Below are 144,179 nucleotides of genomic sequence, written 5' to 3'. Positions count from 1 at the left end.
ATTAGATAGGTAGATCACTTGAATCCAAGAAATTCATCACGTGAATCACAATTAAATGAATTAAGTGCATTTATTACCTCTTCAGATGCATCACCGTGTTAACTTCAGGGAGTGACTATCCATGTTCATATCTCTAAGAATTATTTTAAGTTGCATTATTTTGAACCTGTTTTGTCAAAGTCCAGTTTTTTTAGTCTCTTGGTTTTAAAAGAACAATGTTTTACTTGTAATTTTTTTAACTTGAAAAAAACTCCTTTCACTACCCTTAAAAATTTTTATCAATAAGGATATTCATTATTTGTGAACAGTTTGGTGTTACTTTACTGTGACTTTGAAGAATCTTTGTAATGAACTTGTTCTTTCGAGAGGAAAAGTGGTAAAAAGAAACTAGTTATCATATTCATGTTATCTACATAACTGTGTTCTCTTTGGCCTGGCAGCTGATGAAATTACATAATATTTTATGCTTACTGTAAGTTTCAATTTATTTTTTACTGCGAAAACATTCATAGCCCATGTAATTGCTCCGGCATGCATGGTTACTTCTTGCAAGGTTACCTATTGCAGTTAATACTGGATAATTTGCTTTATTAATATTTTTAATGTTTTATTTTCAGATATCAATGAATGTAAAACAGAAGGCATATGTGCTCATGAGTGCATTGATCTCCCAATTGGTTATGAATGCAGATGCAAACCAGGATTTCATGTCCATCCAGATGAACCAAATTTGTGTATGGATATAGATGAATGTGCTGGTGGAGTTTCAGACATGCTGGAAGAAAAGACTGATTTAAAGGCTGTAAAACCTGATGGAGGAGAGAGAAGGCCTGCCAGCCCCTGTTCTCAAATATGCCGAAACACTTTTGGCTCTTTTAAATGTTCCTGTGTATCTGGTTATGCATTGCGAGGTGACCATCGCAGTTGCAAAGCCAATTCAGGTAAAACTGGATAAATAGACATAAATCTTTTGAGTGACTTAGATACTTCTTTAGTATTCAATTATGTATTCTTAATGGTCATAAATAATTTACATTCAGTGGATAGTTTACCTAATACTTCAAAGTTTTCACACTTTATACAGGGTGCTTCGCTTAAATCCGGACACATTTCACTTTGAATTTCCTGCCACATCTTAGTTTCACTCGAGATGGCAATTGGCATTCTTGAAAGCTATAGGCATCTAGTAAACAGTCATAACCTCAAAATGACCAATATGTTATGTTCAAGTGCGGAGTACAATCAAAGAGCCGCTATTATCGAGTGTTCGCGCTACGCGTTATATTGCGAAATAATTCAATTCTTCTTGTACCCCAGATCAACTGTTTATGATATTGTGGCTAAGTATGCCTCGCAGAAGTTTGGGAAAGATTTCGCTTACCCGGTAAGGAAATCTCATTCGAGGAAATGCATGCTTGTCCAAATTTAAGCGCCGCACCATTCCATACTCATACCTGGGGAGTACTGAACTTTTTTTATTGTTGTTGATCTCAATCCTGCTTTGGTTAGTAATGTGAGTTGTGATGGCCTGGCAGTGTCTTGGTCTTTTTCTAGCTCCTGGGATTTTTTCTTGCCCATTTCTTCCAATTTTAGAATGTAATTACTAAACCATGAAAATTTCCATTGCCATGTAAATTTACTTGAGCAGACGTAAGAAATACTTCAAATTCAATACATAAATGATTCTTACATCTAGTGGAGATGTGTAATAAAAAGTTATTTTTCCAAAATCGAGTTAGGAATAGAATATTATATGATTCTTGATTAATGAAATTCAATTGGCCATTTTTTTACATTAATGCATTATTTATTAGTGAGTAATTGAGAAAGTGTGTCAACATGAGATTTTTGGATAAACTATTCAAAGAATAAATAAGTCATTAATGTCATAGTAATACAATACAACTGATGATCCCTTATCCCTATTTTTTTCTAAAAATATATATATTTACATTTGCTCGTGAGTGATTGTGACTGTTAATATTCCTATCACATATACAACACATTGAAAGGGAAAATAACTCTTTGAGTAAATATTAAATATTCTAATCTCAGTCAAAGAAATTAGCTGAATCAATAGCTTACAAAGTCATGTATTCAAAGTGAAAGACATTCTATCTTGAAAACAAGAGGAAAGTCTTCATCATGATTTTGAAAATCTTTCCAGTGATAGAAAAATTATGTATAGTAATTTCATAGAATATTTGGACAAGTTGCCTCATCCTGTAGAGTTCATAGCCGGGTTAGATAATGTTACCATGATTGGAATAATGTAGAAAGTTCTGTCCAGTACTTGATGTGATCAAGCAGTGACAAATAGTTATCCTGTCTTTCCCATCTTTTAATTTGCCATTCAACTCTTACAGATGTGGAGCCCAAGTTAATATTTTCCAATAGATATTACATAAGAGAAGTAGATCTTGAAGGGAATGTTTCTATTTTGGCTCACAATCTAACCAATGCTGTTGCTTTGGATTTTGATTGGCAAGAAAATTGCATTTATTGGTCAGATGTCACTTCATTAGGAAGCAGCCTGAAGCGCATGTGTAAAGGGAACAGCACCATTCAGGTGAGTGAGTAAATGAGAGGACATTACTTTAATGTAGCCATTCCATCAAATTTAATCTATAATATCTTATTTCCTAGATGTATTATTAGTGTAATTAATTTGTAACTTGCAGTCACACAATCTGTTGAAAGTAAAGCCTGGTATGTTAGCGAAAAATCTCTCTATTTTCCATTAACAGTAAAAAAAATGCATTTCATCTAATATTTATAATATCCCTCATGCACTTATGGAATTAGTAACTTAATATTTGCCCTTTTTAATATTCTGTTTTGATTAAATCAATTTTTTGCATTTGTTTGACAGGTGCTTCATTCTGCTACCTTGCAAAATCCCGATGGTCTTGCTGTTGATTGGGTTGGACGTAATCTCTACTGGTGCGATAAAGGTCATGATACAATTGAAGTCTCAAAATTAGATGGGAAATATCGCAAAGTCCTCATAAATACTGGACTTCAAGAGCCACGTGCAATTACCCTTGATCCACACCATGGGTAATATTATATAGAATATGTATTTAAGATTAAAATTGATTTTAAATATATTTAAGGGTTTCAAATACATTGTTATCTACTCTCAGATTGGAAATCATTGATGTTGAAGTCTATTTTCATGAAACGTCCCATGAACTTCCCCTGATGCTCCCATTTCCCTAGCCTTGCCAGATGGTTGCTGTTTAAGGTTTAATTCAGGTTCAAAATGACTCAAAAATAAAATTCTGTTAACAATTTAATGCAGTTTCACTCCCATCATTTTTTAAATGTTCGTATACCAGTGTGTAAAGATTCATATCCAAGAAAATGAGGGCTGTCATACTATTTTAGTGAAACTACTAGTATCTCTTGAAGGAATAAATATTTATATCTTATACTTAGCTCTGACAGTATGTATGTAGTTTCCTTTCTGTATGATGAAGTTGTTGTCAACCTGAAATGGCTTTACATTTATGATAATATTTGACCAGTCATTGGCTATAATTTGACCATTTTGCAGTTCATGTCTTTTATAGGCCTGTGTGTGTGAATTTTACCTTTTAAGGTTAATTTAACGAGAAAATGCACTTATAATTTTGAGCTATGTATTTTTGTGCTCTAATGAAGCTTTCAGAATGTTAATCTTTCTTTACTCAATGCCAAAAGTGATCAGAGTAACACTTTCAAAGTCCTCAGGTTTATTAATTTGAATATAACCATAGTTTTTGAAGATTGGACATGTGTATTTACCTATCCTTATCAAGAATAATTTTTGTCCTACATTTGTTTAAGTAATTATTAAATAAGATTTAATTATTTTTTAGGTTTAAGTAATTAATTTTCATCCATTGTTTAATATCATGTGGGCAGTACTACTTCAAAAGGAAAACTTGCAACTGTGATTTTTTGGCTCAGTTAGCTCTCAAAAAATCATTTACTTTCAGAATTACAGCTTTGGAAAGTAAAAATGACCAGGAGTTGTAGCTAATTTTCTTGTCTTAACTGCCATCATAAAATTTGAAATTATTGTATTGATCTTTAGAGCAAATAGAATATTGCTATTCAATAACAGGCATGTGAAATTAAAGGAATCAACCTTACCTATCAATTCTTGCAGATTCACCTTTGGTGAGCATATTCCCATTGGCCTTTATTGCATGTAGAGTTTGTTTTCACTCCAGGTTCATGTATTGGACAGATTGGGGAGATAAACCATATATTGGAAAAGCTGGAATGGATGGAACTAGCCGTAAAGTCATTGTGAATGATTCTCTTGGTTGGCCAAATGCATTAACAATAGCTTATGAAACTGGAGAACTCTTTTGGGCAGATGCCCGTGAAGACTATATAGCAGTTTCTGATTTGGATGGAAGGAATAGAAGAATTGTTCTAAGCAGAGGTGAGTTTTATTTTCATAACTCAAAAAGCTAATTCAAATTATGCAGAGAATACTCAGTTTGGGGTTGCAGTTTCCAAGAATTGCCATTAGTTCTGTATATTATTCTATAAGCATTTACGTAAGATGCATTTAATAATTGATAAATAATGTAATTGGCTATTATCTTTTCTTAAGGTCCATGGCAGAAATTCCTTCCTCATCATAAAAGTTTCCAAGCATAATGCAATACTTATTTTGATGTTCTTACACTTTGCTCGAAGCACTACTAGTTAGTTGAACTGTTCTGCTTGCTCTAGTTCATACCCTTCAACATAAGCATTTAACTTAACCTTCCTATGTATTATAAATGCATAAACTGCATGTTTTTAATCATTTATTCTCATTCCATAGCAATCACTCTTGATTCTGTAATGCACTCAGCAGTGATTACTAAACCTTCATGGATTGACCAGCTGAAGATTGATCATCCAGAAAACAGTGAATTCCCCAACTGCAATAATTCCTACTTCCAGACCCCCTAAGGCCTGTTTTACCATTTTGCCCACAGACACATTGAAAGCACTGGGGCAATTCTGCCTAACACCCACTCTTCACTCAATCTTGAACTCAAACTTAAGCAGTCTGAGACTTAAAAGACATATATACTTGGTTTTTCACTTTTTATGACAAGTACTCAATATATTGTTATTCTTAGTCAAGAAGTCTCAATTTTCAGTCAACACAACTTTATAACAAAGATTCTACTGTAATATGGTTTATACCTAGCAGTATTTTATTTGATGCCATTCATTAAGTCATAAAATCTAATAATGCATAGAAATAGTGTTACATATGATAAAGTATACTTCCTTCAGTTGTGGTAATGGTAGCAAGATTTCTTGAAGCTGTAACAATATTATTAATCCTTTACCATGGGATTTCCCATAATGTCAACCCTACAGGAACTTTAATTGAAAAAATATATCAATAATTAAATAATTGGCATTTAGGATAATGGCCTTAGGATAATGTATTGCATGGAAATATTTGTCATTAGTTGTATAATAATAATAATCTGTAATACTATTTTATCTCTAATTTGTTTTCTCTTTTTTCCATATTAAAGCTTTGGATACGACTTTGATGTTGAACCATGTTTTCGCCCTTACTATTTTTGAAGATTATCTTTATTGGACGGATTGGGAAACAAGGTCAATAGAAAGATGCCACAAGCATGGAACTGGACTTTGTACATCAATTACCACAGCTGTTCATCGCCCAATGGATATTCAAGTATATCATCCATATAGACAGTTGGCAGGTAGGTCGTGTAACTTCTTTTATAATCTATTAAATGCCCATATCTTAGCTGATTCCCAAAATTTTTTAAGTCTTGGAAAAACTTATGGCTGTAAATTTTTTTGAAATAGCAATGCCAAACATATATTAAATGGATGAGAAGGAAATCAGTTGTTTGGGAATAAGAAATGTCTGAGAGAATTTTGTTTGCTATTTTTCAATTTTCTCATCTTTACTTGACATTAAGCATCCAAATGAAAAAGTTTTATCCATATGATATGTCAGTGCTAAACACTATATAACATTCATAGAGCTCAGCATTATTTTATTGCTATTAAAACGAGAACCCTGAAGGTCAAAATTAAAAACATGCCCTGAAGTCATTCATTAGACCCTCTCTTCTCCCTTACGTACAGAAGGGTAAGCAGTTACTCCCTCTCTAGAGATGCAAGTTCTGCAGAAAAAAAATTATTTACCAATTCTACATGTTAATCAACTAATGATATTATTTTGGAAGTAATCTTTTATTGCAAAACACAATTTTATGATTTATAAAATTTGATGTGGTTCTTATGTAAAACCTCTTATCTTCTTGTAAGGTTCACATGACCACAATATTATTAGTTTGTGTTTTTGTGATGGATAATTTTTACAGAGATGTGATTTGGGATTTTAAATTATCACTGGTAATTATGAAAAAGCACTCTAATTACTTTGTTAAGAATTCTCAGAGCATCAATTGGCATTTTTTAACTTTTGGCATGAAATTATAATGGAGCCAGTCCATTGTGATAACCACAATAAACTATGCATTTAAAAAAATTCTTTAAATGCTGAGAGGGTTTATACATTATCCTCTTCAGTCTGAGGTTGTCCATAGTATCCCATGGTAGCACTCCTTAATTTGTAGTTATAATCAGCGATAGAATTCAGAAGTGTAGATACCTTTTCTTTATTGATTATTAGTTTGGGAACCTTGAATTCAGTTTGTAGCTCATCCATATTTTCTGTCTTAGTTCATTAGTCCACATTTCATCTACATAATATATCTGAGATTATTGTAAATTTTATTTAGTCTGCTCGCATATGTTACATGATAGGTTCAGTGGGGTGCTATCAGCACTCGTATTGCACCTTCATTGTAAATAATATGCCTCCTTAACCAGCCAAAACCAACCACTACTTGCATTGAGGTTCTTTGCATGTAAATATTTGGAGAGTTTTTATGCACTATCTTGTATGTTCATGCTGCGTATTCCTACTACATGTGATCATTTATGCACATACTTCATGTGGCCGGTTTCTTGCTCTTTAAACTTATGGTAGCACAGACTGCTGAGCCTGACTTATGCTGACTGATGCTTTCTATCAAGGGAAGATGTTATGCAATCTCTAAACTTGTGATTTTCTAAGTAGTAAGAATATTTTCCAGGAATTTATGATCTCATATATCTTCGCAATCTGTTTCACCTTTTTTTATGTTTTATATTTTGTGCAATCATGGTCAAAACTTTTTTGTCTTAGATATTCTGCCAGCAAGTAAGTTTGCATTTTCCAAAACTGAAATTTTCAAGTAGTGAATATTTCCTAAAGTATTTGCTATAATTTTGGCTAACTCATAATAGTTGAAATCAATAACTACACTGTTCGCTTATAATGGTTACTATTACATGTCAATCACTGTTAATCATCAAAATATTCAAAACATTTTAAATATTTTTTCTGTAAGTATTAGGGGTGGAGTTCTTTTATTTCTCAAAAGTAAAAGTAAAAAACTTTAAAGTACAAATATTTGAGTAGATATTTAACTACATATTTGAACTTTCCATCTCTAGGTAATATTAATGAGAAGAGATTAGGCTCTCTGCAATTAATTGAATCATGGAAAAATATATAGTGCAATAGTTTGTACTTTATTTCCATGTGCAGGAAGTATGTATATTAGCTGTGAGAATACAGGTGCCATAATAACACTTATGATGTTATTATTTTGTTGTTTTTCATCCATTCTTTTCAAATTTTTTAGTGGAGAACAACCCTTGTGCGAATGGAGGAGGTTGCAGCACTCTATGCCTTTTGTCCCCTCATGGTGGCTATAAATGTGCTTGTCCTGAAAATTATATACTCAGTGAAGAGAAAGGAAAATCAGGCCAGTGCATCAGTAACTGCACAACAGCTCAATTCCTGTGTGCGACTACTTATAAATGTATACCATTCTGGTGGAAATGTGACACTCAAGTAAGTTGGCAAAATTTTTTATTCAATTAATGCACATTTAGGTATTCGAATATTTTACAAAGGTATGATGTGCATTCAATAATTAATATTTAAAAAATATTGGGGTGTGCTAAGGACCATCCAAAAGCTATTGCTCTGCAAAAAACTGCTTTCTTAATTTATATTTGTCGAAGTTTGATTCTATCAAGGTAAATAATGTTCTGTCAAGTGTAGACATTGATTTTGTCTTTGAAATCGCTGTGAGCTGCTACCATCCCGATTCCAATTTAGATATGCACAGTCAATGAGATTTTTATGAATGAATCATATAGTTAGATATTTGGTTATGTATTTCTATCACTCATGTGATAAGCATAACTATGTAATAATATAATACTTTAGTCAATGGTGAAGATTGTAATAAATAAATTCATCAATCAAATAGAGTGGATTTGAGAGTAACCAGGTGTATACCCTCTTCTTGAAACCCAGGATACAATGTAATTTCAACTGAGTTAGCACTCATTTATGCAACAAATGTTTGTGTTATGGGGGATTGTGTAATCATTGTTTGCAAGAGATATTACTACTGAAAGTTTTTAAATGAAGTATTAGAAGTGCTAGAATCAACTGATGATGAGATTTGAGAGAGCAGTAGACAGAAAACAATTAGAAATATAAAAAAATATACCGTATTTTCCCATCGATAACATGCTCGTTATCTATACAAAAATGTTCAGATGATCGAAAAATATATCGATGCGCGTTATGTAATGAAATTTGAAAGTATCCTAACATTAACTTACCTATGTACAAAGAAAGAAAATTCTCGCAAAAATAAATTAGTCTGGAAACATGCCTATCTAATTGCATCCTATTTTACACAGATCTGCTACTTTTACAGTTCTTTCATCTCATAAATCCATGAAAAAAGAAAAACATAATTTCTATACTTCATTTAATCTAATATGTAGTACTTCTTTATTCTGATACATAGTAATTCACATATACGTAGAATACATCTTATAATATACACGTATGTATAAATATATGATAGGATAGGTATCTCGAATCCGAAAAATTCGTCACCTGAATCACCATTAAATTAATGAAGTGCATTTAATATCTCTTTAGGCACATCAATGAGTTCACTCTTAAGGTTAACTCTTCCTTATCTTCTAGCACTGGCATTGAAATATTGCCGAAAGCTTTTTTAAATCCATTTTTTACACAAGTCACTTTGACACCATACCAACTTTCCAGGATCCACTGGCTTATTTTTTCGAGACACTCTTTTAATCCTTCCGGATTCTCTGTAGTCTTTCCCAATGCTCTGTATATTTTTCACCCACTTTATATAATTTTTACGTGCATATGTATATAAAGATGCTCGGCATCTATACATATGCAAGATAACAATGAAGTCCTGGGTGCACAGTATCTATACAAATTCATGATAACTACAAAGTTCTGGGTGCTTGTTATACATATGGTGAGTGTTATCGATGGGAAAATACGGTAATTTGAAGTATTTGTGCTTCAGCTTGGCTGATTCTTGAAGGAAGGAGAAATAATTTACTATCAAAAATGCATGGATAAAAACATTATATGAAGAGGAAGTTGATTTCCACGTCACAGTATATGAACCTGATTCTGATAATCAGGAGCTATTGAAGTCTGCAGGGGGAATATCTTTGACTACTAAATGTGTTAAGGACTGGCAGTATGCAGATGGAGGTGATTTGGATTAGCAAACATTAACAGGAGAAGAAATAGATGATTGTGTTTAGGTAGTTGGAAATTTATCTTCAAAATCTATAGGCTGCTGCTAAATCAGTTGAAATCTCTCTGGTCTGGGAGAACCTCGATACTATCATAAATTTATAAATCAAGTATTGATCACACTATTACAACAATATTATGGACATTTGAAAACTCTATGGGAGATAATAATTTGTAAGTAACTCCAAAGGAGCAAAGTGAAATAAGTAGTTTAAGCATTTCCCTATTCATTGGATACATTTTCACAGGCCAGTACATCATGCCAATAATGGAATATACTACCTTGATGAAAAAGTTCCCGGAATAACCACCGTGTGGCGCTCCCATCATTCCGATTTGAGTTCTGTTTTTTTTGTTAAATTGGTACATCTGTTGTTGATATTCCCTTTAAATCTTAGTGTCATAACTTGACATTTGCAAAAGTTACGTAGCCAAGAGTACATCTATCTCTGTGTGTGTTGGCGATTTTTTACAATTGCAGAAATGGATTTAAATTTGCAACAACGAACTTGTATTAAATTTTGCGTAAAAAACGGATTTAGTGGCGCACGGACGTTGGAAATGTTGGAAAAGTGTTTTGGCAACGATTCTCTAAAAAAAACGGTCGTTTACCAGTGGCACGAGCGGTTCAGAAGTGGTCGTGAGTCAATCGAAGATGATGAACGCAGTGGCAGACCATCGACATCGAAAGTCGGTGAAAAAAATTGATAAAGTAAAAGAAATGTTGGTCAATAACCGCAAATTAACCATCAGAGAAATAGCGGAGGACTTGAACATTGCCTATGGATCCGCCCAAGACATTGTGGTTAATGATTTGGGTTTCCGTTGTGTAGCATGCCAAAAGACCTCAATTTCATGCAAAAAAGAGACCGTGTTGACGTCGCAAAAGACATGATTTGCGAGGCTGAATCCGATCCCACATTCATCAAAAGGATCATTACTGGAGACGAGACGTGGGTTTATGAGTACGACACGCAATCCAGACATCAGGCAAGTGAATGGCGTTCACCAAATGAGCCGAGACCAAAAAAACCACGTCGTTTTCAGTCAAAAAAGAAGGCAATGCTGACGGTTTTCATGGATTACAACGGTGTAGTGCATCATGAATTTTTGCCAGAAGGCCAGACAGTAAACAAAGAGTATTATTTGGGCGTTATGAGACGTTTGCGTGAAGCAATTCGCCGAAAGAGACCAGAAATGTGGGAAGAAAACTCGTGGATTTTGCACCATGATAACGCACCGTCGCACAGTGCTATCATTATTCGTAATTTTTTGACGAAAAATGCAACAAATACCATCCAACAGCCACCGAATTCACCTGGTTTGGCTCCCTGTGACTTCTTTCTGTTCAATCGAGTTAAAAAACCATTACGGGGAACGCGTTTTAGCAGCCGAGAGGAAGTAATGGAAAAATCGCAGGAAGCACTGATGGACATACCGAAAACCGAATATAAAAAATGTTTCGAGGATTGGATCAAGCGCTGGCATAAGTGTGTTGCAGTCGATGGGGATTACTTTGAAGGGGACAATATAGATTTAGATGAATAAACTTGTATTTTTAATTTTCTGAATAAATTCCGGGAAATTTTTGATCAAGGTAGTAGAAAGTCCACATACATGTATGCATATTATAGTAATTAAATCCTTTCCAAGTATGGTTAAAAAATAAATTTTTTACCCTTATGTTTGTTAAATTTATGATGCATTAATTCTTCAATCATTTTATTACGTCTTATTTGTCCTCATAATTTTTAACACATTTAGGTTGGATAAAATTCATTTCTGTGCCTAGCTTTTAAATTTTGATAGTCATCTAGCACAATAGATAATTAAGGAATAATCCTAATAAGATTTCAGTGCTATAATATGTTTTATTTGAAACCATTATATCATGAAAGTTACTATTCACTATACTGCATTTCCACAATAGTGATGACAAGAATGAAAAAAATACTGTCAACATTCTTGATTTGTCAACAGCTGTTAACTTGGTCAACTTCATTTGTGTCTAGAATTCTATTACCTTTAAAATTTAGTGAAATGTAATTGCAATCAACCAAATCATGTTGTCGCACCGAAAACATCAGCTGTAATTCACTTAAATATCCTTTCCGCAAGATAAGTAAATTATAAATGCATATGTTTATTCTGCAGGTGGTATAATTGAAGCATGCTAGAGAACAGAATCAACAGAGCATTGCATCAATGCTACTAAAATTTACCAAAGAAAACTAGCAAAATTTTCGAATCCTATACTCAAAGTTATCAAATGAACATCTAAGTAATTCCCTGAATATAAGTAAATGGATTAAATAAATGGAATAATATCATTGTTGAAGTAGCTAGAAAGGAGTACGTAATCAGTGTTAGTTGAAGCTACTTAAGAAAAACTGGGCTGAATTGTGAGGACATTTTGTGATGTATTTTCTTCAAATAGGATTGTATAAACTCTACATAAGGTATTTTTACACTTGTGGTCCTCTGTTTACTTTATAAAATCATTTTAAGTCATCAGTGATTAAATATGAAAAATATTAATCGTGAAAAATACTCTGTGGGGTTGAATGTAACAAATCTCCAGTTAATCTGGATTTTGCTTAATTTGGTACTCTGGAATATTGATGGTTTATTGTATAAGTAAATATATTACGGCCTTTTAAAGCTGTTTTATACTGAATTTCATACTTGCTTTTGAGACTTGAATACAAAGTATTTCTTCAATTGATTGTAAATTTTGTTTTAGGATGACTGTGGAGATGGATCAGATGAGCCCAAGGGTTGTCGATTGTTTGTTTGCCTTCCTGGACAGTTTCAATGTGATAATCAGAAGTGCATCCATCCCTCTCAATTGTGCAATGGGGAGTCAGAATGTGGAGATGGTTCAGATGAAAGGGAATGCAATAAGGTATGGTGTTTTATCGTTTTACTGAATTGTAGTGTTTCCTTTTAAATTCAAGCAATGTAAACTAAAATTTTTTTAACTTCATAGTCATATAGTCAAGCCTGTGCGTTACAACATCTCATTGAAACCATGACCATATTTTGTTTTGCTTTGATGAAGAGTATGTTTACCGGGATTGAGCAGTTTTACTACACAAAAAATTATGTAATAGTGAATGGTTAAAGGATGATTCCTGTGCAACTAACTCTATTTGTAGCTAGCTATCTCAAAGCACCAAAGAAATAAAGTTATTTGATTAGTTTACAATAAGTAAATTCATTTGATTGATTTACAATGAGTAAATTCATTTAATTGATTAAAAATGAGATCAATTACTAAAACTAGTTGATTGCTGTTTATTGATAACTGACAGGATTTCAGTGCAGAATTTTATCATCAGGTGAAGGTGGTCACAAATATTTTCCTTCTACGTACACATCATCGAGAGAAAAGGGTGACACATTTTTGAAAGTGGGGCGTCTTTGACCTTCCCCCTGCACTTAACTATTCTTTCACCCCACCCCAACGGAGGTACTGAAGTCCAAGAGGTTTTAATTTGTACCTTGTTGATATTTTCTAACTTCCCTGTGCCAACATCATTCTAACATTCCAAATCCCTGTTCTGACAATCATGTTCTTCTTTACTGCCTTCTTTTTTTCTCTTGACGAAGTGCATTTTTAAAATAGGGTATTTACTGGGAAAAATGTCTATTAAAACCCTTGGAAAAAATACTGTGTGTTTGTTAACCATGTGTATGTGCAGCCAGTATAATATGAAACATTTTCTTGGAACTGAAGGTAGGGTCATGGTAGAGATAATGTGTTGCAAGTAGCATTTCCTCATCACTCAGTTTTCTTGTGAAGACTTATAGGTGCTAATTGTGTGTTTGTATATGTATAATAAATAAACCTCATTCATTTGTTTGAATTCAGCATTTGTTCACTTTTTTATGTTTAACTTAAATTCATTGAAATATGGCATATTGTGGAGACAGCATTTTTTTTAAATTTTGAGATTTATTTTCTAATGGAATTTTTCTTCAATGTTGATAGCATACCTGCCTCAACACTCAATTCAAGTGCCATGGAAATGAAACTGTACAAGATAAATGCATACCAATAAGTAAGCAGTGTGATGGAAATTTGGATTGCCCAGGTGAAGAAGATGAACAAGACTGTCCTGCAAAAACATGTCCGCCAAGTCATGTAAGTCAGGTTTCATATTAATGAAAGGCATTAATTCATGCTTTAATTAAGCTTCCTCCTATTCAGTGTTCCAGACAGACTTCATCAATAATGGGAAAAATAGGATATAGTAGCAATGAAATCTTTTTATAATCCAATCTTACCTATCTGAAAATTTGTTTGCTTGAGGAGATATCACGCCAAGTTGGTATGGAGTAAGGGAATCCATTTTTGTGCTTATATAGGGTAAAAATACGCAAAGAACATTGGCTAGCTCCAACTTTGATTTTTTTCTTTAAATTGTTAAGATTGAAAAATTGATTTTAAAAAATTCATTCACAGATTGCACCAATTGTTTGAATTAAGTTTTCAATTCATTCACTTCAATGAGTAGCAGTGATAAAATTGAAGCATTGTTTTTTTTGCATTTATATTATTTATAAATGTATGTAATAATTTATGCCAACAGCTGAGCAGACTCTTCGTGCATTGTAAAATGTGCTGCAAAATATGATATTTTGGATTCTTTAGAAGTGCATCATTTTTTTGGTAAACTGCTACTGCAAAATTTGGTGGTCTTTAATTAATCTTTAAGAGTTAACTTTCCAAGTGCATCCATTTTGATTTTTGAATTCAGTGTTCAATATGCTTGCCGAAGTCAAATCACATCTGTTCAGAGTATATGTCATGTTCACAGACAGCTCCATAATAAAGAAACTGCCCACATGGCCTCTGGCCTAAAAAGGCCTATAATATGAATTCAATCCAATTACTGTATGGATAAATTATTCCAGCATTGCTGGGCATAGCACAGTATAATCCATTCATTCTCCTTCTACTTTTGGGTGTAGTCCACCCACCCTCATTCACCAGCAACCAATACCCTCATTTTGCTTCTCACGCTGACAAAATTGTTAGCTCCCATGAACTGCTGACTCCAGTTATTTGCTTTTTTTTGGCACTCCTGACTCATTAAGTAAACTAGATTGTTCTGTAGGTTGTGATTTATGGAATGTGGTAGCTGATTTCAATGATCATGGCTTGTTCAAAAATCATGCTGTTTTTTATGCTTCTTATTCATTGAATAAGGTGCCCAAAAAGAGTCCTCCTGGATTTCTTGCTTTTTTTGTTTTTTCTTCTAGTGATTGGGATAGTTGTATAAATTTGGGCTACATGAATTAGTGATAACTCTGTGTACCATATCAGTGATTATCATCTCCCACTGTACACTGTTTGTATTGCTGTTGTATGTTGGTATTGTGTATATTTCAGAGTTATGTCTGAATTTGCAATAAAGACCTTGTTTATTTGTGAATTTTTAATGATGATAATTTAAATCTTGTTTTCATAGTTTACCTGTCACAATGGAAAGTGTATCCCATCTGTATGGGTATGTGATGGAGATCATGATTGCTCAGATGGCACAGATGAGACCCCTGCTTGCAAAGTCAGAAAATGCCCAGCGGATTTCTTTAGGTAAGTTGTCCAATTTCTATTATAAAAATGGTTTAACTTAGTGTTTCCAAGAAATTGATTTCATAGGATTTACATTTTGAATATTTCAATATTTTTTCATTTTAGGTGTGATTCAGGCCGTTGCATTCCAGTGACATGGAAGTGTGATGGGGAGCAAGACTGTTCTAAAGGAGAAGATGAGCCAACAAATTGCAGTAGTCCTGAGTTCCATACCTGTGAAGCTACTTACTTCAAATGTGATAACAATAAGTAAGTACATTTTGTCAAGCCTGGCTAAAAGAGTAAGTTCAATACTCTCTCCCCCCCCAACTCTTATTTGTATCCATGAGGCCCTCTCTGTTAAATAAAATTATCAGTTGTCATTATTTTAAGGGTTAAAAATAATTTTGTCCATTGTTTGAAGTCATTATTAGTTGAAATTCCTGACCTAATTTAGGCTCGTGAGGGCTCATATACATAAATACCCACCAAAAAGGTGTGTAGCAGGGGATGCAAGCACAATGTGGGATTGGTGTAGAATAAAGGAGAGGAAGGATGTTTAAAGGCTTAGAAAAAAGGGAAAAAATCACTAAGAACAAGGGTTGTGGTAGCACAGTGGGTAGAGTGCCAAGCTACTGACCTGGTGGCTTTGGTTTTTTTAATTATGGGTGACATCTATGGGTAACCCTCAGTTTCACCCTAGCTGTATGATTTTTTGGGAAGAAGCTCACCCTAGGAAACCAGGTGGCTACCTTGTGTGAATTCACACAGAGCTAAATTTTAGGTGAGCTCTATGAATCCAAGCTTCGGGTTGATTACTGTGGTTGTTGGTGCACTAATTACAGTGTCTTATGTAGCAAGGTACAATGATGAAAAAATGAATACAAAACTTATCAGCATTTGAATTTGGCAGAATACTCTCCAAATAATTAGAGCCAGCCTCCGGTTGAATGGCAATGCTGGTTAAGCAAATAATAACCACACACAATTAAACTCCATATGCATTAAACCAGATTAATAAATTGTCTAAAACTATTTCCAAAAGATCAATTTTGTATCTCTAATTCTAATTTTGGGCATCATTTTGAAACACTAGTTCTCAGTTCATTGTATTACCCATGTGGTTAATAACCATGGTTAACCATCCTCAAGTTTAGTTGTACAATTTTCCTCAGCTTGCTACTTAAGTCCAATCCATCTTATGAAACAATATAACGGCACCCGTATTCTTCAGGAATGAAAATTACATCTCTTCCAAATGATTTTTCACAATTGAATTTCCTTGGAAAAATTTTAATATTGTTAGGATGCCAATGATTTGCATATTTACCTTGGATAATGAGGGAGAAAGTATCTTTTTAGCTATATTAGGGTTAGAGTGAAAGCTGTAAAATTCTGATGAGAATAGATGCAGGAATTCATGGAATTGACATGTATGATTCAGTAGAAGTAATAGTGTGTTTTCTTTCAACTTCTTTTCTATACTGCAAGTATAGTTGGTTTTAAGTCTTCAGGAAGAGGATTCACATAGATAAAGGTATAGGGAAAAGGGAGAGAAATATAAATGATGAACACAAGTTAAGCAGGAAGGATGGAGTGGTGTAGATTCCCAGGAGAAAAATCTTTCCTAGAAAGAATAAGGAAGTACACATATTTTTTTACTATAGTGAAAAATTATTTAATTATTCATAATTATAGTAAACCAAATAATGATTAATCAATAAGATGCTAATGAAGAGGACTCAATAAAGAGGATAAGGAACGACTTTACTGCCAATACATAAGGCAGTCGAGAAACCTGCATCACTATTGCTGACCTGTAGAGGTGAGCAGAAAGGTTCTGACCATGTATTTTTTATTAGTCATCCAATAATAAAAACTATGCCAAATTTGAGCTTTATCCAATGAAGTAGGAAGAGGGTACTCCTTTCAAAGTTAGGAACAAATTCAAGCAATATTACTTATTTTGTTTGACCTGCTACTAGGTATTTTTCTCTATACAAGTTGGTATTGGCGGTCCACAAATTACAATCAGGAGAAAAGCTTTTCTATGTTTTTGAAGGTATTCAACCTGAAATATAATAATTTTGTCAAATATTTATCATATGATGAACGGATTTGCTTTAATGTTTTTTTTGTATTAATGACTATTATTTTATGTCAGGTGTATCCCTGGAAGATGGAGATGTGACTATGATGATGATTGTGGTGACAATTCAGATGAAGATGGTTGCCCACCACGAAACTGCAGTGAATCTGAATTCAGGTATTTAAGGAATACATATCACAGACTTTCACATGCTCATAAATGTTTTTTAAATATTTTAGATTTTATAACCCTGGTTTGGGTAAATTCACAATGTTAGTCATGCCTTAAGAGTAGTTGATCTATTTTTCTGAGCCAAAATTTTGTATCATAAGAATGGTTATGCATAAATTTGTATTTAAAAGCATTTTAAAGCTAAAAGTATGAATCAATTGCATGTAACGCCCTCCAAAATTAAAGAAACATATAGTCCAGAACAATGCCAACACACTGCAGCACACTTATGGGTATAGTGCAATTTCTAAAATTGGTTAAAAAAGCAAAAACTTGAAACTTCTCATAAAATGGAAAAATGAACCACTTAATAATTTTCTGTTATAGTCAGAAATGTTATGTATCAAGTTACTTATATGAATCCATGCTGGTTTCCGGGAATTACCGTCGCGTAGGTTAGTCGGTTGACAACTGTTTCGCCCCCAGTCCTGGAGGCGTCTTCAGGTCGAAGTGATGTGCGTTGCGTTTTGGCCGCTATATATAGGAGACGCTGGCTGGCCGGGAGCTCTCTGATTGGCTCTTTCTTGACGGCGAGTGGGAATCACCCTTTTCCAAGTGGAGGTCAGGGTGTAGCCGTCCTCACGGTTGAAATTGTATGGATTTTTTATTATTTCCACCGCTTCTCTGATGAGTCTCGGAAAATATCGCCTTTCTCTTGCCAGCACTCTAGTCTGGTCGAACTTTATAGAGTGTCCAGGTTCCGACCACGCATGTTCGGCGATTGCCGAAAGTCGGAATTGTTTCTTATCAGTGGCTCTTTGGTGCTCCTTGGTCCTGCATCTGATGGACCTCCCTGTTTGACCGATATATGACTTCCCACACGTGCACTTTATCTCATATACACCTTCCATACATGCATACAATCCACGCCTGTACACAACACATGGTCCGAAAAAGGACCGTCACAAAGGAAATGTAGTTGACGAAAGAGGGGATTCGGGCAAAGGAACAGAACGAGGAGAAACCTGGAAAAGAAAAACCAGCGGCATATGCTACCATCCCCTATGTCGCCGGAACGGCTGAGAAGATAAGCAAGCTACTACGGAAACACAACATAACCACTAGGTTCTCCACAGCCAGAAAAATCAGCGACATAATATCAAAGCCAAAGGACAAAATCCCCGATCTCATGCACGAAGGTGTATATGAGATAAAGTGCACGTGTGGGAAGTCATATATCGGTCAAACAGGGAGGTCCATCAGATGCAGGACCAAGGAGCACCAAAGAGCCACTGATAAGAAACAATTCCGACTTTCGGCAATCGCCGAACATGCGTGGTCGGAACCTGGACACTCTATAAAGTTCGACCAGACTAGAGTGCTGGCAAGAGAAAGGCGATATTTTCCGAGACTCATCAGAGAAGCGGTGGAAATAATAAAAAATCCATACAATTTCAACCGTGAGGACGGCTACACCCTGACCTCCACTTGGAAAAGGGTGATTCCCACTCGCCGTCAAGAAAGAGCCAATCAGAGAGCTCCCGGCCAGCCAGAGTCTCCTATATACTACCTTGATCAAAAAGTTCCCGGAATAACCACCGTGTGCCGCTCCCATCGTTCCGATTTGAGTTCTGTTTTTTTTGTTAAATTGGTACATCTGTTGTTGATATTCCCTTTAAATCTTAGTGTCATAACTTGACATTTGCAAAAGTTACGTAGCCAAGAGTACATCTATCTCTGTGTGTGTTGGCGATTTTTTACAATTGCAGAAATGGATTTAAATTTGCAACAACGAACTTGTATTAAATTTTGCGTTAAAAACGGATTTAGTGGCGCACGGACGTTGGAAATGTTGGAAAAGTGTTTCGGCAACGATTCTCTAAAAAAACGGTCGTTTACCAATGGCACGAGCGGTTCAGAAGTGGTCGTGAGTCAATCGAAGATGATGAACGCAGTGGCAGACCATCGACATCGAAAGTCGGTCAAAAAATTGATAAAGTAAAAGAAATGTTGGTCAATAACCGCAAATTAACCATCAGAGAAATAGCGGAGGACTTGAACATTGCCTATGGATCCGCCCAAGACATTGTGGTTAATGATTTGGGTTTCCGTCGTGTAGCATGCCAAAAGACCTCAATTTCATGCAAAAAAGAGACCGTGTTGACGTCGCAAAAGACATGATTTGCGAGGCTGAATCCGATCCCACATTCATCAAAAGGATCATTACTGGAGACGAGACGTGGGTTTATGAGTACGACACGCAATCCAGACATCAGGCAAGTGAATGGCGTTCACCAAATGAGCCGAGACCAAAAAAACCACGTCGTTTTCAGTCAAAAAAGAAGGCAATGCTGACGGTTTTCATGGATTACAACGGTGTAGTGCATCATGAATTTTTGCCAGAAGGCCAGACAGTAAACAAAGAGTATTATTTGGGCGTTATGAGACGTTTGCGTGAAGCAATTCGCCGAAAGAGACCAGAAATGTGGGAAGAAAACTCGTGGATTTTGCACCATGATAACGCACCGTCGCACAGTGCTATCATTATTCGTAATTTTTTGATGAAAAATGCAACAAATACCATCCAACAGCCACCGAATTCACCTGGTTTGGCTCCCTGTGACTTCTTTCTGTTCAATCGAGTTAAAAAACCATTACGGGGAACGCGTTTTAGCAGCCGAGAGGAAGTAATGGAAAAATCGCAGGAAGCACTGATGGACATACCGAAAACCGAATATAAAAAATGTTTCGAGGATTGGATCAAGCGCTGGCATAAGTGTGTTGCAGTCGATGGGGATTACTTTGAAGGGGACAATATAGATTTAGATGAATAAACTTGTATTTTTAATTTTCTGAATAAATTCCGGGAAATTTTTGATCAAGGTAGTATAGCGGCCAAAACGCAACGCACATCACTTCGACCTGAAGACGCCTCACCCTATTTATGACTTCTGTGTTTATCTTCCTCTTTATCTACCTTATTTTTCCAATCTCCACCATGTCTGCAGCTCAAAAACCTCCAATCCAAGCTCATCCTCCTGCATTAAAGACCAGGTTTCACATCCAGGAAGTGCTACACCTAATATTTAAGTCTTTAATAATATTTTCTGACAATTTGATTCATGCACAAGTTTTGAATAAGTTCTCAATCTGTCCATTCTTCTCCTAAAGTTTGTAATATTTCCATCAACTTAGCCCAATTTCCATGATCAAATGCCTTCTCAAAACCTATGAAGCACACAAAGATATCCTGATTTTATTCTATGTCCCTTTCCTGTTTCTAAAGCCAAATGTATCTGTGTGTAAGTGGTTATTTTCATCATTTTATAACCTTTTCTAGATTCTTAGAAATACCTTTGTTGCATGAGAAATTGAATGTATACTTCTATAGTCCTCACATACTGCTGCTTTTCTGGTTTCAGGGTCAAAATTGACCCTAGTAAATCATTTGGCCCAATTACTTGCTCATGTGTACTGCATATTAGTTCAAATAATCGTGCCCTTCCATTTTTCATTAAACTATTTAATTATTCTGCCTATCTGTGCTGGCTTGTTTGACCTCATCTTCCTTAGTGCTTCTTATATTTCCCTTTCTGGTATTCTTGGATCCAAGCTATTCTCGTTTATGTCACATTCCTTTTCTGAACTGTCCAGCTTAGTATTTTAATTTTTAAGTTCTTCTACATGTCCTTTCCAACTTCCCTGAATTTCTTCCAGCTCTATTAATAATATCTCTTGTCTTATCTACCATGGCCTTCATATTTTTTCCCCTGCTACATCCTGAAAATTGTCTTGCCTTTTTATATATGACTTTCAGTTTTCCCTTTCTCTGACATTTGTCCATATCCCCACACTGATCTCCCCCACCTTATTCCATGTTCTTATTTCTTTATGACCTGAGAGTATCACTTAGGTGGCTATGTATTCTCTCCCTATACCTATCTTAACTGTCTTTCATTTTATAATAAATGTAATGATAATGGTTTTCATTTCTTAGGTTTTATATTCTTCTATTCTTAATTAGAAAGGTCTAAATAAGTAAATAAAACTGATGCAATTGTATTATGTCATGCTGATATATATTGCATGCAGAAAGCATTGAAGAATCATTCAATGTTAAACATTGGAAAGATATAACTATAACAATGAATTTCTCTGGATTCTAGGTGTTCTGATGGTCGTTGCATCAGGGGAATACTACAGTGTGATGGAGAATACAACTGTGATGATTTGAGTGACGAAACTCACTGTAACACCACTTGTGGGAATCATGAATTCCAATGTCACAACCCAAAGAATTGCATATTTATGTAAGTTAATTTTTTGTAGTTAATCTGATTTTTGTATCTCTTACATTCATTGACTGAAAATCAAGGGTCTGTTTAACAGGGATGAAGAATTCCATAGTGATTGATAATTTGAAAGACTCGCTAAATGCAAATGAATAAAACTGTTAGAAATTGTTTACATTTGGATTTTTACAATTAGGACTTCTTAGTCATGTGTAATTCTAATGTTTATCTCTTTTCTAGTTCATATGCATCTAATTTTCTCTCGCATATTTTGTTATATTGGTAGAAATAAACAGTCATAAAAATAATGTAGAGTGAAGAGTTGCTATGGGAAAAATACTTGTCATTTCACATTGAATTTTTCAATCCATTTTAACGTTAAAATTACCATAAAATACTTGTCATTGCTCATGTTTCTTTTTTGACAGAGAGTGGTGGTGTGATGGAGACACTGACTGTATGGATGGGTCTGATGAGATTAACTGTCCAGGCCATTCAACTAAAGGAACTGCATTGTCATGTGCCACTGGTGATTTCTCTTGCAAAAATGGCGATTGTGTCAGTCATGCGTGGCTCTGTGATGGTGATGATGACTGTGGAGATGGCTCTGATGAAGCAAAATCAATGTGTGCAGCTTTACCTTGCCCACCCGGAAGGCACCGATGTCTGAACCACATTTGCATCCCCCACTCAGCATTATGTGATGGTGTTGATAATTGTGGTGATAACTCTGATGAGGCCCCTAGTATATGTAAGTTTAATTTAAAATCTCTTTATTTTGGGCTTAAAATATGCTTTTTTCAGATGAAGCCAAACAAAGAGTTGGCTCTGTATCACTAGAAAGAAAAAAAAGAGTCCATGATTTGAAACTTGAAGAACTTTTTCAATTCTTTTTTATCTAACCTAATATCTAGTGCCCGCCCTGCGTATTGTTGGTATATAATGTTAAAAATACCTAAGTGATACATCTGTTTCATGAAATATAGTATGTGCCTTGTGAGCATGGTTGCTAAATTGTGAACTAAATTATTTCATTCAGTCTAATAGACTTCTTATCACTTATCTCTTTGGTCATGGTGAGCAGTCATAGCACAGAAATATATATAGTTGAAAGTCTGGGTAAAATTTGAAGTGATAAACATTTGCAAGCTCATACTTTAATTAAGCCATTTTTTACCATGAAACATTTTCTAATTTTCTCATTGTTGTCAATTAAGAAATAATGGCACTTAAATAGTGCAATAAAAAACAGTATAACAATAGAGGTAACTTTTTAGCTTTTGAAGTATAACTTGTAATGCACTAATTATAATTGATCTAATCTTTTGCAATTGATGCATGCTGATTCCTTTACAATAATATCAAAATGGACCACCCTACTTTTGGGGTGAATGGACCATCCTACTACCAGCTTCTGAGATCCCTGTCTCTGGAGATTCATTTTTTTAAGCAGATTGAAAGCAAAAGAGCTAATTTCTAAGGAGTTTGACAGATCATCCATTGTCCTACACCCCACCATTTATTTAAATTATGGTAGTGTTATATCTCTTTGAAACTGTGTCCAATGACACCTTTGTTAATGGAATGTGTGAAATAATGAAAGCCATCACTTCATGCAGTTTCTGTTTTGTGCTATCAACATCTTAGCAATTCCTCATCTACATCATGTAGATGAGGGATGCTATGCCAGTAATAAGTTTTCTAAGTCACATGTAATGAAAAATTGTATTATGGGCACTTGGTTCTTCCGAAAGTAGTGTTGTTATTACTTTTCAATTATCCCTCAAGTGAATAACTAATTACTAAGTAAATGAAGTTTTCTTTTCCTTACCTGGTGATTTCCAGTTAATTACAATTGTCAAATTGATGAAGAAATCATCATTATATTTGCATACTAGGAACCAAAACAGTTGAGAATCATATTATTAGTGAATATCTGTTGAGGTAATGGAAAAAAATTAATTGAACCTTGGGGGAATTGGATAGGAGACTTAAATATTGGTTATCAAATTAAAATTAATAGAAACGACTTTTACATGCAATAAAAAAATAGCGCATACTTATATTTCTTATGAACCTTTGCATAGCCCTGAGAAATGAATGAATTTTTTTAGGCTAAAATTGAAGTTAATCAATGATTTGATGACACTATGAGTTTTGGCAGAAACGTCATGTTATATTGAAGCAAATACAATATTATTATGCTACTAATATTTGAGAGGGATAAATTTGGTGGAGGATGCAGAATGGTAAGAAATTAAACTACATTTTGGAAAACTTAAGAAATTTCTTAATAGTTGATAGCAGACATTCCATTTACTCTCTCTTCATACTTAGATTATTATTGGTCATTCAACTATTTGTTTACATGTTTTCCTGGGGATTTTAATATTCCAGGTTTAATGGAAACGTCCTTATGCCCCCATGGACAATTTCAGTGCAATAACAGCAATTGCATTGATCATTCCCTGCGCTGTGATTCTGAGAATGATTGTGGAGATAACAGTGATGAGGAAAACTGTCCATCAACTGGAAAAGATATCCTGTCTCCTTGTACCTTTGGTGCATGCTCTCATATATGCGTGGAAAAGAAAGGCAGAAGTAGCTTTACTTGTCAGTGTGCTCTGGGCTACACACCTGGCTGGGGAGCAGCAGGACGCACAGCAGGATCATGTCTTGCAGAAGGTGTGTGAAAGATGTGTTCGAATTTTTATGATTTAATAAAAAATATAAACTCTTCTATATACAGTGTTTGAAAACCAATCCATTCCTGTGGCATTTCTAATTTCATCTAAATAAAATCATACTGTAATATGCACCTTTATCATGGATGGTGCATCATGCTGAATTGTTCCAAATGCATGCAAAGTAGACACTCAGGGGCATTAGACAAAATCTTCATATCCAAGTGGCTTCTCTTTTGCTTTGTTTTGAGAAATAAGGATTTTTCAGTCTGGGATTTCTAGGGAGAGTTTCTTGAAATCTATAATTTTCTAAAATATTTCTACAATGTGCATTCTAATATAAGCTATAATGGAAAATTATGGCATATTTTATTTTTTAATATTACTATATTGGCTACATAAATTTCCTTTAATTCTCTAGGGAATCCTGCCTATCTCATGATTGCTAGTGAAGCTGAGCTAAGGCGTCTTAACCCATACAAACCAGGCGAGAGCTCAGGTGACAGCCAGTTGCTGGATAAGCGTGCTGCTCCTGCATACAAGATAGAGTCAGTGGATGTATTCTTTGATCCCAAAGGCCATTTTGTCTTTTGGACTGACCATCACAACAAAACAATACAGCGCTTCAGATTACCACCAGATACGTCTGATGCACATCACTCTCGAGCAAAGCGACAGACCCTTCAAGTTTTGGTATGTGTTCATGCAGTAATGTGCAATACTAGCTGAAGTACCTGCTCTAAAATTGGATTGAAAAACTAGTTGCATTTTATTCTGTTGACTACTTAATGTCTGGGATTCTAAGATTTGGTTAGCCATTCCTGAAAAGGCATAAAAAAGATGTGAACAGGCATAAATGAGGGAAAGGGAAAACAGTTGTCAGAAGCTTTATCCAATTGGGTATTTCAGAAAAAGAAGGCTAAATCACAGACATACATTTACATATCAAAAGAAGGAAAAAGTTTCTTAAAGTATTTCCTTGGAGTGTATGATAATATTGATGGAAGACATGGATCCTAGTAAAACTGGATTGAGATAAACTACTAGTGGACATATGGCAAGAACAGGTTGGAATGAGAGGAAAATTAATGATAAAGTTCTCGAGGAAATGGGTGAGAGATGAGCCACTTGAATTGAACCATTGAGATACTTAAAATGAGGGAAGCTAAACCAATTAAGCATTCATGGTTTGTAAAAAAGTATCGCAAAACGTTTCATTAAAAATAGATTTATGTCAGATATTATTACAATGCCTTAAATTCTTTAAAGTACACCCTTTGAGCACCAACACACTTTTGCCAGTGGCTTTTCCATGACTCAAAGTCTCCCTGATAGGCGAAAGGTCCTTAAGGGTATGTGTGCTAGCTTCTTTGATGACACTTAGGGTCCCATGGTTGTGTCCTTTTATGGACGATTTTACTTCAAATAATAGGAAATAGTCTGCTTGTGCCAAGTAAGTACTGTAAGGGGGTTGGGGAATCATCACGATGCCATTGCAGGTCTTTGCAAACAGACCTACAACTCTTGCTCTTGATTGTCCGTCAAGAACTTCGGGATGAGTTTAGCACAGATCTTTTGCAAAGCTAAATTTTCAGTGATAATGATGTGCACTATCATCTTATCAATGCCAATATAATCGGCCACCATGCACACTTAACCGCTGGCCTGAATTCAGCCCTTCATGCACATGTCAGGAAAAAATTTTTACTGTTATAAACCTTTTATAATTCGGCACTTAATAACCAATTAAACATTATATTTCAAAGGAAAAGTTCTAAGATCATGCAAAAAGAGCTTATTTTCAGGATGTGATAAGTAAAATGTAGTGTGAATACTATACTGTGAGGAGTAGATAGAAACAAGCAATTATTATAAGCACTAGGTTTTAAGCAATGATGGTGATGTCAATTTTTTGACTAACTCTATCAACACAAGTTAATATATTTTCGTCAGTTAGCTTAAAAAAAAAGGCACAAAGTGAGTTGAAATCATTGACATGGTTATGAGACTTCATATTGTAGAAATATAATCAATTCCATAATAGGTGCTGCAAAATCACCATCGTCAAATTGATTGCATGAATGGACATTAAACGTTTGCTCTTCACTTATATTATGTACTTTTAGGAAATCTGTTTAAATTTTTGAAGGTGCATTTAAAATATTTTGGTATCCTATTTGTAAAGGTTTGGCATCAGAAAATATTTCAATTCTAGGCGTTATATTGAGCATTTAAACTGTTCTAATTCATTCCATCTGTAAAATATCATAACGTCGTTGCTTTTATCCTTAGTGGTTGCCACCACGCAACACACGAAATGACATCGGGTTGCATATAATTCAGGATGTTGTGTAGTTTCTCTTCTCTATCTTTTATTTATTTATTTTGCATTAGTCCAAAAACAGCACTTCGTCGACCTTTACATCGGACTTCAACATTTTTATAACAGTTTCAGAATTGCATTCACCCAAAGTTTGAAGTTTTAATATGTGCCATGCAACGAGGTGATGGATAATTTCATGTTATAGTAAGCTGGAAATATTCTAAGCTAGCCACATTATAGAGGTGCTTCAAATTAATTAGGAAGAGAATGTAAACATTAATCAGACATGCAACTCTGATAAAGTGGACTTAAATTATATAATGCTTCCAACCAAAATACTTGTAGCGAGAAAATAATAATCAACATTGGTTACAAGCTAGTCAAAGAGAGAGTAATAATATTATTTATAATAATAACCTTTTTGTCACAGGAGATATGTGGATATGTATATACTCCCTGTCTGAAATAAATTACACAAAATATATCATTGATGTAACAATAAATTCTTCATATCCTAATAATCTAAACATAATTTCTACCTTGTGACTTGCCTCATTTCAGGAATTCATCCACTTGGTAATAACAGTCCTCTAAAAGATATACTGTTACTTCATTTTGAATGTGCGCAATATTTTTTCGTCTCTTATAGAGTTTTGGTATATAGTCTCAATTCATGTAATTGGCACATGGTAAATAATGAAAAATGTTTCCTATTTTCTTTATGTGTTCTTCTCAACAGATGTCTAATCTTGGCCAGCCTCGTGGTATAGCTGTGGATTGGGTTGCTCATATACTGTATTGGATTGATGCTGGAAAAGACTCCATCTCTGTCTCTCTCTTTGACGGAAGCAAGCAAAGAACTTTGATTTCCACGCATATGGATCAGCCACATGATATTGTGGTTGACCCAAAATCAGGGTAGGTTTTTATGTCATACATCAGAAGTGAAGGCAATTTGCTTAAATATAATGCATGTTTTTAATGTGGCTTAAAATTTGAAGCCTATTTTAAATCATTTTTGTTCCCTCATTGGTGAAAATTTTTTGCTGGTTTATTTGTAAATTTTCGTTCTTATTCATTTATTAGCTCTGATTCAACAGAATGGTATGAAATAATCAAACTTCACTTGGAAAATTCTTATGGTTCATAAAATCAACAGACTTGGCTGTAGCTTGTTCGAAATTATCAATTTGGGGTAAAAATGAGTTGGTATCCATTATATACTAATATCTTTCATATCCTATATTATCCATTTTCAACAAAATATTGCCACATGTGATGTTGTTATTCCACTAATGGTTAGAATGAAACCAGGTAAATTAAAAATGATTGTTAGCTATTGTTTTGTGTTTTCAACCTCAATTCTAAAACTGGCACACTGAATATTTCATAAAGAAAATGTTTGTTTAACATAATGAGTGTCAGGGAAAATCAGCCTTGTATGATTTGGTTTTTATTTAGCCTTACAGCAAATACAAAGTTTTGAAATGAAAATGTTTTCAGGAATGGACATTCATTAGCCAAACAACTTATTTTGTGCATTAGTTTTTGTAAATTTCGATTGCTCTAGTTTTTGAGAGAGCTAAAGTTTATCTCCTTTTTTATGGTGGATCTAAAGTTTATTGTATTTCACGTACAAAATTGGAATACATTTTATTGATAACTATATAGTGCATGGTAGATTTTTTTCTGAGTGGTAAGTAGCCACTGGTTTGTAAGCCCAAATATAAATTTTGAATATTATTTACCTATCCAGGCAAATGTTCTGGTCTGACTGGGGAGCTAATGCAAGAATAGAAGTGGCACGTATGGATGGTACTGGACGCCAGACTTTGGTTGAATCAAGAGTATATTGGCCTACAGGCCTAGCCCTGGATTACCCTGCGGGACGACTCTATTGGACAGATCCTAAGGCTCACACAATTGAAAGTGTTGATCTTGAGGGAAAAGACAGGCAACTTGTAAAGAGATTCTCTCATGGTAAATTATCTGTCGACCATATTTCATGATTATTTTTATCACTGCATGTCATTGATTTAATGGTGTATTGTTCATTTTTTGAACAATATGATGAGCAGTTAATTTTAATATTGACCAAATTCTAGGGCCATATTAAATAAATAATAGGCCAATGGGATGTGAAAGGGGTATCATTGTTGTCACAGAATGGTGTTCGAGGCTGGGTACCAACACTGCCTTTGTACTTAATGGTTCAAATCACTTATGATGTACAACAAGTGATGTTGGATTCATTTTCCAGGAAATCCATGTTCATTTTAGGGAGGGTCCACAGCTGACAACTTGTGATTACTGGAGACTTTCTGGTATACTTTATATTTTTCACATATTTGCATATACACGTACATCCACAAGACAATAGTACATTGTAGCATGCTTAATGCCGCAGTGAAACTAATATAACTTCTTTCATTTTGAATGTTGCATTCAATAATTACTACTCCATGATCAATATTTTCAGGAGCATAAACTGGTTTTGGGATGTGAAACACTAGTATTCCCAGGAAAAATTCCAGGAATTTCCGAATAGTTGGATGGCAAACACTGTCCACAATGGTTCTGTTAAATCAACATTCTACTGGATGTAACCAAACAATCAAGTCCTAATATATGTGTATATTTGGTCCAGAATATTTCTTCAACTTTCTTCTAATACAGACAGTTGCAGTGCAACCACATGTTAACTTAGAGCAAGGCAACACGTTGACTCGAGGAAAATTCTTAAGTGTAGATTATTGTTTGAATGATGAATATGGTGAAAATATTTTTAAATTTTATTCTTGTTATCAGTATTCTTATGTCAATTATGAAATGAAAGAAATACCTTATATCAATGGGCTGTCTCCAAAATTAAGTTGGGAGTGATTTTTGTAGCATTCTTCCATCCAATCAGCAATTTGTATTGCTCTATCAGAAATATGACACACATATTGTTGAAATCTGTTCAAAGCTATTGAAAACAAAATAAATTCTCATAATGTGAAATAGCTTGGGTCAAAGATGTAAATAAATTATATGTAATAATGTATGTGAATATAGATTCATTTGGGAGTTAATTTGGCTTAGATATGGCATCATCAAGGGGTTTTTATTAAGAGGGTGTATTAAATAAAATGATATGACCTAAAATGTAAGCTTTCAAACAAGTATAGTATTCTAGTATCACATGGATTTTCTTGCGATTGTGAAACATGAATTTGGATGGATGTCAGAATTTACCACCAAAGAATCATTATACCGTGTGATTTGTTTTATTAAAAGTGATAAGTTTTCAATTTTGTTAATTCTTAGCATAGTAAGTCTTTTCATATGATAAGAGAGATTATTATATGTTTTCTGACTAGAATATTGGCATGCTGGTAGAGGAAGTGGGTAAATAATTTAGATGGGTATTGGTTCTAGCTGAGGTTGGGAATGTTAGTCTATTTCATGGTACAGGTAAAGACTCTTGATCAAGTTATATATCATATTATTATTATTAATTGTAATTTACTGATTTGATGTAGATTTTTCATGAATCAAGTAAAATTATTATATCATAGTGATTCATTAAACTTTTTATAACTTCCTTGATTGCTTGAATTTATTTAGTTTTATGTAAACTTAAAAACAAAACTATTGGGAGAGTTTCAACATTGTGTTATTGTCTAGATTTTATCAGTGATAATAATTACGTATTGATCCATTCACCTTTTTTTCAGAAGATAAGCCATATAAAGTGGAAGTGTTTGAAGATAATCTCTATGTCACTACTTATCAAACTAACAACATAATACGATTAAGCAAATTTGGGAGAGGAAATGTTACCTTTTTGGTCAAAGGACTCACCAAAGCTTCTGACATTCTTATTGTTCAAGAAAATAAGCAGGCAAAATCAAGTAAGTTTTATTCTTCCACAGTTCATTTTTGTACCTATAGTTTTTTTCATTCCAGTGTGTTTTTCATTTTTTTGTTTTCTGAACATATTTAATGTGATAAAATTTGTTTGTTCCATTTCATGGTGTGGTAAACAGAATGATTACTCTTTGTTTACTGCTCTGACATAAACTCCATTGACTATTGTGGTTTTTGATTAATTAAATGTCTATTAGTCACTTGCTAAGAAAAATACATATGGGGAGTGTTTTATGTTTTAAGGTAGTGGCCACAGAGTTATTATTTTTGGGTTGCAATAAATTGGTCCTCATCCGTTAAGTTTATTTATGTATGTAATCATGTTGTTATTCTTTACATTGTTTTTCAATACATTTAAATTTCAATTAATGCCTATCAGAGTTTACTTCTTTTATTCTCTAGATGATGCAATCATCTGCAATTATTCTAATTCATTTCTTTACATCTTTCGCGATATCATTTCCATCAATTAAAACTAATTAGAATTATCCCAACAGTAGGGACAACAGCGTTACCTCAGAATCCAGGAGTTTGGCAATTAATGGTTCTAAGAAGTTCTTTATCAACGAAGTCTTTTAATACCTAAACCTACCTCCCAAAAGCCAGTCAAAATATTATAAATTATTTCACACTTTTTATTTAGCAGCTATTCAACTTAAGAAATATTTTTATCGTATTGGATTTCCTTTACATCTCTATTTGCCATATGTATTTTAGTTAAGCCTTTAACTTCTTATTCCAGTAAGAAACCCATGCAGTGAACATCCTTGCCACGAGAGTGCACTGTGTGTAATCAGATCTCCAACCACTCGTTCCTGTCTTTGTCCTGATGGAACTTCGCCCTCATTAGAGGGTCACACCAGTGCTGAGAAAAAGGTCTCATCATCTGAAAAGGAAGTTGGTGGTAGAGGCTCATCCGATAGCCCCATTACATGTATCCCATCTGGTGATAATAACAATGCTTCAGGGGCTAGTAATCGGACTGCCCAGAAGGGATGCAACTTGGACTGCCATCGGGGAATATGTCGCATAACCCCAGGAGTGGGACCGCAATGTATATGCGACCCTATCTACGAGGGGGAAAGGTGTGAGCACTACAGGTGCTCTGGCTACTGCAGAAATAAAGGAATGTGCTTTGCAGATTCACCTGCCATGGATGGTTCAAAGCCACCGTTAAAGGTTATCATAATTTTTAACTTAAAACCAAGTACATATGTTACATTAAGAACATGCATAAGGAAACTCTAGACTTTCAAATTTAAAATGAAATAGTCACTTCAAATTTTAGAATATTTTTAGAGAAAAATTCTTGAGAGCAAATCACTTATATTGTCCAAACATATTTATATTAAAGAATGTCCTTGTTGTGATAAATTGTTCCTACATTTTTCAAACTGTAGTGCTGTTAAGTTCTTAAATATCCTCAAACCATCTTAATTTTTTCAGTCAATAGTGATTTTCATGCGAAGTGGCACCAATTTATATTATTCTAGCAATATCTGGTGATTACTTTTTGTACTTCTGCTCCACGATAAATGATATTTTAGCTATGAGATGGAATTCACTGTGGTAACATGATGATGTAATTCAGTTAGATAGCTACAAGTAATTACACATTGTAAACATTTTCAGCTCTAAAATGTGATACATATGAAGTAGTGTCAGTAAAATAATGGTGAATGGTGAGGTTGGTTGGTCATTCAGCAAGTCCTTTGAAAAAATAGATTATTTTGGGTAGATTGTTTTTTTATTTTTCTACAGAATCTCGTTTTAGCTTGATTCACTTTTTCCAGAATTTCTCCAACTTTTTTTTAACCCATCCAGAGAGTAGGATTTCAGAAAGTCCTCAAAATAAATGTTTGTGTTGGTAAAAACCTTGTTGGATGTGAATTGTTTTCTGCCGAGCCATTTTTTCGAGTTGGGAAATAAAAGACATTACTGGGTGCCAAATCTGGTAAATATGGTGGATGTTATAATAATTTGAACATTAATTCCATAATTTTCACCATCAAAACTTTGCAGGTGTTCACCCATGCATTGTCTTGATGGAAGAGAATGTTTTTCTTTGCCGAGTGAGGATGTTTGTTGTTGATTTCTTCTTTAAACTTGTGCAATAACAAGGCATAATGCTCTCTAGTTATTGTTTGTCCTGGAAAGTAATTGATGTAGATGATTCCACGTGTATCTCAAAAAACAATGGCCATCTCCTTGACAGCCGATTGGCATCAACCTTTGCCTTCTTCGGAGTGGAATCACCTTTTGAAACCCACTGTTTTGTAATTTTGCCATGGCCTTTTGCACTCAAACTTCTATTTATTTTTTACAACTAACTCGACCTCTGCAGCTCAATTTGCTAACCATCTGGTTTTTCCTCTCTTTGTAGTTCTCCATGACATTTTTTTCCTTTTATGCATATTCTTTTTTTGCATTTTTATTTTTTCTACAGAATCCTCCTCCAGCATTATGTTTCTAAGGCTTTTCAGAGTATACTATACTATGTATCCATATCATCACCCATTCATTGCTGAATCCCACATATTGCCGAATTCCACACTTTGGAGCTCCACATAACTTTTTTGATCACATGTGTTGCTCAGTAGTAAACTTAGCTTTAAAGCTAATGGATTCATAGGCTTCAGATGACTCAAATTACCATTAAGCAGGTATTGCAACCCAGTGACACTTCCATGCCATCCCTCCCACATAAGTCATGGGCTTATGGATTGAAATCCTCATCCGATTACTCACAAGGAAAACTTTTAATAAATAAAACATAATATTTTGTCTTCAATATTAATGAAAATTATTTATTATATTCTTATTCCCAGTAATTTTCAAGTGAATTTAAACCCAAACTGCATCCAATTCTGCTCATGTTCAGCTACACTTCATATTGTATTCAATAGTATTAACACTATTGAACTCAGGCTGAAGGTGTCATTTAATGTTTTTAAAAATTACAAAGCCCTTTTAATTGTATTAACTACCCAGCTGAGTGTGTTCAGGCAATGTTTGTGCCTGAACACTGTCTGCCTTATGCTCGTGTGCAATCTGCAGGATAAACGTAGGTATAGATGAAATGGTAGGGACAAATCTTTAACTGTATCATCAGTTGTAATTTGACTTACTAGGAAACACACAAGTGTAAATTTATATAAGAAAACGCATTGAATGCTGCAGTTGATCACTTTCATTTGTCCATATTACTATCACCCTTAGTTCACAGTCTCTCCTTTTTTTTTAAATTATCAATGCTTGATTTCCCATGAATATATTTTTCTTCAGATTTTTTTACGTTCCTTCACACATTCCCCAACCCTTCCCAGCCATTTGTAGTGCATTCATGCTCCACCATGTAGTATTTCCCCATCTCCCTGTATAGTTCTTCCATTTTGGGCAACAAATTCCTTTTCTCTATGTCTATATGATATTATATTCAATTTATATATTTTAAAATCAACTTCAACCTTATGCAATGTCATTGAATTAGGTTAAACCACTGAAAATCAATGTTTTAAGATCTTTTGCAGTTGAGAAAAGTTTTTGCTCGAACCTGTATACGTACGGAAAATATTCAGGGATATTATGATGGATTTCTCTTGTCACTAATTTCATAATTCTCGTTTCTCTCTCTAGTGTATCTGCCCTTCCCAATGGACTGGAGAGAGGTGTGAAACACCTGTAAATATTTGTGATGGGTACTGTTACAACAATGGTTCATGTTATTCCCCTCGTATTGGATTGGCACGCTGCAATTGCCGTCAAAATTTTACTGGTGAGTGATTGCAGCCAGGTGATTACTTTGTCTGAGATTACCTTCAGAACACTCAGATTTTTGAATATATGCTTAAAAATTTTCTTGGCACACTTTTTGCTTATATAAATTGGATGATGCCACTCGAAATGGTATGATTTTTTAATGAAATGAAGTATTTTGTTTGATTATCATTCCTCCCTCTTATCAACAAATTTTTGTTTTAATTTGTAGGGGCTCGATGTGAAATCTGTGTTGGATTTCAATGCCAAAATTCTGGTTTGTGTCATGAAGTTACTGATAACAGAGGACAGACCAAAAAGGAATGTCGGTGTAACAATGGTTACACTGGTTCCAGGTGTGAAAAATCTGAATGTGATGGATACTGCCTACATGTAAGATAGCCATAGTCAACAAACTTTGCTGTGTTTTATTTGAGAGCTTAATCAGCTATTTTCATGCATGTAAGTTCTTTAAGGTTTTACTTCTGCCTTTATTTATGCATGTAATTATTGTGTTGCATAGGGAAATTGCACCATAGCATCTTATGGTCCAGTGTGCAGATGCACTCCTGGTCACTTCGGAAAGAGATGTGAGCAGTCTCTATGCACAGGCCACTGTTTTAACCATGGTAAGTGAATAAATTGACTATTGGGTAGTCAAAGTCTCATATTTCACACAACCTCGAGAATAGGAATTAAATAAAATGTCAGCTACCTATTACACAATGTTATGTGACAGATTACTTAAGATAGCTGTTATTGATAGTATTCTCTGATTTTTGTGACTCATTCTATACAAATATTCATGATAACCTTAATGAATCACATTATATTATTATTATTTCCATTTTAGTATTTAAAATTGGTTGGCTGAAATCGTTTGACTGCACATCAGTGTCAAACTTTCATTAAAGTTTTGAAAAATAGCCATTTGTAATTAATTAATGTGAGACATCAAATTTAACATCAGTGGGCTATGAGAAAATCCTGATATAACTTGTAATGTATATAATAATATTTGTTATCAAGGGTACACAATTAAAATATTGGCTTCAATGAAAGTATAATGACTTTACCAGGAAAGGCAAGTAATTTTTGTATCTGATTGTCTACAGTTGCTTTCATTTTTGACTTGCAGATGTTAGCTTTTTATTAAAACCACTAAGAATTCACTGAGGAGAGTTGTTTTTATATCTTGCTTTGTCCATTCTCAGCTGTAGATCACTCAAATATTTGGTAAATAATCTCTCGTCTTAGGTTAACCATAAAAAACATTACATGGTAAGCTAAAACAAGATATGAGTGAAAGGTAGTTAATCTCTGATACCCTTGAAAGAAGCAAAGAAACAAACAACACAAGTACCCTTTTGATTTCATGCTGTGCTTCACGACCCAGGAGGCAGAGGAGGGTATGATCCATCTACCCCAGAGGCTTGTGAGCAGGGCAGAACGATGGGGGATATACTTGAATTTGTTTGCAATGCACATTCTCTCTTGCAATGGCAATATCTGAGAAAGAGTCATGTGAATTATGGATTTTTTTCATTTTTATACATAAAATAGTGTTCCTACGTAAATTTAACCTTTGCAGATTCACCCCTAAAATGAAAAAATGCTTAAAACAAGTTCATAATTATTTTTCTTAGCCTCAGTGTTGAACTTAAATATTTCTTTATGAAAGGAATTCCACTGCAACAAAATCATTTTCCTTGACCAAGATCTTGCCTACTGAAATTTCCAGATTTCAATGACATGAGTAGATTGCCCCTTTAAACTAGCTGTTGCATTATTTTCTACAATTCTTTGAATTTGCTTATCATTTCTCCATGCAGATAAATTACAATCACACTGCCAGGTTGTGTTTGTACTGAGATGTATCCCTTGTAAATCTAAGTATTTTTCATTGGATATCTCATATTGTAATTTTTTTAGTTTCAATGAGCTTTATACTATTGCTATTTATTTTTGTTATAATTCAAATTTTATAATGTAAAATGCCACATTGTTCATCTACTTTAGGGACCTGTCATTATACTGGCAAAGAATTTACTTGTGAGTGTCCCCCTGGGTTTGCTGGTCGTCGTTGTGACGCCCCTGCTTGCCCATGCTCAGAGTGTATAAGACGATCACCAGGTCACTCAATAGCACCCTCAACAAAGTGCAAGTGCCCTCATGAACGTGTATGCCAAACAGAGAATTCCAAAGATACCTCAACAGATGAAAAGTGTCATCCAGGAATGTGCAACAATGGAGGAAAATGTGTGATACTGAAGGGTGTTCCCAGGTGTAGGTATGTAATAGTGTATTGAACTATTAAAATATTAACAACATTATTCTTATAGGCTTATGGTGTTCTTAAAATTTTTTATGAGTGTAAACTCTGTTACTTCGTTATTTTGTTGTTGTTCAAAACTTAAGTTGCATTGTGTCATAATTATCTATTCTTCAGCTATAGGCGAGCCTTTAAAAATACATTTTGTAGGTAACCAGTGAAAAAATAATTTAAAATTAAGGTCAACATAAAATTCAGACCAGAATAGAACAACATTGTAAAGATGTAATTTATGTTTTGCAAGAACGATATCTGACGGTATGGCTATTTAATAAAGAATATAAACACCAACAGATCATTTATGCAAAGAAGTGCAATAAATATAAATAACTGTGTAAATAAATATAAATAATCTGTTAAACTACTGTGATAGTACTAAGGGATACGTATTAATTAAATTTAGATGTATAAGAATAATGCTTGCTCATCATTAGGTGTTCTTCACTTCCAACATTGAACATGTGTCAATTGATATATTCTATTGAAAATCCCAGGATGAAGAAGAACAAAGTTGTGTTATTTTTGCATATAAAAGATAACAATTTTTTTTAATAATGCTAACTACTTTCCAAATCTGAGGAAAGCAGTATATTATCGGGGAAAGCAGATTTCTTTTCTGATAAATAATATCTCATTGTTAAATTCTTCTAAATTATGGTTCTATTTAAATTAAAATTCACCATTTGCTCCTTAATGGAGATGCAAAAAAGAAAAAAATTTAATATCTCAATGGAATCTATGATTGATAACAAGGAATCATTGACTCAGGACTTAGGTGTCAATCAGTATTTCCATAAAAAAGGACTGTATTTCATCACTTCCATGTAAAAGGGCCATATTCAGTTCAATGTCATCAGGCCCATTCTGTGAAATTGTATCTTAAGGAGTTGGGAAAAAAACTCTTGGTATCACAAAACTCTTGTGAAACACATCCAAGTTTTGTAATTTTATAGATTTCACCAACGTTTTTGTATTCCACCTGTTTGGTGAAATATGCAAACTTGGTTCTAATTCCTAAAGAACTGTAAAGATTTATCACAGCTACGATCAAAATGTTCCATAAAATTGTTGAAAGATATTATCTCCCTTCCTCTCCCAACTCCTAATACTGCTTTTGTCACAATGAGAAAATGTTCTCTGTTAAAATCACCTGGAGAGCTGCCAACCAGGTTTCAAAATGTCCTATTTGAATTTTTTCATAAAAAGTAGTAAGTTAAGTTTCAGTTACATATGCAAGTAATTGCTGTTTTAAAATGAAAATTTTCTGGTGAAAAATACCACATAGTTCAATTTTTCTAAACAATGGCTACTGTTTAAATTAAAATTTGTTATTTGCTCTTTTGTTGATGTCACAAAACAAAAAAATGAACTATCCAATAATTTCCTGTAATAAAAAGCTGAAATATTTATTTGGTATTTCTAATTCTGTTTTAATTGTTGAACGAAAGTTATTTTTTCCAGTTAAATAATTTCTGGAATTAAGATCAGTGTAATAAAAAAGAACCAGGAGCTCCTATTTTTCACCATGCCCCTATAATTGGAAACATGACATGGAAGGCACTTGGTTTTGGCTTTAAACTGCAGTAAAAATATAAATAAGTGGCTGGAACCAAACAAACTGATTAAAAATATAAGAATATATTTTATTATTTATATTTAAAGAACTTATTTTTTAATGTTCCATCATTCCTATAATTCAATTTTTTAAATTAATTAACCTTAACAATAATGGTTTCTTGATTCTTAATGTGTTTTTATGATGAATATTTTTTCTGTTTCATTTTACAGATGCACAGAAGAGTGGAATGGTATTTCATGTGACAGATACATTGGCGAGAGCAATCCATGCAATGATTACTGCCTTCATGGTGGTGTCTGTTCCTTGGATTCTTCTTCGCTCTCCAAAACTGAACCCATGTTTTACCCATCTCATAGCCCCACATGTGAGTGCCATGCAGGATGGACTGGGCCTAGATGTGAAGAGCGATCCTCATGCAAAGGATTTTGCTTCAATGGGGCGACTTGTACTGAATCACTCGATCCAAATTTACTTCCAGTCTGCATGTGAGTTGATGAGACACAATTTGAAAGTTTTTTCCTATAATTGAATTTCATTTGATGCTATTGTTAATGTACCAAAAGGGCTTCTTATGAGATTAATGACCAGATTTATGTGAAGCATCTCAGAATAACTTCACTCCTCATTAAAGAGGTACCACTTGACCTCTCTAAGGGTCAGTATTGCTCCAATAACTGGATGTTGTTTTAAATCTCCAATGAGAAAAAGCTCTCCCACTGTAAAAGTATGTTCCATGCTCTTCTATTTAGAGTCTATCCTAAGTCTATTGCAAACTTGATGAAATAGGCTAGACTGTACATGTCAAACTAATTTCACTTATGATTATAACAGTAAGATTCTTAAAATGAGCTCTGTACTGCTAGGCTACTAATCTGGTAATTGTAAGTTCCTTGATGTGGAAATCTTCATTGCACTTTGGAATATCATGCTTTCAATAGATACTTCAGTTCCCCGGAAGATCTGCAAATAATGTAAATATGTAAGTTTTTATTGGGCAATGTTCTATTATAATTTGTATAATCAAAGTTAAAACAATTTTAAACAGAATCCTGTACAATTGACATATTTTATGAGGGGAGATAAGTTTTATTTAACATTTTTTTGTTTCAAACTCAACTGGTGTCTGCATATTGATATTAATCTATACCAATTACATATCACGTCATATTGCTTAATTCTGAAACCACTAGGAAACTGCTCACCTATCAAGTAAAATTTGCATCTAACTTCCTATGTTCCTCAAAACCACAACTAAGGTGATATACAGGCTGGCAGTATGAATCTGATTCTGCGGAAAAAATGGAATCTTTGTTGAAACACAGGCAAATGACATCTTAGACAATGATTACTAATGTGAAAGTTAACGATTTTCAGCATAGAACTTGTCTAATTACAAGGAAACTCTTATGGTAATTGTTTTGTTTTTCTATTTTCCAAGGTAGGTTTGGATGCACTCAGACTGAAAATGCCTACATTTCTTATACTTACTGTACAAGACAACCTGAAAGCCTGCTCCTTAATAAACCATTCATGATTTCTACACTCTTCTTTCCATCTGTCCAACTTAAGTTTCCTTTTCCCACCCCTACGTATCTTGACTAATGTCATCTTCTCTATCACAGTCTTCAACATTTCATTGATAATTCAAATGCTCTGCATCCATTTTTTCTGCCTTATTTTGACCTCTCCAACGACCCTGTCTCTTTTCTCACCATGCCCATTACATTGCCGTTTGTTTTCCTTTCTGTAAATTTGACCTTTTCCATCTCTGTTCATACCCTTATCATAAACCTCACTCTTAAGCCTACTCTTAACCCTTCTCTTAACCATCTCTTTCATCAATTCCATCCTTGTGAAAGCTTCTTTCCATAACAAAAGTCTTCACCTAATTTCTCTACTATTTTGACCGTCTTAGTCGAAAACACTTCCTAGATAGGTAAACTGTTCCACCTGTTGTAATTTTTCCCCATCTATTTTAATGTTTAACTAGCGCTCTTCTTTCTTGAAAACTTCATAGCCTTTGTTTTGCTTTCATTGATTCTCATCCCATATCTATCACACTGATTTTTTTAATCAACACAAAAATATTTGTAACCCCTTGGCTGATTGGCTAATCAAAGCCTGATCATGCAAGGAAAAACAAAATTGAAAAAATATATTTTTTTCATGAATGTAATGTAGCATCTGGAGATATGAAATATATCATATGCTGTGAATTCTTGAAAGATTTTGTAGATCTGGATGGTGGTGGTGCAAATCATTGCCACGTTATGGTAAAATACTTTTAATATGTATTTGTGAATTTGATAATTTTCCTTTGAGGCCTGGTAGTTGATTAATTTATTTTTGTTTCAATGATTCTTTGATGCTTAATTTCTATGGCCAGTATATTTTAGAAGTGACCGCAAAAGATTTATGAAAAGTTACCATTCTATGGGCCGTGTAATGTAGACTGGATACGGAGGTAACTTCTTGTTTGAATGGTTCTGGAAGATGAATTTGAACTAATTTAATTAAGCAATTATTTAGACTCATTCTGAGAGAATAGCAAATGGAGAAAAGCATTAGCTAAGTTCTACTTTTTATTTTTAACCACTGAAATGTATACCTTAAGGAGATTTATGGTCAAATTTCACACTGATTTATCTTTATTTAACTTTATCTTGGGAGTAGCATCAAGATTGATTATTATTCAAGGATATCCTATGATGATAGCATTTCTTTTGGAGTCATTTGGAATTATGAAATTTTCATTGGACTAGTTGGAAATTTTGTTGGTAATAATAATCGGTTTCCAGTCAGCAAGGGATAATTCAGTGTGTAACTGAAGGGCATTGGAATTCCTTAAATCATGGAAGAAAAATGACATCATGGTTTTCATTTGGTAAGGTGGGCAATTTGATAGAGGTGGGAATTTTCAGAGAAGGGTGGAAAAAAACTTAAGCATTGGCATTACCCTACTCTTAACAAAAGGCACCACAGAGTCCACACTTGGGTAGTATTTGGGGAAGAAGAGGGGAAAGAGTGGGAATTTTTCAATTGTTTAACAAATATCCCTTCAGGTAAACCTCTGATTAAGAAAATGAAAATAATGGGTTAATGAACTGTGAATGACCATGAATGAATAATGAACTGTGGAGCGAAAACTGTCAGAATTTATCTGCATATTTATTCCCTTTACTGATGTATTAAGGATTTTTTTATTTGTGGTATAGTTAGTTAAACTAGGAATATCAAGTTTCCAAGTTTATCTGTCTCCATTTGCTGGAAGGGGACTTAACCATTGGTACATGGGCCTTTGCTAGGGAATTATAGACTTTTGCTGAAGAAAAAACTTTGTTTACATTAGTCTCTCCTGGCATTTCATTTCTGTGATATTGATTGAATAAGAGCTGTTTCTACTAAATAAAACATTATTTGATTTGGTTCTTCCAGTGTTATACATAGCAGAAACACCTTATAACTTCCAGAGAAACACAATATCCAAGATGGTCTGTTCAATGAATGGCTTTTTCTATCAAAAGTAATTAACTTCTTTACAGTGAATTTATCATAGTGTGAACCTGTACTGCCTTAGAAATCAGATATCCATGGTGCTGATTTTCTCCATTCTGAAAATCTATAAAATGAAAGGCTTTATGAATTTTCCAAATCACTGAATCGGAGATTGGTGGCCAATATGGAAATGTATTAATAATATGCTGTTAATCCCAGACAAACAGTATGAAATGTGATTCAGGGATTTAACTTATACATTTTTTTTCGTTGTTTAAAGGTGTATGCCTGGTTTTGACGGACTACGTTGTCAGACGAAAGTAGTGAGTGCTGGACTGGAAAAGGAAAGCAATGCAGGAATATTGGTAGCCATAATAATAGCTTCTGTTATTGTGGTGCTCATCCTTGGTGTTATTTTGATTGCCATCTACGTGCGCAAAAGAAGAAGGTGATGTTTTTAGCCGTGATATTGCTCAAGTTTTCTCATTTATTAAAAAAATATTTTTCATTTTTTCATCTGTAACTAACACTAAGATGGATGCTTAATTAGGTGTAGTCATAAAATTTTAATTCACATAATTAATATTTTAATTCTGTGTTATATTTGTATTTTATATTGTTTTATATTTTATATTGTTTTATATTTTATATTGTTTTATATTTTATATTGTTTTATATTTTATATTGTTTTATATTTTATATTGTTTTATATTTTATATTAGCTTAATATGTATGTGGTACAAGTTTTAATTGATTTGACTCCAGTGTTGTATTAGCAGTAGCCATAGCAAACTGTAGCATACTCAGTATGTGCTTTTGGTGCTGAAAGCTGCTTTCAATGAAAAATTATGCAAAATGCTTCTCAGGAAAAAGTTCTGGGGATAGGTTTGGACTACAGAGAGGCTGAGAAACACTGTCACATTGATTTCTGCAATAACATTAGCAGTGTTTGGCCTTGCATTATTGTGATGCAGGATCCAGACTGTTGCTTTGAAATGTGGTCTTTTGTGATTGATGGGGCCTAGGGAAAATTTTGTTACTCTCACATAGTATGTTCCAACTTCAAGTTTGTGAGCTTTGTGTTTGCTCTCAGGATCAGTGTTATATAGCCAAGTTTCATGTGCTGCATAAACTTTAAAAGAAACTTTTCATCTTCCTCTATCATCAACTTCAGCTGTGAACGTACTTCCTTACATACATATATTGTCCGGGTAGGAATAGTATTCAAACTCACAGTGCACAATCATGTCTCATGCAATTTTTCTGTTACCAGTGTGCAGCTTTCAAATTGATTGTCTCCTCTGTTTAAACATTTAAAATCATCTTCTAGTTGTACTATATTGAAGAGTTTTCCAAGAGTCACCTGTGACATTACATAAATATAAGGTTTCAACTCTGCCAACAATTTGCTCAAGTGATAGCAAATTTTCAGTGCAGCAAGTTGCTCATCAAATTTCCTCTGATGTTGCCATATGTGAACTGAACCAGTTTCAAATTGCAATGGCTGCTGCTGGTGCAGTATTGAAGTCAAATCAATGAAACTTGTAACTCATATAGACCATGCATATTAGGATAACAAAATAACATGGAATTCATATGTTGCACAATGTGAAGAAAATTATAATCACAATTATGTGAAGAAAAAATTAACGATCACGCTTAATAGAATACTTTTTGTAGGAATAAGCAATATTTGAAGAATCAAGTGTGCTAAAGTTTACAAAGATTATAATTTTCTCCATCATAAATGTATTTAAAATTATTTCATACAGAACATTCATACTTGATAATTTACATGCAATCAGTTATATTTTTTCAAATTCCATGAATGCATATTTAACAATGTGCTTTTATATCTCAATGAAAGTCAAATTTTATTTTACTGTTTTCTTCAATTTATTTGTCTGTACTACTTGCACTAACATATTGGGAAAACCAAACCCTACTAAATTTGTTATTTTTGGCATCTAAAGTAGGAGTAATGCTTAATGAAAACTTCGTTGCAATTTTCCACAGTTAAAACTTTATTGCCGACCATGGTTTCGATACACTGTATCTGAAGATGATACAGTGTATCGAAACCATGGTCGGCAATAAAGTTTTAACTGTGGAAAATTGCAACGAAGTTTTCATTATGTCTCGATTCCACAATATCACGCCTGACTCTTCACTTTTCGTAGGAGTAATGCTTTTATGTAGTAGTAATATTAATAATAGTATAATAGAAAAATTGAAACAATTGAAATTAACTAAGAATTATCTGTCTCAGTTTAGAGGTTGTTAAAAAAATATACTTGATTCAATTTTTATTGTTGATAATATTTTTCTTACTCTTTAGTGGATTGCCATTCATGCACGTTCGAATGCAAGATAATATGGAAATCAATAATCCTATGTATCTTAGAGAAGATGTGGATGATGATGGGGATGAGGACAATGCTTTGGAGAGGACATTTGTTGCTTTAGATGCTGATAAGGTACTGCTAAAAACAATCGAGGTATAATTTTGATTGGTAATAATACAGTCACTAGGCAAAATTTCACTATGGCAAAATCCTTTAGCCTAAGAAACATTAAAATTAAATTGTTGCTAAAAATGAAAAACTAAGGAAATAATTATTAAAAAATTGTTTGGTACATTGTATAAAATGATAAAATTAAATGAAACAATCCTTCAGGAGTATGCTGAGACTAATAATGAAAATATCCCTTATTCACTCTACTGTATTTGGTACAGAAAAACAGGCTAATGTGATGCCATAACAATATAATTTGCAAATCCCTTCCATCAGATTCCAATTCCCTTCCTATTCCATGTTGTGAACATTGGCATTAAGAAATTGAATAATTAAAGAAGTGAGGAATTGGAAAAATGTTGAAAACAGAATCTTTTTCACTAAGAAAAAAAATGCTTAAATGCCTGTCGGGGAAAAGGTATAAGCATGAGAATTTTAAACCTCTGGACAAGTAGAATCTGTATTTATTGTTGCTATTAAATTTTTAAAGTACAAAACCCAGCAACTAGAAAGAAAATGCAATCAAGTAACATTACAGGAGGAAAATCATATGAAATAGTCATTCCTCATCCCAAATGTTTCATTTATCCATGGTGAACATTAAAAATTTATTTAAATTATTTTATGTTTTACAAATATAAGTTACACTCTTTTATTTTTAAGAAACTTGTTTGGCTGGTATGAAATGTCAGGTGTGGATTATTGACATATGTGGATTCCGAATGAATATTCCCTCATGTAAAGACTGCCATTTTTGATCTCTAACCCATCGGCCTGATACACTCTGAGAATATCCTATTATTTTTATTATGAATTCTTAAATTTTGCTTTCAGGGAGCATAATTCATGCTAATGTTGTCAGTCTTTTGTGTGATTAGGGCTAAAATTAATTTTGCTTCCTAGCCTTTAGGAAAGTAGTGTACTTATGTTAAGTTTAATTTTTTACTTGATTTTGAGGTTAATTCAATTTATTCTGGTTTATCCTTGGCAGCCATCAAATTTTGCAAACCCAGTTTATGACTCAATGTACAATCCTGGAGGAGTGGGATCTGGGGCAGTGTCCTCTGAAGAAAAGAAAGTTCTTCTTCAGAGAGGGAAGTTCAAGAATGATCCTTCAGCAATGGACAATGTAGAAAAAGCATAAATGGTGGTTGTAATACTATGTACAGAAACATTTGATGATCTGGATGTACTGACTTGCTTCTTGGAAGTGCTCAAAAAGTATTCTCTATGGCCAAGAGGATATCTGTTTTTTTGTGTTTAATTGGCCTGGTATGGGACATTTTTGTTGCATCATGCAATAGGTAAGTTTCTGTCCCCATTTGCATCATTCCAGAAATTTTAATCATCTTTCAAGTTTTTTTTTTGACTCTCATTGTTTGCAAAAGCTCAAAGATTCCTGCTGAGAATGAGTGCTTGACAATGGTGAAAAAGTGCATCACAGTATGAATGAGGTGCTTCATTGATGGATACTTTTCAACATGTGTGCTGTGTACTTGGTATTCATCAGGTGAAGTAGTTGCTGTTGTGTGAACATGGTTGTATATGGATTTTGTAATGACTGAATGAAATCAAAAACTACTCTTAATTGCCAGCACAATAGCTAATTGAAATAACCAAATGAAATGTTTGTCCTGGTTGTGAATGTTGCTCTTTCCTGCTAGCTATCAAGGTGACTATGTTCATGACATAATTTGTCCATTCCTATTATTGCTGAAATTACTTTTAGTTTTCCAGTTACTTTTGCAAACACTACTATTTTGTATTCTAAATTTGCTTCCTCATTTCGCATTAGCATCACTTCCATGTTTTTAAAAAGCTGATGACATATGAGGTGGAATTAACTAGTCAAAGGGAAGAAAAGCTGTGTCGGCCAACTCCATTTATGATTTAAAGTTATTTTGTTCCCACGAGAGATATTTATTTTGTAAGGACTGTGATGTTGCTGATCTAGCTATTGTAATGTAACATATGTGGCGTATTTTAAAGTTCCAATTGCTCATATTGTAAATCAAATTGTTTGATGATCATTCAAAGACAACTCTAAATGAACGACTATTGTAAGTGTTTTAGTTTATTGAGGCAGCTTATTTTTTTAACATTTTTCAAACTTGAATATTTATGAAATGTTCTATTGTAATTTAGAGTAAATAACACTGTCTTCCTCAATTAATTTTTGACATTTATACCCGTTTTATCATATTTTAAAATTGTGCCAAATACTTGATTAGCAACAAGGTAATATTGACAAGGTTTGATATTTTAGTGATTTTTAAATTTTGCCAGTCTTCCAAACTCATACAAAATATAAATTGTCATAAGGAATGATTAATTATTTTTTGTTCGCCTATCATCTTCAGTTCCTAGTCACTTAAAATCATTCTCATTAAATTGCAAAGTTAAGTCAAGTTCAAATGTTAGTATTTTGAAAGCATTATCAATAAAAGAAATATGTGGAAGTCATTATCAAGTTGTCAAAGTAAATGGCAGTACTAAGCAATATTAAAGCTAAGAAATTTAATTTCATAAACACCAAAATAATATTGATGCATGATTCTAAAACTTCTTGTAAATACATAATATGCTAGAGTGTATACTTTTTGTCCAATCTACTGCAAACCACTTAGACTGAGAAAAGTCTGATATGATTGTAGTAAAATATTTTGGTATTTGACCTGAACGCACACAATATATCTTTTTCTTTTTTGTAAATTTTACATAAAATGTTTTAATAACTGCTGAATGATTGACATCACTGTAAAGATAATCTTTGATAGTAAATATGTTTTGTTTCAATGATGGGCCATAGTTTTTCATATTACCAACATTTCTGGCATTCTTCAATCCCCATTAAGAAAAGGCTGCCTATTGATCTACATGACAAGTGCAATGGTGCTCCTCAATGTTCAATATGAAAGGTATTGTGGAGTGATAAATGAATAATTAGTGAGATGACTGTGACTGCTGCAATATATTCTGAACAATCCATAAAAAATGATCTTAAATATTACATATTTTATGCAGAAAAAACTATGGAGTAGTTGTAACCACAATGAAGGATGGAGAAGTTCGAAAAGTAAAGGTGCACTCCCAGCAATCACTCTCTGAATAGCTTCCATAAGCCTTTTAAGACCTGCCTTCTCTGTTTTTGTGTTTCATGATTTTTACAAAGAGAATCAGATAGTATGATATTGTAAAGTGAAATGACAATAAAATCCTTTTGGAGAGCAAGAAAAAGAGAAGAGCTCCAAGACACTACCACTTTAGGTTTCTCCCAGCAAAAAAACATACAGTAAAGTCTTGTTAGTTCCAAGTTCAAAATCTAGCATTCTAATAATGGAATATTTACATGCATATTTAACATAGATTACATACATAAGGATAAAATAAATTGCCTATTTTGTAGGTGACAAGCATAGTATTGAAATGAGGTATCAACTTGAATAGGAAGGACTTTTAAGGTAAATATAGTAATATTTCCTAAGAGAAATGAAATAATACAAAACATGATGATATGGAGCCGGTCCTACTCCAATGGTTCCATAAAGAAAGATCCTGCAATCAATCTTATATTGGTCCTATAATTCAATAAAAGATAGGAGAAAACTTCCTTATGATAGAAGTTTTAAAAATCAATAGAAGAATGACTGGATAGGCTCAAAAATCTGGTGAGAATCAGAACTCATTAGTCCAGAAGCTTGAGTGTTTAAGTTAGTCCTGGCTGCAGTTGATAGAGCCAATATGAAACTCATAATGTACCTATATGGTTTAATTCAGGCTGTTTTAAGCATATGTTTTATGTTTACTAGCTGAATAGTACCAATGTGACTACTGAGTAAAGACAGCTAGACTGATTCTGCAGCTATTATCAATGTGTGGGAAGTCTAGAAAATGATGATAATTTAAAAAAATCAGACACATTTTGTAATCACCCTGCAAAGAAAAGGTTTAAAGAAAAGCGTAATAGAGAAATGTTCATCTTTTTTGAAAGGATCTAATCAGTGGTAATAGTGATTACCCAAGACCTGATCACTAGATGGAAAAAATGTTTTTTTTTTACATAGTACACCTTTTTTCATACTTACCTCGACAAAATAGTAAACTTATTCATAAAATTTTTCTGTTTTAGTTAAGACCATAGGGAAATGAATAAAGGTGCTACCTTCAGCTTCTTGCTATTTATTCTTATAATAGTAAATATATATTTGTATGTACATTGGTTTCTTGGTGTGCAGAGTGCCATTGCATTGCATGCCATGCCAGCTTTTTCTTCGCTCTCAGGTGGTTTAATTTCTCACTACTGGGAGACTTCATTCACATGCTTTCCTTTTTCTCTGTTTTAATCTCCCTTTGAGAGGCTGAGAGACCAATGTAAGTGAGGTCATCACTAGTTAGATGGTTTTTACAACTTTTTACCGGAATATTGTCTTAGTGCTGTACTAAGAAAACCAAATTAGTCATGCTATTTATTGGTGGTCTCACAATCTTCCATTCGTCATCCCTCCCCACCTCTAAAGGAAATGTAACGGTACCTCTTAATCATACCAATTTATATCACTATATCTTCTACATTTCAGTGATAGAACTAGGTGGTATCCCTATCTCCCTATAGACCTATGATTATGTTGTATTTCTACCTCCCATAAGAAACTTTCGTGCAATGTATTACTATGATTATAATCCCCTTTAAATAATTTATTCCTTATTATTATTTTTCCCTTTTTACACCAATTATGAGAAATGGCAAAAAGTAAAGCATGTCTAAGAAACTGTTGTAATTTGATTTGGTTTGTATGATTCTTGTGTTTTCCCAAGGGAAGTAGGTGCTCTATGTCATTTATATTTTATTGCAACTTAAACCTCTATGTTGTATCATTGCTCTCCACTGGTTGTTCTCCATCATCACCTTCAGGTATTAGTATAGGTGAGGGATAGAACTCCTCATACATTTTAGGAAAAAATGACTTCATATCCTCTTTCCCTGCTTTGCAGTCGGCACTCTTGTATTCCACTCTTAGTGTTGACAATTGTTGAAGCATCTCTTCACCTTCTGAAGTCAACTCTTCTTCATATTCTTCCTCTGTCTCTTCCTTCTTCTCCGCTGATTCTGCAGTGCCATCAGACTCTTCTATATCCTCTTTCTTCTTTGGTCTCACCTTGCCAACCACCAAAATAGCAATCTGCATATTTTCACTGGAAATATATCAAGCAAGGTATTTAGGTTTATGTAAGGTACTATTAGTCACTGGCATATTCAAGATGGTCCATGACAGAGTTGATGTTATTTGTATTTGCCTAGATCTGTTCATTTCTGCATACTTGTCCATTTATTTTGACTTCTCTCATTAAAAAACCGCTTATATAAGAATTACAAAAAGTCAAGAAATTATGCTGACATAAGTTTCCAAATTAGCAAGACTGAGTTATTTATTTTCGGTAAGTTTCTAATATAAAATTTTTATAAGTTAGCTACACAAATTCCATACAGAAATGGATTGTGTTTTTCAAATCCCAGCATTGTCAGTTGGACTAAAGCAATCAATTAACATGACAGGGTGTATCCTAGTGGCTTTCCAGAGTATACCAGTTTCATAATTCTGGGTGATACCCTCAGTCAACCCCATCTGAAATCACATTGGTGCAGAAAGAAACTGACCTCTTTTTTCTGTACTTGTGAATTTCACACTTTTTAATGCTTCATTCAGGAAGAGCTCAATTCTCACCTATCAGAGGAGTAGAGATCTCATTAAGCCAAATACGTTAGTCAAATATAATAAATTGATAGGGGGAATTGGTGTTGCATAACTCTTTTCATAATGTTCAGCAATAGGAAACTCAATTGAGATGGTTCCATGTCGTGACTGATGATATTATCTTCTGCAGTACATAGTTTTGTAAATATTTTTATTCTGTTCAACTCATCGAGACAAAGTGGTGCGTAGTAAATGAAATCATTCATTGAATTCCATCAGAGCACTGTAAATGCCTTACTTTCACTTGGTGCTGATAAGAGGATGTGCACACCAAAAAGGACAACTCATTTCATTGAGAAAGTAAAAATTGCCCATGTACTATTGCTAAAGTTATATCTTTCATATTGTAAATGTGGGTGTACTATTATATTTATTTACTTATATTCTCTATAAAATTTTCAGGAAAAGACATTGCATTTGTGTCACATGAAGCTTTCAAGGTATTAGCCTCGTCATAGTCTCAAAGAGAGTCAAAACACATCCACAATATTCAAAACATGTCCTGATCCACCATGTTTTGTGTTTACAGCATTGGAGATGTTTATTTTGCACTTATCCTATTTCCCCGCCCCCAAGATGCTCTATTTTACTTCAAAATGTGCTTTACAATCAGCCTGTAAACATGGATATACTTTTGATCAATAAGCAGCAGCTGATTCACTGGAAAAATGCTATGGTTTATTTTTGCCCACGCCAGGCATAAAAAATTGTTGCTGTTATTGCAAATGTCGATAATATCACTGTTTTGACTTAGTAGTAAGAAACAGTGTTAACATAACATTAATTTGATAATATCTGCCTGACGAATATTTTTCGTATAATCTGCCCTGAAAAATCAGGGTGCGTCTTATGCGCTGGGAAATATGGATTGTTCAAATTGTTATAAAATATGCTAGAAAGAAGAATTTAACCAGTCTCCACAATATACTATTTTCTGGTTCTAATAAACATCCATGTTTTCTTTAGTAAAAAGTGAGAAGTTATTTATTTATGATCCTCATTTTCAATGTTCGTATTTGTATGACCTTGTATGAAGCAACTTGTATGAAGCAATTTGTATGAAGCAACCCCCCCTTTAATATGAGTGTTTTTGCACATGCTAATACTCGTACTGTATTATGAAGATTGGATCTTGCACTTTAAGCTAAAAAACATTCTCCACCTTTAATAATTCCCATTGTTCACCAAATTAAGCGAGAAATATGTGGATGATTTGTGTTGCTAACAAATATTGACTGTAGAATACTGTTTTTAATGTCTCTTTATATTTCCCTGCTTCTGTTGAAGTGGCTCAAGTGGCATTACCAATGTTCTAGTAAAAAAACTGGGTCTGCTATCAAGGGAAACAATATCTCCATAGCCATCATGCAACCACAATAGGAACAATTTGGATTGGGAAGTCCAACTCAATATTCCTTTCCATATCCTTTTCACTGGATACAGAGGTACTAAAGTTACTGTCCTAAAAGATTGCTGACACCTGTCATTTTCTAAAAAGATGATCCCCTTGGTCCAGATGCCTACATTATTTTGAGCTGAACATGGGAAGGATGGTGCACACAGAATGTGTTGTCCTAATATAATAACCGAATTCTTAATCCTCTGCATCTGGAGGTCACCATGCCTGCCTCCATTTCCTCTCTGGCATCCATTAATTGTGACTTTTTTCTTCTGATTGCTGGATTTCCAAATTTTCTTCTCATTGTGATTGTGATAACTCATATTCACTAAAATAACCTGCCATTATAACTGTTTGAATCAATCAAATCTAGCAGCAATTATATTACACCATGATATGAGGGTGGTATAATAAGCCCTTGGAAAAAACCATTTTTTTGGGCAATTTTTTTTATTTTTCAACATTATCTCCTTTCAACTATATACATTTGTCAAAGCATTTTTCCAATTTTTTTATGCCATCTAAAAAGTAGGATTTTGGAAGCTCCTCAAAATAGGTATTTGTTTGATTACTTCCTCGTTGGACGTAAACCTTAGTCCACCAAGCCATTTCTTCAAGTCTGGAAATAAGAAATAATCACTGGGGGCCAAATCTGGTGAATACAGTGGATGTTGTAATAATTGGAACTTTAATTCCATAATTTTGGCCATCGCAACTGCGAAGGTGTGCACCCGGACATTGTCTTGATGAAAGAGAATCTTTTTCAGATGAGGACGCTTTTCCTTGATTTCTTTGCTCAGCCGTTTCAATAATGATGCATTATACTCTCCTGTATTAGTGGTTCCCCTTTTCAAGTAATCAATGTAGATGATTCTGCAAACATCCCAAAAGACCGTGGCCATAACCTTACCGGCCGACTTGACTGTCTTCGCCTTCAAAAATCCACTGTTTTGATGGTTGCTTTGTCTCCGGAGTGTAGTAGTGTATCCATGTTTCATCAACAGTTATCTATCGATGTAGAAACTCATCAGGATTGCGACGGAAAAGCACCAAAACAACCTCAGATGTCAACCACACAATTGCATTTATTCTCCGCTGTGAGTAAACGCGGCACCCATCTTGCCGAGATTTTTTTCACGCCCAATTTTTCGTGTAAAATTGAAGCTACAGTACCTTGTGATAGGCCTATGGCTTCTCTTATTTCGCCCACTTTGAGTCGTTGATAACTTAAAATCATATAGTGGATTTTACCAATAATTTCGGGGGTAGACTCTTCCACAGGGCGTCCGGATCTGTATTCATCTTTTGTGGATGTGTGACCACGTTTAAACTCATTCACCCAATTGTAAATAGTTGCAAACACAGGAGCAGATGTGTCATGAACTTTGTCCAACTCAGCTTTGATTTCTTGCGACGTCAACCCTTTCAAATACAAGTGTTTTATCACTGCTCGAAACTCATTTTTATCTATTTTTACAGACAAATTAAAGTTGTTTACTTCAATAGTGGGCTAGTTAGGAGTGTTAATTACTGGAAAGAAATTTATTTTCGATACTACAAGCGCATCTCTTGGATTTTCTAAAGACTTATTGTACCACCCTCATACTTGAAATTATAGTACACCATGAAGAGTCATACTTGAAATTCAACAGAAATGATGAAGCCATTTCCATCTCATCAGCTGATCCTTGCCACAGTTCTTTGTGATGAATTTAGTTTAGTATCTTCAGGAAAGTGAAGAGTGCATGAAAACATTTCAATCCTGCATTGAAATACTTCAATATAACCTCAATATTTGTGGGTCTCATGATCACTCCGTCTTAGAATTACATTGTAGATATATTTCCACTCATTCGTGCTAAAAATGTGCGACAGGCTATGGCCAGAGACAGGTTGAATATTATATGCATACAATCAGGTTTTCTTCAATCAAAATCTGGTTTAATTCAATTATTTTTTCTTCTTTTTCTGTTCCAGGGATATCGCAGTCATTGGTTAATTATGTATCACACATAAAAGACCAAATTTAATGAAGACTTGCTTGGAATATGAATCCCTACATCACAGGTTCTTTTCTTTTACATTTGCCATTCTAGTTCAAGTTCTTCCCACCACCAGAGAAATGACTTTGCTGCTTGGAAGGTTGTAATACCATTTATGATATCATTTTGTATCTTCCATCTTTTATCAATATTTTCATTCTCACCCTCTGGTATAACTAGTTTCTGATTCGTATCTGGTACAAATATACTTTGATGTAAATTTTCCTTAACTGTGGTACATGGAAAAGTATAAAGTACATGCACACCCACCCTATTGTGGGACATTTTGTACATACTATTATTATTGAAATAGAAAATTATTGAAACAAATTTTTTATGAAGTTTGGGAAAATGTGCACTAAAGTGTATAAGCGATAAAATCATACATACCTTGCTCTTTCTGTCCAGGAAGTTATATCCACTCGGTCGGAAACAGCTTTCAACTCTTCATTCTCCAGTTTCCTTTCTTCTCGAGTGACTTGCTTTGTGTCATTCCAATTCGAAGGAAATTGACAAAACATGTCTGCTATAATAACTCTGACAGAAGGTTTAATGGCTGCCAGTTCTGAAGGAGTTGGAGATGGTGTTAACAGCAGGGGACCCAAAGAACTTTCAAGATTGGCTAAAAACTCTGGAAAGAGGTCCTGGACAACATTGATACGTAAATGCATGGGATATGGAACCCATGACCCTGGAGGTTGGATAGTATAAGGAGCTGCAGCTAAAGATGCTGCCACTGCTGCTTCTGCTGCTGCCTGTCGTTCCTGGTCTGTTTCTGGAACTTCTTCTCTAAACATATAGTAGGAGTAAAAATCAAATATTCATATGAAATGTATATACAATGCATAGATGTTGATGTAATCATTAGAAATACTTAGAACATGTATAAATTGATGTTTGCACTTCATTGTTGATTAAATAGGGAGACTGGCAAGAAGTAGTTCGATATATACATATAAGTTCCTCCTTTAACCATTTGATTAATGAATGTTATTATTAGTAGGCCATACAATATCTGATTATACCATATATCACAATGAGATATTTTGCTAATGTTTAAAAATTCAATTTAATTTAAATGATGTTTTTATCCGAGTTATATTTGTTTTCCTAGAGAGAGAAAAATTTTTATTACTTTTGGAAATCCTATTTTCTTTTTTCATAGCATTTCATCAGCTAATGTAGTTAAGCTTACTTTTTTGGGGTTATAACTTAAATTTAACAGGTATCACAATCCATGAAATGTTTAAGACCCTAAAATGGCACATTTTATTTGACTAATTAAGTAACAATATTTACTAGAATATTTGCACTTCAGTCACATATTTTATTTAAGGTGTTTTTCCTAGGCAGTACTTAATTGCCTTGCTTCCATGGTACTAAGGTTGGTGGCATCTAGCATGGGCCATGCTAAAAATGTTTACAATAGCACCTGACTTTAAAATGAAGTAATGTTTTCTAATGCCTAGGTCTTGAATATTGGAACTGACAGGGTGTACAGAAATTAGTCAGTTTAATACAACTGCAAATAGTCCATACTCAATAAAGTATGGTTATTATAATTTATCATTCAAATGTTAAAATACAAACAAGCATAAAACTTTTCAGGATGTGATGCATCTTCTTTGGCATTGATGAATTGGCATGTAACTGTGAAATATTTCAATATGTAAAAAGTGTGCTTCAAGTTGTCATGTCATACTCCATGATGGTGTTAACATTCATGTGAATGCAGATTGACTGATACCAAATTTTAAAAGTGCAATGGCTGATGTTTGTCAAAATGACATAATCTGCTTGGGTATGCTTAGAATGTTTTTCAGTGATTTTTTTACCTGTGTGCTTATGCATCACAGTTAAGTTGTGATTTTTTTAGTTGAAAGAGAGAATTCCAATGAAAGAAGTATAATTAAAGTTGAGTTTTCTTAGACATTTTTGTTTGCTCCTAGTAGTAGTTTTTCAGGGAGGCGACCGACAGCTAAGGTCATTTGCGCCATAGGGGATGGACAGGAAAGGATGAAGGGTGGAAAGAAACCCGGCATTGGCATTAGCCTACTCTTTACGAAAGGCACCAAGGGGTCCACAGCTTAACGTCCCATCCGACGGACGGTGTACTCACTCAAAGTGCCCTCCACAAAGCACCTCAAGTAGGGATCGAGATACCTGTGAAAAATATTCAACACCGCTGGGATTTGAACCTGCGCCCTCAAGGTGGGAAGCCAGTACGTTAGCCCCTGCACCATCTCGATCCCCCCTTGTTTGCTTGTATATGAAAATTTGGAGTTTTGAGTTGAAGGTCATAGATGCTATCGTAATGATTCTGTGACTTACAAATCCAATCAATCAATCCAAAAAATGTCAGGACCAGCAGAAAAATATGTGGGCATAGCCATTTGGTACTGCCAGGGTCCATAAAAGTGGTCAAATAACAAAGAAAATGAGGCTTTGAGGGTTTATTCCCACTGATCTCATCCATTTCTGAGGTAAGGCACTTCAACATAACTGTCAAGATAATTCATTTCATCTACATCTACATAATACCCCACAAGCCACCGCAAGGGCGTGTGGCGGGGGGTGTTAGGCCACCAACCGTAAAAAGGAACAATACCACATGCAAAACAACAGCATGGAAAATTACATCCACAGCAGCGCACACACTCATGCAAAAATCCCTTCATCCAACACTCATGCAAACCATTTTCCCGCAAACCAACAAAAAACTGCACCCCAGGATGCAGCACGAAAGCCATCCAACAACACGTAAGCCAGGACACAACAAGCAAGAATGTGAAACACCACTACCACATGAACATGCACCACAAAACACTCTATCCCCCGAGTAGACTGTAAAAGGCAGGGAATGCGACCCAACGTTGCAGGTAGCAGGAAATTCCCCCCGAGGAGAGGGACGAGAGAAAACTTAAATTTACAGTACCTTCTGTTTAGTAGTGCATGCTAGCCTATATTATTCTGAAAGATGGATTATGGATTTAATAAATAGATACCATAAGTTTATAGAAAGGGATACACAGAAGGATACAAGGTAATGGCTAAGTTATCACCATTTCTTGATCAACCAGGCATGTACCAATCATTTCTGAAATGCTTGAAATATTTATAGAGTTGGAATAAAAATTTAATGTGATGACTTAGTGTACAGATGCCATAGAATGAGATGAAATATTAACATCTTAAAGTAATGCTTATCAACAGTGACTTACCCTTCATCATCCGTTTCTTTAACTTTTGGTGTAATGGTTTTGAATGATTCTAAGGCTCCCCAAACTATCTGAAGTGGTTCATCCACAGGTGGTGATGCATCTGAATTTTCTTCATCATCAGCTGATTCTTCTGTTTCCTTTGTTTCTTCCACTGCGGTTTCTCCCTCTCCATCTGTCTCCCCTATCTCAGCATTTTCATCGAGTTCAAGTGGTGGGGGTTGAACAAACAAGACTATACACTCCTGCTCCATAAAATCCTGAATGTCCTCAAGCCCACTCTGCTCTTCGTCATCCTCTTCACCTTTTCCTTTCTCTTCTGCTTTGGCCTCCTGCTGCTGAAAAAGCATCTCCAGAGGATCCTGTGCTTCACTGCCTTGTCCAGATGATTCCTGTGTTGCTTGATCAAAGAACCACCCAGCAGCTCGAACAGGATCCAAAGTGATGAGCCGTACAAACATAAGTCTGGATCCAAGGGCGTTACGAATGTACAGTGGAAGCATCTCATTTTCAGGAACCTTTTCTTTTTCTGCATCATTTTCTTCACCCTCAGTTTGGTATGGGCTACCAATAAGTGACATCTGTAGCAGCACAACATAGTAAGGTGAAAGGGCATCTTCTAAGCGCTGCCTCTCCTGTTGGCGTCGTCTCTTTTCCTTCATTGCCTTGGCTGTATTGAGAAGAAACAAAATTAGACCCTACTGGATATCACAGAAAAAATAAATTTTTCAGCTTTAGGTTACTGGTTAAGAAACTGAAGGATGCAAAAAAATAAATGAAGTTTGGGAGAATAAATTGATAGATAAATGTAGAAGTAAATTAAAATAAATTAAGGAGTGCATATAGAAAGAGAAATGAAAGATGAAGAATTGGTGTTTTAATGAGTTTTCAGTCTTCAGTTGAAATTTAAAGGGAAAATTAATTTCTTTCAGTCATTTTACATTTGACATTATGAAAACAATATCATAGCTTTTCACTTAAGCTGTCAATTTTTTGGCACTGATTAAAATTAATTCAGTGAAATATAAAAAAGTTAATTTCTCACTTCAGGAAATTCTAATGACAGTTATTTTATTTCTGTCAAAATATGGAAGCAAATTATGCACTGGGATTGCAAATAAGTTAGGTTCAAAGAAAGCTATCATAATTAATGGTGTTTTCAAGAAAACTTTGTGTGGTGCGTATAATCAAACTGACTTGAAATTAAGTCAATAAATTTGAATTAATAGATGTTTTGAAATATCTCAAAGGAAGAACATCTAACGGGAGTTTTTGTAATGAATTAATCCCTAAATCAACTTAATAAAGAGCATCATGATTAAATATTAACTTAATTCTCAAAATCCTAGTTCATGAACTTTAATAATGACAGTGGAATATAAAATGGCATTTGCAGAGATGTGTCCATCTTCAGTTTATTATTATTTGAAATGTGAATGATTTTTAGGATTTGCATTTTCTGTGTGACTGTTGACTTAAATGGTATTTTTACTATTCCTTCACTGATGTTTCTTGTATACATTTTTATAAGGTGATTTATGCACAAAATATTATTTAAAAGGGAGAAAACAGACTATTGTTTGTAAAATTGCTTCAGACATTCCTTACATTCTGTATTCATTACGATTGTCTGTCCAAAAAATATTGCTAATCAATGTTCTTCCTCGAAAGCAAGTGGCAATTGAGGGTCTGCACTGAATGAGCCAATTGAGACTTCATTATGATTTGGAGGTGGGAAGCTTGCTGATGGGTAAAATGTCAGGGAGTGGTGACAGAGACAAGTGCCAGCTCTCGCCAAAGAGGGGCGACTATGATAGAGGATTCAATCCAACAGTGTACTGCACTGGAAATGACTCAGTGCAGAGCTCTAAAACAGGATATGGGAACTGAAGTTTTAAAAATAACATCTGGCCTTGATGTGGAATGGAAGTACATTGTCCTGAGCCAAACCCACTTGACTGAATGATGAATACCTGTAGATGCTTATCAGGCTCAGTATAAGTTGTAAAAAAATACTACTGCCACAAACAAAACTGGCTTAGTATTGTCTAATTGAATCATTTGCATTAAAATGTTTCTTAATGCTACTGGAAAGTCACTTTCTTATGTATTTACAATAATTTCAATTTTATTTAAACACCTGAACATTAACACAGGTAGTTATCTCTCTTTTATCTCATAATAGTGTCAATGATATGTTAGATTAAAATCATTGAGGGGGAGATGTCAGTCATGATTAGGTCCTCCCATAACTTGAAGTCATCTAATGGTGAGTCCTTGGACCATCATTGAAGATGATTACATGTTGATTGGGGACTACGGTCTAAACTAGCTATTTTTAAATGGATAGCCTAATCTTAATTTTAATTATGTATGGTCTATTTCAATTTTAGAAAGTTAAATATAAGAGTCGTTTCCAATGTGGAATATTTTAAAGTGCAACTTTATTAACTACCTATTGGCAAAAATTTTCCTGCAACATTATTTATATTATGTGGCTCTTGTTTTGAAGTATATGAAAAACACAATTGAAAACATTTTTAACATAGCTGAGTCAGTTAACATAAAATATAATTATAAGAAAGGCAGTTTATCAGACTAAATATTCTTCTGATACATAACCTGCTGCTGCTTCCTCTGCTGCTTTAAGAGCCAATTTCCTTATATGCTCTTCTGCCTCCCGCTTTTTTTCTTCAAGTGTCAACTCATTAAAAGGGATCTGTTTAAGTGAAAATGACGTTATATATTTTAATATAGTTTCTTAAAAAAAGAATCAACAGATATTTAAGATACACAAGTCTTATGAAATGAAGAACACAATGTATTTTTCCTTTGTTCTTTATTTTGGCACTTCTAGTTTCAACACTTAGGCATCATCATCGGGTACCCGAAGATGATGCCCAAGTGCTGAAACTATTGGTACCAAAATTAAGAACTGTGGAAACTTGCATTGTGTTCTTCATTCCATGAACATGAGATGCCACAAAGTTGAGCCAGAAACCATGGAATACACAGTCTTAACTTTATGAATAATGCCTCAGAAAGTCACTGGAAGATATATTAATATATCGATATTAAATGGGAGCTCGACAGTCTACATAGTTGAGGAAATACTAAAGGCTTTAACCATTTAGAATACATAAAGTGTTCAAATGAAATAATATCTCTAGGGCCTTACAATGAGATATATAGGAAGTTTTGCCTCATGTGAGGGGTTCACTGCTTGAAGCTGACCCAGACAACAATTTCTCATGCACAATCAACATGGTGATTTAGAGGGAATCAACGCTTGCCAGGGATCAGCACATATACCAAACAATTATGAATACTCTTCTGAGATGAAATACTCCACTAAATTCATTGTTAGGCCCTAGATATTAATTTCATTTGACTAAGCTCAAGGTTTTCAATTGTTATGGCCCTCAGATTTGTATTTTCCCATTTATTAAAATGATAATTTAAAAAATATATTTTCTAGCCTGAAATAAAATTGCATATGTATCACCACACACACACACACACACACACACACACACATAAGTATCACCACATGCTCATTAATTGATATTTAATGTTCTTATATGATTCCATTATCTATTAACTATAATGATTAATGAAATATTGTATGGCATTCTTACCGCTTTTCTGCGGGCTTCATTGTTGAGCACTTTGGTCTCTTTTTCTAATTCCTCTAAAATGAGCTTTGTAAGTCTTGGTGCATTTGCTCCAAACATCAAATTAACCATATGTCCACTCTTTGAGAAGTTGGTTTGTTCCAAGATTGCATTTTTTAATCGAAAAATATTTTGAATCATTATTGTAAAACACATATTATCTGCAGTAATTGAGGGGAAGGCACAAATTGATCATAAAAAATGATGGATTATCAGTTGCATATACATTTAGAGGCTATTATGACCTTATTTCCAGTGGCTTATAATATAAAATTCTTGCTTCTTTTTGTCAATTATTAATTTAAGGTTTTCTTTGTGGCTTACCAATTATCAAATCATCAATTCTATTATACCTGTATACTTGGGGGAAACATTCATGCTATTACAATTTCCCAATTTTAAGAAATTCTGCCAGTAATTGTTTGGCATTATTTATTATGAATTATTGTACTCATTGCTCAAAATTTAATTCATATATTCATTATAAAATTTAACCCCACTAACTATGACTTTTAACTCAGATTATGAATAGTCCTATGTGCACTGTGCCCCTCAAACTTGCCAGCCAGTGGTGTACATGCACTTCATCTAGCTCGTTGAACTTACATAAAATGATTTCCAAATAATTTTGATTACCAATTTACTTGGTACTCTCCTTTTTTGATTGTTCTAATTATCATTAAATATCATGAATAACCTGAAGGGTAAATAATACACATTTTATAAGCTATCGACAGTAGGGCAGGGGTGGAAATATATGCACCCCACTTCTTATGAAGGTAAGATATGGCATTTTATGTAAACGATGAATTGAAAAAACAATTGCCTACTGAAATGTCCCAGAACAAATTAAATCAATTGGCAAAATATCTAATAATAAATAAATATATGTATTGTATATATACATAAATATACAATACATTTATATAAATGTATACACACAAATGTGTGCATGAGTGTGTTTAAAAAAAATGATAATATGGCATTTCAACAATTCTATTTCTTTCCCTGGCTTCTAGCATATATTTTAAATTTAGAAGTATTTATTTAACCAATGGACAAAAATTAGATAAAAGCAATAAAGCAAAATTTTGACCATATACAGTTCCATAGGTTCCAGTGATGTCATCAAACAATCCTTTCTAAATTGAAACTGTGTATGCAGCAGTACTTGGTTGGAAACCACAGGGAACATAATGAATGAAGTTGCCCCCCACCCAGAGCTAGTGAATGTGATATGCCCTCTGGCTTAGCTCAAGGGGAGCTTTACCATCAACCATCAAAATTAATCTTATGGTTGATTGCTATAGTTCTTTATGATACTTGAACATACTTAGTGCCAAACTTACCGCAATGAACATCCAAGTTGGCTCACTTTTGTTGCGAAACCGAGACAATGCATCAATATCGTCAGCCTTTGCCTGCAATAAAAAATTCAATAATTTTATATTGGTGACTTGGTGATCTGGAAAAACAATGATAATATTTATTCCACTGTCTATTGCTCATTTTTCCAAACATGTAAATTCTAATTCTGAAACTATTCCATATTGTCAAGAGGTACCAATAGAACATTACACAGACAAAATTCAACCAAATATAGACATAAAATCAAAAAAACAACAAAAAATAATAAAAGTCAGAAAAAGTAGCAAGTACCTACAACTAGTATTGCTGCAATTCATCTAACTATAATTTTTCTTATGGAGTGCTTGGAAGAACTTAGAGGTAAATTGAACAATATAATAATGGTACAGTGCACTTTAGAATCATGCATTGCATGTTAGGAATATTATATTATTATTATTAGGTAATCTACCGGTTAAGGTAGGTTTTTGGATGGACATAATTACTAATTAAATTATTTGTGACCCCTAACAAAACACAACATCCTACTTTACATAAAGTCCCTCTTCAGCTCTGAGTACTTTCTTCCTCCCTTCATCCCGTCCAACATCCCTATCCCGTTCCTTCCCTTTCCTCATTTGCCTAACATTCTCCCCTAAATCACAGTCTTCAACATCCCACTGCCGGTCAATACCTCCTTCAGCCACTTTTCCTGCCTCCATAGGATTGCTCCCAACAAACCCCTCTCTTCGCCCACCATACCAAGTACTTCCTCGTTTGTTTTCTTCTCTGTCCATGTCACCATTCTTCTCCACACCCACATTTCAAAAGCCTCCAGTCTACGTCTATCCTCCTGCTTCAATGACCACGTTTCCGCGCCGTACATAGCTACGCTCCATATCAAAGTTTTTAGGAGTCTTTTCTTAACATCCTAACTCAACGTCCCCGTCATCAACTCCCTCCTCCTTGTGAAAGCCTCTTTGCCTAGCGCAATTCTTCTCCTTACGTCCCTGCTACTTGGACCGTGTTGGTCCAAAACACTACCGAGATACATAAACTGTTCTACCTGCTCTAGTTTTTGCCCTCCTATTTTAATGTTAAGCTTAGCCTTTTTCTTTCGAGAAAATCGCATAACCTTTGTTTTATTAATATTGATTCTCATCCCATACCTGTCGCACTGAATTTCCAATTCACTCAGCAATGCTTGCAGCCCCTTGGCTGACTGACAAACTAAAGCTTGGTCATCAGCAAACGTAACTGATTTTACGGATTCCCCACCCACTTTCATTCCTACCTCCAGTTCTTCCCATGTCTCTTTAATCATTTCCTCTACATACAGGTTGAACAGCAACGGTGATAATGGACAACCCTGCCTTACACCTCTTTCTAACATTGCCCAACCGGACCCTCCGTTCCCCACTCGCACCTGAGCAGTCTGAGACATGTACAGGTTGCGGATTAGCCTCCTTTCCCTCCAATCTATTCCTATTTTCTGCAGAATACTCATTAGTTTTCCCAATTCACTCTGTCAAACGCTTTTTCGAAATCTACAAAACAGGCAAATATCTCCTGATTGTATTCTATATTCCTCTCGATTAATAATCTCATTACTGCAATGGCATCACGCGTACCTCTCCCCTTCCTAAACCCAAACTGATATCCCCTAAGTAATCATTTGCCCTACTCTCTATCCTTTTGTTTATGATCCTAAGAACAACTTTAGCCGCGTGGTATATCAAACTAATTGTCCTATAGTCCTCACATGATGTAGCCTTTACCTTTTTCGGAATAGGAACTAAAACTGATTACACAGTCTTCCGGCCAGATTCCTTCCTCATAAATACTACGGGTCAGCCCATATAGCCTCTTCCTCCCACATTTTCCTAAACATTTTAAAAGTTCAGCGGGAATGTTATCCACCCCCACGGCCTTATTTAGTTTCATCTCCCTTAATGCCCTTTCTATCTCATTGTCTAGTATGCCTGGACCTAAGCTATCTTCCTCTACGTCATGTTCCTTTTCTATGTCTAACTTTGTTGGTCTAAGCTCTTTACTATACAGTTCTTCTATATATTCCTTCCATCTCTCTTGGATCTTTCCTGCGTCAACTATTACCTTACCCGCCTCATCTCTAACTGCTATCGTTGATCTCACTTTCTTACTTCCCGATAAAGATTTAACTTTGCTGTACAGCGCACCGATTTCACCCTTCCTCTGCAGACTTTCCATATCCTCGCACTGCGTCTTCCACCATGCTTCTTTTGCTTTATTTGTTGCCCGCCTCAATTTATTGTTTAATTCTTTGTACTTCATTTTGCCTAATTCTGTATTTACATTCTTCCATTTTCGCCGCTCATCCATCTTTGTAATCATCTCATCCATGATCCATGGTTTCCTTGTCCTTTTAGTGTTAACGGTTCCAATAGTGTCTTTTGCGGCTTTAGACAACCCTTTCTTGATACTTTCCCATTTTTCTTCGATAGTACTTAGCTCTTTACCATCTCTTATGATTTCCTCTACCGCCTGTTGGTACTCCTTCCTTTTCACACCATTCAATGCTTCTACATTCCATTTTCTAACTCGCTGTCCCTGCCTTATCTTTTTGAAACGGACGCTACATTTCATAACAACTAAATTGTGGTCAGAGTGCGCATCCGCTCCCGGGAAGCTGTGTGAATTTATCACACTGTTCCTAAACCTGTGTCTAACCAGGATATAATCTAGCTGATATCTTCCTGAGTCACCTGGCATTTTCCATGTATACCTGCGTCTTTTGTGGTGTCTAAACCAAGTGTTAGTGATGACTAACCCCTGTCTCCTGCAGAACTCAACTGCTTTCTCCCCGCGGTCATTCCTCGTGCCTAAACCGTAGTCCCCCACCTCATCACCATCTCTTCCTTCGCCTACCGTCGCATTCCAATCCCCCATCACTATCAAATGTTTCCCTGCAGGAACACACGCAATTATGTCCTCTAACTGATTGTATATCCTATTGACCTCTTCTTCCTTATGGTTGCTTGGTGGCATGTATACCTGAATAATAACCAAGTTCGTCGGTTCTGCTTTTATCTCTACTAATAATAATCTATCCGTTACCTGCTCTATGTCGACTACGCTTCTTCCTACCTCTTCATTTAATACTATGGCAACCCCTCGTTGGCTCTCGTCCCCGCCGCTGTATATTATTCTATACTTATCACTCCAGTAATCCCCACTATCCTTCCATCTCACCTCGCATAGACCTAAAATATCGATATTTCCCCTTTCTATCTCTCGCTTAACATTCTCCAATTTCCCTGTCCTCATCATTGTCCTAACATTCCACGTTCCTATTCTAACTAATGTGGTCTTCTTCTCCTGCGTCTTCTGTCCTGCTGCTGCTGGTTTTCCCTTGCAAGGGTTTTGTGGGATGACGACCGCGGAAGCCTTGCCTCCCCCACTGCCGGGCATGACACACGGCCAATTGGGCCGAGCCCCGTAGTTGCCAGGACTCAAAATCTCTGTATTGTCCATCATATTTTTCTTGGGTATGATAATTGAGGTGGTTTCCCGTTGCCTTCCTCAATAGTGTTTTTAACGTGACACCATCACTTACTGGCCGCCCCTCTGGGGTCGGACGCCATTGCAGCCGCCTCACTGAGGAACAGACACTGTGTGGACTACCTTTCGTCTGGCTCCTAACCTTAGACCTATCTGCCATGGGTGACCCTACCAGGAGCAATTATTATTACTCCCACCAGCACAGCTCTAGGGGTCATCGGAACGCACAAGCCCTTCCACCACGTCAAGGTTGTAGTCCAGGGAGGGGAATATTATATAAATGGGATAAATTTGAATTAAGATAATCAGGATCTTAGAAGTATAATAATCAACCCCTGATCAAATAATAAGGGAATTAGGGTGACTTTTATGGGATTGATTAACCTATCTTGTAAGTTTTTCAGACCAAAATGTTTAAACAAGTACAGATGTAGGAAGACGAATTGTGTGTTAGGCAAAGAAGTTTTCATAAGGAGTTGATGACAGCGATGTTGAGCAAGAAGGCTAAGATTAGAATCATTAAAATTTTGATATGGAGCATAATTGTTATAGTAAGGGAACTGTGTCTTCAAAACAACATGATTGGCAGAGTTTGAAGGCTTTTTAAATGTGGGTAAGGAGAAGGATGGAAAAGGTGAAGTGGGCTAAAAAGAAAACAAACGAGGAAGTGCTAAGAATGGTGGGGGAGGAAAGAGGGTTTTTGGAAAAAATCCAAAAAAGGCAGTAAAGGTGGATGCAGAGCATTTTCATTGGCAATGGAAATTTGAAGACTGATCTAACAGGGGAGAGGGGGCATTAGGTAAGTTGGGTTTGGGAAGGAAGAGAATAGGCTTTTAGAAAAAGTAGGAGTAGAATATACGCAGAACTGAGGAAGGGTTCATTATTTTGTATGATGTCAGGCTTTATCTTGTTAGGGAAGACTTAACTGTATTCAATATATGTTCATTCTAAACCTTAAATAGAAGACTTGCAAATAGAAATAAAAATCATAAACACAATCTATGAGGTAAAAGGTAATGTTTAAATAAGTTGGTGTTTACATTAGACAAATTCAAAGAAACTCGGGAAAGTGCTCTGACAATGAGATTATCACAGTTATCCGCTGACCTGCACAAACAGATTTCACAGTTGAGAAAATCATTTGTCTACTGGTATATGATCCTGTATCCCTCAGATTCAGGCCATGCGCCCTTAATTTAATTCTAAATTCCCATCTGGGTAGAGTTTTATAAAATTGTTTCAATGTCCAAATTTTCACTTCTTGACATATTTTGTTGTAGCTTGCTGGAATGGCAGAGATTGCTGATTCATTTAATCTAACATAACCATTTATCTAAGTTGGATGATTGTTGGTTAGTTTTACCATATCATATTACAAAAAATATGATAAAAATAACAATTAAACCAATAAACTGCGAGTAAAAGTTTTTTGTACAAAAAACACCAATCTCTAAGTTATGCTCTACCTTTGTACACCGTAATGAAAAAAGACAGCTTTAACATAAATTGTGTATTGATTTTTTTATACTCACAATAGCAAAATGTAAGAAGTCGCCACCAATCTCAAGCTTAAGTTTCTTTAGGTTCCCCACCATTCCAACACAAGGTCCACACCATTCAGAATAAATGTCAACAACTGAAACAGTTTTCATTTATTTCACTGGAAAATGTTATTTTTCTTGCTAAAGCTATTCATAAACTGTTTAATATATTTTCTTGAAATATCACCAACATCTAATAAACACATGTAAGAAGTGTTGGTTATTTTTTGAAGCTTGTTTTTAGGCAATGACAAAAATGTTCTTTATAACCAACCGAAACTAAGAAGTATGGAAACTACTGAAAAATAAAAGGGAAACAAGTTATACTCACCCACTAACCCTGTTTTTGTGAGAAGTTTTTTCCAATCATCTTCGGTGTTTACTTCAATTTGGAGTTGAGCAGCTTCTCCTTTTTTCCTTCCTGCCATATTCTTTGACTACAAAGGTGCCTTGAAAAAGGCTCAATTGGTTATATCTATAAAGAAAAATGAGGAAACTTTTGCACATCATAAATAATTAGATGCAAACATATTTTTTTACCTATATTTTAAATGAATTTATATAAAAATAAATACCCACCCATTGTTAGAACTCACATTTAAACATAAGTGTGATGATAGAAATTCTTGCATTGGTTGATTGATAGAACCATTAAAGAAAAAAAGATGAAATAATTTTGCCTAAGTGGTAGGTAAATGCCATATAGAATGAATGCCTTTCAGGAGTTTCACATCCATAAATAACTCTCAAACTTCAGAATGCAATGGTCAGAAACAGTGGCCCCATATGTTCGACAGCCGTCAAGAAAGTAACTTACACTTCGGCCTATCATGCTTGTGGGTAGAACTAGGGCCACCATCTTGGAGTCGAAACATCCCTACACTCAGTATGAATCCTGCTGTGGTATTCTGCAGACAGTAATTACTCTACGTTGCTCACTGCGAACTGTTAAAATGTGCGCTGCAATAGAAAATCCTGTGAGTTCTGAAGTGCTTACTCTGATTAGATTTTTAATGGCAAAAAACCACTAGCCAATTGAAATTCATAGGCAACTTTGTGAATTGTTCAGAGACGGAAAAATGAGTGAAGGCGGTGTGAGGCATTAGTGCATTCAGTTTAAAAATGGCCACAACAATATTCACAGCAAGGACCACAGTGGTTGGCCTAACCTTGAGACAGATGAACTGATGGATGGCCAGTTCTTGGACTTAATGGACATTTGCTTGTTCACTCATAAACTAAAATCACTTATGCACAACACTCTCACTCATCACTGATACACAGCACAAGTTTCCTGATGGATGTCAGCAGTTTTGAAGTTTATTGCCAGTAAATACCTTATAATTCAACAGATTTTACATTTGGCAGGATTTCCAATTGTATTGTTCATTTTAACTCGCTACTTTAGACAAATGACAAGCAGCACATCCTTCCAAACACTTCAGCTTGAGGCATACTGCCCGAGTCTGTGTCAACACAGCGAACATTCTGCTCCCCCCCCCCCTACTTTGCTCACTACACAAAAACATAAGTAACTCCCTGGACAGCCTTCATATTTCAGTTGATATTATAGCAAATTGGGGTTCAATTATCATTTCATTATCTGTCATTAGATTGATGAGAAAAATTAATTCTTTAGAGAAATTAAAAGGCTGAAATTGAGATTGTAGAATAATAATATTTCAACTAACCTTGATTTTAATATTAATCATTTATATCTGTGGGCATTCCAGTAAACACAGGATAAGTTCCTCAGGACATTTTCTTATCACCACAGAGCTACTCTTTTTATAGGATAATATATTATTATATTCTATTATGAATACATTCCAGTCCCAAGATTGATCTTTTAAAATTCTTTTCTTAGGTTATACCTGCAGATTAAACATCTTGCTGTCTGTAAAAATTTATTAAGGAATTGTTCATGAATAAGTCATGATTACATGAAAAAACGATATATTGATTGTAAATTTCTGGAGGTAAGTACTGTTTTATACATTTTATATGTATAAATAAAAATTTATGTGTTCATACAATTATATCAAGAATATAATGCAGCATTTTTTAGTGATTTTCCACTCTTTTAAATTTATAATTTGGTTGTGTGAGCCTTTCCCAATAAATTAAGCAACTTGCAAAGGGAACCGAGCAAAAAAAAATTTATATGAAAAACACTAGCAGTAAAACCATACCATTGCTTTCTTGAATTCTGAGTGTGAGAATATTTCCTCAGTCACCCTTGTGAAATTCTAGAAATTGCTCATGGAAACTCCAAGCAACCACACCATTTTCCACATCACTACTTCATCCACATCACTACTTCATTCCTTGGATTCCAATCCTATGACAAAATTTTCATATTCTCAAGAGTTACATGGAAATATAGCAGAAATTATTTGAGTAATATTTACAGGGAAGTACATGTATAATATTGGGGAGAGTCAATTGAAGAAAACCACATTATTGAATAGGAAACTAGGGAGATGAGCAGTGAATGCAGAACTTGTGAATGATAGAATGTAATCATAGAAATCAAAAGAGAACCAAAAAATTGTGGGAGATGCCACAACAGTAACTTTTAATGCAGTCATCTCCTAAATGTGCATCACAATGCAACAATTTCAGAGTGTAAAAGAGAACTAGTCAATGTAATAATAATATTATACTTTATTCATCTTATAATCATGTTCACATATGGTAGATGTCGTCTTTTAGGAACATACAGTTGTTCCTAGATAATATAGTATACAGCCCAATATACAATCACATAAAATACTTATTTGAAAATATTTGCATACATACACCTAGTATTCTACTCACGCTAGACCTTATAATTCTAGGCTAGTAAAGTCGAGCTCATAATACTCCTCTATTGAGTATAAAGGATTGGAGGTAAGCCAATCACGCAGCACCCTGCGGAACACCACATTGCGAGCTGACTTTACAGATTTTGGAAGCATATTAAACAATTTGATAGGTAGACCTTCAACTTTGTAAGTCCTATCTAGCCTACAGTATGGAAAATCCATATTAGACTTTGCTCTGGTGTTATGGCTGTGAACGTCAGCCCTAGTGGAGTACATACTCGTATTTTCTTTTACATGAACTAATGAATAGAATATATATAAATTGTAGATAGTCATAATTTTTAAATTTAAAAAGAGAGGTCTACAGTGTTCAAGTGGACATGAATTAGATAAGGTACGGACTGCCTTTTTCTGCATCACAAAGATTAGCTTAATATCAGATGCATGCCCCCAAAGTCTAATGCCATAAGTAATATTTGAGTGAAAGAATGCATAGTAGGCATTAATTAAGTAGTCCTTACTAACATATAATTTCAATTTCCTGAGCAGAAATAAGGCTCGGGCAAGTTTCTTCCTAATGTACAGAATATGAGTACTCCATGTTAACTTTGAGTCTATATAAAATCCCAGCAGTTTCACAGGGACAGTGTCTGGTGTAGCACATTTTAGAGTACATATAAGATGCTGAGTTTTATTGGGATTCATATGGAGATTGTTGGCAGAAAACCAGTCCACTGCCTTTTTAAGTATAGTAGGAACTCTATTCATCGCATCAGAATGATGGGGGGAACTATGTAGGAAAGTAGTATCATCCGCATAGAGGACACAGTCAGTAATCATATTGGGGCACAAGTCATTAATCATGACCAGAAATAAAAGAGGTCCAAGCACAGAGCCCTGAGGCACACCATATTTAATATTTAATGCTTTTGACTGTTTACCATTTACATAAACTTACTGCTTACGATCAGATAAGTAGGAAGAAATAAATTTTAGTTCAGTATCCTTAAAACCATAATATTTCAACTTATTTATGAGAATTGTGTGATTAACACAGTCAAAAGCCAAAGAGAGATCACATAATGAGAGAGCCAAACATTGATTACCTTCAAAAGCCTTAATGATTTGCTTTATAACATATTCAACAGCCTGGGTTGTACATTTGTTGGGTCTGAAACCAAACTGAGTCGGTGTAAATAGATTTAAAGATTCAAAATAGTCCAGAATTTGGGTAAATACAACTGATTCAATGATTTTTGCAAGTGGAGAAATAATTGTAATAGGACGATAATTGTTTGGAGAACTGATATCGCCACGTTTGTGAATGGGAATGACCTTGGAAAACTTCAACTGATCAGTAAAATAACCAGACTGGAGACAAGAGTTAATGACAATAGCAAGAGGGTATGCTAACCAGTCAATTACAGATTTGATTGAATTATTTGAAAGCCCAAACATATCTTTACAATTAGAATTCTTGAACTTTTTCACTACTTTAATTATGTCTATCTGAGAAACTTCTTTCCATCTAAATATAGAATTGGTGGTGGGAGTATTGCATAATAGGTTATTAGCAGTGTCAGCTGAGGTTTGATTAATATTATTTATATCAGCTATAATATTGTCAACTGAACTAATAAATAGTTATTAAAAGATTCAGAGTCTATTGGAACATCATCAGAGTTTTTACTGAATCCTGTTTCTTTTTTAATGATAGTCCAGACTGCTCTGCATTTGTTGGATGCACTATTAATGTAGCTAACATTGGCATGACATTTAGCCAATCTTAACTCAGTATAGTAGTCCTTCTTTTGGTTATTGTAGGCTTTTTTAAGATCATCACTACCACATAGCTTATACTGTTTATATAAGTTGAGTAAATTCCTTCTCTATTCTCAAGGTCAATATTAAACCAATTTGCCTGTAGATTGGGCTTCTGTTTCAGCTGAATTAATTTCTTTGGGAATGCACATTCAAACAATAACAGGAAATGACTAAAAAAAGTTGCAAACTTTCTTTCACAATCAGTATAGGTCAGCAGGGCATCCCAGTCAGTATTATTAAGCAAAGTTATGAAGTCATAGACATGGTGTACAGTCATCTGTCTAACATACACAGTTTTGGAAGTTTTGTTATAGCTATGTAGTGGTAATCCATATGTATATGCGGAGAGGCAGTCATAGGGATGAAAAAGTAGATGGTATATATGATCAACTAAATGAGATGTAAATTATTGTAATTGGATCTTAAAGATACCTCTTGTTAGTAATGGAGGATTGGAAAGTAGTAGTGGGCAAAGGGAGAGATGGGAGTGAGGTAGAAGAGTAACACTTGAAGAGAAAGGAGTTATCATGGGAAGAAATTCTTTTGCTGGAGAAATTGCATCATTGTATTTTAATTGGATTTAAACACCACCACAGATATAGGTAGAATTTGATAATGTCCGAGTTAAATTCAATAGAATGGAAATAGCAGTAAGTATGAGAACATTGGATGTAGAAAATTACTCTAAGGTAAAAAGGAATACCAGGAGGCAGTAGATTTTGAGGGAGGATGAAGGGATGGGTACAGAGAAAAAAGATGGGAATATCTCAAACAAGGGATAAATAAAGCAGCAATGAAACAATGGAATAATATATAGAAAAGAGAAATGGAGCTATGAATTACAGAAGATATGATTGGAAGATGGACAAGAGAAGGAAATGAAAGTATGTGATCACAGAAATTGAAAAAAATTAATGGTTAAACAATAAACTGAGGCAAAAATTAATAGGATGAAAGAAGCAAGGTGGAAGATGCAGTACAAGGATATGGAGTCTACACAGACAGGATAAAATGGGTAGGCTATCCCAAAAGATGAAGGATTTAAGAATGGGTAAAATATTAATTAAAGCAAAAGAGACTATGACAAGATCGAAAGGACACATCACATATTAATCCAATAGAAGAAAGTAATATAGAGAATACTATGATATATGTCTATGCCTTGTAGCTCTTGAGAAAGTATCTTACAGTATGAACTGAGCAAAATTGATTAATATTTTGCAAAAGATGGGAATAGACTGGAGGGATAACTTATTTGAAACTATGTGTGTGTGAATTTCACACATCACCCAGTACTAAGCCCGACAGCATGTGAAATCACACATCAGGGTAGGGGGGCCAGTTTCTTTCCCTGTTCCGGTTATAGTTTCCTAGGAAGATCTGGTACTCGAAAAATCACATAGCTTGGGTGGAGCTGAAGGTGCCCAGGAATCGAACCCAGGACCCTCTGGTCAGTAGTCCAACGTTCTACCCCCAAGACTACTGCGACCCACACACACACACACATATATATATATATACATATATATATATATACATACATATATATATATACATATATATACATATATATATATATATATATATATATATATATATATATATTTCATTCATAGAAAAACAAATACATGTCATCAACAAAAAATCTAAGGTAAACAGTAAATTTAGAGGACATAAACTAGAACAGTGCACCTATTTAGGGAAATGTTTAGAAGAAGGTGTGAAAAGTAGTAAGGACACTAAAATAGGGATAATGTTTGGTAAACAAGCTTTCACAAAAGGGAGGGAATTAGTGGTAGGCAGTTTGAATAAATATGTAAAATAAAAGGATAATGAAAACTTTAATTTAGAGAAATGTTCTGGCTAGGACATTGGTCATTGAAGCAAGTAAGCATAAAGTAGAGGCTTTAAAATTAGGATGTGTGGAAGAGTGAAAAAATAAAATAAACAGAAAAGAAAAAAAACAGTACTGGGCAGTGGTAAGGGAAGACGATTGATGGGAGAACTTTGAAAAAGGCAGGACAAGTGGGTTCTGGTGATATTGAGTGGCAAAAGGGAAGGTGAAGACTAATACAGGAAAAAATGAGGCATGAGGAAATGGGCATTTTGGATGGAGTAATGGAGGCAGCAAGTATGTAGAACTTATCAATGATTTATAGCAAGAATGAGTATATAGCATTTGGTTCAAGCTAAAGCCCTGCCTGATAATGCAAATACCTCGAGTATGTTTTAAGGATATTTCTAAGCCCTGACTAAGAAGACAAAGTCAGGACTAAGAAATACTGAGAAATATGTAATCCCTGGGTCTATTGGAAGCCTGCCTTATTTAAATCTAAATAATAAATTAAATTCATTATTTGATTTAATTGAAAGTATCCATCTAACATTATGTAGGTAGGCATTAAAAAATAACTGTTACCATTTTGAATATTAAAACAATTTCATATCCTCTATGGGTACAATAATAGCAATAGTGAGCAACTATGCGTACATTTTACAGCAACAAAAGTCATGAAGAGGGCTTAATTTTGTCCTTACCATGGTAGCTAATGTTGTAACATTCATGCATTATAAAGAGACCTACACTTTATTTCTATTTGGAATAAAGTACTAATTATTGGAGAGGTAGGCAGAGAGAGTGACATTAAAATAGTTGCAGTCACTATCAATATTGTGATTCACACTGTAAATATTGATGTCGTTCACACTGAAACTTAACCCTGAAGGTGTTGTCTTCAACATTTATCTGCGTGCAATTGTAAACATTTTCACCAGAATATCAATTATGGCAATACTTTGTAATCCTACTATTGTAAATTAAGTCATGAGAACTAGTTGGAACCTAACTATAACAAAATTTACGAATTCCCTCAAATCATTACTTACATGCAGAAATTATGTCACTGAAAATTTTGCATTGATAGAACATTTTTATGTCCGTTCACATCTCTGTAAAAAAATGTCCTCCTTGACTATTGTTTACATTTCGTTGTCAAGGAGGCATTTTCAAATTCAACAAATTAGCGCAGGGTCAATCAAGTCAGGTATCTGATATTGAAAATGATACTTAAAAAACCTGCGAGTTGTCTGAAACAAAAATCAATCACGAACAACATTACTTGAATATTACATATATACATGGTGCAAATGTATGTACCTGAAGGGAGACATAACAGACATAGGTGCTTGCTCTGGACGGTAAAAATGAATAGGCATGAAAACATATCTTTTTCTGGGAGAAAATATTTACGAATAAAATAAGCCATTTTAAGAAGTTTATTAAAGAAGTTTCAAAAGTGTTCCACTTTGAATTTTCCTCAGAAAAATAATTGACTTCCACACGCCGTGCGCGCCACAATTCGGCAATGGGTTATACTTATTTAGTCAAGTTAGTTAATCATCTCTTAAATTTAAAGTTAACAAAATAGTGCCTAAGCCATCATGATTAATGTAGCGAGAAGAGATATTCATTCACCTGCCGTAGTGGTTAAGTCTTAACTAAGAGTGATATGGCTAGATGGAATAATGATTTTGTGGTAGCTGAGCACAGAGATGTCCAGGTTTGTTTGGTATTTTGTAATATTTTGTGCATGAAGGTAGCTTTTCAGTAAGCGTGACTTATTTTTCGTGAATCGGGAAACACATCTCGGTGCTAATTAATCACATATTGTTCCAGGCCTGTGCAATGGGCGTGGACTACAGCGGAGATTTTGCTCTCTTGGCAGGGTGAGTACTGCCAAGATTTTCAACCCAGCTTTTAAGAATAGTTTTTGAGTCTTGGATATATAGCCTAAGTGTAGATTACAATTCAAAGGAAAAATTTGTCTCCCTAGATTTAATATCGACTGTGGAATGAGTTCTGGAACTTATGTGGACATTTTGGAGAAATTACTTAATTTTGGCCGTCAGATCTATTAGATACTTTTATATACACTGATGATCGCTGAAGGGCACTGTGTAGCGCTTCTATTAAACAGAGCTGCCATAACAAATCATTAAAGACCTGCTTCCAGGACTCCATCCATATCCGATTTCATCCGTCATTAATACATTCATCAAATAATTTACTAGTAGGTATCATTCATACTGATTGTTTAAGAATTTCGCTCCAATAGCAGCAAAGTGGTTTGTTCAGGTGAGGTTTTAATGAAATAGGATACGATAATGTTGCATTATTTTAACATCAGTAGTTTGTAACATTACTTAAGGGAAAAGAGCGAAAGTAATTTTATAGAAAATCTCCTTGAAATGTTTCTCACTTATTAAAATTGATACCAGTGATATAAAGGACATTCCAAAAAGCCGTTTTGATTTTATAGTTGATGTAAAACTGTTGGATCTCACCCTATGCACCCTCATAATTTACTTTTTTGCATAGTATTTCAGCAATCATGATGTTATGTCAAATGTTTTGGATGTAATGAATGCCAACTCATCGTGCTCCCAGATACCGAACTTTATCAAAATACGTCTGTGGCATACGCATGTAGAAATTTATGCATATTTCTATTCTGAGTATTATAGCCGAGGCTAATATCCCCCAAGTAAACCTATCTTTTGATTGAATTTCAACATTTCCCGTACAATTTCTGAAAAATAGTCGATGCCAAAGGTACAATTGAAACTCTGAAGAAGTAAAAAAAATGGCTTTGATAAAAAGTTACAACTGAAGAGTGATAGTTGACCGCTCCCCTCCATCACTTAAGTTTTGTGTATCACTAGTATCTTTGTTATGATTATTATTATTATTAATGTAATGTCAACGGAGTATACAGTAAAACCTTATTAGATCCCTCCTCCTTCATTCAAAGTATGATGTTCTGTCGACTCATTTGAAGAATCTATGCTAATGCTACAAAAAAATCCATGCTCCTGGCGGGACTCTAACTAATTAGCAATTATCAGAGAAATATTGGTAAAAATTGGAAGTTCAGAGTAAAGAAATTGCTGACTAACTAAAGGCATTATCAAGAGAGGAAGCTGCAATCTTGATTTGCTCAAATATTAATTCACATATTATTAAGGAGAATGTTTAAAAGAAAATTTGAAAAGTCTAGCATAGTGCTGACTCAGTGAAGGGGCTCCTTCTGTGAGTGGTTATAAACAAGAATCTCATCAGCATATGAAGCAAGGAAATCCACTTTGCTGATATCAACTGTAGTGAGAGAAGACCACCACAATATTAGACCCAAGATAAGTTATGGTGGCATACATGGCTTGATGGCATGTATTTCAATATATTTTCCAATGTGGCATTTATTTCAATATATTTTCCAAATATATTAGTTATGCCTATGTGGTGTGATAGGGTAGTGCACAAATACTGTTGCATGTTCATTGAAGCCCACATTTAGGTATTCTTTTTACCTTATTTTCATGATCAGAATTTTTCTGAAATTTAGCATAACAGATATGAGTTATGAACAGTTTAGGTCAAATTGCCTTGTAATTTAATGGATATATGAAAAAGTATTTTTTTTAACTGTTCAAATATGAAATGTTAAGATGTTTTTTAAAGTTCATTTATTTTGAACATGAATATTTCTTAGTTATTTTTATAGTTCCATATTTTATCAAATACCGAGGTTTTACTTAAATTTTAATATTTCATAATGTTAGAAATAATGCAAAAATTTTACTCAAACTGAAATCATTACATGAGAATACCCAAGTCTAGTCTATTGCATTTATTATGGGAAGGGTCTACCCCAGCCGTACTCTTATAAATGGTCAAAGAATGGGTGAGGGACATTAGAGAGGTTGTATGAAGTAAATCAATAAATAAATTACTCAAATTAAAAATAATTTAAAAAAATTAAAAAGCGACGGTTCAAACCAAAATATGTTCTGGCTAAGGTGCACTAGATAGCATTGACTCTCGCCCTTGCCAAACACTCACCAGTCAGGGGCTTATGAGAGAATTGTCTGTGCGCCAGAGGCCCACCGATCACATGTAATAAAATGAAATAAATGCAAATTAATCACATACTTATTTCATTTTATTACGTGTGATCGGTGAGCTGCTGGTACAGAGATAATTCTCTTGTAAGCCCCTGACTGGTGAGTGTTTGACAAGGGAGAGGGGTGAATGCTATCTAGTGTGCCTTAACCAGAACATATTTTGGTTCTAACCGTTGCTTTGGTTTCATATTGGTTTTTGAAAATATTTTATTTTTAATTTGAGTTATTTATTTATTGATTTACTTCATATATCCTCTCTAATTTCCCTCACCCATCCTTTGCCCATTTATAAGAGTACGGCTGGGGTTGACTCTTCCCATAATATTGATATGGCCGTAGTTACTGTTTGCTTCATATATTGCTTTTATATTTTTCCAAGTGGGCATCAGATAGAATTAAATGACCTGCAGATATTTTTTAAGGGTAAAAGGTGTCATGAGGTGTGAGTGCATTGATTTTTTTGTTAATAGCTCATGTATATTTCAGAAATTGGCTTATGTGTATAATTTTTTTGTTCACAGTTATAAATGTTTAGCTCTTGTCTGTTTAGAGGATCCAACAGAAATAGTAAGAACCATTAGTAGACCATATAAAGATGATGTGAAAATTGTGCAATGGAACCAGACATCAGATAGTAAAGAGATATGTGCACTCTCAGTAAGTATTGCTTTAGTTGAGTTTTTTTACCTGACACAGTAGAAGTAGAAGTGACTGGACCCCCCTACCCTGATGTGTGAATTTCACATGCTGTTGGGCTTAGTACTGAGTTCACTTTACCATAGCCTACCAAAATTGCCATATGGTTCATTACTTTGATTTATGGTTTTTTTTAATATATATTTTGTAAAACTCTTTCATCATTTCAGAATAATCATAGAGTGGAGATTTTACGGTGGAGACTGGGTGAAGGCGTTGGTTGTATTGGGGAATTATTAGGAGATCATATTTCTTTAGATTCTCATTCAAGAGCTGTATCAGGACTTGACTGGCATAAAGTAGAGCCCTATATAATTGCTACTGGTTCTGGAGATGGATGGTTGCATGTGTGGGATATTCGAGAGCATCGATATCCGTCCATATCGTTTTCATCAGTAGGTATGTATTTTATATATTGAATCATATAAAAATGATTTAAAAATGCATACAGTTTAAAACTGCTTGGCTTGAATGTCACAAAATATTAGATATGAGTTCCCCTTTAGAATCAGTTGCTTTACTTTTTACAATTTGTAAAAGTCAATAGTAAATTATAGTGTTTTAACAGTAACTGAAATAATGGATGTCTATTCCCAGAAAAGGAGAACATGCTGAATCTGGTGTTTATTGCCAATCTCTACCTCTTCTATCCATGATTTTTTTACTGAAATGTTCTCTTACTCATTTGGAGAATGAATATCAGATAATCTCATCGATGTCCATTTTTCCTAAACTCTTTAGTAATTCCTCAGAAATTTTACCAATTCTTAGAGCAATTAAGCTTCAATACTTTCTCAATTTCACTATCTGGTATTCCCACACCAAAGCTACCCTTGTCTATGTCACATTCTCTTTCAATTTCTAAAATGGGTGACCCTAATTATTTACCATAAAGGCTTTTCAAATATTCTTTCCACAGTCCTTGTATCTCCTCTGGCTCCATTAATAACCCTCCTGTCTTATCTTGTATGGCCGGTATAGTTTACCTCACCACTTACTGACGATTCTCTTACCTTCTTATATATTTTTCTACTTTTCCTTGAAATTTCGATGCATAGTATATGCATTCCTCTGTTTGCTATATTTCCTTTAGTGCCTCACCTAATTTTATTGTTTAGCTTCCTCTGCATTCTTGTCATGATTACCTATTTTACATGCATCAATTTTCTTGTTTCATTCATTCTCTGAATAATTCATCCCATTCTCATATTTACCATTTCTATTGTTTATTTTGATGCTCTTTCTATTTTATTATTTAAGGTGCTCTCACCTTTCCCCAAGCTATCTTTGCCTGTCTTTGCTCTACTTTTATTAAGTTTTTTTTGTACTCCCTCCTTTTTACTTTCAATAATGCTTCATTATTACATTTTGAATGACTTAGGGCTTTAAAAAATTTTTAATTTTCATCTGTTGATGCATGAGATCCAAACTATTAATACATTCAAAGAAATTCAATCCATCTTATCAGATAATGTTTTAAAAATTTTTGGTGTTTAGTCCGTACTGCCTGCCCATGGGTGGGCATCCTAATTTCCTTTGCTCTCTTGCACTTTGCTCTCAATTACTTTCTCATGACAAGAGGAGTGAAGGGTAACAACATTTTCCATAAGTTCCAAGGTTATCTCATATGGGTAATTTATGTTCAAAATTAAATTTTATTAAAATGGTAAGAAAAATGAAAGCTATGTAACCTCGTTGATGCATGTATGCAAAAGCTTTCATTCCTCATGAGAATCATTTTTGCTGGGAGTACCTTTCTCCCTGGTTGGCTTAATATTTGAATGCGGTCACACCTCAAAGTAATTTTTAATATCTACCCTTGAAGTGGGTTCCAGGACCACTTTGGGCATCAAGACAAAACTTAATATTGTCCATATACCACTCAAAGTGGTGTCAACTTGCATAAACGAGGCTGGAGAGGTATCTCGATCCCTGCTTGAGGTGCTTTGTAGAGGGCACTTTGAGTGAGTACGCCGTCCGTCAGAGGCGCCTTTTGTAAAGAGTAGGCTAATGCCGATGCCAGGTTTCTCTCCGCCCTTCATCCTTTTCTGTCCATTTCCTATGGCGCAAATGACCTCAGCAGTTGGTCGCCTCCCCTAATTACTACTACTACTACGAGGCTGGATTTCCCATCATGCAAATCCCGTTAACTCTTTTCAGAGCAATTATTCCTTGGTCTAATATCTGGAAACATGTTCTCTATGGCAGAAAGGGCCAAGCCTTTATCATTGTGCATCACAAGTATCACATGACAATTCTGAGCATCCATATGATGATTAAAGGTCACTTACAAGATGTTACATCCACATCATCTTGTGATTAGTTTAATCTTATGGTAGTTTTGAAGGGTCACTTTTCAGAATGATGGCTCTTTGATTTTCTGATCGCCTTTTATCAATGATTCTTGTTCTCCATTAAATAACATTGGAGCACTTTGGTCAGTCTCTTTTGCTGTGAGCCGCTCGCCACATGATATTTCTCTCCCTTCATTCCCCAGGAAAAATTTGATGAAAGAAAATTAAAAATACTAGCTTTACCCATGTTGAAAATATCACTAAGGGCAATTTTCCTGGAAAAAATTTATATCAGCTGGTGTTCATTGTCATCTACTTGATCCATTGTAATTTCTCCTGCACAAATAATTTGGGAAGATATTTCATGATTTTATTTAAAAAGAAATCTTGTTTGCAAAACTCGGGAATGGGTACAAGTGCTTAGCCTAACATTTGATCTTTGAGGTTTTTATTTTTTATTTTGAACATTGATGAACATTTACTCTGCATTTATTGTTCTGTTGCCTCCCTCTTGGTCTAATGATGAAATTAAAACCATGGTATCATGGAAGAAACCTAGATTTAATAAATAAAAAAATCAGAAAATAGTTGAAATGTAGGCCCGGTTAAATAATAACTCATGTATTTTTAAAAAATTCCAAAGAAACTGCGGGAGATGCCGCAACAGTAACTTTTAACGGAGTCATCCGCTAATGTGCATTTCAATGCAACAGTTTCAGAGTGTAAAAATCATTCGCCTTGACTGGGATCCCAGTCAAGGCGAATGATTTTTACACTCTGAAACTGTTGCAATGTCATGTACTTTTTCTTTAAAATTATGGTATTGGATTTTATTTTGAAGCAGATGTTGTTTTCCTCCACGGAAACCTTTTGAAGTTTGTAATAGTTTCAAATGTTGTGCAATTCTGGTATGCTCTTCATGTAACATAAGGGGTCGGCATTTACATTATGTACTCCGGCAGTAAGATTCTAAGATAGTCTGCTAAGGCACATTACTTCACTGTGTAAAAACTGAAAAGTGAAGGTCATTCTTAAAGGTATCATCCTGGTTGGGTAAGCCTGAGTGTCTGGCTGCTTCACTTGAAAAACAAATGAATATCAACCCGAAATAAGTAATCACGAGAGATTTATAACTGACAAATCAAACCTAGAGCATATCAATGGTTCCTCTGTGAATTCCATGCTATTTATTAATGCAACTTATATTCTGGGTTAACTATTTCTGCTGTAGCTCTGGTCACCAAAGTGCGCTGGAACCGAGTGAATGGGAACCTCATTGCATCAGCGCATGATGGAGATATTCGTCTTTGGGACAGAAGGAAAAGCTCATCTCCGTTGCATTACATTACTGCTCATGTGGGAGAGGTAAGACAGTGTTAATTAGACATAATTTCATTTAGTTTCATTTACTGCTTGCAGATTCAAGCAACCAATCCATGCATGACATATTCCTCATATCGCCTCTCAATTTTCAAAGAGTAAACAAGAATTTAGTTGAATTTAAATGGTCGATATACTTGTGAATTTTAAGATTTGACAGAACCATGGGATAAAGGTTCTTCACCGTGTTACTTTGTGTTTCAGTATTTTTTCACCTTTTAATTAAATCTTATGCCTATCACATAGTGTAGTTGCGTAATTAAAACTTGTCATTTAAAACTTTTTGAAACTCAAAATACTTGTATTTTAAATGCAATTTCCCAGGGTATTTGTTTTAAAAGTTGAATTTAAAAACTAGTTATTTTTCTGTGGGTGCTAATGGTTAATTTCTGTGCCTCTAAATTATTTGGAATTTAGATCCATGACTTGGACTGGAGTGCCATAAGGGAAAGTGAGTTGGTGACTTGCGGAGGCCAAGATTGTAGCGTTCGATTTTTTGATGTTTGGAGACCAGAAAATCCCAAAGCATTCCTTGCGACTGCCTCACCTGTATGGAGAGCGCGGCATGCAGTAAGCCACTTAATTATTTTAGCCCTTTACTGTGCATTTTGCTAATTATTTTTTTTCAAATGTGATATTCAAAGATAGGTCTCCATTTCATTCTTTCATTATTTTTTGATATACCTTCATAATCCATATGTCTACCAGATGTAAGACTTTCCACATATTGTAGATTACAGAGCAAATATGTAATGCTGTAGGCCTAAACTAGCTGGCCTTTTTGTCTAATTCTCTTAATGAGACAATGTACTTTGATACATATCACTCTTTTTCATATGCTACGTTCAGTTATTAGTAATGTACATTGTTAATTAAGCTGCTGGGAGGTTCATTCCTACCTGTCTAAAGATTTATATTGAACAAAAATTTACATTAAAACAGGGCAGATGTGTATGCTGGACCTTTGGCTTTTACTTAGCCATTATCAAAGAGATAGTGAGGATGAAACTCAGCTCAATACTAGGTTCAGGGTTCATTTTAAATCTTAAAAACTAATTTTAACCCTCTCGAAACATAAAAGTTGCCAATATCGAATAGTAGAATTGCATGTGTGTAATAAGATTTTTTAGAGAAAGAGAAGGAACAAAGGGTTTGAAAAAATGAGACATTTTATTCACCGTAGCCATGGTAATGTATAAAAAATGTAATAATAAAAACTTACAAATTATATTCCATGGAATGCATTTGGGTTACACATTTAACTTTGACTGATATTTTTGTCTGAGGAAGTTACCAATTTATAAATTATAGTTACAATTTTAACTTAGTCCAATTTAGAGATTTTAATGGAAGTACTTTGGATAAAATATTTTTGTTTGTATAAGCCCTTTCTCATTTTGTTAAATTAAGTTTTAGGAACTTGCAGCTGATATTTTAGTATTTAAGTACATTGTCAAATCCGCAGACAAAAAAAGATTACGCTCATAGTTTGGTACGCATCTATTCAAAAGTAGACAAAATATGGTCTCAGCAGTTCAAAATGTGTCCCAAAGTTAACAAATGCTGGATATATGCAGGTTGAATCGCAAACTGTAGTTTTTTTATGGGAAAAGTAACAATTGTGTTAGCAACATGAATTAAAAATACATTTTAAAAGGAGTATGTTTGCTAGCAATGTGTTAGCATTGCAGACTTAATGCCTACAGTACTTGAACCAAGGATATGATAGCATATTAATAAAGAGCAAAAAAACTTGGCTATGATTTCTTTTGATGTTAATCCTTGTAAATAGAAGTGTTTAATCAATACACAAGACTCAATTTTTTATAAATAAGCAAACGTTTGTTGCTTCAGTCAACTATGAAACCATGTGATGATTATAACTAACATTTTTAAAGCAGTCTAGAGATTAGGCTTACTTAAAGCAAACATTTTCCGATAGTACGAATGCCACCTCTTGAATTTTCTAAGGAATCGAAGGACCCATGTACTACAAGATTTGGAGTTTTCCTGTTTGAGCATAATATTTGTATTATTCAGATGCAGTTAAGTATTATATTTAGATAAAACTGTTATATACATTTTCTTTAATTATATTTTATGGTCCTTATTCATAAGGTGCAAAGTTCATGAAACAAAACCAATGAATTCCTTAATTAGAACTTAATTACTTATATTGCCTTATTCATTTTAGCAATGGAAATTCAGTTGATTATTTCAAAGGGTAGTGTTAGTATAAATAAATTATTTTGAGAAAATATTGTAGTATGGATAAATATATGTATAATTTACAAAATGTTCTCTTATATTAGGTTTTATAGAATAACTGATATTTACATAGAAGTATAACAACAGTATGAGACCTTATCATTCTTCCTTTCAAGCCTTTTGGGGAGGGACTGGTAACATCTGTGTCATCATCTCAGCAACAGCAAGAATCTTCAGGAAATGTTCTACTTTGGAGGAGGTGTCGAGGAGGTGACGAAAGTTCCCAAGAACCCAGGTCCAAGCCGTGTTCTTCATCTACAATGGCGACAACAGCTTCACCAGCAAGACGGCATTCAACACCTGCTGCATCTCCACTGCATACTATCTCCAGCCATTCAGACATTGTTTTAGATTTTCAGTGGAGGAAAAATAGGGAAGGTAATGTATTAATTATATTTCATTTAGAGATTATAAAAAGTATGATAATAGTGAATACAATCTTTAAAGACTCATATCAATAGGTTAATTTGATATGAATTTCATTTTTGAATCTTGGTTGCTAATATAACCTAGATTATTTCATTTAAATGGGAGAGGTAAAAAACTATAACCTGTTATCAGTTAATGGCAGCATGCAAATTTTGAATATGCCTACGACACAAAGGTTTTCTCTTGATTGTGGTTGGGAATTAGACCTAGTGAAGCCAGTTATAACTGATATATATACTACCTTGATCAAAAAGTTCCCGGAATAACCACCGTGTGGCGCTCCCATCGTTCAGATTTGAGTTCTGTTTTTTTTTGTTAAATTGGTACATCTGTTGTTGATATTCCCTTTAAATCTTAGTGTCATAACTTGACATTTGCAAAAGTTACGTTGCCAAGAGTACATCTATCTCTGTGTGTGTTGGCGATTTTTTACAATTGCAGAAATGGATTTAAATTTGCAACAACGAACTTGTATTAAATTTTGCGTAAAAAACGGATTTAGTGGCGCACGGACGTTGGAAATGTTGGAAAAGTGTTTCGGCAACGATTCTCTAAAAAAAACGGTCGTTTACCAGTGGCACGAGCGGTTCAGAAGTGGTCGTGAGTCAATCGAAGATGATGAACGCAGTGGCAGACCATCGACATCGAAAGTCGGTGAAAAAAATTGATAAAGTAAAAGAAATGTTGGTCAATAACCGCAAATTAACCATCAGAGAAATAGCGGAGGACTTGAACATTGCCTATGGATCCGCCCAAGACATTGTGGTTAATGATTTGGGTTTCCGTCGTGTAGCAGCAAAGTTGGTGCCAAAAGACCTCAATTTCATGCAAAAAAGAGACCGTGTTGACGTCGCAAAAGACATGATTTGCGAGGCTGAATCCGATCCCACATTCATCAAAAGGATCATTACTGGAGACGAGACGTGGGTTTATGAGTACGACACGCAATCCAGACATCAGGCAAGTGAATGGCGTTCACCAAATGAGCCGAGACCAAAAAAACCACGTCGTTTTCAGTCAAAAAAGAAGGCAATGCTGACGGTTTTCATGGATTACAACGGTGTAGTGCATCATGAATTTTTGCCAGAAGGCCAGACAGTAAACAAAGAGTATTATTTGGGCGTTATGAGACGTTTGCGTGAAGCAATTCGCCGAAAGAGACCAGAAATGTGGGCAGAAAACTCGTGGATTTTGCACCATGATAACGCACCGTCGCACAGTGCTATCATTATTCGTAATTTTTTGACGAAAAATGCAACAAATACCATCCAACAGCCACCGAATTCACCTGATTTGGCTCCCTGTGACTTCTTTCTGTTCAATCGAGTTAAAAAACCATTACGGGGAACGCGTTTTAGCAGCCGAGAGGAAGTAATGGAAAAATCGCAGGAAGCACTGATGGACATACCGAAAACCGAATATAAAAAATGTTTCGAGGATTGGATCAAGCGCTGGCATAAGTGTGTTGCAGTCGATGGGGATTACTTTGAAGGGGACAATATAGATTTAGATGAATAAACTTGTATTTTTAATTTTCTGAATAAATTCCGGGAAATTTTTGATCAAGGTAGTATGTGAGTTAAAGATATATGCCACCATTACTTGAATGTTCAACAATCAAATTGCATGTTTTAAAATATTTTTATTAACTGGAGTAGGTAATGTATTCAACTGAATTATTTATTCAATTTTTATTTTAGTTGTAATTGAATGGAACAAAAATGAATGCCATTGTAATGTTTCTCATTTTTCATACTATTTTTGTAATAATTGATTATTGTTATAGAACCCACAAACTATGAGCTGGTGACCTGGTCAATGGATCAAATCTTGGGAATATGGAGGATTGATCCCATGTTCCAAAAGGTTTGTAATTAAAATGCCATTTTACTATTCATTCCTAATAAATATACTTTATGTAATTTTAAAATTGTCTAAATAAAAATGTTTATTTTGTATTTGAATTACAATATGCTTAATACTTGTACATATTGTCATCTAGATTTCTTTAATATTTTTCCTCAGTGTCCCTATAATATGAATGTTATATTTTTTTGGGTCGCTGAATGTTATTGGTGGCCTCTCTGGTATAAGGAGGTAAATATTTGTCTCAAAAACCAGCTTGTACATGGGCAAACCCACTAGATATGCTAAAAATCTATGTCGTTAGTGGGACACAAACCATAGCTTTGCTTTAAATTCATTTTTCAGTATTATTTATTTCATCGCACAGTTTAAAGTATATAATCATGGATGCATGCTTTAAAACAGTTTTGATGTAATTAATGTGTTTGTAAATTCTTATTTTTGTGATACAAGTTATTATCATAATTACTATTGTACAGTTTATACAGTGATATGAAATATATATTTGAGAATATAGCAAATAAATGTGTTAGGGGTAAGGAAAGCATGAGAGAAAGAGAGGGAGAGTTTTTATGAACTAATTTGTAGCATTATGATGGAGGTATTTTGTCAGATCAGCATTGGTTGGCATCCCAAAAATAGAAAGCCTGTATTAGGTAGAACAATAAGTTTAATTTTGTGCTAATGTGGTACTCAGGATCATCAATAAGAGGAAATGAAGAGGGCTAATGAATTCTTAATGGGATGATTGGTGTCAGTTCAAAAAGTGGAGAGGAATATGTGATGCCAGAGCAGTAATGAGGTCAACAAAAGAGAGGAACATTACTAGCCGAATGTATTTGTTTTGTCATATGTTTCATAGTGCTTGATGGAGTGAATTGAGTTGAGTTAATGAATGCAATGCAGAAAATATGAGTAGGTAAGAGAGATAGGAGACATAATTGTAAACTTTGAGTATTATCGACTGCTCAGGTGTGAGGGGTGGATGGAGAGCCTGGATAGACAATTTTAGGAAGAGGAGTGAAACATGGTTGTCTATTATCATCCATGCTTTTTGATATATATGTGGAGGAAATTGTTAAACACGCATGTGAGAACTGGGGGTAGAAATGGAAGTTGGTGGAAATTTCATAAAATCATAATTGAATAGGTGATCAAACTTAAGCTTACCAGTTGGCCAAGTGGTTGAAAGCATTATTGAGTGCATTGGAAAATCAGTATGATATTTATGGGATGAGAATCAATGTAAACAAAGAGAAGGTTATGCAGTTTTCTAGAGAGAGAAAAGCTAAGTTAAATATTAAAATAGGAGTTAATAAACTAGAGCAGGTGGAATAGTTTACCTATATTGGAAGTGTTTTTGGCCAATATGGTCAAAAGTAGGGTCATAAGAAGAAGAATTGTGTAAGGCAAAGAAGCTTTCATAAGGAGGAAGAAATTTATGTTTTTTGGGTTAGAATGTTAAAAAAAGGCTTGTGAATAATTGGTTATGGAATGTGATTTTGTATGGCGCAGAAACTTGGTTGCTGAAGCAAGGCAGGTGTAATTTGGTGGCTTTTGAAATGTGGGTTGTGGAAAAGGATGGAAAATGTGAAATGGATAGAAAGGTGGACAAATGAGGAAGTGTAAGACATGGTTGGGGGGGACTGTTGGGTAAAGGGTAAAGGAAGTAGGAAAGAAGGATACAGAGCATTTTGATTAGTAATGGGATGTTAAAGACTGTGATAAGGGGGGATGCTAGGCAAACTAGTTAAGGATAGAGAATAGACATTTGGACAAAATGAAAGAAGGAAGAAACTGCAGAATTGAAGAAGGGACTATTGTAGTGTCTGTTGTCAGGATGTGTTATGTCTAAAGAGGCTAAGAAATATATCGTTGTACCATTTTATAGTCTGGTTCCATGCAAAACCTACGTTAAATGGTAGATTACCGACAAAAATAACAATGAATAACTACGCATTTGTTTCTTAAGAACAGAGTAAAAAAATTTGTTGAAGTAATTTCTGAGTACACTGATAATTTACAGAGAAATAATAATTCTTTCATTTTCTTCTCTTAAAGTTGAAATATTAATCCTTTTTATCTGTTTTTCAAATTTAGTTGTGTGGTTATGAGCCTGATGTGGAAAGTTTACCAGAGCTTCCGGACTGCTGTGCCACTCCAGAAATAGCTATTACAGGTAATTAAAAAAAAAATCCCGATGGAAAAAATTGGAGTTGAAGGGTTTCAAGCAATTTTTACTCTTTGAATCTCATTATACACCCATATAATGGGCTGTACTGCATCTGCTGTATCGTGCTGTTCTTTATTTTCTGTGTAATTTCTATTTAGCAGATTTTATGATGGAATTAGCCCCCCAAATAATTTCATTTCTCTATAATATATTTGCATATTCTTTTGAGAGTTGGTTTATTCTGACATTCAATCGTGCTTATTCCAGTCTCAATTTTCTTTTCCAATTACTAGTTTTGGGATAACCAACTCAGCACCCCTGCGAATAATTTCTTGGGTCAAGATTTGATGTTGAATAAATTTTGCAAATTAAAAAATTTGTAAATACACCTTAAAATCCTGGATATAATGAGAATGACAAGCAAGTGTAGAGTGAAAAGTTTCCTGACTAATAAATGAATGAGATATTACTCCTCAAATTTATTCTTATTTTTCAACATAATCTCCTTTAAAGTTGATACACTTTACAGCGATGCTCTAACTTTTTTTAACCCTTCCAAATAGTAGTTGACATCTTTCTCTGCAAAATAGGTATTTATGAATGCGATAGCCTCCTCATCTCATGCATAACTCTGTCCTCCAAGCAAAACTTTAAGGTTAGCTAACAGGAAAAGTCACTGGGGGCCATATCTGTGAATACGGTGAGTTGTAACCATTTCAATGTGCCATTCGTGAATATTAGCCATTCCGACTGCTGAAGTATGAGCAGGTGCGTTGTCCTGTTGGCAAAGCATTGTCTTCTTCTTCAAATGCGTTTTTTGTAGTCAGTTTGTCATCTAATGGTGCCTAATACTCTTCCATTATTGTTTTACCTTTTTGAAGATAATCCATGAATGCAAACCTGTGACTATCCCAAAAATGGTTGCCATCACCTTCTTGGCCGATGGAACCATCTTCGCCCTTGTCAGAGTGGGTTCATCCTCTGCAGTCCACTGTTCTGACAATTCTTTAATCTCAAGAGTGTAGTTGTGGATCCAAGTTTCATCTGCAGTTCTGAATGAATGCAAAAAATCTGACTCCCTTCGCTTAAACCACTCCAACAGGGCCTTGGAAATGTTCATTCGAATGCATTTTTGTCCAAAGCGAGAAATGCGGCACCCGCTGTGCAGTTAGCTTACACATCTCAAATTCTTCAGTCGATATATGACCAATGTTGTTTCAACATACATGTAACCTTTGCTCTCTCTCCAACCTTAATATGACAGTTGTCCAATACCATTTGGTGAACTTTTTCAATGTTATCAGTGGTAATCGCAGTTTTAGGCTGTCCTGAATGCTCATCATCAGCCAAGCTGGTGCGGCCATGTTTAAAAGCTGCCCAAAATGATTCTGCGGATTTCATATACTCAGTGTCTAAGTTATCTTTGATTTATGTAGCTGTATTACCTTTCAAAAACAAATATTGGATGACAGCTGGTGACTCAGTTTTTCCATTTTCACTAAAACCTTCGCGAGGACTTAGTCCAATGGTTTTTCAAGTAACAACTGAGAATCCAAAATGGCTGAAATTTTGGTGAGTACTTTCAACGCATACAGAAACACCCTTTCCAACTGTTGTTGAACAGTGCTGATATCTTCATGTTGAGGTCGAAAACTTTTCAGGCAACCCTCATCTTTAAAGTTAAATGGGAATAGTCTCCCTTTGGGTTATGTCAATTGTTATGTGATGATTTTTTTTAGTTCCACAGAAGGAAGTAGACGAGTTATCTTCATCTGCAAGTAAAGAGAATTTAGCAAAGAAAGATGGAGGAGGGAAGTGTATTGAAGATAGAGGGAAAATTTTGAAGGAAGAAGGAGAGGCTGGCCACATTTTAAATGGTGTTTGCTCTGAAGCAGACAGTCATCCAGTGGGTCATCATGCCCTCTCTGGGAATGAACCATCATCTCCAAGTACAGTGGTTTGGGAAACAAAAGCAAAGGTAAGAAGTAGTACTATAATAATAATAATTGATTCTCTGTTTGCAATGCATGAATTTTATTGCTTTGTAAAAGAAAGACACTAATGTGGGAAAATAATTAATGCAGATGCACGATAAAAGTACACGAAGATATAGTTACATATCAGTATACAGTAATGGTAAATCATCTTATTGACAAATCATAATTAAGTTAGTATAGGTGTTATAAGAAATGTCTTTCTAATTTGATTTTGATGCTATGGACAGACGGGACTGTTTTTGAAGTATATGGCCAGTTTCATTGCAAAAGGCTGGTTGTGGTTTGATATGGGCTTTTGACTGAGAGAGTGTGGTCATTTTTTCTGTGTTGTACAGTGGAACCTCGCACAACATGCATAATTTGTTCCAGAATGTTTCCCAAAAAGCAAAATGCTTTTTCCCATATAAATTAATGTAACATATGATAATGCATTCCATGCTTAAAAAATAAATTACCGTATGCTCCTATCGACAACGCGCGTGATATCTACACTAAAATGTTCAGATGATGGAAAAAATGATGATGCACATTATGTAATGAAAATTGAAAAAATCCAAACATTCACGGACCTATGTACACAATAATTTAAAGAGGAGTCCTGCAAAAATAAATTAGTCTGAAAGCATGCCTTTCTAATTGCATTCTATTTTATACAGATCTGCAACTGTTACAATTATTACATCTCATAAATCCATGAGAAAAAGGGGAAACATATGATTTCTATACTTCATTTATTCTAATGCATAGTACTTCTTTATTTTAATACATAGTTCTTCACGTATACATAGAGTACATCTTATTAAATACATGTACGTATGAATATATGATAGGACAGGTAAATCACTCGAATCCAAGAAATTCATTACCTGAATCGCAATTAAATGAATTAAGTGCATTTATTATCTCTTCACAGGCACATCACCGAGTTCATTGTTCCTCATCGTCTAGCAATGGTGTTGTAATATTGCTGTAAGCTTTTTCATATCCATTTTTTACCTAAGTCCCTCTGACACTCAACCAACTTACCAGGATCCATTGGCTTATTTCTTCATAAGACACTCTTTAATCCTTCCTGATTCTGTGTAGTCTTTCATACAAGACATCATCCACTTTTCCCAAATAGAACGTAACTTTGATTTAAAAGATTTATTAATGGATAATTCCTGGCAGCCTCCCGATTTCCTTTTCCTTTTGCAAAATTGATGACGTCTAGCTTAAAGATCGCTGCACACGATTTTCTTCTCTATGGGTAATTTTCTTGAGAAAAATCTAAATTACGAAAGCAGAATTCAATTCAGGTTTGAAACAACCACCATGTTGGCGCACTTTCATAGAACTTGGAGGGTGTATCGAGCAGCTGAGTGCCAATAATAACAAAGCAAAGTAAAGGAAACAAAACAAGAAAATTCTATTTCATTCATTCTCTTATTTTTTTATATTTGATTTGCTGAAAGAAAATTTATATAGTTAATAAAAGGGCACCCAAACCTACGTCTCGTTTTGACTTACGAATCATAGCGTAAAAGTAATAAGGCAGCGTATTGTGTGCTTGTAAATATTGTTTATTTGTGATCCTCCTGTTATTTGGAATTGATTTAATCACCATGCTCTAATCTTCTGTATACTTGTGTGTGTATGTAAAATATATATACAAACACACATGCGCCGCATCTATACACGTTCAAGATAACTATGAAGCCCTGGGCACGCGGTATCTATACAAATTCATGCTAACTACAAAGTTCTAGGTGCGTTTTATACATAAGGTGGACGTTATTGATGGGAAAATATGGTATATTCAAGGTTTATTCAAAGAATATTATGTACACACTGTTTAGGATTGTGTATCATTGTCATATCTTCTTCTTTCTTGGAATGAACCAACCTGAAATGTGATTTCGATTTGAAAAAAAAAACAAAGAATCAGTATTTTTCGTTTATTATGTATGATATATTCCTTGTTGCTTTTTACTCCAAAGCTGTCGTAGAAAGCTTTTTTAGCCGACTCTTAAAAATGTTGTGAAAATGCGACAACGTTGTCATCTAATAAATATGTAGCCCGTATAGCCACTGCCTTATTAGGGTATTGCTTTATATAATTAATGGTTTCTGGCGTAACTTTATGGAACTGATTCATTATAAATAAATGAAAGGGCTAACTTTGTAGTTCCACACGAAAACGATTTATTCACACGACCCGGGTTTCGAAGTAAAACTTCCTGAGTAAAACCTGATGATGAAGTTTTACTTCGAAACCCGGGTCGTGTGAATAAATCGTTTTCGTGTGGAACTACAAAGTTAGTCCTTTCATTTATTTATAGGGTATTGCTTCTCAATGTATGTTGCAACAGTTTTCCTATGCTTTCCCATGACCTCCTCATTACATTTAGCCTTCCCTTCTGGACACTTTTTGAAGGCTCATGGAGCTTGTGAATGGTAACAAGCAGGGGTTTAATTTTCAAATTGCCATTTGCATTGGCAAAAAATAGCAGCATGAGATGGCCTTTCATAGGCTTTTGGCTGGATAATGCATTCTTCCCTCCTGTCGTATTGGTTCCCTTGGGCATATTTTTCCAGAAGAGACCAGTTTTTTCACTGTTAAAAATCTGTTGTCACATGTAACTCTCAGAATTTACTAGCTTCTTGTAATCATCAAATCAGATCTCTGCTGTCTTATACCAAAGCTTGCTGCTTGATTGTGCCTCCCAATACTGTATGCTGGTTCTTCTCTTTAACTTCTTGAATCACCCATGGCATCCCTGAAATATTTCTTCAGCTGTTGATGATCCTTGCATCTTCTATGATGGTCGGTGAGAATTGCTTTACGTTCTCACAAATATTGTATTAATAGTATCACCTTGCAATTGCTTTTTGTCTATCCAGATGAGAAGCTACGTTTCAACATCGTTCAGAATACTAAACCATTGTGTAGATATCTTGTCACTCCCTTTGATGCATCTATTTCCCTAATCTTGTTCTAGTTCTTACAATAGATCAAATGGTTGATACTTGGTGATGGCTGCATGCTAGAAAAGCCATGCTGATGCGTCATTGTCATTTTTCAATGTCACTTTTCATTTCTATGGTTATTTGTATTCTCTTATGGCTGTCATCTTGCAGATTATTCTTTGATTTTTAAAACTATGCACAAAATATTATTAAACTGGCAAAAAATCACAAATAATATGTTTGAACACAAGTTTGGAAAAATGTGTGATCACCAGCGACACTAAGGTGCTAGCAGAATGAGTACTTAACACAGAATGATGTAGCAGGTGCGCAATCATTTTGGGAATACCCCTCTCCTTATCACTCATTATGCGAAAAGCCCTTTGTAAAGCGAGTAAATTAAAGCAAATATGTATGCTTGTTATGTGAATTACTCGTTATGCAGAGTGCTCATCAAGTGAGCTTACACTATTTTAAATGATGAATGGCATGGGTGTAATGTTTATGTTCCTGGATGTTTAGAGTGAAAAGATTGGGAGAGGTTTTTGTAAATATAGCTGCCTCTAGTATGAGAGTACTAGGAAGGGTTAGGATTTTGCATATGACAAAGTAGTGATAGGTTGATACTAATAGTATATATTAATTCTTTACCACATACGGTGCCACCAAGTACTCATTATTCTTATCATTACTAGGTACATGTATTACATTTCATTATATGAAAAAATTTTCTATTCAAGGTGAAAATAAAATAAATCTCTCAGTCAAAAGTTTTTAATATGTTTTCCAGGGCATCAAAAACTATTGTAATATAATCCTGCATTTTTTGCTCATTCGTATTTAAATGGAAGATTCACAATAATGCATATTTACTTAATTAACTCTTAGCATGTTACAAGTTTAAAAATCATTATTAGCCTCAATTTTTAAATCTATCTGGTGCCCAAAGTTTTGATTGGACTTGAATTCATTATTGTACTATCAAAGACTATTTCAGCCATTTTAGGTTCAAATGATTTTTGAAATAGTCAGTTGAAATTATTTTTTTTTTCATTAGATGTTCTTTAAATTAAGTGTGTTAAATTAATGTGTTTTCCATCTTTAGTCATTAACACCCATTTACTTAATTTCTCCGGTGTTGCAAAAGCTCATATGCCGTGTGGAGTCAACATCAGAAGAAGAAATCGGAGCGGAAGCCAAGGCTGATGAATGCACTTCTTATAGTGACACAGCAGCAGAAACCCCTGTAATCGGCTCTGTTCATAACAATATGAAATCTGACTTGGTGAGTACTTCAGTATAATTACTTTTTTGATTAGTTGATATGGGATTAGAGTTGTGTTTTTTTTAGAGAATCAGTCATGTATATACTTTCCTTTTTTCATATCACTAAGCTGAAGCTGTTAAGAGGACGCTTATTTCATGCTAGAGTAGTTCTGATTCTAAAATATCTAAATATTATTACTTAAAAATTGTATATGTAGGTAAAAATCATTTTGAACATGTACTCGCGAAGAAACATAATGCTTTTTAAATTCATTTAGCAAAAATTAGAGTAAAATCACTAATAAAAATTTTGAAATATTCAGAAGTGTGTACAGAATTAAATGATAACATTTACCAAGTTTACAGTTTGTTTTTTCTTTACTTTTGGTTCAGGAGACATCTTCTACATGCAGTGGTGATCCGTCAGTAGCCAGCTCTGCAGGCCATGTTCCATCTGTAGGACCTCCTGTAATGACTGACAAACAACAGCACCCTGGCCCAACCCAATCAGCCATCCCTTTGCCTCCACCTTTACCACATCTCATGCCACCAGTCCTGGAGTCTTCAACACCCTATGGAGGTGGATTCCAAGACTCATTTGTACCTTTTCCACAGACATCTGGGGCACGTTTTAGTAGTGCTGGTAGGCAATTCATTGTTCTCATTCATTGATTTGATTTGGAATGATTAACATCGCTGATGTGCTTCAATTTGAGGTGATGTTGCTGCAGAGTCTTGACCAAACCCTCGCCATGTACTATATTGTCTCACATTATATTTATTGATATGTAACCCTCTGCCATGGAAACTTTCAGCACCTTTGATTTTAAAAAATCCCTGCATATTTATATCCCTTTTCATTAAAAAATTTCAATATCAGAAATATAGAACCAACATGAAGTACATGTGAATTAGAGCTATATTTGAAGGACTACAGTATGTAAACAAGATACTCAAATGTAATAAAAAAAACCATTGGCACAGAAATCAAACCTAAGGTCGGTTTGGTAGGTGATGGTAGAGTTCACCCAGTACTAACCCTGATGATGTGTGAAATTCATGCATCAGGGTAGGGGGTCATCACATTCCTTTCCCTGTGCTGGTTATGGTTTCCCAGGAAGATCTGGTGCCTGAAAAATCACATGGCCTGAGTGCAGCCGCAGGTGCCCAGAGAGGCTTGCCCAGGAAACGAACCCAGGCCCTCCGGTCAGTAGTCCAACGCTCTAGCCCTGGACTACCACGAGCCAGTCAAATGTAATAATATTGTTGAAGTACCATAAATTTCGTGATCTTGGATACCCAAAGAACCAAATAATTTCTGTTGCCAAACAACCAGCAAGTATACTTTCAATAATCATGGCTCTTCGGTTATACTCCACCCGTGTTTTCAGCTTTGCGACCATTTTGAGGTTATGACTGTTCAGTACACACATCAAGTTTATTTGGGCACCAATGGTGACCTCTACATATGGTATAAAATGGTGGAAATTTCAAATTTAATTTTGTCCTGCCGCACTATGTAGTCAATGGGGCCCAGAAATGGCTAATACAGTGAATTTTGAAATAGTTTGAACTTTAATTTATTTAGTTTTGTCATCAGAACTGTACAGGTGTTCATTAATGCATTGTCTTTGTGGAAGAGTATTTTTTCTTGGCAAATGAAAATTTTTTTCTTGATTTCTTTGCTCAACCAGTGAAATAAGGACACATAATACTCTCCTTTTATCATATGTTCTTTTTTTCCTTTTGCAAATGACTGATGTAGATGTTTTTGCATGCATCTAAAAAAATGTGGTCATCACCTTGTCGGCTGATTTCAATGCCTTTGCCCTCTTCAGAGCTGGATTGCTTATATAAACGAACTGTTTTGAATTTTCATTTTTCTCTGGGGTGTTATAGTGTTTCCACGTTTAGTCTTCAGTAGTGCATTGATTTAGAATCTCATCAGGATTGTGACAGAGAAGTGCCACACCAGGGATTGCATTTACTCTCCCCTCCATTGAAAGTGCTGTGTCTTGCGATATGCCTGTGGTCTCAGCTATTTTGAAAACTTTAATTTGTTGATCAATAAAAACCATATCTTGAATTTTTGTCAATCACTTCAGAGTAAGTCACTTCACTAGACGTCCTGAATGATTTTCATCATTTGTGGATGTATGGCCTCATTTAAACATATGAACCTTACAGTAAACAGTTGCATACACAAGAGCAGATGTGCCATGGACTCCATCCAACTCTGCTTGAATCTCTTTTGCTGTTAAGCTTTTATGATTATGTTAAGTGTTTAATCACTGGACCATACTAATTTTTTTCCTTTATGCTAAAGAAGCAAAAGTTTCTTCCTTCAATCAACTATGAAAGTGTAACCACTTGATGGATATAAGTAAAAATTTAACAGCAGTCTAGTGAGAGATTAGGCTTACTAAAAGCAAACCTTTTTAATACTACGAGCACCAATCTCTTGTATTTTCTAAGGAGTTATTGAACAGCACGCTTATCATCAAGTGAATAGCAGAATGTATTGTCAGAAAGACAAACCAATCGTGTAGCCTGGAAAAACAAGTGATTGACAAAGGGCAAATAAATATTGACAAAGTATGACTGATTATTATTATTGTTAACTACCAGTTAATTTTAGGATGATAGATTTACAGTTAGTTTTTGGATGGACACAAGCTACCAAATGGTACAGGGACAATATCCATTCCTCTCCTAATAAAGCACCATCCAACATCCTACACTATAATAAAAAATAATAAAATAAAAAATAATATAATAATAAGTTTCCTTGTCTTTAAGGAGTATGTTATTCTCAGAGGTAATTAATATGAGGGAAACAATAATGGGAAAATGCAGATTGTATAAAATTCTTAAATGTAAGAATTAAATACTATTGACTGCTTTTGATTTTTTATCTAATTTAAAAACATTAAATAAAGCCAATGAATTTCAAATTTTTATTTTTTTAAGCATAAGTTAGTTTCAAAGCATTTAATTATGGTAACAGTTGTGATTTTATCAAAACAATTTGAGTTGCTGGGAAGAGAAAATTGCATGGATAATCCACCCAAGGATAATCAAGATTTTACTCTGCATGAATCTTTACCTGTTAAATGCATTATTTCTTTGGTGCCTAATTGTATTGGAATCTATTAATAGCTTTTGTGCATTGTTCATGGTGAAAAACTCTTGATTCATAATTATTGGTAATTTACTTTGCATACTCATCCTACCTTATCATTTTTTTCAATGTAGAGTTCTGGTTGTTGCTACAATGATTAAAGTACCATCATCATTCTTTTATAGAGCTCTTTTTGAATATTTATAATTTAACCTATTTAATTGTTGACATCTAAATGAATGCATTTTAAGTTGTCTAAAATGTGTTATTACTATGATGCTTCTTTTGTGAAGGTTGAAAGATTGCAGAAGTGAGGTCGGTCATTTGGATCTGCAGTATTCATTATTAAGTTTTCAATACAGTACTAATTTGAACTACTTGTTAAAATAATAATCATCATTGTTTCCCCCAGGATTCCTTGTTTGTTTTGCTCGTCCATCTGCATCTCGCTGCCCATGGTCCACTGCCGATGCTGGAAATAATACAAATGGGTCTGCATTTTCATCATCCTCCTCTACATCTTCCACAGCATCATATGCTGGAGCTACATCTGTTGTTCATTCCACTCCTACTCCACGCTCTCTCTCAGCCCTTGGAGGAGCCAGCATAGGGACAGTATTGGGTGTTGTCCCCAACCTTTCTACTGGAAACTCGTCCACAGTTGACCACCATCATTCAGCATTCTGTTCCCCCCGTGATGTTTCAACTGTAAGTAATTTGAATTCAACTCATCAAAGAGCATGTCATTTTGAAAACTTTTCAGAATTTTCTCAACATAATTAGGGTATTAAGGATGAGGAATTTAAACTCTTTCTGTTTTTCCATTTCATTATTCTTAAAATGGTATAGTATGTCTATGAATATAACAATACCTAGATGTTCATGTTCCTCATCCAACTTTTGTGTAGAAAATCTGGCTTGCATCACTACTTCTGGGGTAATATAGGTTTGTATCACTGCCTTCATTTGAGGTAAAATTTTCATTCCACATAGACCACTCGTATTGATTATTATATTGTTCAAGTTAATGTGAGAAGAAATTTCTTAATTTGCATATTAATTATTTGGTATTTTTTCCTGAGAACTGGCATTGGTATGTAAAAACAACTGGAGTAAAATGACATTATTACCATAATTTAGCATCCACGTTACATTATGTATTTCCATTCGACGACATTCATCTATCTGAAATAATGATCATGCTCTTTTATTTTTTATTTATCATTTTTAATAGTTTATTTAGTTGTTACTCTGGTAACTTTTTTAAATATTGTATAGGTGGAAAGATCTATTCTACTATTTAAAAAGTTTCTGAGCCTTATGCAATTGTGTTCCCTTGAAAGATTTATTTTTTATTATTATACCTGGGAACTGTACAGAGGGTAAACTCTGGGACTGTTCCTGGTGGCACAGACTGCAGCTAGGCCACTGGGTCTTAGAAACAGTTGAAAGTACATCTTAGTATGTATTTGTTATTTATTAAGGAAACACTTAGCTAGACTGTTTAATCACTAAAAGTATTTAATGAATTCGCAAAATGATGGAAACTTTTCGCGAAGTTTTGAATTTGTAATTCATGGTTGACTGGTACAACTATGGCATATTTTCCTAATGCAATAATGGATATAATAAAGGCTTATTCTTAACCCTAGAATATATTGCATTTGCCACAAATTTGTATGTTTGGTTTGGAAAAGTATAAAATGACTGGGACTTATGAATCAAGTATCCATGGCTACCCTGATTTTAAATATCACCTATTTGTACTTAAAAAATGGCATTACAGTTTTTCCAGTCTTAATAATTAACCTAGTTGGCTCATTTTTGTCTGAACAAAAATACATTATACAATGATTAAAGGTGGCAGTTGAGGTGAAGTTGAATGCCTAGGCTAAACCATTAAGGTAGAACTGGTTTGATTTTGACACAAGGTGAATGGTTATTATTTCAGATGCAGAAATCTGGTGGGAAGAGTCTCAAGACTGGTCAGTCCATGCGCCATAAAGCATATGGGAATAAGGAAAGAGGGGATGCAAAGAGTGGGGGGGAGAGAGGAAGTGCTCGAGGATGGGCTCTAGTCACTATTTATGATGCTTCCAAACTTTTATATTTGCACAAGGAACTGGGAGAACAGTATATGTGAGTACTCTTAATTTATGCCATATTATTACTACTTTTGAGTTGCATGAATCAAATTTTGGAAATAAGATAGTTTTACAGAGAATGAGTTTCAAATGTTTTGGTTTGTTGATATGCTGAGCAAAACCTGATAAGGAACATTGTAATGATAATGTTTAGGATATTGAAGAGAACACATTAAGCAGGGGTGAACAAAAAAAGGAAAATAGCTGGTTTAATATGTTTTCATGTGGAGATGTTTGACCTATAAGGATTTCTAGGAGTTCAAGTGCCTCAAGTATTGGGCCATTCTTTTCCCTATGTAAGGTGATTGGTTTGAAATCACTGATGTGTTTATGATCTATGAGGTATTTGGCAAAGTTGGAGGTAGAATGGTTGTTCGCGAATCATGGCTCACGTTCCTTGACTTTTGTTTGAAAATTCTGTACTCTTTTCCTGATATAGTTTGAATTTCCATCACCACATTGGAGCTTATATACTCCGCTGTGTTTTCCTTCACTGATTTTCCCTTTATCGTTTCCTAGTGAAGTACATAGGGTCCTCCTATAGTAACGACTGCTTTAATTTTATCTTTAAGCCAGAGTTTGACTGCTTTTAATGATATTTTGCCAAGATATGGGATTATGCTCCATTTCCTATTATCATCATTCACTTTTTGCTTATAAATCATTTTGTCTGTGATATGGTTCAGTTTTTTCCGGTACATTTTAGTGACATGGTCCTCTGAATACCCGTTGTTGGGATGCGACTTGTTTAATTGTGCGCAACACTTGTTCTATTGTAGTTGGACATTGGGGTCATACATACCCTGTGTAGCATGCAATGTATCACAGATAGCTTATGAGAGATGCAGTGTCGTGAATTGTGGTGTATCATTTGGTCCGCATAACAAGATTTTCTGAAGATTGAAAATTCAAGTTTCCGGTTTAAATTTTGAATCATTAAATCTAAATAATTTAAGGCACCTTCAGGCTCCACTTCAGTTGTGATTTTGATGTTTTTGTCTGTATAGTTCCAAAAAATTACAAAGTTTTCCAATTGTCTTGATCAACCTGTCCATATGCAGAAAACGTCATCTATGTATCGTTACCAACAGAAGACATTTTTCACTAGTGGATTCTTGGAAGTAAATATTCATTCTTAAATTGTCCACATGTATATCTGCAAGTAGAGGAGATGGGGGTATCCCATGGAGAGCCCTTCATCTTGTTGAATTGGAAATAGTTTTGGTTCATACACACTTTAGGTGGCACAATGCCACGATCATGGTAGAAGGTACTTTGGCTTTCACCTGGGCAATTTTGGCTAGAAGTATGGCCGTGGCTTTAGGGACACTGGTGAATTAATTCACTACATCAAAAGACACCAAGATACACATATTTGTGATAGAATTTCACTTGACAGAGCCCTTGCGAGCTCTACTGAATTTTTTACTCTCAATTCAGGGACAAAATCTTGAAAAGAGTATTGGGGAAATAAGGAGTTCAATTTATTAGCGAGCAGTTGATTGTGGCTGCACGCACTAGACACAATAGGTCTTACAGGTATATCAGGCTTATGTATCTTGGGAGGACTGAAGAATCTGGGAGCCATGGGGTTCATCTGAATGAGCCACTGCTTTTCCCTAGTGCTGAGCATGGCCATGCACACTGCTATGGCTTCATTCCATTTTCTGTGATGGTCCAAGGTGGATAGCATCTCTTTTCAGTCTGTCTTTTTCACATTGTTGGTTTCAGATAGCATGGTAATGCTGCATAAGGGCATGCACAGAGGAAAATTCACAGTCAACAATAATTTCTAAATGAATATTTCAACCTTTAATATCATTGCTGGCAAATGGTTTTTGGGTGAGGCATATTACACCATCAGAAAGTGTGTAGTAATACCACTTTATATTTGTTTGCACCTTTATTCAATATTTGGCAGATTGTTACTAAGTTGCAAGACAGATTTGACATGGTCTGGTAATGATGGATGTGGATCCTCCATAAAAGATTTGGATCCGAGATATTTTAGATTGTTTATTGAAAATGTCATGTAGAGTGAAATAGCATATCAACCTGCATTTCGAAATGCTATATTTTAATTTTTTATAATTTCTTTACTTGGACCTTCACTGGGTTTTTGTTTATTGTTATTATTAAAAGTATTCTGCTGTAAATTATAAGAATGTTTGATAAAAGTTGGTGCTTTGCGATTGTTCTCAAATTTTAGCTTTGACCCAAAGGATGTACCTGGTATGTGCATAACCAATGCTAATGTTGCTGCATCGGTGGGACGCAAAGACTTGGTGCAGGTGTGGACCTTGGCTAGTCTTTCGGCCAGCTGCTTTTTGGCTCATCGAAATCAGTCTAGTCATCCTTTACTGGGAACAATGTCTCGAGCCCTTAGTGCTGGAAATTGGATGGGCATAGCTGGTGGGTTACTGGAAGATGATGAGGAACAGAGAAATCCTCTGGAAGAAGATTTGACTGATTCAGAAGAGGATATACCATGGTCTCACCATCCACTTGGAAGGCCTTTTATAGAGTCGATGTAAGTTCAGTTTTCTATTAAATATTAAATTATTCAATATGCATGCCCCTAGGTTCATGACATAAGGAAAGAACTCTTGTGCTTGGAAAAATTATTCTGTGGAAATTTGTGATATATGAAAAAAGTTCATATTTCTTATAAATATAAAATTGAGATCTAAAATTCATCATAATATACTTTACAAGTTATCTACTTAAATGTAATGCTAGAAAATGCATTGAGAAAATGTTTTCCCAAGTGTAATTTTGTAAACAAAATGCTCTCTTTTTTTGGCAGAAACCCTTGTGCCCATGGGTCTTTCACCCTTAGATGTGGTAACTCAGTAAAAATTAGCTTTCTACAAAATATATTTAATTTTTGTCTTTCATTGAATAAAGTGTTGAAGTAGGTTGCCCATCCTTTATAGGGCGCATCTTTTTTTTTTTTAGAAGAATGAAAAAAGTAATATTTATGGCATGTTAATTTTTATTCAGCTTATTCCTTTCTATGAATTTGCTGGTTTAACCCAATCTCCTATACTGGAATCCTTCTCATCCTGGAAGCCTTCAGCCCTGAGGTGACAACATCGGCTGACTGCCCTTTAAAATTTCTTTGCCAAATCTCATTCCCACCCTTTATGACATCCCTTTTTCCCTTCACCTGGCTTGTCTTTAGGAATAGCTGGCTAATTAGCATTGCTGTCCTATTCTTGGTATCTGTGGATACCAAGCTTGATATCAAATTCTCAAATTTACTTCGCCTCCCCCTTGGAGTTCAATTTTCACACCCGAAGGCTCCCCCTTTCCACTTGTGCTGATTGGGTGGTATAATTCGGATCTAGAACAGATGGTCATTAAATCTGAGAGGTTATATTGGTAATGAACACACTGTAAGATTTCTGATTAATGTACGAGGGTCATCCGGAAAGTAGTACCCGTTCGTGAAATAAAGACACAAAAGTAAATATTAACAAACATAAAAAATTTTATTTGAAAGAGGATACTTTAAACTACTTCTCAACATAATCTCCAAGCAAATTAAGGCATTTGTCATAACGTGTGACAAGTTTCTGTATTCCTGCTGCATAGTCCTTCGCCGCCAGCTCATTGAGATACACGAGGGACCCATCTTGCACAAATTTTTGCATAATGCAGATGGTGTTTAACAATTTCATGAACAATTGTTCGAGAAACATTGGGAAAATGCTCACAGATGTCATCAATTGTGACGCGCCGATCGTTCCTCACGAATTCGTCAACTGAGCTCACCAGTTGGTCTGTAATGACAGACGGTCTCTCCGAACGCTCATCGTCGTGTGTGTTCCCCCTCCCCATGTTGAAGTTGCGACACCACCGCCGAACAGACGACTCGTCCATTACATTGTCTCCATACACCTCCTTTAATTGGCGATGAATATCACATGGGCGAACGTTTCTTGCATTGAGGAATTTAATCACTGCCCTCACTTCACAACTGGCGGCGTTCTCAATTTTTTTAAACATTGTAAACAATCACAGAAACAACACAGGCAATGCTAGCGTCACGCAACTTGGCTCAGAGAAGGCAGACAAGCCACTGAAGCTATCTGACCTCGTCCAGCGGCTACTCGCGTCGTCAGCACTTCATGCGGCACGAACGGGTACTACTTTCCGGATGACCCTCGTAATTGTAGTTGTCCCTGTAAGTCCCATAAAGCATGATAGAATGTATGGGTGCTATAAGAGTTATCTGGATATCTAATATTCCTTGGGTTCTGCAATGATGATATCATTTTGTTTTCCAGGATTTCATACTATGCTAGTCAATATGACCTACAAACTGCAGCCATGCTGTGTTGTGCCTTTGGAAATCAAAATGAGCTGCAGCCTGTCGGTGAGAAGAAAAAGAGCTATGGAGTTAGCTCAGGTATTAGCAGCAACAAGTCCATCACCATTAGTGTAAGTATTAATTTTATATAATTTCAATTATTTTATTTTTTGGATTAGTGGGACAGTGCTATTCTTTGAAAAATCTCTTTAATTATCAAGAGAGATAAATTGGGTTTTCTATTGGAATCATCCAATAATTTTAGTGCTAAATATCTCAAGTGATATCTTTTATGTGATACCTTGCCCATGACTCCTAATTATCCACTTTCAAAATAATTCTTTTTAATTCTACAATTTCCATTGTTATCCAAGATTATTCTAAAATTAATAAATGCAAGAACACATTATTTATTGTTGACCCAAAGTATAAGTCAGGAGATTATCAACTCATGTGAATATATGTACATAACATTTAAGTTCAAAATGCTTCTAGGACAGCAATGCAATAGTAATGTAGAGTGGTACATATGATACACAGTATAATCATAGTAAATTATGTGATGAATTCTTGATAAATCATGATGCCTTCATTATTTATTTTTTCACCCCAATAATATTTATTATCTATTTTTTTGTGTAAAATTATTTTTCCTCATTCAGGGTTTTACAGTAGACATATATTAACAGATTTTTTATATTGTAGGTAAAAGAAGGTAGTTAAACTTAAGTTTTGGTAATGTTAAAAAATAAAAAGCTAAGAAATGCTTTTAATAGTCATCACATCACACATTACCTGTAAATCCAGGAAAAGTTTCTTGACTGGTTGAAAAGTATGTGATTGTTGGAGATTCTGTATGCTAACCTTTTTTTTATTTCGAATGACTGTTATAAATTAGCATTCTGGTCAAAATTAATAACTGTTTGAAAATGAAAATGGTTGCATACTTGATGCACTGCCATTGATATGCAGTTTTTACGAAAACTGTCAAAATATAATCATTAAGGTGTATAAGAATTTTCATATTTCTCTTTTTATTAATTAGCCCCTGAGAAGATAAAGAGCTAAAAATAGGTCAATTTTGCCGTTTTAATGCCTTAAGTGGATATCCAAGCATGAAAAACGATTATAGCGAGACTTTTTTGAGAAAAAACTATCATATGTTTTCTATGCCTGCAGTCATGAGTAGCCGTAGTACAAATTTTTGATAAAATAGTTCATTAAGATAATTTTTATATCAGTTTCAGTACAAAGTGTAAGTAATGCTATTATTGTTCTTTCTGCAATCTTCTTTCTCACAATCCTTTCTGATTGCTGAATTAGCAATATCCCATTCTTTTGGGTGCATAAAAACTATTGGTGGTCAACATTTTTAAGCTTTGTCTTCCAATCAATCAACCCAGAACCTCATTAGATATTTGAAGGAAATACTTTGAAAGTAAAGGCCCTAAATCATATTTCAATGCATCTTATGTCTTCAATATCTATTCCTTTAAGTTTAGATGCTCTGTGATAAGTCAAGGATCATTATTGTGATCAATGAGCTGTTCAGAGCGTCTTTTACTTGGCGAAGTCATGTATTTTTGAAAGATTTTACTCTATTGCTTTGGATATATTTGTTTCTTCTTTAACAATAGGGTTTTAAATCTTACTAGACAATACATGAAGATGTTTCTGAAACTACGAGTAATACCATGGCACATAATTAAATCAATTGAGGGATATGCCAAATGCAAGAGACTCGCAGGTTGTGATTAGACTAGTATATTATTTCATATCAATCATCTATAAAGTTGAGTGGTCTTAACCCAAAAATTGGAAATGTCATCTGGCCATCCCACTATTTGGTAATCATCAAAGGGAAAATGACCTCTGGATTTTTTAAATAAAAGGTAGATATCACTCCATGCACTTTTAACTAAGATGTGCAGGAAACTCAGTTTTTGCCAGAGCACTTCATTCTATTGTCCCTCAGGGTGTGCTTTAAAAATTTACATAAAGTGACTAATTTAAGGAATAAATAGTAAAAAGTTGCATCAATGCTACTCAGTTACCTAAACTCAATTTTAGAAAGTTATTCATTATTATTGTTTGGTTCATAATATGCTCATAGGCAACAACATTTGATTCACATCATGATGGCTGAGTATAGGAATACTTGAAATTGAGAAGGGATGAGATAAATAGCTAAAACCCACAAAGGCTATAGCGGGATAAGATGGTAAAATCTGCACTTGGCTGGATTCTTATTTGGGATTGGGTGCTCAAAAGTAAATATTTAGAAACCCCTTTAGCCAAATTTTACGATCCCTAGGCGGCCCCAGGGGTCTCCTATCGCAAAAAATGTGTTTTCACGAAAAAAAATTTCCTGATCGATCCTTTGCTTTAAAAAATCTAAAAAAATTCATAAACATACATTTTTATGCCCAAAACATTCTGATTTTTTCAGGTTTTTGATCATAATTGAGCTCAGGAAAAGTATTTGAATTTTTCAAAGAATATTTAGGGAATGCAGGTAATTTTTGGCAAACTTCTAAATAATTATTTTTCGTGTATTTTGTCCGTTCTTTTGAATGGATGGGTTAGATTTACCATTTTCTCTCCAGTGCTCTAGAAGTGCTCTCTAAGTGAAGTGCTCAAATTAGATTTGAGTTTATTTCTTGACTTTATTGTTGACTGGAAAAAGAGCGGGCTTACTAACCTCTAAAACTGTTCCAATAAAATCAGAGGTACTTTTCCCTGGATGGTCATAAATGGCATAATTGCTTAAAGATATTTGAACATTTTGGGAAAAACTTATTTTTAGGACCCCGCTAATGTGCACATAATAATTGGTGGTAACAATATAAAAGTTAATGATATGTAATTACCCCATTAAATATTCTATATTTTACTGTTTTAGTAGGTTAGGTTGATAATGTTTTTTCGTGTTGTGAAAAAAATTCCTCTTCATAAGTTGAATTTGAATGTCACGTAAAATCTTTTAAAATCTACTTTGGTCCTAACTCAAACAGCATAAAGGTAATTGCCTTTTATAATTTTTAATGTGGAAGCTATGGGAAACAAAGAAGGAAAGTAGAAATAAACATGGTAGATAGTTGAAAAATAGATGATATTCCACAAAAAAATTTCTTCACGTCACACTATCTTGTTAATATCCATAATAATTTGATCCTAGAACATCCTAACATATACAGTCCCAGAAAGAAGGTTCGTGATTAGAGGACTTGAGTAAGGAGGAGGGTTATATTTCACAGGTCAAATGTGAGAGGAGGGACTGACCATGATGGTTGAGGTAGTGCCTTTGTCACAAAAGTTTAAAAAGGACACTATAATCACTGTACTGATTCTCTTCAACTGAGTGTTTACACTAGGAGTTTACATTAAAGAGATTTTATGATGTCTTGTTACATTGAAAGTTAACTATAATCCCTGGTTAAGGACAAAACTCAGTTTAATTACTACCAGTTAAGTTCAAATCTGACAAATAACTGATCGTAGCACTTTTCCACTTGATAAAAATATTTTTATTTACGACCAGGTTTCGATGTATTACATCATCATCAGGTGATGTAATGATGTAATATATCACCTGATGATGATACACCGAAACCCGGGGGGATCGAGATGGTGCGGGGGCTAACGAACTGGCTTCCCACCCTGAGGGCGCGGGTTCAAATCCCGGCGGTGTTGAATATTTTTCAGAGGTATCTCGATCCCTACTTGAGGTGCTTTGTGGAGGGCACTTTGAGTGAGTACGCCGTCCGTCGGATGGGACGTTAAGCCGCGGACCCCTTGGCGCCTTTCGTAAAGAGTAGGCTAATGCCGACGCCGGGTTTCTCTCCACCCTTCATCCTTTCCTGTCCATCCCCTATGGCGCATATGACCTTAGCTGTCGGTCGCCTCCCCTCAAAACTACTACTACTACTACCGAAACCCGGTCGTAAATAAAAATATTTTTATCAAGTGGAAAAGTGCTACGATCAGTTATTCATTATGTTCGACTTCCACCACATCACGCCTGAAGCTACTCAATTTATTCAAATCTGACCATTAAACAGCTCAATAATTGACAGTAAGTGTCCACATTCACTAATAAGCAATCTTATTTGTTTATAAAATTGGATTGGTGGGCAATCTCCAATTAAGTTAATGATTGGATTTAATGATAGTTAACTAATGATTGGGTTTAATATGTAACCAGGCCTAATGCCGAGATTTTGAAAATATTTTACTTGTTCAGAAAATTCAATAAATGTCTTGTAGTCTGGCTGACGCATGAACCATTATAACCAACAGAGTCACATTTTAGCCAATACACCCCATATTTTCATAGTAGACTTATTCTTAAGTTTAAAGAAATGAAATTTATCAATAGCCAATGCTTTGTTGTAGAATATGTTAAAATTTTCCTATGGAAGTAATCTACGAAGCTCATAAAATAAATCTTCTACAAAAAATAATTTCTCCAATTGAAAGTGTCATGTGGAAGAATTCTAGAAAGTTTGTTGGAATGTATTTTGGCTTTTCCTCAATGTTGTAGATATTTCCCTAGTGAGCATTGCAAAAAGCAATAATTTCAATGATATTGAGCTAATTTAAAAATTAAATCCTCTGTATGTAAACTAAAGAGAAAGGAAATTTTGATGAGAAGGTGTAGCTTTGAGTGGAAGATTGCTACTTTGTCCGAATGGTATTGGTTCAAGGAGAAACATTACTTAGTGAATATATTTTTATGAATTGGTGCAAAGTAGTCTTTTTTTCTGTGATAGAACTGGTCAAATCTAAAATGTTTGGCTTGTTAAAACCAAATTCAACCATTAAATATTTAGTTTTGTAAAAACAACGAGAAATAAATCCATGAAGTGAATTTGATAGGGTTAAAAACTGGTGAAGCTGGTCATATCTATAATGTGCATACATTTTTTTTCTTCTGCCTGCAAAATAAGCATATTAGGCTTATTATTTGCCACACAGTGAATTTTCACAGTTGCACGATTGCATATGTTACCACACTACTCTGTGTACTCCATTACCTTTTCAGTTTAAACACTTCGCCAATACTGAAGGCCAAAGAGAAGAGTATTTGCAATTTTTTGTCTTAGGGGAAAACTCCCTCATCAACAAACTACTGAGATCCGAAAATGAGTCATTAAAACATCACTCTAGCTGTGACACATGCACAGCTTTGCTCATTTTCTGTTCCGCTCTCTTCACCCTTAATTTCGTTTTCTCTTCCTCTTGGTCTTGCGTGTGCAGTAAAAATGTATACTTATTGGTCAGCTGAAATCTTTATTAAAAATCATCATTACTATGGTCTGTTTGGAAGATTCATTCCATTGCTTGGAAAACCCCTTTATTGGCCGTCAAAAGACAATAAAATTTATGCACATGATAGATATAAACAACTTGACCAGTTTTTAACCGTCAGATTCACTTCATGTATTTATTTCTTGTTGGTTTTACCAAAATAAATATTTAATGATTGAATTACGTTTTTTTATGCCAAGCATTTTAGATTTGATCATTTCCATTAATTCATTAAACTACCATGCAGTTTAATGGATTAATGGAAATTTAATGGAATTTATTTAATTTAATTTGATGGAAATCTCCCTTAGCATTGGCATTAACTGTAGGCTCAAATTGTCATGAAGTCCAGTCCACTTCTGTGACTAAGAGTTTGGTGGGTTTAGTGCATTTAAAAATATCATGGTTGGTGCTGTGAAAATTTTAGAGAGCAGTTGGAGTGCCGAGTTGGGCTTCTTCTCAGTGGTTGGTGCCATTTATCTTTGCTTTCATTCTTATGCATAGCAAAATTGTCTTCAAAAGTTAATGTATTTAATAATTGTACAACCAGAAACTGGTTCAAAATTAAATAATAACAGATAAAAAGCTGCTTTATTGAAGTGATGTGAGGTGAAAATATTTTTTTCAGGATTGGGCAAGAGTTATATGTGCAAACTCTAACAGATTGCATCATGTCTCTAAGCGGGCTAGAAAATTATTGGATAGCATTCTTGCATATGCAGAATTGTCACTAATGACATGTTATCAGCTGATAGTTGCTGTAGCTTGTTAATATATTTTTTTGTCATTAATGAAATATTTTCATCTGTAGGTAAACAAAAGATACTTCTAGCTACTAAGAAAAATACATTTATAAGTCCCTACTTTCAAAGTAAGTTTTTGGGATTGTACAACTATTTCCACTTTTCTTCACTTATCTACTTTCAGTGTATCTGCACTCTGTAGTATCTAAATATCAGTTCAAAAATCATTCAAACTATTGCATTTATTAACAGATGCATTTACTGATACTAAGGGCCAGATAGATGTAGCTTGTCTCTCCCTGAAGTTATAATTTTAGATTGGTCCATTTTGACTTTTCTTCTTAGATACTTTTTTGGTTTGTCTCTTTAGTGTTATTTTATAACATGAATGCCCAATTTATTTAATATGTAACATTTTTAATTGGATGTATGCCTATATGCAGACTGCATTCTTTAGAATATGCTCTCAAATATAGTGTGAATGCAAAATTTTGAGATATCTATTGAGAAAAGAAACATGGTACTAAATTAAAGTGAGTGCAACATCATTACCTTTTACAGTCTTTAATCATCTCCTAGCCTCCTACTAATTTCAGGTGTAATTTACATAATAATGGCCAACTCTTACTTTGAAGAAGTTCTACTTTGGTATCCATCAAATAGAGTGTTATTCTGCTAGAGGGTTGTATGCACTTACAGATTTCAATATTAAGACCTTCAAGAGTACTTGCCTTGTACAAAGAGTTTAGCAGCATTTACTAACAAATGAAAATGTGTTGAAATACATGTGTTGTATGATCATCAGTGTTTTTTTCAGTCAGCAAGGGTCAGTTTAAAAAATGCATTTTTTGCTGTAAAATTCATTATTTAACAAAGGTTTGATTTGTCAATCTTTGTATTAACATATTCAAAGCTACAAAATAGGTGTACCTACCTATTGTCTAGGCTCATGGACTTGCTAGACTATGGTTCTGTTTAGTTTTGATGATCTAGACTCAGGAATCAGTTAGTGACATTGTGTGTACCCCTAGCAGTGCTTCCACAACTCTTTAGAAAAATAGGAGTCTATTATGTATACCATGCTATTAATTTATATTGAAATGAAACAAGTAATTTTCTAATTTCAAGCACTTCATTTAGAACATTACCTAGGTTTTAGTGTTCTAAATAAAGTGTGTGTGTGGGATTACAAAGTTGTTTATATCATTTCAATATGCTGTGTTAATTCCATAAAGTTTTGCTGGATACTACGAATTTCAATTAATTAATGTTTAATTTTGGTGAATAAGCAGTTGATACACTAGCCTTTTATTCTTTATTTATGAGAAACATAATAGCTTCTAATATTTTTGCAAATCCTTATAGTTAGCTGGCAACAGTGGTTAATCTTAATGGTTTCATTTTTTGAAGAAAAAAAAACCATGATTGAGGATCATTTGCCTTGATAATGTCTTCTTTTTATCTGCCACTCAGTACTCATGTTACTGGTAATTTAGGCAAATTATTAAATAATTGAGATCACATTAATGATTGCGAGCTTTAACTGCATCTATGGTACCTTATCAAGAGGCATCATCAATCTCCGAATTAGTTTCAATATCTGTCGCATTTCCGTAATACCAAATCCATGACTCTTCTTCATGGTCTCATTTGTGTGATGGGGACGTAATTGTTGGCATTAGTCCCTTTTTGGGGACTTTACAGAAAGATTTTTACAAATGATCATTGCAAAACTCTTATTTGCTCACTGTAGGTATTTGTTGCTTTCCTTGTATTATTGAAACAAACTTAAACTTAGATTGGCCAATGTCATATTTGATTATAACCACATGTCAGAATTCCTTCCAGAACTTTTAAATTTTGAAAGAAAAAACAATCCCATTCATCTACTCATTCAAATGCAGTTGGAATTTGATAACACTAAATATAATCTCATAAGTATTGAGTTCTCTTTATTATCAATGGCAACTTTATAACATATTACTAGCTAATTTCTATGATGTTTGGCATAAAACAATTGCCGTGGGTATTTTATGTGATAGGTTTAAGAATAATAGGGAGGAAACTATTATTAATAATTTATAACCTTTCATAATTTTCAAAGGATATGTATGTTATACATTTTTCAATACTATGTAATGAATTTTATTTTGTTGATTTTGAGATCAGTGAATCCGCTAGTTTGATACCATAGATTTTGCAATAACTAGAGATTTTGCAAAATGTCTTGGAACAGGTTGCTATTGTCAAATTATTACAAAGGCTAAAAGTTTTACTTTTTCTTCACTATATATACTTATGAATATGGGTTATGGCATGGAAGATGTGTCATTTATATTTGTGATTGCATTTCCTTTGCAAACTGACACACTTATCTACCTTTGCTAAGATGGTGATAATGAAAATATTTATGGAATTTTTTATTGGTATGCAAACATTCTGTTGAGCTAATGAACTCATGCAGAAAACTAGAAACACAGGCTTGTAACATTTCAATTTTTCATTCAATCATAACGTTTCAAAATGTGTTATAATAAGGGGAACGAACCATGCCTTAATTAAAAAAATCTTTAAAATTTTTTGTCAACCATGCATATATTTTGGGTTCGTGTATTGTTTGTTTTTTGAACACTACTATGAGAATGTTAAACTAGTGATCTAAACTGTTACGTGTGGTATTAATTCACATAATACGATAGAAATTCTGTCTTTCGTGGTGGTCTGGAGGAAAAGATCAAAGTATTTTGCTATTAATACAGAATACAAAGAAAATTTAATTTTTACATTAAAAAATTTGCAGCGACATGTAAATGATCTTATAGCATATTAAGAAAGCACTGTCTTCACTGGGCCATAATGCCTTTCAGCTGCCTTGTTTTTGTGCTCAGAAGCATAATTCCAGAATTAAAGTTTAAATGCAATATTGTATGACAATCTTCTCTCTTAAGATCCCATAAGGTTATTATCATTTTAACTTTTAATGTAACAATTAGTTTCTGTTATCATTCTGATATTGTTAAAATTTGTATTAAAGGTAAACAATTTCTGTACATTTAGGACTCTCTCATACTACTTAAGGATGAATGGCTGTAGACTCGTAGTTAATCAGGAAAGATATTATCAATTTACTTGGTGTCTGAGTTAACATCTCTGTTAGCCCAATGTTTATTAAGGTTTGCTGGAGTACCGCATGCAAGATTAAATTTAATGACTACATTGCATTAATTTGCAATTTATTTGGGAATTTTTTAAGAAGCACTAGGATGAAATTTAAAACTCTGTTGGTTACTACTGACTTAAAACTGTGATACTATCAAAATTTATATTAAAGGAAACCATTTTCTATGCCTGATGCGAGAAAAAATACTTGATACATAGGTAGTATTTTTCCAGTGAATCAGCTAGCTCTTTTAGTTCAAAGTTATACCTGTGTACTCAAAGCCCATAAGATCTAGGCTAATTTTGGAGAAAAAATGCATCTTATGGGTCAGGAAAGACAGTATTTGGCTTTCTTGATGGTTATAGATTCTAAGAAAGGTTTTACTTCATTATGCTGTTTTTTAAATCACTGAAACAATATTTAATCCCTTCAGAATTCTTGAGTGTTTTATGCACTTGATTCTGTTATGTCAGTTTCATTGAATAAGTTGATGATGACTTTTTCCTTTATCATAAGAAACACTGCTGAAAAGACAGTTGGAAACAACATAATTTATTCTTCTCATGAAATTGTGTGGTTACAAATGATAGTGAATTAATGTGGACTGTATAAAAGAAGCTAGGTCTATGTGGTTGTCATCGCAGAAAATTCTTACCCAAGTTAGCTGACAGTAGTTGAAAAGATATCTCAATTGTGGATTTCAATTGTTAGGGTAGAGACATGGAAGACCAGTATGATGTCTAAGAGAGGGAATTTGGATAATTCAACAGAGAAATACGGGAAGGAAGCCTAGATATGTTAGGTTTTTGTGAGGTTAGCTGGAAAGAAAGGGGATTACTAGAGTAAGATATTTAAATGGTAATTTATAGTGGGGGAGTAATAGTTGTGTTGAAAAGGAAACTGGAAGAAGAGTAGTGAATATAGGGTTGATGAGGTATAGCATGTTGGATGTAGATTTAAGGAGACCATTATACATAATTTTGAATTGTTAATTGATTGCTATGAAATGTATTCTTAAGACAAAAGGATTAGGAGCAGTAAGAGAATGTTATAGTCAAATTTTGCTGCTTTAAAGAGTGTAAAAAGGAAGAATAATAGAAAAGTTATAAGTTAGGTGGATAAAGGAATGGGAAGTCAAGAAAGAAGTAAATAAAGGTCGGAGGAATTACAAATGGGGTAGGAAACAGTAGGAATGGAGAGCATAAAGAAAATTAAGAAGTGTGGGGGGAGAGATGATTAAAAGGATGGAAAGGAGGAGGAAATTGAAGAACATTAACCCAGAGATGGGGAGAAGAATGTACAAGAAATGAAATAATAAACTTAGTTGAAAAATCAATATGATTAAGATAATGTGGTAGAAATAACATTTAGAGAAAGTGGAGAAGTTTAAGAGAGGGAATCAGAGAAATTTATCTGAAGATAAGAGTCTATTCTCTCCTTAGTACTACCCAAAGTTGTGATTTTACTAGGGAAAGTCACCTGTGTAGGTGTTAAATTACAAATTTCTATTGGCATTGGACTCTAAGGATGGAACCATGGACTTATTGAAATTACATCTCTTTTGAGCTGGTCTGTATCAGTTTGACTGTTCAAAAAGTGACCACCATCGTACCTTAAATATCAATGAGGCTTCAGTGGTTTCTGGCTCAACTTCTTAAAGTCAGAGAAACAGTATTTTCACACAAATGTTATATGGTACAACCAGTTACAATATGTAGGTGATATCTTTAGTTACAAATTTCTCTTCAGGACTTAGAGGTATGCACTATGTATAGGTGCAAAACTCAAGGAGGAAGTGGGTGCAATGGGAGATTGGTGTAAAGGTGATTTGACATGGGTTCCCAGGGGTGGGGAAGAGAATGGAAAGAATATGGTGGTGGAGGATGGCATTCAGGGAAATGGGCGGTAGAGCAGTCTCGAGAAATTGGGCATCCAGTAGAAGGAATTTGGATTTGGAAGAGTCCATTTGTGAGAAGAGATTTAGGCTTCAAAAGGGCCTGGAGTTAGTGGGAGGAATAGTGGTCATTAAGAAGGTATAGAAGAGGTATGAGTAATAGAAACATGGAGAATGGAGCATGAAAGCTGAAAATGATGTTTTTCTGTGTTTCTCTTATTAATTTCCAAATGCTCCAATGCTTAGTGTGTCCATTCTAAGACCTTTCCTTTCATCAAGGAGAATTACTGGGATGAAGTCGCTGGTTTAATCTTCTTTAACTATTTTTAAAATGTGTGATGCTTTTTGAAATATGATTAGATTAAATAAATCTGATTAAATATGTCCTGTGTGCAGCAACGCATGCATTTTCTGCCTGTATTGTAAAGGTCTCCCCATTTGCTCTTTGTATGTTCAAAGGGTCTCATAAATAATAATTTGGTTTATGAATGCCATTTTACTGACTTAATCTTTTGTTTGCTAAACAGGAATCTCAAATGTTTCCCATTCAAAAGTGCGATATCAAGTTAACTTTTTGGAAATTCTCGGATTATTATCTTTTATATATCCTTGAGGCATGCTAGTTTGTACCACCGTCAATATCTCCGCTACCTCAACTATGTATGCAGGTCTCAGAGCTATGGTGGAGTGTCATTTTTTGTTTAATATCTCAATTTATTTTAGTTGTATACATTGTTTGAAGGGATGCATCTTGTAGTTTTTAATTCCCATTTCAAATTTACTTCTCATAATGGGAAGAACAAATGTCTGTTTGAAAGGGAATGAAAGGCTGACATTTTGTGGGAAAAACAAACTTTCCCTTCTCTCTAGTGTTCCTCACCCAATATTTTTCATGCTTACCCTTCCTGCTTCCTCCCCCCTTGTTTTACACGTGTACAGATACAGAAAAAATTATACCTGAGTGCAACAATTTTAAAGTGTAAAAATCATTTTTTTTGACTGGAATCCTGGTCAGAGTGAATTATTTTTAACACTTAGAAATTTTTGCATTGTAATGTACCTTAGGGAATGACTTAAAAATTACCATCATGGCATATCCTGCAGTTTCTTTGAAATATACCTAAAGATATAACCAATGTAAAGAAACTGGTTTTACTGTATAAAACGTTTTGTGTAACCTATAAACTTTTTTACTCAATCCATTTGCGATAGTATTTGATATTACAGATGCCGTTAAATTCGATAATTTCATGGCAGTATTATTATAAACGCTTAATGCTCAGAAAATTTCCAATAGCAATACTAAGTTTGAACCATGTAATCATTGTTATATGGTGCTCTTAGCAAGTAATTCAATATGCATCCATGTTTGTTATATTTAAGTTTTGTTACTACAGAAAAAAATTCGACAATCCTCTGGTGTTTAAACATGAATGACAGTAAACCCTCATTGGCATGTAATAGAAAGACCCATAATATTTTTTTCATGTTTATATAGTTATTATAAATGTGTTTTATATGAACATTTTGTAACATGTTGCTTGCAGGGGCATAATTTTATATTCATCTCAAAGAATTTTTTGCATGCATGATCTTCATGGGGGTTTACTTTGCCATTAAATAATACTACTCAGAAGTTCATCTACTGTTCTGCCTCTGCTTAAAGTGTGGTCTTGTTGTGGTGGGAGATTTCCTGTGTCTTTGGGAAAGCTGAAATTTGATCTTTTTTTAAACTTAAAGCTCAGGCGTGTCGCATTGCTATCCAATCAAGATTAAGTTGGATAATATAATTAGCTAATAAGTGGCACATACACTTCGCATGTTACACACTGTTCATTTAATTTTTGGCTGCCGGTAATGCTGGGTCAATTGCATATGCTTGGACTGTGGTAGAGATTATATTGTGATTTTCACCACCTTAAATAAGGTAAATTTTACAAGAAAGTTACAATAGTATAAAAGCAAATTACATAATTTTCTCTTCATCACTTAACTTTTTAAGTTTGGCTATGTTTTGGTAAGCATATATAAAATCATAACAAAGAAAATATTTTCATGCAGTATTTAATATGTCCTTAATATCAGTCTGTAGTGGTAAGAATGAACCTTGAAATTCCTTATGCAATTAACCATCTAGGTACAAATAACTTCATAGTTTTTCTGTTAGAATACAAAATCCAGTACAGCACATTAAGTCCATGGTCTCCATTGAACAAAATAAGTTCCATAACTGTGTAAAAATTACTGAATTTCTCTAGGTGTGTCCTACATTTTTGTGAAGAAGGAAAATGAAATAACATATTGTTTTGATATTTCTTAAAAATCACATAATATGCAATTAAGCTTTGCCCAGTACCCATTGGATCGCATTTCTAATTGTATTTAATGCAAGTTGTGTTTATGTTCTGGTATCAACTTATAGATCCTATAAGCCACTTTATAATTTTGGTTGTGGAATAGAACTTTAAATTGCAATAGTTTATTAAGTTTGGAGCATCAGGCTGATCCTTGAAAATAGAGATTGCATTATAATTAATTATTAGTTTTAAGGTTGTTAATTAACTAATGATGGAAAGAAGTCTTTTATTTTAACATTTTTAGAGTGCTATGAGTTTCACAATGTTATATGATGCTCTGTATATGTTAATTATTTAATTTTTACATATTCCACTCCCTTTTCCATCAGTTTCAATGCAATATTCTCTGCGTTATATAAGACATTTTGTGAGAGCTGTTGGAAGATAACACTTTTTAGAAAATGTTTTTGACTTCAGTACTCGAAATATACAATGATAAGTTTTCAAATTTTTATTTGCATTTTTAATTCTTATATTATCAAAATATTATTAAAACATGTGTTACCTTGTTGTTAATAACGATTTTGTCAGAATATTATGTAGTATGTGAAATGCAATTATGTAGTATGTATATTTGATTTACGTATACACTGTAATACCACCCTTGAGGTTGTCTGTTGCTACTATTATGGTTTAAAAATTATTAATTTTACTTTGGAGTTAAACTAAATGGAGTATAAGTTAATGCAAAAAATGTTGTTCATATTATCACTACAGTATCTCCACAACTCTCTCCTTTTGGGAATGAATAGATTTTAGGGTCAGCTTGGCACAAAAAATAAATGATTGTTAGCATGAAGAGGAAGGGACAAGGATTTTTCATTTATGTTACCTTTCTTGTTAGTAGTATTTTCTGATTAATATTTGTGAATAGCCCCAGAATTTTTAAATTTCTTAACAAAGGTTGATATTCTGAATGAAACTGTGGTTGCTCAATACTCTGCTAATACAGCTCTAGTTGCCAGTTCCTTATAGCAAATAGTATGACTAAATAAACTCTATACTGGGGTTGCAATAACTATATGCATATTTCATGGTCAAAGTTTCATTAAGAATACACCCCTGCATTTTTCTAAAGTGGGTTTTTTATCTATTGTTTTTTATCAGGGATAGATACTTTGTACTGAAAACATTTTAAATTTACATAAGGATGTATCTACTGTCTACACCTAGCATTTCCTTATTGTGGCCATTTGTTGATTCAGTGAGGACAGGGAAAATTAATATATAACTAGGAAGTAGTAAATGTGATTTTGGGAACAGAGTAAAACAATGTATTGTATTTGCTCGATTTCCAGGGCCATTAAATTTTTTATCACATTCTTCAATTCAGGTAATCACCTATAGATATTTCCCATGGATAACAGAATTGATATCTTTTTAGAACAGAAAATGTTTTTTCTAGGATTGCCAATCCCAGGATTCAAGCACCAACCTTAGATAATGCACTTAGTGGAACTTAGATGTAGAAGAAATATATACCCGAATTTCATACAATTTTCAATCTCTCATGATGTCTAAATAACTGGTGGCTTTCACTGGTTTACTATATATCCTTGTCCAATATGAAGTGATGCCTGTATTAATGAATGGGTCTGTGTAAATGCTTTTGATGTATCTCAGACAAGAATGCTATAAGTGCAAAGTTAGTTTTATGTTATTTAAAAAAATGCAACTGAAAAATATTTTGTATTTCAAACCTATTTAGATCTTCAGATGCAGTTTTAATGCCATGTTATTCTCAATTTATGCTTGCAGCTCAGATGTAGATCTTAAAATGATTCATGGAATTTTGCTGCATTCCATTTAAAATTTTATAATTCTCACCATGAAGTTTTTAAAGTATGATATTGCCAATCTTGTAGTATCAATTTTAATTTTATATTATGATACGTAAGTCTCTTTTCCTTTATCCTACAATTGAAGCCTATGCTGCTGATTACATCATTTTTTATCAAATTTGACTTACATAAAGTAAATACTGTAGATGAATTGAGCTTAGATTTTCTGAATCTGATATATCTGAAAGCACCCTTGTATTGCTAAAAGTAGACTCTTTCTGATGCGATCTGTTTTGTTATAGCGTCTTGCATCTGGGAAGTGGTGGCACAAGGTAATGTATCATTCACTGATGGGTGCTTTTGGACTAACATTAGGGTAACTATAGGATAAAGGATTTATTTTTCCTAATAAAGTGTCTCCTTAACAATGAAACATCTTAAAGACTATGTATGCATGATGAGAATTAAATGCCTTTGCAGTGTGGTTTGTTGCTTATATTTGACCATTTTAATTTGGCGCTTCAATACATTTATTTTTATGATTTTCTAGGAGATTTCATGTGTGCACGTTTGTATTATTTACCATACCTACAAACTTTAATCATTACGCTTAATCCCTATTTTTACTTTTTTGGTTTACATTAACATTTGATTTGGAGAAGTTAAGGGGAATGGAATTTGTTACTTTTGAGGCCTGTTAATGTCTGGCTTGTTTTTTAAATAATCCTGGGGTCATTTATTTGCATTTTCCTTTTGTTATTTGAAATATATATTTTTAATCCTCAATTATTAATAAATAAATGTAATACCAGTAAGTCATAGATGTTTACTCATAGATGGATTTTCATTTTTGCATGTGTTTGAAGATATTATTTATGCAGGAAACCAATACTTAATTCAAGAATACTATCAACTTTGAAGTGCAAACATGTTGCTCAAATGCGTGCTCTTAAGAGAGAATTTGCAAAAGAATGAAAGTGGGTATTTTTAGATTGCCTAATGGTTGGCTTTGATAATTTGGATGCTTCATATATAACCTTGAAGGGTTTTTTTTCTAGAAATGGAGGTTAATTATATGTTGGTTAAGGTTCTTATGCTCGAAAAAGAATCAAATTTATATTTTCATTATTGAGTATAGCCAAAGAAATGCCATATGATTGTGGGAAACACATCAAGAAATAGTATTTTCCTTGGTGTCTTCACTTAAACAAAATCCTCTTCTTATTCAATCAAGTTGAATATATCATTTATTCTGTTAACCATGTTTGTATTAAATTTTCCGCTCATGTCTAATTTTGAAGGAAGTTTTGTACCTTTCAGCTTTAATATAAATAATTGATGTAAGATCTGGTGCTTTCCCGGCGTATTTGATTCGTGAAGGATTCTCGGGTCTTCCACCGGGTCAAGGGTTCCATATTGGCCGACGTTTCGATGCCCGACTCGTGCATCGTCTTCAGGGTTGATGGCTGCCATTCCGTATTTGGCCGTCTTATATACCTGAGCTCCCGCCTCAGGTGACCTGTGATTGGCCCGCGGAGGGGGATTTCAATGAGACGAAGGTACTTGCCCGCGCCGGTGGTTACTGGGAACGAATAGTCAAAGAATCAATTGAAATTAAAATGGCAGGACATAATTTCAATAGGGATTCCGGCTATTCCCTCAGCAATGCATGGAAACCGGTGCTAAACCAAGTAAAGAAAGGAAGGAACAGACCACAACTGCCCGGCGACCAATCAGGAGGTCCCCCCTCCACGGGCCAATCACAGGTCACCTGAGGCAGGAGCTCAGGTATATAAGATGGCCAAATACGGAATGGCAGCCATCAACCCTGAAGACGATGCACGAGTCGGGCATCGAAACGTCGGCCAATATGGAACCCTTGACCCGGTGGAAGACCCGAGAATCCTTCACGAATTAAATAATTGATGCTGAGAAAATATTTTCCCTCATGTCTATTATTTTATCTGGCAGAATGAGGTCACTGTCATAGATAAATATACAATTAGGTTCACTTGGCACATGCTTGGTAAGTGTAAAGGTGAAAATAATATTGCTAGTTGGCCTTCCTAAATTACTCCGTATGTTTGTCTATTTTGGCCGAGGATCTGTCAAATAAAGATAAAATGAATATCAGAGATAATTGGTCACTTAGTTGACCCTTTTCTAATGCAGAGAGCAGGTAGATGCTATTCAAGGTAGCATTCCTTAATTTAATTTTAATCAATTCATTGTGCTACCTAAGGGTTATAGATTTTACAAAAAAATTAGGTAATGCTTAGAGATCAAATCTGGTGCAGCATACCTTAAACAGTCCAGAATATGAAATTTCCATTTGTTATTATCCATCCAGTCATTTTGCAATGGATGCTAAATTCCCCTCTTCAAGTATTATCTTTCTCCACTGCATAGAAACTTCAGTATGAACTCAGTCATCAAAGCACCTTAAAACTCATGTTCACGTTTGTTTCACCTTGAAGTCCAGCCCATAGCCAAGAATCCTAATACCTTAATTTATCCTTGATATAAGGCTTTTCTATGGCTATTGACATGTGAAGTTAATATTGGTGGATTTCTCATTACAAGTCCTTATATAACTACTTGTGAGCGTAATGGTGGTCGTATTTTGTAGACCTACATGAGGGAATGCATGTGTGACTTTTTAAATTATGAACAGGTAACTTTTTTTGCAAAAATCTTATGAAAGGCGCTTTTTATGGAGTACTCTGATAATATCAATTCTTCACTATTATTTATTTATTCCAGTTGATGCTTTCGGCTGTGAAGTTAATGTTTTGGAGAAATCCCAGACCTCAGAAAAAATTAGAATGTTTGCCCTAATTAAGTAATGGCATTAAATGATTAAAATCTAAAGTTTCTTGGAATTGCTATTTCTCATTGTGTTCTTATCTCTTCATCTTAAAATATGGCGTTAAGATAAAATAGGTGTTTTCCCATTCTGTCAGTCAATCTTTCAGTGAGTTCATTTCACTCAACTCTATGTAAATTGAAATTTTATCAATTATCGATTCACTCTTCAGGCTTCTGCTACAGAATTCCATGCCTTCTTTATTTAGTGGCAAGGCATTTGACCTGAGTCTAATATAGTTTTCGTAAAATAGCATGGTAAATCACAATAAGGTTAAAAAGGTACTAAAGCCCTTCAGATTAATTTTCATAGTTCGCACTGCTAACTTATTTATATATATATATATATATATATATATATATATATATATATATCCTGGGTGGTATTGGCATTTGTTAATTCCATAACTTTTAAAATTGGAAGCATGGGTTTCATTTTTTCTATCTGCAAATGGTATGGGAAAAAATACTTTTTTTTGTGACTCAAAGGCAGAACAACAATAATAGGTAACACATGAAAGTAATGGCATAAGTGCATTATAGTTTTTGGAAACTTTGAGGCATCTGCAGCTTAGAGAGAGAAGCACTGTTTTTGTTGATAACATTGTTACTACTTCATGCAACGACTGTTTTAATGAGTGCACTAAGTGAATCCTTTTTCTATCCAAAATCGGTTTCATGTCAGTCATTTTTGTATATATGTACCACAAACTTTTGGTTCCTACACAGAATTTTGGCAGTGTAGTAGACCAATAGGTTGAGCATTCATATATAGACTGGGGATCCCAGATTTGTTACCCCGCATGCCCTAAGCTTCAGCCAAGCTGTGCCATTCTCTGGGCATAACATTTTTTGCGGAAACTGGAAATAACTTGAGGAAAGGAACTTGCCCTCCTATCCATATGTTTGAATTTCACATTCTAGGGGTGAAGTTAAACACCACTTCTCCTTTTACATTTTATTTTACGTGACAGCTCTTGATAATACTGCTTTGACATGTCAAGTTTTGACTTACTTGAGTATTAATGCTCCACATAGTAGAAAATAATGAAGTTGTTGATAATTGAGCTTATAATTGTTATTCTGTGAAAAGTAAGCATATGCCAATGCTGTGATTTAAGTGGAACTTTTAGAAAAATTTACTGCATCATGATTATCATATTTTGACAGTTAATGGACCGTTTTGAGTAAAGAAAATAATTTTTTCTGTTAATTATTTTGATATTATCCTTTGATTTTTTAACAGTAGGATATATTAAAATATGCTTTTATACATGTAACTAAGGGAATTCCACAACCCTTAATTTACAATTCTTGTCCATGATTTCCTCAAAAATATTAGTTTGAGGTTTCCCTTGTATATTTACATTAGGAAAGAAATTACCGTATTTTCCAATCGATAACACATGCATTATCTATGCAAAAGTGTTCAGAAAATTGAAAAAATGACGATGCGCATTATGTAATGAAAATTGAAAAAATCTAAACATAGACGTACTTTTACACACACTATATATAATTTTTACGCGCTTATATGTATGTAAATTCAGATGCGTGGCATCTAAACACGTTCAAGATAACTATGAATCCCTGGGCGTGCAGTATCTAAACAAATTCATGATAACTACTAAGTTCTGGGTGTGCCTTACATATAAGGTGCGCGTTATCGATGGGAAAATACGGTACATAAGAAAATGTATACTCCTAAGGGCTTTAATTTGAATGGAAAGGATGTGATAGGGCTCACTCTAAAAGATAAGCACATAGCTCAGAGAAAAAGGAAAATGGAATAAAAACAAAATATGTTTAAAATACAAAAAGAAAAATTAACTTGAACTCTACCTGGTCATTATTATCTTATGCATATGTCCTGTATAACTTTCCTGTCATCTTCTCATGTCCATCCATTTTCTTTGGCAATTGATGAAGGGAGTTCCAGGAAATCATTTCATAGCTGGAACATTTCTTTATTCCAAGCAAGTTGTATCCCGTTCAAGATCCCTCACTATCTCTTCCTCTTATGTACATTCTTGAGATGTGCATGAGATGCTGCTGTATTCATTTTTTCTTAATTGGTTTCTAAATGTGAGGCATTATCCCCATTGTGCAGTAAATATTTTTGAAGTGGTCAGTTAATTAGGTCAAATATTGGCATGATTGAAGATGAACACCTTATATAGTTATATAAATATGCATTAAATGGAAGGGTTTGAGCTCCCCAGATGATGCATTTGGTATAATGCAGGAGTTGGGGAACTGGGATACCTTGTAACATGGGAAATAAAGTGGGGTTAGGGAAGGGAAGGACACTGAATGTAAGGAATACCCCAGGCACAGACTTGAAAATTAGTGACATCTGGAAACCTTTCTGTTAACTTTGAGATGAAAAAATAAATTTGATTTGATAGCAAGTGGTCATTTTTATATTGCATATTAAATCATGCGCTCTTTTGATTGCATCTGTGCATAAATAGTCTTCATCATGCTTGCAATTCCCTAGCACTTAAACTGTTAGCATGTCAGTGCTTTAAAATGTTCTTTCTTTTAACATGCTTGGTTTTGTTCAGTATAATCGCATTATCCTTTCTATGTTTTCAAACATATATGTAATACCTAGTCATTCACAAAACCTGCCTAATGCTTATAGTGATTTTTATAAACGGGAATCAATGTTGTACATGGTAGGGAGGAAATTGTGATGAATTGGTCTAGTTAATAAAATACAGCAATTATGGTAATGATTTTTCCCATTTTAACATTTGAGTAGATTCTTAAAATTTCTTGAATTTTGTTGTCAGTTATGAATAACTGTCTAGTTCCAGGTTTTAATGGAAAAAATAAGTGCAGTAATATTTATTAAAATTCTTTATTATGTAATCATTAGAATAATTTCATATTTTTCAAAACTTATTTTGCACATTTTGTCATTCTTACATTCAATTTATGCTCCTTTTGGTATTGTTTCTCATTTGGAGGAATATTAAAAATAGGTACATCAATACTTCCTAGCCATTCAATTACATATGGGTTGATCGGTACTTCTTCATTTGTCTTATTTTGTTCTATTTAGCATTGCATATAAAGGATATTTAAAAATAGCTTCAGTTATGGAATGATATGAAATTTAATAAATACATAGCTTGTTGGGTGGATAGTTACTATTTAACCTTCTAATTGCCCAGTCAAAATCCTCCCCTTATTCCCTGGATATGGCGATGTGGCCTGAGTTAGTTTTCTTATTGAATTCTTTTAATCATCATACTGTCCCTAGATATTGTTTAGTTTGTCCTCTTCAGACAGTAATGATGCATAGATAGGGAACCCTGACTTTAGATGGTCAGAAGCCTGGATAACTAGGTTTTTCCATTTCTTAACACACCGCATTCTTGTCAATATTTTTTTCAAGACCACACCAGATACATAATAAGCATGTTTTCTCATGTGTATCTCCTGTGTATTTTACATGTTATAATGTGACTTTCAAGCCCTGTTTGAAATATCAGTATTCTTTTTATTGATTTTAAGTAATTTTTCTGTTAGATATGGAGCCATAATTCAACTCAAGAACCAGTAGTAATTAAAAAAGGAACTAATTTTCAAGCAGGCTATGTTTTAGTGTATGCTGGAAGGAAATAAGAGAATCAAGAATAATGTAATACTCTGATGTGATAGTGATATTACTCTGTCGTTGTCAAGGATTCACTAATTTATCATCTGGGGAGACAAATGTAAGAGGGAGAGGAGGTGAAAGAGGGATGGAAAAATACTGTTATTTCATGATGAATCACTTAGCCGAGGGTATGCAATGGGGGAGCCTGAGGGACAAAGTAGGAGTAATAGATGGCATTATTGGGAATTGTTTTTTTTGCTCATTTTATTACTAGTTTGAATTTCTTAGATTGTTTAATTATAATGCTTATTTATATATCAAAACCAAATTCTAACATATTCACTCCTGCCAATTTCTCTTTTGACCTCCCATCATTTCACGCCTCCCATTACAATTGTCCCAGAGCTTTTTTTCTCCCCCACCTCCTGCTCTTTTTCCTTTCACTGTTAACCTCCACCCCTTCCACCTCCCTTTCCTCAGATTGATACTTGTGAGACATCTACAAATTGTTAAATCAGTGAACTGTTGATAATGATACTGTGACACCATGGCTGGGAAATATGATAGTAGTGTGGAAAAGTACAAAGAATCTTAAATTCATATAGCAATAGCTGAGCATGCATCTATTCTTCTTATATTTGCAGTGTGTTTCTTTTGGCTTACAATCTTGGATAATGTAATCCTGCTTGCTCTATGCAAGATTAACTTTGAAGCAAAAACTTTTGTTGCCAGATCACAAATAAAAGTAAAATCTTTTCAAGTGTGAAAATTGCTGCTAGTTTCAGTTTTAAGTCGATTTTTATTTGAATTTCTTCTTTATGTTTTCTACTATATTTTGTTTTACTAGTTGAGCTAATTTTTATTTAGCCAGTTTTATTTCTTCATTATTTCTTGAATTAACCAATAGCTGTCAATATATATTGTAGAAAGAAATAAAGGAATTGATATGTCTCTAATATCAAATTTTCAATTAAAAATTAAAGGAGATATTCAGTACAAAGTTGAATGATATTAAACACATTTCCAACTAAGTACTAGGAAAAGGGAATCATGCTCAACTGGCAGAAAAAAATGCATCTACGATTTTTGCCGTTTAGATATATTAGCAATTTTTAAGTTTCAATTAAATATATGAACCCTAATAAAGGGCACTCTTGTTTTATGGTATTGGCTATTATTGTTATTTATTTTGCATTAAACAATAATATTAGGTATAAACTCTCTATTACTCAGCTTAGTTTTTAATTATTGACTTATAAAATTAGTTTTGACAGAAGTTAAAAATTGGTCCGGAAGTTAGTCAAAGCCATAAAATGATTACAATGTAATCTATCAGTCTATTACTCAATGGAACATGTTTGATAAACTATGTGGAAAAATTCAAAATTAGAGAAGAGTTGCTTTTAATGAACAATACATTTCATTAATTAGCAACCATTTTCAAGAGGAAGAATAGAATCTTACATAAATAAATATATAGTAGGTATGGAGTCTGCTCATGAACTCAAAATATAAATTTTTGTTTTATATGCCAAATTGATATGAAGTATCAAATAACAGTCTTACTTGAAAGACTGGTATGCTTTCACATTAGGTAAATGATTTATTTATTAGGGTGGAATAAAGATCCAGGGTTGCACCTTTCAGTTATCTTCATCGGGACATGAAAATTAAACAATGGAGTCATTAAATATGGTTCCTAATAGCCTTCTTTATAAGTACATATAGTTGAGAAAATCACTGATTATCATTGGTTATGAAAATTGTTCTTATCTTGCATTAATAACGTAAATCAAAAATTCTATAAGCAGTTCACATCTTTAAGAACTGATAGTGAGTTTTGGTGGGATTTGTTCCTACCAAAGCAGATATATTTGCCATTAACTCTACTTCTGAAGTCAAGTTGTTATTGATCATGCAGACTTGAAATAACTATCATTTCTGTTATGTTAATCATTGCCATTTGTTTTATCTCCTTTAAAGTCGATCAATATTGTTTATCAGCATGCTAGTAGTAGTAGTTTTGAGGGGAGGCGACTGACAGCTGAGGTCATTTGCGCCATAGGGAATGGATAGGAAAGGATGAAGGGTGGAGAGAAACCCGGCGTCGGCATTAGCCTACTCTTTACGAAAAGCGCCAAGGGGTCCGCAGTTTAACGTCCCATCCGACGGACGGCGTACTCACTCAAAGTGCCCTCCACAAAGCACCTCAAGTAGGGATCAAGATACCTCTGAAAAATATTCAACACCGCCGGGATTTGAACCCGCGCCCTCAGGGTGGGAAGCCAGTACGTTAGCCGCCGCACCATCGGTAAAGTTATCCTTTATTGTTTTAAATGCAATTGGTGCCATTATATAGCAGGAGGGTTGATGAAACAATATAAATATGCTATAAAGGTTTATAACATGGTTTTTAAATTCCTTAGAAGTGTAAAATCACAACAAATTTTGCTTAAGGATTATACTATCTTTACTACCCAAAATCAAATTCAAATTGTGCTTTCACCTCCTGTTGTGCATGAATATATGATTTATCATGTAGTGTTACATAATATTTATGATATATCTTGCAAGAATAAGTGGGAATATGAAAGGGGGTGTAGACTGATATAAATACAGACTCTATTAGTATTAGCGAAAGCCCACGAAACATTAAGAACAGTGCAATGCGCATTATTTTACTACCACTTACATTCTTTAAAAGGATATCATGTTCACATGGCGTTATACAAAATTTCAAATAATCATGCTACTTTTCAATGTGTCTACTTCATTCATTCATTTACAGGCTCACATTTTTCCTTTGTTCGCAATTACTCCCAACAGATAACTACTGTTAACTAACAAATGTAGCCACTAAAAAAACAGAGTAAAAGGTAGAAATATAAAGGAGAGGATTACTACTAATAATCTCTCTTTTGCATAACACTTACCAGTGCTTTTGTGGTGTTACCCAAGTATCTTCTACGTAACCTTCCACTTAGTTAATATGGACCTAATTCAATATCAACTCTTATATGTGTATTTTTCATTGTATGTTTAGTGCATTAAATCTATTATAAATTCTCAAGCAAGTGATGTGGGAAGTGAAATAAAACACTCTAACACTTGATTGGGGGAATTTAAAGGTCACCTTTCTTTTAACATTATGGGCTTATGCATTGACAACAATGATGAAGCAAGTTACTTTACACATTTTGCAAGTAAAATCATCAAAATTTACTTAAGGAACTTTTTATTAGATCGAACTAGAAAAAGTATAAAAAATTACAGTGTTTTAATCATTTAAATGATTTTAAAAGACAATAGTTTCATCTTTTCCAATTTATTTACTATAAAAATCATTTCCAAGTTAGAACTTATGTCAATTTCTTATAATTTTCAAATTTTCAGCATGTGTCAAATTGAAGTGGAATTCATGTGTAGTTAAAGTATACATGTGTCACCAGGCCATAACATTGCTACTTGTGTCAATAGTTGATGAAAGACTTTCTTGTGATTTTTTCCATTGCTTTGTTGTTTTAATGTTCTTGACCCTGATTTTATGATTACCTCTTTAAGATGCCTGATTATTTTCAGCAATGTATATAGGAAAAATTTGCTAGTTTTTTTAAAGGAGTTAGAAGTGTTCAAGTTTATTTATTTAACAATAAACAGGAATACTCCTTTACACCAATAATTAATTTGCATATATGATAATAGAAAATAAAATGATCAAGTTTGACTAAATATAACTTATTTTATTGTAATGCTGTTATATAAATTACAACCATCATATTTACACCATTCATTCATTCAATATTCTTTATATTTATCTGTGAGAATAAATTGTAATGATTTCATGCTGATTTAAGATTGGATAAACATGTTGGATTTTCTGCAATGTGGTATGTGAAAAAGATATTGATTAAAACTAAATTTATGTGCCTTATAAATTATGTTACACTACATCAATATGTGATTTTGGTACCTGTTCATGTTAGCTGCATTCACACCTCATCCACTCACGATCACTGCTTAACCTTTTAAACTTACCCTTTAGGAGGAAATTCCCAAAGGATAGTTTGTATTTGTTTCTACATAGCTTGCTCTAATCCATCTCTCTCAAAGCTGACTTTACTTTGGTTACACTTACAAGCATAATCCAGCTGGTTTAGTTTAGGTTGTAAAATGTCCTCTTGCTTACCCAGCAGTTGAAGTTCAATTAATGTTGCATGTACTTGGGTGGACTGAACTCTTGCAAATCTTATGGCCGGACAAAGGTTACTGGAATGCAATTTTTATGTGAGTCACTAAAGACGTGACCAGGCAAAAGCATAGTAATTTTGAAATATGATGTCTTCATTTGTTTCTTTTGACATAAACTTACACAGAATAATTGGTTGAACTCAGTTATCCTTGTTAAGTGCAAAAGCACTGATGCACTGCATTAATGAAGCAGTGAAGTTGGGGTAAAACTGTGCATGGTTGGCTCAAAAAATTAAATAGTCTTTAACCCCCTAGTCCATCTCTGATTCATCCATGCATCTGAGGTGGAAACTTGTGAGTGAAAGTGCTGCTTAACAATTTTCAGCTAAAGCTATAGGAGAAGATTAGTGTAATCGCATCAATAGTTAGTTTTGTTGACCTTATACAAGGAGCATCCATTCTTACAAAGGATAGAGGAGTGTTTATTCATGAACTTTGCATACATATGTATACGATGGATCTTGTTGATGCTGAGGTCTAATTAATGCACATTTATTGGGGGATTTTGAAAGAGATGCTGCAAGCAACTGAAATTTTCTTTTGTTCATGGCCATCAATGCAAGAACTATAAGAAGTGAATAAGCTTCATCTACACTTCCTCAACATGAAAAGTTTTGAAACTTTCCAGCTATGAAAGTATTTGTAATTTTTGATTTGCGATTTTTCTTTGGGTGACAAAAGTGAATCCATCATAGAAATATAGTTATCGATTTGGTAGTTTTTCAAAATATTTCTTAATCCTTCATAGAATTTTCATCCCTGCTAACTTTCCCTCAGATTGCCTTTTCCCTGCATAATACTTGTTGTTATTTCACTAACTGGGAGCATTTTTACCTACCCTTGGACAATCTCCTTGCCAGATTTTGTATTTTACACAATAAATTGTAAAACTCAGCAGGTTGTTGATGTAAGCAGAGAATTAGTTCACCACAAAATGTGGTTTAATACATGTTCACTCCGCGCGCTTTTTTAAATTTTTGTGCTCTTTTTTATCATCAGTCATAATTAATGCCTATTTGAAGGGTTAATGAATGGTACAAATTAGGAGGGTGTAAAGTAAATTCTATAAATGAGGTCTTGGTTTACAAAGTTTAGAATTGATGATGTTAAACTATTATATATTGTTCCTAATTGTATTAAATTCTCATTCATGCCTTCCTTTGCTAAAAATGATTGAAGGTGTCCTTCATACTACCATAAGAAAAAATCTGCATGCTATTATTTCAAACGGTTAAAATTAGTGAAAACTCAGAATTTTTATCATGAAATGGCCTTAGACAAAATGGGTTATTTATAAAAATATTATTGAAATTTAACAATGGTTTTAATTAAGATTTGATAGCTGTTATTGGTATGCAATCATGTCAGCTTAGTATGATAAATGTTATTGGTCATTGGTTTTGGGCAACTTTTCAGCACCTATATTGCTCTTTACACATGATGCTGTGTTAAGAAGATTTTTGATTTCATTCCCTGGACCCAAATTAATTATACTCCTATTAAAAAATTAATAAATGTATACATAAATGGTCTTTTTGGATGAAGAGTCATCTCAGGGAAATGGTTATCATAGGTTATAAGTTAGACATCTGTGTATGTTATCTACCCATTCTTATTATGTTATTCACTCCCATTATGATTTTATTAATGGACCGAAGTTTTTGCATGGAAGCTCTTTTATCTGTTCAGTCTCCCACTCTCATACAGCATCAACTGTGTTAATTATATGTTCACAACTCTACAGCCTTTTCTTTATACATGAGACGTAATCAATGGTGTACTCATTGATCTGAAAATTGTTTTTTGTACACATAGTAGCTCTCCATGTAAACTTAGAGCTTGCATCATGAAGTGAGTGTTCTATGTTACTTTAGGATCCACTGTCCTTATTGGTGGTGATGCAATAAAATTACACTTTTACCATTTAATGTATGTATTAATACAGCATGCCAATTTATTGCCTTGAGCTAAAATTTACCCAATTAATCATGCTAAACCTATAGCCTTATGTACTCTGTTATCTTCCATGATCATTGTTAATGGCTTTGTCATCATGCACTACTATAATAACCTGTGTAACTAAGTTTGATTCTCCATTATATTTATTCATCAATATAATTGTTTGTCTTATGTGGTGAGCAAGATACTATCTTACAAAACTGCATATTAAGTTTTCTTTTTTAATCTCTGAATTCAGTAAAACTTGAATGGAATACAATTTTGGCATCCGGTTACAAGATATTTTAATCAAAGTATTAATGTGTGCATAGAAAAATTTCTCAGTCTCTTCTGAAAATAATATTCCTTTTGATGTAAAGTAATAGCAAATGGAATTTCAGATAATTTGTTCTGATTCATCCAGCTTAATAGATTTATTGCATTTATCTATAATGAAAGTGAATTCCTTGAAGTTGTAATTAAGAACATGGTTTTTCTACAATATAATTTCAGGGTGATTTTTGCTTTCACTTTTTGTGGAAAATTTTTATTATTAATGCTTTTCTTCAGTCATTCCGTTAAAATTGTAGTGGTAACTACAATATGCTTATTTCTATCCTATTATTATGTAATGAAATTTTATTAAAATTTTGACACTGGTGTTAAGTTGACCCATTCATTTTATTTGACTGAGTAATAATTTGATAATTACATTAACTCTTACATTTAATCCTAATCAGTGGTACACATTTGCTATTTTCAAAATATCAAACAATGTATGTCAGTTTTATTTTGGTATTAATAAATGGGTTCTTACATTCTGTTGGCAGTTAATATCAAATTATAAAATATGTTGAAAAATGGAGACTTGCATGTCTTATTTCTCTTACTTTAGTAAGATCAAGATTTCATTATTTGCAGTTGTATAAAAGTTAATACCTCAAGAACTAATTACGATTCTAAATGTACTATAGTGCTATTCTTATTGAAATGTCATCTTATAATATTTGACCATACCTTAAGGATATACGAGGGTCATCCGGAAAGTAGTACCCGTTCGTGAAATAAAGACACAAAAGTAAATATTAACAAACATAAAAAATTTTATTTGAAAGAGGATACTTTAAACTACTTCTCAACATAATCTCCAAGCAAATTAAGGCATTTGTCATAACGTGTGACAAGTTTCTGTATTCCTGCTGCATAGTCCTTCGCCGCCAGCTCATTGAGATACGCGAGGGACCCATCTTGCACAAATTTTTGCATAATGCAGATGGTGTTTAACAATTTCATGAACAATTGTTCGAGAAACATTGGGAAAATGCTCACAGATGTCATCAATTGTGACGCGCCGATCGTTCCTCACGAATTCGTCAACTGAGCTCACCAGTTGGTCTGTAATGACAGACGGTCTCTCCGAACGCTCATCGTCGTGTGTGTTCCCCCTCCCCATGTTGAAGTTGCGACACCACCGCCGAACAGACGACTCGTCCATTACATTGTCTCCATACACCTCCTTTAATTGGCGATGAATATCACATGGGCGAACGTTTCTTGCATTGAGGAATTTAATCACTGCCCTCACTTCACAACTGGCGGCGTTCTCAATTTTTTTAAACATTGTAAACAATCACAGAAACAACACAGGCAATGCTAGCGTCACGCAACTTGGCTCAGAGAAGGCAGACAAGCCACTGAAGCTATCTGACCTCGTCCAGCGGCTACTCGCGTCGTCAGCACTTCATGCGGCACGAACGGGTACTACTTTCCGGATGACCCTCGTAAATCCAATTTAATAAAATATTGTAAAGAATTAGATATTAACTTTTCTAGTGTTATAATCAGTATCACTGCAATCAGCTTGTAAGGCCAAAGTAAAATTAATGTGTAGATTCAGCTAATAAGATGTGATCAATTACAATTTTAATTATTTGTTTGTTTTGTCGTGAATGAAAATAATATTTCTATTGCAATGTGTTGTTAGACTAATCATTTTTCAGAATTCAAGTTTTTCTTTCTTGAATACTAGTATAGTTTGTCCTGTTATAAAATATCACCCAAGTCAACATAGTGTTTGCTGTGGAATGGAAAATAGATGTACATTTAATGGAATGAAAGAAATTTGGGAATATTTTTTTTGAATCCAGAACTCTTACCTTGTGGGTTTTATATAATTCCAGAAAGGTTTGATTCTGTTTTTTAGTTTTTGCCTCATAATTATTTAAAGTTAGTTCACATACATTCTCTTTGAACTATGGAATGCAGAAATGGAATTTTTGGGAATTTTGTTGTTAAACCAAGGATAAGCAGGAGTGAAGTTATATTTTTTCCTTGTATTTTCTCACATGGAACTAGGAATCTAAAGACCCAATATAAAGTATAAGTTATTACTCAAATGAGATTTTATTTATGGATAGACAGCTGCATTTTCCAAAAGTTGAGACTCATTTCATAGCACATGATAGTCTATTGTTGTATTATGTAGCGTGATTTCCAAAAACATTTTAGGTGTTTGATAGGCCTATTTAAACCATGTATGTGTGTTCATGCATACATGTATGCTTGTTTTCTATTGTAGGTCGGTTTAGCAACTTTAGTCTAGAGTTAATTTTTTTCTTGCCTGGCACAGATTTATTAGAAGCTTTTTTCTTACCACCCATTTAAATTGTTTTTTGAGTGAATGATCCTGTTGGTCTATGTTGCCTTTCCCTCAAGCATCCAGTTCTTTCCCTACCCTTAATCCACAGCCTATCGTAGCCCTTTTTGTCTTCAGCCTGTTGGAGCCTCTTTAAATGTGTTCACTCTCATTATATATCGCTATACTCAGATCACATTGAATTGATGTGTTCAAACTGCATTCTATCTCATTGTTGTCCTCTTTCAATTTGATCCTTGTCTGTTGACCACCCCTCCTAACCTACGACCCCTACTTGATGGTGCGATGAATACCTTCGAATTGGCCACCATAGCCAGGAGGATCTCCTTACCACACGGTGCATCCAGGCGGTGGTGGAATTGGAGGTGTGGGGGTCAGTTCTGAGAGTGGCACAGGTGAAGGGTGGCTGGAAGGTGGATGGGGGGCGTTGGCACCCATATTGAAGCAGAATCGTTCCAATTCATGGTCGGACTCCCTGGACGATATGCGTTCAGCTGCGGCAGCCATTGTTGAGCACCGTGAGGCTGGTGGTCGAGCTACACATAACCCAAGATTGACTTCCCTGCATCACACACAGCATCAGATTTGGCAAGGTGGAGGAATGCTGAGTACTAGAGGACAGCTGATCTCAGGATACAGGGATCGAAACGTACTGTACGTGTAAATTAATATCTACCACCCTAATTAATTTTATCCCCAATCCAAAACAAATTTTACATATAATATTGGATATATATATATATATATATATCCAATATTATATATATATATATATATATATATTCAATATTATATTATATTTATATATTCAATATTTTATTATTATTTTAATAGGTTCTTAATTAAATTTAATAATTAATACCTGCTAGAGGATTAAGATCATATTTTACCCCAATTTCATGGTAAAACACAACCCTTCTTATTGCAGAATTGTCTAGAAAAATGTGCAATTTGCATTGACTGTTTAATACTTGAAGAAACACAGATGCTAATGAAGTCATTGAGAAGTAGAAACAAGTTCTGGGTCTCCATATTTTCAAATACAAGGGAAAGAAAAATTACTGACTGCTGTCATAAGTACCAAAAATTTTAAACAGTTTACCTATTGTTATTAATGGGTAATTTTCAGTTATAAGTTAAGCTATTCATTTGCTGCTTAAAATCAATTATGCAGAGCTATCTGATTGCCATTGGGACGTTTAAAACTGTGATAAAGTGGTTACATTAGGCAAACAATGAAGATGTAGAAATAGGATGGTGATAAGGAATAAACCAAGGTAGTATTTGTAGTTGAAGAGGGGCTTATTGTAGTGTGGGATGTAGGGTTGTGTTTTGTTATGAGGGGCAAGTAAATCGTCAATGTACCGTTTGGTAGCTTGTGCCCATCAAGAACCTAACTTAACCAGTAGATCAGTGATAATTTATTGAATGTTAATCTCCATTTGGAAAAAAGAGCAACGCATGAGTACTACTGTGGGTTCACAAGTTTGATTTTACATGCAGCAAAGGTAGTGCTAAAAATCAAGTTTGCTGGCAACTGGGGAAAAAGTCATATGTGATTGCTCAGATTATAACTTTAATTATTGCTCAGTGAGTTTCTTTAAAAACAGATGACGAAAAATGCATTACTTTCCCAGTGGTGGTGTTCTAGTTTCTCCGTATTTTTTGATGAATTGCTCATTTTTTCTGCATTTTTTCGAAACTGAATGGTGAAGAATCCGTTAGTTGCAATTCAACACAATTTTTTGGAGTCCTAATTATTAGCTAATGAGTTGGTGTAATTCTTACTTAGGTATGAAATTGTAAATGACAATTATGCACAAAGAATTAATTTCCTAGCCAATGTTTTCTAAGCATGCAAATTTTATTTATTTAGCAAAACCCCTGCATTAATAATTATTTGACCGCACACACATACTGTGAAAGGGGCTATCAATTTGATTGAATATTGACAAAGCGTTCAGGTTCCTGAGGAAGAGTCTGGTGTCCCACACCTGTTCTGGAGTTCAGTCCAACTAGAAAGAATTGGATCCCTGGGAGCTTTGCTTTTCTGCATGCTTCTCATTTAGACACTGTTGTATGTGTCTGAACAAAATTTGTTCCCTAGCGTAGGTAAATCCCTTACGGATTACACAACAATCTGAAAATAAAAGTGAGCTATGAATTCATACTTTAATGGGCAAATATTCATCTCTTCTATGGAATATAAATTGTTGAACTGAGGTAATGATTGTGTATGTCAGGGGTGTCCATCTCATAATTCCCAAGAGTGCTTGTAATTAGCTGTTGGTCCAAGGAACTTACGTCACTTTAGGCAGGCATGGAATGAAATCATGAATATAAGTGGGCAGGTGTCATAAGTTTTGACTATTATGCCAGCTTCTGCTACTTCACATATACGGTCACGCTGTAAGTTATCACAAGAATCTCTTGCTCCTCCAAGATCACTCAGCGGTAGACTCATGTATGTTCATGACAATTTGCATCTTAAGTGTCTACTTGAATACGCATGCAGGTCATGTGAATGAATCAGTGTGCGATACACCTTCTTTCTTACCAAGAAAATTTTAACCTCGAAAAGTATTTGATTGATGATAGCTAGCAATCTTTTTTCAATGTGAATCCTAATTTGGGTGATTTTTTAATTTGTTCTCGCAATTTATTATTCTTTGAGTGGTATTTTATTTAGGTCAAATGTCTAATGCCATTAATTGTTTTTATGTGTGTATATGGTGGTTGGCATTCATTTTCTAGTTGTCAAATTCAAAATGGAAAATAAATAAAGTATGTGCATTATCATCTGCTCTAAGTTGTTATTTCAATTAAAATTTCTCCTGTAGTTACTTTTATAATAATTACAGTATCTGAAATAATATTAATGCATTAGTTTTAGTTAGCTCTAACAGACCATTGTAAAGTAATTTGTTTTTATTTCAATTTTTTCAGTACTCTGGACAATAGTAAGCGGCTTCTATATGATGAATATAAGAATGAGTATTCTGAGATCCTCAATCGTTGGCATTTATTGGAAGCTCGTGCACAGGTAAAAAACTGATGTACCTAATTTTTCTGTTGTGGTCCATGTTTTGAAATGGCAATGGTTTTGTTCTCTGGTGGTAATTTTCTTTTAAATTGGTTACAATAGGTGTTTTTTTTATTCATACTGGCTGATAGTAATTGAGGATGTTTCTCACTTTTTGCACACTTCCATGTGGTTTATATGCTTCTATTAGTCCATTAGATTGAAGCATCTCTCTAGCCACCATTTGGTGTAATTTGACCAGTGGCAATCAATGCTCTTACTGCTTGTAAAAAACTGTCATGCTCCTATAAAATGTTATCCACTTCACCCTTAGGAGATGAACTCAATATTGGAAATAAGAAGTAGTCCCAATACTCACCTAAAAATAGGTGATTAACTGATAATGATGCACAGGAAAAATTTGTGGCTTTGTTTTATAGTGTTCTTAAATAAGTATTGCATTAAATATAATTTTTACATTAAGTATTTTAAATAGTATTCAAAATTTGATTATTCACCACTGTTAATTCAGTGTACGATACCAGTTAGACACCTCATTCAGACACCTTTTTGCTGCCTCTGACATTATCCAACATTCCAAAGCGGTTGCTTTTTGAACTCCTTTTTATTTTTTGAAACAAAAATAAGTCTGCCATGCCACATTAGGGCTGTAGGCCACTTTCACTGTGGTTCAAGAGAACAGAATTCTGATCTTCTGACAGTACCTTGGGGACCATTTTGGCACACACATATCTCATGGCTAAACTTTCTGTAAGAATGCATTTCCCTCTGGTTCTTGGAATATTGCACTCTTCTGCTAATATTCTGAAACTCTGTCATTGATTGGAATTGAGGATGTTTCTCACTTTTTGCACATTTTCATCATACTGTGTTGTTGATGGAGATCCAGGGCATGCCTCAATTTCATACCTCCTCTCTACCCTCCAGGAACACCATGTGCCAGCAGGAAACTATTCCTTGGGACATAGCTTCTTCTCCTAAATCTGATTTTCCAAGCTTAACTCAAAATTTTATTGCGTGTTGTTGTTCAATGGAATTCGATGTCGCAAATTAGTGGCGCAACCCTCAAACAGGGATCCAGTGTAGCAGCAATCTGCACACTAATGGCCCACAGACAACTGACGCAGTTTGCGTTGCTTTCTGAAGATCTCCTGTCATCTTTCTCTCCAAAAATCACCTCACTCCAACCGTCCACTTTGAGAGGAAAAAATCATTCTACTTATTTTTGGGACAGACCCTGTATGGCACTGAGGGTTGTCAGGATGAGACAAAACCTGGATTATCCCTAGTTTGGACTCAAATGACAACATAGAACAATTTCTCCCTCTAATCTTATGCACCACACGATTGATGGTTGATGACTTCTAATGACTTAAAATTAAAGTCCCTAAGCCCTCAATAGCCCCAAAGTGTAAGAAGATCCCATTAAAATGTGAAGTAAATTTATTAAAATAAGATGTGTTGCCAATTTTTTGCTTAAGTTGTCAATGGTAAATCATTAGTATATTTGAAAAAATATGTGCTTGGAATAGTTATAATGGAATAATGGAATAGTCTCACCTATAAAATTTATTTCTTGAAATGAACAGGTGATAATGGACACCCTTGCCCCACTCCCCTGCATAACCCTGACCATCCCAACTCTGCATCTGCAACACATACCCAGACAGTCTGAAACATGTACAGGTTGCGAATAAGTCACATATCCCTCCAATATATTTCTATCTTCCCTAATATGTTCATGAGTTCTACCTTATACAAACCTATCTCTGATTATTTCTGAAAAATATTGAAAAGTCATATATGCCCCAATTATGATATGTACTATTCAGTTATAAAATCTTCACCAATAATTAAGGTTCTTTTTATTTTTCTGCATTTCATTCTGTTAAATTTTACGAGAGCAGTTTTTTTTTCAACCCCAGATAGGCCATAAAAAAAGACCAATGAGCATAAAAAAATTATTTTATCACTAAAAGTTATGTACATTTATGGTTACTTTTCGACATAATCACCTTGACGATTAAGGAATTTTTCATACCGGTGGACAAGCTTTACAGTACCCCTGGACCACTGCAACTAAAAAATATGTGATTATGGCACCTAAATGGCCGCATATTTTTTCTAACAAATTTTCTTTTTTAAAAGGAAAGTTATTATGATAATCTTATTTCTAAAAGCATAAAGATGAATATAAGTTACCGCTCATGAACTGGATGATACATACATTCAGTGAAAGAAATTTTCGACTCCAACTCCATCACAAGCATAGTGATTAACCTCAACTTCATTGTGCATCATTCTGAGAAATGAGAAATAGTTCCACTGAATTTTACACCCCGTTTACCTTCATGTGAAGTCAAATAGATGTGAAATAATGCAATTGAAAAAGTAATGCAATAAAAATGATGCATAATACAAGATTTTTCATGCATTCCTGCCCATTTGTTTGAGAGTTTTTAGAATAATATTACTGAGTATAACAGAAGGAGAAGATTCAAGATGGTGTAGGCAAAGTAGACATGGAAAGAGGGGTTGAGGGAAAGGCTCTTATTCTTGCATTGTGTCAAATGTCTTGCATTTTATATGCCATGAGAGGCATCTTCCATGTTAAACAAAGTGTTCAAAGATTTGCATCTATGGTTGCCATCCTTTTAGTTAAAACCTAATACCATATCAATTCAGTAATCACCTGCCACAGTTTCTACCTGTTCATATCTTAAAGTATAAATGCAATTTTCTTTATAGGTCCTCAAGTATGTCTCTGTGCCCTTGGAGCCACATCGTGGAGTTGAATTCCTGACTGACTGTCAGCACTGTTCCCGGTCTGTTCGAGGTGCTCACTGCTCCTATTGCAAGAGATTAAGTCTTCTATGTGTTATTTGCCATGTATCTGTCAAAGGTAAAATATTAAAATTCTAATTTTTTGTCAAAAAGTATTCAGAAACATAGTATGCGTAGTACTTCTCTAAACATAGTGAATTATTCGATGTAAAATAGAATTTTTTCAACGAAAGCCCAAAATATTTGTCCCATGACAGCTTGATGAAATAATTTTCATTCACCTATTCATATTTAATAATAAAAAAAACTGCACGCATATCACTACACATTGATGAAAATGTTGAGAAGTTAAATTTGTATTTGGATAAGCACTTAACATTTTTATGCTTGGTGAATGTATTTTGAAATGCTCATTAAGAGGGTGGTACTATTAATTATTAAAATGAAAAAATCTGAAAGTTAGGGATCATTATTTGTCACAATTATATAAGCTGCAATACTACCAATAAATAATTACATTTGTCATTTGCTTACCTCTCTAGGATGCTCAAACTTCTGCCTTATATGTGGCCATGGAGGACACTCAAACCACATTCAGGATTGGTTCAGAAATGAAGACACTTGCCCGTCAGGATGTGGATGCAAGTGCACAGAGCAAAGTGCAGCCATACTGGATTAGTGATTGATGCAATCGCCTCTTTTTACTAGGGCTAAATAAGCCATGTACAGACATTTTTATATTTTTACTTTTATGTGAACAACTGCCAACCAATGAAATTCAGTGGTGCCTTTGTCTCTTTTGATGTCCAGACTCTGTGGTCCCTCATGTCTGTTGATTCAGACAGATACAATACTACTGTAATATAAATGTAATATGAATTGCTTTATTTTTTCATAACTGTCTTTTCAAAAACATGTACATACGTACTTGATAATATGTATATATTATGTAGTATATGAAAAAGTTTCAATTTTTTTCCTAGCACGTCTGGTGTGCCTCTGCCTTATTGTGCCACTGCTCAAAAATACTGTTCTTGACAGAAAATCACACTTTTATGAATGGAGCTGATACTGATAAAACTACCAAATCATTGGAATAAATTCCACATTTTATAGTTAGCAATTTCATTATTAGAACTCTTTTGGGTGAGACAGTTAAATAAGAGTTTCCTTATTATCATGTTTTCCTTTCTTGTGGATTAGTAAATAATTTATTTATATGATTAAAAATTTTGAGTGAAAAGACTGGAAATTTATTTTGAATTGTTTATATTTATATACTGTTCATGTTTTCTTTTATGTTTATCATACAGGGCTAACTTTGAGGGTATACCTAAGTATTTACATAACATACCTCTGTTACTTGCTTCCAAATTGATCAGAATTTAACTACTTCTTTATTGCAATAATATCACAATAAAAAACCATAAACACAGTTATCAATAGGGGGTTCACACAATACTAAATGCAATGGCATGTGAAATTCACATATCATGGTAGCGGGACCGGGTCCTTTCTCTGTACCATCTATGGTTTCTCAGGAAGTTCTGATACCTTAGAAGTTACACAGCTCGGGTGAAGCTGTGAGAATGAACAGGAAGGCACACCTGGGAATTGAACCCAGGTCCTCTGGTCAGTACTCCAGCTATTTATCCCTGAACTACCATATCTTCTGTTACCACCCTTGATATATTATAAAACCTACTGCAAAATATTTAACATTCAGTGACCTATCTTACCATTGCTATTTTATTCATTGATCTCTGGTCTTTTGAGCGAGGAAGAAGAGAAACTTGAAGACATGAAAATACCCTGATACATACACCCATATGCACTGGTGACTGTATAAAATGTATCCTTTTGGATAATTGCAGTCAAATAAGTGCTATTTCACAATATCAGTTCAATATATGAGGGTAATTAGAGAAGTTCTTGGAATGAATAAGAATGAACCACTTGCCTCAGTGAAACTTTTTTATTTTTCAATGTAATCTCCCTGTACACTAATGCACTTGGTTCAAATGTGGCTATGTTCAAGTATCTTGATCCCATTTCGAAAATAAGATTCCTTCAGGCCTGCAAAATACCCAACAACACTAGTGTGTGAGTGCATTATCTTGATGAAGGATGACTTTCTTCCTTTCCAAACCTGGTCTTTTTTTGCATTTTTTTTGGTGTACTTGGTCCAGGAGGTTAACATAGTATTGTTCAAGTAGTGGGAATATAATCTATCAGCAGAATCCCTTTCACATCCCAGAAAACTGAAGCCATCACCTTTCTGGCCAACAAGATCGCCTTTACTTTCTTTGGTGGTGGTGGATTAACATATTTCCACTGCTTTGTTTTGTCTCTGAGGTATAGAAGAAGTGGACCCAAGTTTATCTGTGGTCACGAACTAGAGGGGAAAATCTTGTTGGTTACTCTTAAAACAGGTCAAACATGGTTAGGAAATTCCCATTCAAATGTATTTGTGATCCTGCATCAAGCCGTGGCATACAGCTAGTAAATGGTTTTCTCATGTCCAATTCCACTGTTCAAATGTGATATTTCCATTCAGATGGCATCCCTGCAGCTTCAGTGATTCCTGGCACTTTCAGTCAGCAATCCATGACCATTTTTTGCACTTCTGCAATAATTTCTGGGATAGTGGCAAATTTTGGCCGACCACAAGGTGAATCGTCATCCAAACTGTTCTGACCAAACTTCTACTCATTTTTCCACTTTGAAACAGTTGATTATGAAGGAAACGAGTCCCTCAGAGTGTTCTTAAATTCAACATGAATTTCCTCTGCTTTCATACCTCTCTTTATGAAGTTTTTAATCACTGCTTGAATCTCAGTTTTTTCCATCTTCACAAATCACTACATGGGAATAACAATAGAGAGGCACGCCACAGATCTCTTACCAGAGCACTGACTTGTTACGTGCTATAAATTCAATTTCATTATTATTTATTACATAGCACACTGCTAGTCTGTGGCAGGGGGTGATTACACACCACATTACTTTTGACACAAAATTCTTTTCCCCCATACTGCAATCGGACAACTTTATTAAAGTGTTGCCTATTACTACGCAGGAAACTTGTTGCACTAACACTGGCATATGGTGGAGATTCCGAGAACCTTTCTAACCACCCTAGTATATTTTTAGTATTCCACTGTTACCTTTTTATCATGATGAAAATCTTTTGTGATCTCTTACCTAGAGCTGCTAAATACTATGCAATATTTGATAGCCTTGCACATTTACTGGCATATTTGATGTCTGCTTGTTAATTATAAATTAATATTTGACCAAATACTGGAGAGCATCAATAATCCAACACTACTATTGCTCAA

The 144,179-nt window shown here is 34.3% G+C and overlaps 2 protein-coding genes across 3 annotated transcripts in view; both read left to right on the top strand.

Moving 5' to 3' along the window:
- The window catches only part of LRP1 (LDL receptor protein 1), a 206,232-nt gene extending 159,020 nt beyond the window's left edge, over nucleotides 1-47,212 (top strand). The window contains exons 49-75 of the mRNA XM_071592477.1: nucleotides 618-941; nucleotides 2,367-2,569; nucleotides 2,873-3,060; nucleotides 4,221-4,438; nucleotides 5,544-5,738; nucleotides 7,743-7,954; nucleotides 12,459-12,620; nucleotides 13,710-13,862; nucleotides 15,193-15,317; nucleotides 15,423-15,566; nucleotides 17,461-17,562; nucleotides 21,723-21,866; nucleotides 22,277-22,599; nucleotides 24,246-24,533; nucleotides 24,954-25,225; nucleotides 27,595-27,773; nucleotides 28,612-28,835; nucleotides 30,575-30,751; nucleotides 31,510-31,946; nucleotides 34,404-34,542; nucleotides 34,756-34,916; nucleotides 35,047-35,152; nucleotides 36,543-36,813; nucleotides 38,644-38,919; nucleotides 42,210-42,377; nucleotides 44,268-44,406; nucleotides 45,437-47,212. Of these exons, the coding sequence (XP_071448578.1) occupies nucleotides 618-941; nucleotides 2,367-2,569; nucleotides 2,873-3,060; nucleotides 4,221-4,438; nucleotides 5,544-5,738; nucleotides 7,743-7,954; nucleotides 12,459-12,620; nucleotides 13,710-13,862; nucleotides 15,193-15,317; nucleotides 15,423-15,566; nucleotides 17,461-17,562; nucleotides 21,723-21,866; nucleotides 22,277-22,599; nucleotides 24,246-24,533; nucleotides 24,954-25,225; nucleotides 27,595-27,773; nucleotides 28,612-28,835; nucleotides 30,575-30,751; nucleotides 31,510-31,946; nucleotides 34,404-34,542; nucleotides 34,756-34,916; nucleotides 35,047-35,152; nucleotides 36,543-36,813; nucleotides 38,644-38,919; nucleotides 42,210-42,377; nucleotides 44,268-44,406; nucleotides 45,437-45,589 (5,483 nt within the window). The 3' untranslated portion in view covers nucleotides 45,590-47,212. The remainder of the gene's footprint in view (nucleotides 1-617; nucleotides 942-2,366; nucleotides 2,570-2,872; nucleotides 3,061-4,220; nucleotides 4,439-5,543; nucleotides 5,739-7,742; nucleotides 7,955-12,458; nucleotides 12,621-13,709; nucleotides 13,863-15,192; nucleotides 15,318-15,422; nucleotides 15,567-17,460; nucleotides 17,563-21,722; nucleotides 21,867-22,276; nucleotides 22,600-24,245; nucleotides 24,534-24,953; nucleotides 25,226-27,594; nucleotides 27,774-28,611; nucleotides 28,836-30,574; nucleotides 30,752-31,509; nucleotides 31,947-34,403; nucleotides 34,543-34,755; nucleotides 34,917-35,046; nucleotides 35,153-36,542; nucleotides 36,814-38,643; nucleotides 38,920-42,209; nucleotides 42,378-44,267; nucleotides 44,407-45,436) is intronic.
- Nucleotides 47,213-74,947: 27,735 nt separating this feature from the next.
- On the top strand, nucleotides 74,948-142,069 carry Wdr59 (WD repeat domain 59). 2 transcript variants are annotated; one of them, XM_071592074.1, is made up of 21 exons: nucleotides 74,948-75,150; nucleotides 75,267-75,316; nucleotides 78,073-78,208; nucleotides 78,418-78,646; nucleotides 81,773-81,906; nucleotides 82,339-82,491; nucleotides 84,306-84,567; nucleotides 86,405-86,484; nucleotides 88,585-88,663; nucleotides 90,397-90,635; nucleotides 94,751-94,888; nucleotides 95,263-95,512; nucleotides 98,403-98,698; nucleotides 99,942-100,129; nucleotides 102,344-102,664; nucleotides 104,427-104,580; nucleotides 119,997-120,026; nucleotides 135,325-135,665; nucleotides 137,958-138,054; nucleotides 140,803-140,956; nucleotides 141,381-142,069. In XM_071592074.1, exons 1-21 carry the CDS (start codon nucleotides 75,100-75,102, stop codon nucleotides 141,515-141,517), a joined length of 3,519 nt encoding a protein of 1,172 aa, XP_071448175.1. In that variant the 5' UTR covers nucleotides 74,948-75,099; the 3' UTR covers nucleotides 141,518-142,069. The 2 variants fall into 2 exon arrangements, with proteins under 2 accessions (XP_071448175.1, XP_071448176.1); XM_071592075.1 differs by lacking the exon at nucleotides 119,997-120,026.
- Nucleotides 142,070-144,179: the final 2,110 nt, after the last annotated feature.

This window comes from Hetaerina americana, unplaced genomic scaffold (assembly GCF_022747635.1).
Source record: "Hetaerina americana unplaced genomic scaffold, ioHetAmer1.1.p SCAF_5, whole genome shotgun sequence".
Classification (NCBI taxonomy): domain Eukaryota; kingdom Metazoa; phylum Arthropoda; class Insecta; order Odonata; family Calopterygidae; genus Hetaerina; species Hetaerina americana.
The sequence above is the reverse complement of the archived record's forward strand: the minus strand, read 5'-3'. Positions and strand labels throughout refer to the sequence as shown.

Excerpts from the sequence above, each read along its gene's own strand:
- Wdr59 (XM_071592074.1), top strand. The coding sequence starts at position 75,100 with ATGGCTAGATGGAATAATGATTTTGTGGTAGCTGAGCACAGAGATGTC. Across the intron at positions 78,209-78,417 it reads AAGAGATATGTGCACTCTCA|AATAATCATAGAGTGGAGAT; the intron begins GTAAGTATTGCT and ends TCATCATTTCAG. Across the intron at positions 78,647-81,772 it reads CATATCGTTTTCATCAGTAG|CTCTGGTCACCAAAGTGCGC; the intron begins GTATGTATTTTA and ends TTTCTGCTGTAG.